This window comes from Mytilus californianus, unplaced genomic scaffold (assembly GCF_021869535.1).
Source record: "Mytilus californianus isolate M0D057914Y unplaced genomic scaffold, xbMytCali1.0.p SCAF_9, whole genome shotgun sequence".
Classification (NCBI taxonomy): domain Eukaryota; kingdom Metazoa; phylum Mollusca; class Bivalvia; order Mytilida; family Mytilidae; genus Mytilus; species Mytilus californianus.
In genome coordinates this window covers 54,200,583-54,322,478 of record NW_026262745.1, presented here as the reverse complement: position 1 = coordinate 54,322,478, position 121,896 = coordinate 54,200,583, and the positions used below count along the sequence as shown (strand labels likewise).

Here is a 121,896-nt window from a genome sequence, read left to right as displayed (position 1 = left end):
TGCAGACATTTAGTTAATAGGTAGATACAAACGTGACTAAAAGGAATTTGGGTACACTTCCTGTCTTCTATGTTTACGGAGCGCCCAAAGTGCCAGTTGGATATTCAAAATATATAGTGAAAACCTACCTGAGACCGCTTAAATGAGGGTGAGACCCCCCCGGTCTTTCAATATCCATAAAATTCAGCGCAATCATAGACTCTGTATATGTAAAGGTTGTATTAGAAGGATTTCCTAGAATAATGTCATCTTCGATATCTACGGAGGGCTTAGATTGTCACTTTTCAGCTAAAAATTGTCAAAATTTTAGGACAAAGGGCACAGGGCAATGGTGAGAGCCCCCTGATCTCTCAATCTTTCTAATATTATGCAGACATTTAGTTAATAGGTAGATACAAACGTGACTAAAAGGAATTTGGGTACACTTCCTGTCTTCTATGTTTACGGAGCGCCCAAAGTGCCAGTTGGATATTCAAAATATATAGTGAAAACCTACCTGAGACCGCTTAAATGAGGGTGAGACCCCCCCGGTCTTTCAATATCCATAAAATTCAGCGCAATCATAGACTCTGTATATGTAAAGGTTGTATTAGAAGGATTTCCTAGAATAATGTCATCTTCGATATCTACGGAGGGCTTAGATTGTCACTTTTCAGCTAAAAATTGTCAAAATTTTAGGACAAAGGGCACAGGGCAATGGTGAGAGCCCCCTGATCTCTCAATCTTTCTAATATTATGCAGACATTTAGTTAATAGGTAGATACAAACGTGACTAAAAGGAATTTGGGTACACTTCCTGTCTTCTATGTTTACGGAGCGCCCAAAGTGCCAGTTGGATATTCAAAATATATAGTGAAAACCTACCTGAGACCGCTTAAATGAGGGTGAGACCCCCCCGGTCTTTCAATATCCATAAAATTCAGCGCAATCATAGACTCTGTATATGTAAAGGTTGTATTAGAAGGATTTCCTAGAATAATGTCATCTTCGATATCTACGGAGGGCTTAGATTGTCACTTTTCAGCTAAAAATTGTCAAAATTTTAGGACAAAGGGCACAGGGCAATGGTGAGAGCCCCCTGATCTCTCAATCTTTCTAATATTATGCAGACATTTAGTTAATAGGTAGATACAAACGTGACTAAAAGGAATTTGGGTACACTTCCTGTCTTCTATGTTTACGGAGCGCCCAAAGTGCCAGTTGGATATTCAAAATATATAGTGAAAACCTACCTGAGACCGCTTAAATGAGGGTGAGACCCCCCCGGTCTTTCAATATCCATAAAATTCAGCGCAATCATAGACTCTGTATATGTAAAGGTTGTATTAGAAGGATTTCCTAGAATAATGTCATCTTCGATATCTACGGAGGGCTTAGATTGTCACTTTTCAGCTAAAAATTGTCAAAATTTTAGGACAAAGGGCACAGGGCAATGGTGAGAGCCCCCTGATCTCTCAATCTTTCTAATATTATGCAGACATTTAGTTAATAGGTAGATACAAACGTGACTAAAAGGAATTTGGGTACACTTCCTGTCTTCTATGTTTACGGAGCGCCCAAAGTGCCAGTTGGATATTCAAAATATATAGTGAAAACCTACCTGAGACCGCTTAAATGAGGGTGAGACCCCCCCGGTCTTTCAATATCCATAAAATTCAGCGCAATCATAGACTCTGTATATGTAAAGGTTGTATTAGAAGGATTTCCTAGAATAATGTCATCTTCGATATCTACGGAGGGCTTAGATTGTCACTTTTCAGCTAAAAATTGTCAAAATTTTAGGACAAAGGGCACAGGGCAATGGTGAGAGCCCCCTGATCTCTCAATCTTTCTAATATTATGCAGACATTTAGTTAATAGGTAGATACAAACGTGACTAAAAGGAATTTGGGTACACTTCCTGTCTTCTATGTTTACGGAGCGCCCAAAGTGCCAGTTGGATATTCAAAATATATAGTGAAAACCTACCTGAGACCGCTTAAATGAGGGTGAGACCCCCCCGGTCTTTCAATATCCATAAAATTCAGCGCAATCATAGACTCTGTATATGTAAAGGTTGTATTAGAAGGATTTCCTAGAATAATGTCATCTTCGATATCTACGGAGGGCTTAGATTGTCACTTTTCAGCTAAAAATTGTCAAAATTTTAGGACAAAGGGCACAGGGCAATGGTGAGAGCCCCCTGATCTCTCAATCTTTCTAATATTATGCAGACATTTAGTTAATAGGTAGATACAAACGTGACTAAAAGGAATTTGGGTACACTTCCTGTCTTCTATGTTTACGGAGCGCCCAAAGTGCCAGTTGGATATTCAAAATATATAGTGAAAACCTACCTGAGACCGCTTAAATGAGGGTGAGACCCCCCCGGTCTTTCAATATCCATAAAATTCAGCGCAATCATAGACTCTGTATATGTAAAGGTTGTATTAGAAGGATTTCCTAGAATAATGTCATCTTCGATATCTACGGAGGGCTTAGATTGTCACTTTTCAGCTAAAAATTGTCAAAATTTTAGGACAAAGGGCACAGGGCAATGGTGAGAGCCCCCTGATCTCTCAATCTTTCTAATATTATGCAGACATTTAGTTAATAGGTAGATACAAACGTGACTAAAAGGAATTTGGGTACACTTCCTGTCTTCTATGTTTACGGAGCGCCCAAAGTGCCAGTTGGATATTCAAAATATATAGTGAAAACCTACCTGAGACCGCTTAAATGAGGGTGAGACCCCCCCGGTCTTTCAATATCCATAAAATTCAGCGCAATCATAGACTCTGTATATGTAAAGGTTGTATTAGAAGGATTTCCTAGAATAATGTCATCTTCGATATCTACGGAGGGCTTAGATTGTCACTTTTCAGCTAAAAATTGTCAAAATTTTAGGACAAAGGGCACAGGGCAATGGTGAGAGCCCCCTGATCTCTCAATCTTTCTAATATTATGCAGACATTTAGTTAATAGGTAGATACAAACGTGACTAAAAGGAATTTGGGTACACTTCCTGTCTTCTATGTTTACGGAGCGCCCAAAGTGCCAGTTGGATATTCAAAATATATAGTGAAAACCTACCTGAGACCGCTTAAATGAGGGTGAGACCCCCCCGGTCTTTCAATATCCATAAAATTCAGCGCAATCATAGACTCTGTATATGTAAAGGTTGTATTAGAAGGATTTCCTAGAATAATGTCATCTTCGATATCTACGGAGGGCTTAGATTGTCACTTTTCAGCTAAAAATTGTCAAAATTTTAGGACAAAGGGCACAGGGCAATGGTGAGAGCCCCCTGATCTCTCAATCTTTCTAATATTATGCAGACATTTAGTTAATAGGTAGATACAAACGTGACTAAAAGGAATTTGGGTACACTTCCTGTCTTCTATGTTTACGGAGCGCCCAAAGTGCCAGTTGGATATTCAAAATATATAGTGAAAACCTACCTGAGACCGCTTAAATGAGGGTGAGACCCCCCCGGTCTTTCAATATCCATAAAATTCAGCGCAATCATAGACTCTGTATATGTAAAGGTTGTATTAGAAGGATTTCCTAGAATAATGTCATCTTCGATATCTACGGAGGGCTTAGATTGTCACTTTTCAGCTAAAAATTGTCAAAATTTTAGGACAAAGGGCACAGGGCAATGGTGAGAGCCCCCTGATCTCTCAATCTTTCTAATATTATGCAGACATTTAGTTAATAGGTAGATACAAACGTGACTAAAAGGAATTTGGGTACACTTCCTGTCTTCTATGTTTACGGAGCGCCCAAAGTGCCAGTTGGATATTCAAAATATATAGTGAAAACCTACCTGAGACCGCTTAAATGAGGGTGAGACCCCCCCGGTCTTTCAATATCCATAAAATTCAGCGCAATCATAGACTCTGTATATGTAAAGGTTGTATTAGAAGGATTTCCTAGAATAATGTCATCTTCGATATCTACGGAGGGCTTAGATTGTCACTTTTCAGCTAAAAATTGTCAAAATTTTAGGACAAAGGGCACAGGGCAATGGTGAGAGCCCCCTGATCTCTCAATCTTTCTAATATTATGCAGACATTTAGTTAATAGGTAGATACAAACGTGACTAAAAGGAATTTGGGTACACTTCCTGTCTTCTATGTTTACGGAGCGCCCAAAGTGCCAGTTGGATATTCAAAATATATAGTGAAAACCTACCTGAGACCGCTTAAATGAGGGTGAGACCCCCCCGGTCTTTCAATATCCATAAAATTCAGCGCAATCATAGACTCTGTATATGTAAAGGTTGTATTAGAAGGATTTCCTAGAATAATGTCATCTTCGATATCTACGGAGGGCTTAGATTGTCACTTTTCAGCTAAAAATTGTCAAAATTTTAGGACAAAGGGCACAGGGCAATGGTGAGAGCCCCCTGATCTCTCAATCTTTCTAATATTATGCAGACATTTAGTTAATAGGTAGATACAAACGTGACTAAAAGGAATTTGGGTACACTTCCTGTCTTCTATGTTTACGGAGCGCCCAAAGTGCCAGTTGGATATTCAAAATATATAGTGAAAACCTACCTGAGACCGCTTAAATGAGGGTGAGACCCCCCCGGTCTTTCAATATCCATAAAATTCAGCGCAATCATAGACTCTGTATATGTAAAGGTTGTATTAGAAGGATTTCCTAGAATAATGTCATCTTCGATATCTACGGAGGGCTTAGATTGTCACTTTTCAGCTAAAAATTGTCAAAATTTTAGGACAAAGGGCACAGGGCAATGGTGAGAGCCCCCTGATCTCTCAATCTTTCTAATATTATGCAGACATTTAGTTAATAGGTAGATACAAACGTGACTAAAAGGAATTTGGGTACACTTCCTGTCTTCTATGTTTACGGAGCGCCCAAAGTGCCAGTTGGATATTCAAAATATATAGTGAAAACCTACCTGAGACCGCTTAAATGAGGGTGAGACCCCCCCGGTCTTTCAATATCCATAAAATTCAGCGCAATCATAGACTCTGTATATGTAAAGGTTGTATTAGAAGGATTTCCTAGAATAATGTCATCTTCGATATCTACGGAGGGCTTAGATTGTCACTTTTCAGCTAAAAATTGTCAAAATTTTAGGACAAAGGGCACAGGGCAATGGTGAGAGCCCCCTGATCTCTCAATCTTTCTAATATTATGCAGACATTTAGTTAATAGGTAGATACAAACGTGACTAAAAGGAATTTGGGTACACTTCCTGTCTTCTATGTTTACGGAGCGCCCAAAGTGCCAGTTGGATATTCAAAATATATAGTGAAAACCTACCTGAGACCGCTTAAATGAGGGTGAGACCCCCCCGGTCTTTCAATATCCATAAAATTCAGCGCAATCATAGACTCTGTATATGTAAAGGTTGTATTAGAAGGATTTCCTAGAATAATGTCATCTTCGATATCTACGGAGGGCTTAGATTGTCACTTTTCAGCTAAAAATTGTCAAAATTTTAGGACAAAGGGCACAGGGCAATGGTGAGAGCCCCCTGATCTCTCAATCTTTCTAATATTATGCAGACATTTAGTTAATAGGTAGATACAAACGTGACTAAAAGGAATTTGGGTACACTTCCTGTCTTCTATGTTTACGGAGCGCCCAAAGTGCCAGTTGGATATTCAAAATATATAGTGAAAACCTACCTGAGACCGCTTAAATGAGGGTGAGACCCCCCCGGTCTTTCAATATCCATAAAATTCAGCGCAATCATAGACTCTGTATATGTAAAGGTTGTATTAGAAGGATTTCCTAGAATAATGTCATCTTCGATATCTACGGAGGGCTTAGATTGTCACTTTTCAGCTAAAAATTGTCAAAATTTTAGGACAAAGGGCACAGGGCAATGGTGAGAGCCCCCTGATCTCTCAATCTTTCTAATATTATGCAGACATTTAGTTAATAGGTAGATACAAACGTGACTAAAAGGAATTTGGGTACACTTCCTGTCTTCTATGTTTACGGAGCGCCCAAAGTGCCAGTTGGATATTCAAAATATATAGTGAAAACCTACCTGAGACCGCTTAAATGAGGGTGAGACCCCCCCGGTCTTTCAATATCCATAAAATTCAGCGCAATCATAGACTCTGTATATGTAAAGGTTGTATTAGAAGGATTTCCTAGAATAATGTCATCTTCGATATCTACGGAGGGCTTAGATTGTCACTTTTCAGCTAAAAATTGTCAAAATTTTAGGACAAAGGGCACAGGGCAATGGTGAGAGCCCCCTGATCTCTCAATCTTTCTAATATTATGCAGACATTTAGTTAATAGGTAGATACAAACGTGACTAAAAGGAATTTGGGTACACTTCCTGTCTTCTATGTTTACGGAGCGCCCAAAGTGCCAGTTGGATATTCAAAATATATAGTGAAAACCTACCTGAGACCGCTTAAATGAGGGTGAGACCCCCCCGGTCTTTCAATATCCATAAAATTCAGCGCAATCATAGACTCTGTATATGTAAAGGTTGTATTAGAAGGATTTCCTAGAATAATGTCATCTTCGATATCTACGGAGGGCTTAGATTGTCACTTTTCAGCTAAAAATTGTCAAAATTTTAGGACAAAGGGCACAGGGCAATGGTGAGAGCCCCCTGATCTCTCAATCTTTCTAATATTATGCAGACATTTAGTTAATAGGTAGATACAAACGTGACTAAAAGGAATTTGGGTACACTTCCTGTCTTCTATGTTTACGGAGCGCCCAAAGTGCCAGTTGGATATTCAAAATATATAGTGAAAACCTACCTGAGACCGCTTAAATGAGGGTGAGACCCCCCCGGTCTTTCAATATCCATAAAATTCAGCGCAATCATAGACTCTGTATATGTAAAGGTTGTATTAGAAGGATTTCCTAGAATAATGTCATCTTCGATATCTACGGAGGGCTTAGATTGTCACTTTTCAGCTAAAAATTGTCAAAATTTTAGGACAAAGGGCACAGGGCAATGGTGAGAGCCCCCTGATCTCTCAATCTTTCTAATATTATGCAGACATTTAGTTAATAGGTAGATACAAACGTGACTAAAAGGAATTTGGGTACACTTCCTGTCTTCTATGTTTACGGAGCGCCCAAAGTGCCAGTTGGATATTCAAAATATATAGTGAAAACCTACCTGAGACCGCTTAAATGAGGGTGAGACCCCCCCGGTCTTTCAATATCCATAAAATTCAGCGCAATCATAGACTCTGTATATGTAAAGGTTGTATTAGAAGGATTTCCTAGAATAATGTCATCTTCGATATCTACGGAGGGCTTAGATTGTCACTTTTCAGCTAAAAATTGTCAAAATTTTAGGACAAAGGGCACAGGGCAATGGTGAGAGCCCCCTGATCTCTCAATCTTTCTAATATTATGCAGACATTTAGTTAATAGGTAGATACAAACGTGACTAAAAGGAATTTGGGTACACTTCCTGTCTTCTATGTTTACGGAGCGCCCAAAGTGCCAGTTGGATATTCAAAATATATAGTGAAAACCTACCTGAGACCGCTTAAATGAGGGTGAGACCCCCCCGGTCTTTCAATATCCATAAAATTCAGCGCAATCATAGACTCTGTATATGTAAAGGTTGTATTAGAAGGATTTCCTAGAATAATGTCATCTTCGATATCTACGGAGGGCTTAGATTGTCACTTTTCAGCTAAAAATTGTCAAAATTTTAGGACAAAGGGCACAGGGCAATGGTGAGAGCCCCCTGATCTCTCAATCTTTCTAATATTATGCAGACATTTAGTTAATAGGTAGATACAAACGTGACTAAAAGGAATTTGGGTACACTTCCTGTCTTCTATGTTTACGGAGCGCCCAAAGTGCCAGTTGGATATTCAAAATATATAGTGAAAACCTACCTGAGACCGCTTAAATGAGGGTGAGACCCCCCCGGTCTTTCAATATCCATAAAATTCAGCGCAATCATAGACTCTGTATATGTAAAGGTTGTATTAGAAGGATTTCCTAGAATAATGTCATCTTCGATATCTACGGAGGGCTTAGATTGTCACTTTTCAGCTAAAAATTGTCAAAATTTTAGGACAAAGGGCACAGGGCAATGGTGAGAGCCCCCTGATCTCTCAATCTTTCTAATATTATGCAGACATTTAGTTAATAGGTAGATACAAACGTGACTAAAAGGAATTTGGGTACACTTCCTGTCTTCTATGTTTACGGAGCGCCCAAAGTGCCAGTTGGATATTCAAAATATATAGTGAAAACCTACCTGAGACCGCTTAAATGAGGGTGAGACCCCCCCGGTCTTTCAATATCCATAAAATTCAGCGCAATCATAGACTCTGTATATGTAAAGGTTGTATTAGAAGGATTTCCTAGAATAATGTCATCTTCGATATCTACGGAGGGCTTAGATTGTCACTTTTCAGCTAAAAATTGTCAAAATTTTAGGACAAAGGGCACAGGGCAATGGTGAGAGCCCCCTGATCTCTCAATCTTTCTAATATTATGCAGACATTTAGTTAATAGGTAGATACAAACGTGACTAAAAGGAATTTGGGTACACTTCCTGTCTTCTATGTTTACGGAGCGCCCAAAGTGCCAGTTGGATATTCAAAATATATAGTGAAAACCTACCTGAGACCGCTTAAATGAGGGTGAGACCCCCCCGGTCTTTCAATATCCATAAAATTCAGCGCAATCATAGACTCTGTATATGTAAAGGTTGTATTAGAAGGATTTCCTAGAATAATGTCATCTTCGATATCTACGGAGGGCTTAGATTGTCACTTTTCAAAATATATAGTGAAAACCTACCTGATACCGCTTAAATGACAGGGAGACCCGCCTGTTCTTTCAATGTCCATAAAATTCGACGAATTCTGTATAAATAAAGATTGTTTCAAAAGGATTTCTCAGAAAAATGTATTTTGAATATTCAACTGGCACTTTGGGCGCTCCGTAAACATAGAAGAGAGAAAGTGTACCCGAATTCCTTTTAGTCAAGTTTGTATCTACCTATTAACTAAATGTCTGCATAATATTAGAAAGATTGAGATATCAGGCAGCTCTCACCATTGCCCTGTGCCCTATATCCTAAAATTTTGACAATTTTTAGCTGAAAAGTGTCTAATACAACCTTATCATATACAGAGTCTATGATTAAATTGAATTTTATGGACATTGAAAGACCAGGGGGATCTCACTCTCATTTAAGCGGTCTCAGGTAGGTTTTCACTATATATTTTGAATATCCAACTGGCAATTTGGGCGCTCCGTAAACATAGAAGACAGAAAGTGTACCCAAATTCCTTTTAGTCACGTTTGTATCTACCTATTAACTAAATGTCTGCATAATATTAGAAAGATTGAGAGATCAGGGGGCTCTCACCATTGCCCTGTGCCTTTTGTCCTAAAATTTTGACAGTTTTTAGCTGAAAAGTGACAATTTAAGCCCTCCATAGATATCGAAGATGACGTTATTCTAAGAAATCCTTCTAATACAACCTTTACATATACAGAGTCTATGATTAAGTTGAATTTTATGGACATTGAAAGACCAGGGGGTTCTCACCCTCATTTAAGCGGTCTCAGGTAGGTTTTCACTATATATTTTGAATATCCAACTGGCACTTTGGGCGCTCCGTAAACATAGAAGACAGAAAGTGTACCCAAATTCCTTTTAGTCACGTTTGTATCTACCTATTAACTAAATGTCTGCATAATATTAGAAAGATTGAGAGATCAGGGGGCTCTCACCATTGCCCTGTGCCCTTTGTCCTAAAAATTTGACAATTTTTAGCTGAAAAGTGACAATCTAAGCCCTCCACAGATATCGAAGATAACGTTATTCTGAGAAATCCTTCTAATACAACCTTTACATATACAGAGTCTATGATTAAGGTGAATTTTATGGACATTGAAAGACCAGGGGGGTCTCACCCTCATTTAAGCGGTCTCAGGTAGATTTTCACTATATATTTTGAATATCCAACTGGCACTTTGGGCGCTCCGTAAACATAGAAGACAGAAAGTGTACCCAAATTCCTTTTAGTCACGTTTGTATCTACCTATTAACTAAATGTCTGCATAATATTAGAAAGATTGAGAGATCAGGGGGCTTTCACGATTGCCCTGTGCCCTTTGTCCTAAAATTTTGACAATTTTAAGCTGAAAAGTGACAATCTAAGCCCTCCGTAGATATCGAAGATGACATTATTCTGGGAAATCCTTCTAATACAACGTTAACATATACAGAGTCTATGATTGTGTTGAATTTTATGGACATTGAAAGACCAGGGGGTTCTCACCCTCATTTAAGCGGTCTCAGGTAGGTTTTCACTATATATTTTGAATATCCAACTGGCACTTTGGGCGCTCCGTAAACATAGAAGACAGAAAGTGTACCCAAATTCCTTTTAGTCACGTTTGTATCTACCTATTAACTAAATGTCTGCATAATATTAGAAAGATTGAGAGATCAGGGGGCTCTCACCATTGCCCTGTGCCCTTTGTCCTAAAAATTTGACAATTTTTAGCTGAAAAGTGACAATCTAAGCCCTCCACAGATATCGAAGATAACGTTATTCTGAGAAATCCTTCTAATACAACCTTTACATATACAGAGTCTATGATTAAGGTGAATTTTATGGACATTGAAAGACCAGGGGGTCTCACCCTCATTTAAGCGGTCTCAGGTAGATTTTCACTATATATTTTGAATATCCAACTGGCACTTTGGGCGCTCCGTAAACATAGAAGACAGAAAGTGTACCCAAATTCCTTTTAGTCACGTTTGTATCTACCTATTAACTAAATGTCTGCATAATATTAGAAAGATTGAGAGATCAGGGGCTTTCACGATTGCCCTGTGCCCTTTGTCCTAAAATTTTGACAATTTTAAGCTGAAAAGTGACAATCTAAGCCCTCCGTAGATATCGAAGATGACATTATTCTGGGAAATCCTTCTAATACAACGTTAACATATACAGAGTCTATGATTGTGTTGAATTTTATGGACATTGAAAGACCAGGGGGTTCTCACCCTCATTTAAGCGGTCTCAGGTAGGTTTTCACTATATATTTTGAATATCCAACTGGCACTTTGGGCGCTCCGTAAACATAGAAGACAGAAAGTGTACCCAAATTCCTTTTAGTCACGTTAGATCTACCTATTAACTAAATGTCTGCATAATATTAGAAAGATTGAGAGATCAGGGGGCTCTCACCATTGCCCTGTGCCCTTTGCCCTAAAATTGTGACAATTTTTAGCTGAAAAGTGACAATCTAAGCCCTCCATAGATATCGAAGATGACGTTATTCTGAGAAATCCTTCTAATACAACCTTTACATATACAGAGTCTATGTTTAAGTTGAATTTTATGGACATTGAAAGACCGGGGGGGGGGGGGGGTCTCACCCTCATTTAAGCAATCTCAGGTAGGTTTTCAATATATATATTTCTTTTTTGGGCTTTCCATAAATATTTCTATTTATATTTCTAAATGTTTCTAGAGTTATAGGTTTTTCCTTTTGTGTTAAGAAATATCACATATAAAAGTACATATTTGAAGTTGTTTTATTGATAAAAATCTATATTACATAAAGACAAATATGTAACTTAGAAAAGGGTTTATATTCGACAACGATAGTTTACGACAGCTTGAAGAGGTCATTAAACGATTTCTTACGTATCTTATCAGTCCTCTTAACTATGAAAATCGTGCTTTTAATGTTATCATGTATTTAATTTTTTTATGATTTTCAACTAAATTTTGAATATCCAACCGACTGCTAGCAGCCGGTTGGATATTGAATATCGAATATCGAATAACGAACCGGCTGCTAACTTCACATACATTTTAAAATTAAACAAGAAATTAAACATTTTGGACAATATAAATTTTTGAATATATCTAGTAAATTAATTCACACTAAATATATTAACAATTGGTATGTTAGCCCAAAAAATTCTTCTGATGGAAAATTGTTCAATTATTTTAAATTTAAACAAAATTTTGGTTATGAAAATTATGTCTCTTTGGTTAAGAACTTTGATTTTAGATGGGACAGACTGGACGAGCGTATTACAAAAGAAATCAAGAACACCTTTACCGCTTTCGTAGACCTAAAAAATTCAAAAGTTTGATATATCAACATTTAGATAAGCATAATCACAATCTAAAATTTATTAAATTCCAACCACTTGAAATCGTTCAGAAACAACCAGGAGAATCACACAAGCAATTTGAAAAATCACGTGAAGTTCGCGAATTATTTTGGATGAAAAGACTTCAAACAGCTTATCCTCTCGGTCTTAATGACAAAATATTAGGACAGGAGAACATAACTAAAACTTCAATCGATGTCATTAATATTGTCGATAAACGACTTAGAAATAAAAAGTCTCATGGCAAACGCAAAAACCGTAATCAACGTATTAAACATCGTATAAATTATACACTTACTGTGTTATCTATAATAAAAAATAATGGCAGACATCAAGTATAATGCAAACTGGGTCAGATACCAATAAGTAAATTATATGCTATTTTTCTGGAGTGTGATACAATTTCTTTTTTTAGCCCAATGTATGAATACACCCGTATCATTACAGCCTTTAAATTGCAGTAGTTTTATTATCACGCATCAACTCTTACCGCAAACATTTCCTTATTTACAAAACCATGTACATTCCTTTAGCATTACACTAGGTATGAACTTATAAAAGTACACTGGGTGCATATGTATAACAGTGCGATAGGTTCATTACATTAGTTTCAACCTTAAAGCATTATAACAGATATATAGAACAACACTTAGTATGTTCTCATAGTATCATACTTTCTGATACAATAGTGTTCTAGGATTACCCTAAGTACATTATCATAGCATTACTATACACTATAGGTACTTTCTTGAAACATTTTGTTATGTAAATTCCTATATCATTACGCTATGTACATTTTTAAAACATTCCACCAGGTACATTCTTATAGCATTATAGTTTACATTCATATTGCATTTCATTAGGTAAATTCTCGAGAATTATGCTTGAAACATTTATAACAAATTTACTCAAGGTGCCTAACAACATTGGGTTCATTTTGATGTCCTTACATATTGGATATTTCATATAACATTACACTAAGTAAGCTATTTACTATTACACTATGTACATTCTGATATCATTGCATTCTTATGGAGTTACACTAGTTACATACTTAAGGTAAACTTCGCAAAAAATGCAAAATACGATATTATGTTTATTCCATAGAAATATGCATACATTCATTTTTTATCACATTTACTTCTCTCGTATAAGATATCAAAACAAATTTTTAAATCTGATTATCAATTTTCGACATGGCACAATCTTGACAGCATCTTGTTACAAATCATAAGGTGTTATCAAAATACAAGAAAGTCCAAAAACAACAAGGCATAACCAGTTTTATATATCTCTGGTAAAACAACTCGCAAATGTAATACATTTATTCATTCTGGGTTCTTCCCCAATTTGATAATCGGCATGGCTTAATAAATTATTGATTTCAAACATTGTTTGCCCCATTACTTTGTAATACTTGTAACTTATTCTTTCTTTTATTTACATAAAATCCTTGCTAGATTTTGAAAACGTCAGGGAACTTTGTAACATCCGGCAAAAGTAATCAATCTTGTCGACATTTGATGTAAGCATTACACCTAGATAGTCCCATTAATTCTGAAGAAAAGATCATAAATAGCATGCCTAAACAAATGTTGATCTTAAATTTGCTAAAGATCATCACAATGGATGCCCTAATTATATCATATATTGAAAAGATTACACGTTTCGTGGTATATCTGCATCCAGTAAATAAAATGACCTGAATACTTAAAAATTCTTTTGAAGTCTTTGATAGGCTACATTTCTATTTGTCCCGGATAGTTTTTTTTTACCACATCATAATCTTGTTGTCATTTTTCTGGACTAGTCTTACCTTGACCTTTTTATACTTGCATATCAAAAGTACAGGTTAAGTCCCATGTTTTTTTAATCAAGTAAAACAATGATTTATCGTTTAGACCTTTTGTGGTATATCAGCATCCAGAAAATGTCTTGAGTGTAAAACAATATTTCAAGTCTTTGAAAAGCTAGATACCTGTTTGGCTCATGGATAGTTATGCTTATTCTACCACCACATAATCGTATTGCCATAATTCTGGATAAGTATCCCTGAACCTTTCTATTAAAATTACAATTTAAGTACCGTAATTTTTCCCATCGAGTAAAACAAGATAAATATAATTTTATATTTTAAGTTTTATATAGCTTGTAAACGACGAGGTCACAAAACACAGAGGATTATTTCTTTTCCATTTGAACATTCAGATATAATGATAAAATATGGTATGACGCCAATGAGACAACTATCAACCAAAGACCAAACGATGAGGATGTGAAGGCCATTTTATTAAAATCAAGTTGTTGGATTGTAAAATTGTACATCTAGCACACCTGACCTCACTTGGCGTCCATCGTCGTAGTCCGTCGTATGACGGCGTCTGTTAATCTTACGAAAATCATCTCGAAAATTACCGGGCCAATTGGAATCAAACTTGGCAACAATATCATTGGGTATCTAGTTTTAATAATATGTCAGATGATCCAACCTGCCAACTAAAATGATCGACATGGTTAAAAATAGAACAACATAGACGTAAAATGCAAGTTTCGTCTATTATCTTAAAAAAACCTATAGATAGAGAAAATATGGACTTAGACGTGCTTTTTCGGGCGTCAACGCCGGCTTTGGCGTCCTCATCAATGTATTAGTTTGTAATTAGGTCAGTGTATGAGGAACCAGTAGTGGTAGGTCAATAATATTTGTTATGCAGTTGTATTTGCATTGACATATCTCATTTTCATGAAGATTATATAGGCCCGCCACCTCAGACATGGTATAATGACAATGAAACTTTCGCTTTCTTTACATGTTTATTTTTGTGATTAGGTCAGTAATTGTCTTTGAATGTCTTGCATAGTCTACATGATTAGATTAGTTTAAGATGAACCACTAGTGTTAAGTGAATGGTATTTAGTATTTAGTTGTATAAGCATGTGCAAATCTCATTTCCATGCATATTATATACTAGTTTGGAAAGGTGTTCTTCAATTCTGTATTCATTAAAATTGCAAACCATCTTTCTCGATTCTTGAAATTTTTGCCCATTTTTCGCTTTCTTTATATTTTAACCCCTCCATTATTCTCTTTTCTTTCTCTTTAATCTGCACTTTTTGCCTAGTTTTTTCAGTAAACCCCATCCAGACCCTTTTATATAGCCCCGTCCCCTCATCATGGTTCATTGACTTTTGCATAGGTTACAGTTAAAGTTTGCTTTTTGATTGGTTTAAAGGGAACCACTTATGAAATGTCAATGTTATTTGGTATACCGTTTAGTGGGCATTGGCATTTTTCATTTCCATGGAGCTTATTTGGTCATACACCATTAGTCATGGTTCATTGACTTTGAATGTTTGGCATAGTTTTACATAGTTTAACTTTCCATCTTCCTCGGAAGAGCCTGTCCCAAGTCAGGAATATGTCAATTGTTTCTCACTTGTTCTGTTGATTGAAAGCGTTTAATTTTGTGTTAGTTTTTATTGACTTCCCTTTTTTGAATTTTCTATGGAGTTTGGTATTTTTGGTAAACTTTTTTACATGTTTAAATATTGCCATCTTGATTTCAACATTTGCATTGTACTATCAAAATTACAAAAAAGCGAGACATATCGATCTCTGTGTCAATGGTATATTACAAATAATAGTGTATGTTTTTGCCTATTATCTTGAAAACTACAATAGATAGATATAAACCTTTAAAGCAAAAATGATGATCAGAACAAGATCTACAAGTCAAGCAAGTGTCCGAAATATCAGTTGAATACTTATGGGAGTTAAATGACGATTTTTACGATTTTTGCGTTCTGACTTATTTTATATTTTATTATTTTATATTCTAGTCTACAATGTTGGAATGTGGCCATAGTTGAAAATGCATATAAGATAAGATAAGATAAGATAAATTTTATTTCCAATAAATTACCCATTATAGGCATAGTCAGTACATTGATTTTTTTTAATATCACACAATTGCAATAGACAACACACAAGAAAATAAAAGAAAAGAAATATAACTGAAAAAAAACATGAAATATGAATTGAGTTAATAATACATGTAGTCACGTTTTATTTAACTGAGCGACACACGCTCTTTAGATCCTCTAGTTTTATATGCAAGACATTTGCGTATTGCAAAACTGTGGTATGAATAAACCCCTTCATACTTGTATGTTAAACAGTGAAATTTATATAGGGTTTTAAAAGCGTGTTATATATAACTCCTGTTTAGTCCTATACCTTGGATCTCGGTCATAAAACTTAATTTAGTACTCTGAGTACAATATTTGTGCAAGAAACACCATATCCAGTATTTTCATTGGTTGATTTCTGAGTCGGAGTACGATAATCGTGCTCGAAATGGTTATGACCGCAATGCATTATATTTAAACTAGGACGAGACTCGACCACGAGTATCAGTGTTCAAGAAAAATTAAAGGATTTGAAGAGAGAAAGATGCAAGCCTTAAAATAAATTGAATCGATGCTAATTCTAAAAAAGGCATGGTGCTAATTTCAAAAAGGCATATTAGTGCGTTAAACCAATTAGATGTCTAGTTGTCTGGGTAGCCCAGTAGCCAGTACTCATGTTCTGACATGAAATATCATTGACACGATCGTTTTCTGTAAGTAAACTGTTCATAAAACTTTAAAATCATTCGCAACATTAAAATGTTCTACCACTAGGCAAAGATGACCTAAGTCAGATTTGATACAACTTTTTGGTTTTGCATGTTCTTCGTTTATTTTATTGAATTAGTTTTCTTACTGACTGTTTTGATTCGAGTGTCACTAATAAGACTTTTAATTTTGTAGCCGAAACAGAACGCACATCTTCCATACCATCGGAAATAAACACATTTATTCTAAAACCAGTTGTTGGCATGGTACGGGCTATGTTCTTCTCATATATTTTATGATGGTATGATACTAAACCCCTAACGGGAGGGATTGTACTTGATTTTCATATGACGAAGACATAATCTTTCAGTCAGTTTGATTGCTGTCTGGAGCTGGCATGTCAGTAACTGCTAGTAGTCCTTTGTTAGTTTATGTATCATTGTCATTTTGCTTAGTTTCATTTGTTACCTATTCTGACATCGGACTCGGACTTCTTTTAAACTGAGTTTTACTGTGCGTATTGCTGTATGTTTGTTTATTCTACATTGGCTAGAGTTATAGGGGGAGCGTTGAGATCTCACAAAACATGTTTAACCCCGCCGCATTTTTGCGCCTGTCCCAAGTAAGGAGCCTCTGGCCTTTGTTAGTCTTGTATGTTTTTTTAATTTTAGTTCATTTATATGTTTTGGAGTTTTGTGGGACGTCCATTTTCACTGAACTAGTACACATTTTTATTTAGGGGCCAGCTGAGGACAACCTCCGGGTGCGGGCTTTTCTCTCTGCGTTGAAGACCCATTGGTGGCCTTCGGCTGTTGTCTGCTCTTTGGCCGTGTTGTTGTCTCTTTGACATATTCCATATTTCAATTCTCAATCTTACAAGTTATAAGCTTGGTATCTGTGATGACATATTAAGTTATAAGATTGGTATCTGTGATGACATAGTAAGTTATAAGCTAGGTATCTGTGATGAGTTTTTTCATAAGCTCTGGTTGATCATATGTTCACATTCTCACTTAAGAGAATATTTTTCATGACTATTATTTCTTTGTATAAAAATAAGAAAATGATTGCCAATGAAATACATCTACACAAATGACCAAAGGAATAGTTTTTGAACTACTACAGGTTACGGTAAATCTTTCAACAATGATCAAACTCCTTATTTAGGTCCTTCTTGATCATATAGATCTTCAACTGTTTCGGTTCTCATACATTCTTGGCTGTCAAATATCCCGTTGAGCGTTTTTGATGAAGGTAAATCCAGAAAAGCGCTTCGGACGTAAGAAATTTATAAAGTGTTTTTTACATTTTTTTTTATCGTATGAAAGGCCCCGTGATGAAAAAATGTCAATCAATACTAAAGAGAAAACGAACGGACTGATTTTTACTGAACTAAAGAACGAAGAATGAACCTCCTCATGGAGTTTTTGAATATGTGATTACTTGGCCGTTTTTATAGTGATTATTTGATTACCAAACCAAATATTTCATGATTATTTGATTATTTGATAATCTAGGACTGTATTTATGATTATTTGATTATCTTGTTTAAAAAAATAATTAATGATTATGTGATTATATTGGCAAAACATTTGTGATTATGTGATTACTTGGACACCCCCATGAGGGGCCTCAAGAATAGTTATTGGAGACAATAACCAACGACAACCACTGGATTAAAGACTTGAAACATGCACATACTGTAAATACAGTATGTAGCGGGGTTATACCTATTTGTATTGAGCGAACTCATTTACTGACCCTCCTTCTAACCTAGGATGACAACATAAGAACAAATAGTAACATCAGTAAGAAATGACTCGACCCATCAGCTCGGTACTACATAAACTCATCATAGATACCAGGATTGAAATTTTTTACGCAAGACGCGCGTTTTGTCTACAAAAGACTCACTAGTGAAGCTCGAATCAAAAAAGTTAAAAAGGCCAAATAAAGTACAAAGTTGAAGAGCATTGAAGACCTAGATTCCTAAAAGTTTTGCCAAATACAGCTAAGGTAATCTTTTCCTGGGGTAGAAAATCCTTAGTATGTCAAAAAATTCAAAGTACAAAGCACAAAAACAACAAACAAAAAACAAAAATCCAACCTAAGAGTACTCTCAGTTAATTAAAGATTGTTCAAAGACCGTTTAAACTAATAAACACACATTATGCACTTATTCATTATTATGAATCCACATACTTGATCATTTAATCTTCCATTTGGAATAGTACCATTCATAGTTTTGCCAATATAATTCTAGATAAAACTCGGTGTATACTTTTTGTTTCAACGATTAAGTTATAATCATAATTGACAAGTGACTATTTTTATTTGTACGAAAAGACCTTGCCTTAGCCTTGTACTTTACTACAAGTTCTCCTGACGTTTTTACTCTTGGAACCAAGCAGCTGAAATAAATGATATAAATGGAGATTCATAAAATTTCATACCACCTTGAACTCGTTTAACTTAATCCCATTAGCAGATCTTGTAATGTTAAATAAATGTCATTTACGGCTTTTTCTTTTTCAAATATTTGCTAATGGAAGCAAAGTTAGCAGCAATCATTCAGAAGAACATTATATATTTGTAGACGTAAGTGCTAGTATCTATTTAAGTTCAGTTGTGCTTTTATTATTGCATGTTAACCAGTTAGTTTGTTTACATTTTCCCCATACTAAATATGATTTAAGGGAAACGATTCTGTTACTAAATAGAAATGATTATTTTTACTCTAGTAATTATCTTACGGTGAATATATAAATGCTTGTTGACTTACCTTTGCAAAAATCATCATCTTCATCACTGCCATCTGCACAATAAACTTCTTGTCCATCACACAAAGATGCGTAAGGAAAACAATGAATACCATCTCTACATTTAGTGTAACCGGGTGCACAATATTTCTCTACGAAATAAGAACTATTTAGATTAAAGATCTTTAAAAAAAAAGACATAAAAAGAAAAAGGCTACATAAACATTAAAAATCACTCTGAAGGTCAAATATTTCAAGAGAATATCAATAATTATTCTTACAATTACTAGAATTGTGGCCTCTGAATTGTGCCAATGATTAATTCCCAAAATTAAATTCTGTAGGGGTTTCTTGATTTTATATCAATGCAAGAATACAATGAGGTTCTAGAAATGTAAGTTTTGTTATTCATACTACTGAAATTTTGAGTTTGTATAAATGAGTTAGTAAATTTAAACGATATGTAATAACGATAAGTATCAACATAGTATTGTAATCCTGGTTAAGAGAGTTTGTTACTTTAACGATATGTAATAAAGATAAGTAATAACATGGAATTGTTATCCTGTGTAAGATAGTTGATTATTTTAACGATATTGAATAACGATAAGAAACAACATAGTATTGTAATCTTGTGCAAGAGAGTTGGTTATTTTAAAGATCATATGTAATAATGATAAGTCACAATATAGTATTGTAACCTTGTGTAAGAGAGTTGGTTATTCAAACGATATGTAATAACGATAAGTAACAACAATGTGTTGTAATCCTGTGTAAGAGAGTTTGATATGCTAACGATATGTAATATTGATAAGTAATGACATGGTATAGTAATCCTGTTTAAGAAACTTGATTATTTTACCGATATGAAATAAAGATAAGTAACAACATTGTATTCTAATAGTGTGTAGGAGAGTTGGTTATTTTAACGATATGAAATGATAAGTAACAACATAGTATTGTTATCCTGTGTAGGATAGTTGGTTATTTTTAACGATATGTAATAACGACAAATTACAAAACAGTATTGTTATTGTAATCTTGTGTAAGAGTGTTGGTTATTCTAACGATATGTAATAAAGATAAGTTACAATATAGTATTGTAATCCTGTGTAAGAGAGTTGGTGACTTTAACGATATGTAATAACGATAAGTAACAAAATAGTTTTGTTATTGTAATCCTGTGTAAGAGTGTTGTTTATTTTAACGATATGTAATAAAGATAAGTAACAACATAGTCTTGTAATCATGTGTAAAAGAGTTGGTTATTCTAACGATATGTAATAACGATAAGTAACAAAATAGTATTGTTATCCTGTGTAAGACATTTGGTTATTAAAGATAATGATATGTGAAAATGATAGGTAACAAAATAGTATTGTTATTGTTATGCTGTGTAAGAGTGTTGGTTATTTTAACGATATGTAATAATATGTAATGACATGGTATTGTTATCCTGTGTAAGAGTGTTGGTTATTTTAACGATATGTAATAATGATAAGTAATTACATGGTATTGTTATCCTGTGTAAGAGTGTTGGTTATTTTAACGATATGTAATAATGATAAAGTAATGACATAGTATTGTAATCCTGTGTAGGAGAGTTGGTTATTTTAACGATATGTAGTAACGATAATTAACATTATTCCATATTAGTATTATTTTAGTAGGTTTCTCTATATGAATTAGATTTTAAATAAAAAAGCATATTCACCTGGAGGAAAGTGTTATTCACCGCGCTAAACGTCACGAGCTTTTACATGTAACGTTATGGTAAAATGTTTGATGTACAATGGGTTTGGGTAAATATTTGTCATTAAATACATTATTTTCTCTTGGAATATGGAATAAAACAATTACTGTCTTTTGTTTCGGTAAATATGTGGTTTAATTGACTTTTGAAAAACTGATATTCACTTCGGCCGTCGGCCTCAGTGAATATCAGTTTTTCAAAAGTCAATAAAACTGTATATTTACCTCATCAAAAGGCAGTAATTGTATAACATAGCATTGCAATTATGTAATAATGATAAGTAATTACATGGTATAGTAATCCTGTGTAAGAGAGTTGGTTATTTTAACGATATGTAATAATGATAAAGTAATGACATAGTATTGTAATCCTGTGTCGGAGAGTTGGTTATTTTAACGATATGTAGTAACGATATTTAACATTATTCCATATTAGTATTATTTTAGTAGGTTTCTCTATATGAATTAGATTTTAAATAAAAAAGCATATTCACCTGGAGGAAAGTGTTATTCACCGCGCTAAACGTCACGCGCTTTTACATGTAACGTTATGGTAAAATGTTTGATGTACAATTGGTTTGGGTAAATATTTGTCATTAAATACATTATTTTCTCTCGGAATATGGAATAAAACAATTACTGTCTTTTGTTTCGGTAAATATGTGGTTTAACTGACTTTTGAAAAACTGATATTCACTTCGGCCGTCGGCCTCAGTGAATATCAGTTTTTCAAAAGTCAATAAAACTGTATATTTACCTCATCAAAAGGCAGTAATTGTATAGCATAGCATTGCAATTATGTAATAATGATAAGTAATTATATGGTATAGTAATCCTGTGTAAGAGAGTTGGTTATTTTAACGATATGTAATAATGATAAGTAACAAAATAGTATTGTTATCCTGTGTAAGACACTTGGTTATTCAGGATAACGATATGTGATAATGATAGGTAACAAAATAGTATTGTTATTGTTATTGTTATCCTGTGTTAGAGTATTGGTTATTTTAACGATATGTAATAATGATAAGTAATGACATAGTATTGTAATCCTGTGTAGGAGAGTTGGTTATTTTAACGATATTTAGTAACGATAAATAACAACATAGCATTGCAATCCTGTACGAATCACTGCATGACTAGAACGCAATTTTCGTCAGAATGTTCTCATGGTTCAGATTAGATTTACATTTATCTTCCAACATTTGATTCAGAGTTTTTAGGCCTTCTTTTGACCATAGAAGCATTGTATTCACTTCCATGTTTTAACTCATATATGTTACTACCACAGTATTTTATATATATATCAATGACGCAATGAGAGCTAAACTATGAAACACCTTTCGGAGCCTTTACAAAAAAGTAATAATGTGTACCGACTTTTGAAACATCAGAGTATATGTTATAATGAAAATAACTCGTTTTAATTATATCGCTGTTAAATCACTTTCGTTTTTTTGACAGCGTTTGCGTTGCTCAGTTTTTTGTTTTCTGTGCACTGTGTTGAAGACTTTGATTTTTTTTCTCGTTATTTTTCATTTTGGCCATAGGTTTTTGTAGTCCCTTTGATATTTTCGACAAGTGTTTGTCGTCCCTTTTATTTTTTCTGTTTTTTTTTTTCGACAATTGTATTATTTTTTAAATCAAACTATTTAGACCAATGAACAAAACTCTAACCTTTACAAAAGTCTTCACTATCATCGCTATCATCTGGACAATAGCGGCCCAGTTCATCACAAAGGGCCGTATCGGGGAAACAATGGATACCATCCCTACATTTAGAGTGCCCCGAAGCACATTCATGTACTGTAATAAAACGTATTTCAATTATGACAATAGTTTATTCAATATTTTTCCTGAGTACGACGTTTAGAGTTTTAGGTTTTCTTAAAGTTGCATTAATATTATCAAGATTGTAATTATATTCTTCATAAGTCTGTCGTTTGATCATTTTTTCTTTTGAAAAGCGAATATATCAAGATTGAAAATCCAAAGAATTAAAAAAATAATAATAATATTCAGTTAAAACAATTGTAAATTATTTAGCAGTTGTAGCATTATAATTCTTTACTTCAGTTTATGTGTTTTTAATTCATAAAGTAAAATCGAATTTAAATTACATTTGCAAAACTCGGGATCCTCATCGCTGTTGTCAGCACAGTCAATTCTAGGATACCAGTTAGATCCGTCACACAGACGATTGCGTTTTATACACTGGATACCGTCTCGACATTTCACATAGTCTTTGTCACACTCATGTACTGAATAAGAAATATACATAAAAAAAATATAGAAAGACATATATTGCAACTTAACTTAACTTGCCCCTTAATGTATTCTTCATATCAACCACATATTCGGTACGCCTCAGCTAGCCACTACGGCAAAGTTCTGAACCAGAACTAGCTCATTTCGAAGGTGTTGACCTAGGTTATTCGCCACTTGAATATTTTCCTGGGATCCGGGGCCGTCTGGACACCACAGTTTTAGTTACATGTCAATTATTTGTACTGGCATATTTGACATAGAAAAATTTCAATTTTAGATTATTTAATTGGTAATGTCGTATGCCGTAAAAAGTACCCTGGTAGTCCACTTAGGATTTAAAAATACTTTTTCAAAATAAAAAAAAACAGACCCATTTTCACTGAACTAGCACATATTTTCATTTAGGGGCCAGCTGAAGCCCGCCCCCGGTTGCGGAATTTTCTCACTTTGTTGAAGACCCATAGGTGGCCTTCGGCTGATTTTCTGCTCTTTGGTCGGGTTGTTGTCTCTTTGACATATTCCCCATATCCATTCTCAATTTTATCAAATAACCTGTATACGGAAATGTTTTGATGTATAGAGAAATAGATATCAAAAATGATATGAACTAAAATACTTGATTCCGAGTGTATGGAAAGCCTGTATGTAGTAGTATCATTCAATGCATCTTTCTTATTCAGATCAATGAAAATGTATACTAGTATATAACACAATTCATCACAACGTGCTTAAATCAATTATTAACAATGATAGTTGTACTTGGATTATCTTATTTTGTATTCTTTCATTCATTGTTTCTGTACCTCATAATCTTAAGGAAAACGAGGAAAAGAATGGAAAAAACGATTTTCAATTGTACCATTTTTTATTACACACATAGTATTTTAAACGACTTGTCGTCTTTTGAGACTCACGACAAGACGTGAAAATGTCGAATAGCGCTGTCAAAGGAGTTGCTATTATATTTAACTAAGATTTCGAGATTTTCGGAACGTCTGAGTCGTATACAGTTTTTTTAGGAAAAGGGGGGGGGGGGGGAGGGGGTTAAAAATATCATAAAAAATGGCTGCTGAAAAAAAAAGTTGCTGGTATCTTGATTGGCTGAGAAAAGTGACTGACAACTCGAGTCTGGTAAATCAGGTCTCGGTATAGATATATTGAGATGTGAGATAGAAGGAGGACATGAACATCTATTTGTTATCGCATACCCATATAGTATAGTAAGCTACAATTTATCAAAGAGCCCGGCATGACAATCGTGAAACAATTCAAATAGAAAACCAATTTAACGCCCCGCTTTAAACCAACCACTAAATATTGATTCTTGCAAAATTACGTATTTCTAAAGCAAAAATCATTTATATGCCATTGTCGGTAAAGAAAATTAATGTTCCAAATAATCTGTAATACACTGGTAAATTTGTTTGCATATATCAGAATAAACTGGCGACAGTGACATGTTCCTACTATATGTATTTTTTCTCATATTGCAAGAAATTGGTGATCACCTAATACAGGTATCCAGAGAAGCGACATAACTAACTCTCAGGCATATTTTAATGCATTTGTAAGGGGGCAAAAAATGTTTAAAGTACTGGCATACTGTAAACTCGGATGACCCCACGGTCTGATAGATAGCGAATAAATGATACGACATTCCATATCCCTTTAAACTGCTAAAAATAAGTTGCTTTTTTTATTCTAACATCCAGTGTTAATTAAATCCGCTTAATTTTAACGATAACATATCAAAAGATTAATCAATGTGGTAGATTTTGTTCGCGCATAGTGTCGAAAGGGAAATCTCAGTGCAAAACATGTAAGAAACTGTCCAAACGGTCGATAATTGATGCAACAAATTTGCGTATATCAACGATCGGGATTGTATTCAAAATTGTCAGATACCCTTCCAACGAAACCAGAGAAGTCCAAGTTAAAGATGTTCGCTACTCTGTTTCAAAATAACAAGCTTTTTAAAAAAAAAATGTTATAAATTGATAGTATATAAATAACAGAACTAAAAGAGCAGAAAAAAATGAAAGGTTCGTGTCCTTAATTAAGCTAAGTTTTGAACATTGAACATTTGACGGGAAATGAATTTCTGTATATTTGCCATACATTTAACGTTTGTAAAGTTTTTCTTTCAAAAAACTTTAAAAAAATAAAACAAGGATTTTATAAGGATAAAATAGCTTTGTAACTAAACGTTTTAATATTATGAAAAGAAAAGGAGGAGTATTGTGCAAAATGTTTAATGGCACCACATTGATAAAACCAGCGGATTCCGAAAATCCCACAAAAAATTTTAACAAACAAGAGCAGCGAACATCCTTAACAAAATGCTATACTCATGTGACGCCTGCTTGTGTATACAATAGTTGTCCCTTTTTCCTACAAGTCAACAGCGTAGACCTTTTTACGTTTAATTGTCAACACTATCGTTGTTACAGTATGTGTGCGTGATTAGTAGTAATGGCTCGTTCACACGTACATTTAATTCGAATTGAACTCGAATCGAGTGCGAATAGAATTCGCTAATCGCGTTCCCATACTCTTCTTTTTTAATTCGAATCGATCGATTCGAATTGGCCAATTCGCATTAAGTTTCGTTTTCTTGGTTGTAAACGTGTTTTATATCCCAAAAGATGTACGTCGATTCTGGTGGATAACATATCTTCGGTTTACCTGTAGATCATTCTCTATAAACGGTAAGTCGATTGTAAAACAAGTTTCAATGATCGTTACATATAGATTCTTACATTGATACCAGTGGATTATCGGATTTATCCAATCGAGATAGTTAAATTATCAATTTTAAAGTCCGAGCCTCGGCGAGGACTTTAAAATTTATAATTTAACTATCGAGATTGGATAAATCCGATAATCCACGAGTAACTATGTAAGAATCTGTTTCTCTAATGATTAAAAAATAAATTTTCCTTTTTTGCTAAACTAAAATCCCCTTCGAGTGCCTTCCACTTTCCATAAAGTTGTCAATTTCATTAACACCTGTTAGCATATTTTGATGCATCCAGTGAGCTGAGAAAGGTTATGACCCTTAAACTCATCCAATCATCTTCTGAGATCACTGGCAACCACACGTTGATTAATTTTTTTATACAATGGGTTCGGAAAGGGATAAATTTCCATAGAATTAGAGAAAAATGCATTATATGTATGTCTATAAGTCTGATACGTAAAGTAAAGGCGATATCGCTTTTTAGACGACTACGAAATAAGACTTGTCGTTGTAATCACGTTACTTAAAGTGCATTTCATCACAGTTCCATACTCGTCAATTAAAACAAAGATAATTTAGTAAAAAAATGAGACGGATAACACATACCTCTACAGAATTTTGGATCCTCATCACTCCAATCGTCACAATTAAACATGGTGCTTCCATCTCCACCATCGCAAAGACCCCACAAAGGAAAACATTCATTACCATCACGACATTTTATATAGCCTTCAGCACATGTCTGGTCTGTTATCAAAGTAATAAATGTTAGTAATGAGACAGGTAAATGTGTACTGATTTAACCTGTGTATATCAATTTTTCCAGGAATGAAAAAAAAAAATCACTTACTAAACATTAATGCTGTCAAAAGACACAAAAAGACACTTGGATCTTGATATTATAAAAAAAAAACCTTCTAGCTTGGTTTTGCTTTGTGGGATTCCCTTTTTGTCAATTTACCTTGGAGTGCGGTATTTTTGTTCATACTTTTTTTTAGAGAGGAAACCACATATACCCTGCCTTCTCATATAAAGGGGAGCCTGATAACGGTCATATTCAAGAGATCAGAGTTAATAGTGTTAAAGCATAAATTCCGAATTTCCCTTTTCCAATAGTATTTGCTTATTGAACTCATAAGAGGATTTAATGACGGAAAACCGTTGTTCAAATTTGGATGAGTTTCTGATAAAAATTGATATACGCTAGACAACTGACAAGAATTTATAAAGGATGTTTTCACAAGTCACTCTCCAAAAAAATAATCCCTCATTTCAGGATTTTCAAATTCTTGAACTCATCCGCGTTTTTAATGAGTTTTTGAGTTTGGTATTTTGGAAGATGTCTTAAACAGCAGCGGCAAAAATACTTCATGAACTTCGCAGTAAAGGCAAGAGGAATTAAGTAAGGAAATTGTTTCATATGATATAAATAAGAAGATGTGGTATTAGTGCCAATGAGACAACTATCCCTCCAAGTCACAATGTGTAATAAAAAGTAAACAATTATAGGTCAAAGTACAGCCGTCAACAAGGAGCCTTGGCTCACACCGAACAGCAAGCTATAAAGGGCCCCTAAAAGAATAGTGTAAAACAATTCAAACAGGAAAACCAACGGTTTAATCTATATAAAAAAACGAGTAACGAGAAACACTTATGAACCACACCAACAAACGACAATCACTGAACAACAGGCTCCTGACTTAGGAAAGGTGCATAAAAATGCAGCGGATTTAAACGTTTTAACAGGCGTCAACTTTCACCCTCACCTGAAACAGGGGTTAAAGATTACAACATAATTAGACACACAATAAAATATAAATTGAAATGGCTTAACTCGATCAAAAACAATACACAAAAACAAGCAAATATACACTGAACGAATAAGTTTGATCTTTGACACAATATAAATAAAAAAGATGTTTCAATGTCATAAAGACAATTTTAACCTAGGACAAATTGGCGTTAAATAAAGTAACGTACACAGGTAAACTTTAATACCTACTTTTACAAAACTCTGGGTCCTCGTCACTAAAATCATTACAATAAGCGATACCATCACATAAGCCATGTACGTTGAAACATTGCTTTCCGTCTCGACATTTCCTCCAACCATTCCAGTCATCCCAGGCATCAAATTCAGGACAACTTTGTTCTGTAATTAATTTTTCAAATACTAATACATTACTTTTTTATTATTTTATTTTACACTCGGACAGATTTGACATTCTAAATAAGTTTTTAATAAAACACATATTCGTCTTTCCAATAAATAGCTAAAAGTTTACATTTTAACAAATTGGTAAAAATGCTATATTTTGGGGTCACAAATGGTGTCTTATCGGGCCTACTCCTTTCTATGCATCCAACGTGCTTTTGTTAATTTACCTTCATAACGAACGCTTAAAGCTTCTGTTCCATAAATATGGGCTGTTTTGGACAATACAATGCGCATGCATCAGGTAATAGTATCATAAATTCATGCAATATTACTGAAATCTCCACAATTTTAGCATTTGTTCTAATTTTCAGACGGTTTTTGTCCAAAATGGAAGTGGCCGCATTTTTGTTCAGTCTTAATATTTAAATATATTTTGTATTTTATGATATTGCATAGCAGATATTAAGGTTGAGACTAAACACGAATGCAACCACTTTCATTTTAGACAAAAACCATCTGAAGCGTGACGTTTTATGGCATATTTGATAGATTTTTCATAATAAAGCTTGAATTTGAGCGCCTTTTATGACCAAATCAGTCCAAATCTTTTACATAAACTAATTGAATCGACTGAGGTAGACACTTAAGTGTTTAAAAAATGTCAAAAATCTTTCATTAGATGTACTTAATAATAGGCCAAAACTAGCCCTTACCGGACCGTCTCCTTTATAAAACTTCTTTCATTTTATATGATTATCATGCACATATCGCGTATATCTAAAGTTGGGGTTAGTTACCCATCCGTAACCCATCCCTTCCGCTCCCCGCTCCCCCTCCCCGTTTTTTGTTTGTTTGGTTTTTTTTTTTTGTCGTACAACAATCTAATTTTTTTACGATTTATATGATTTTTTAACATAAAATCGTCTAAAATGTATTTCGACTCGCTCCGCTCGACAGGATAGATACATCATTCTGCAATTAAACCTTCTTTCAATAACCAGCATCAAGTGCTCTCTTGACAAAAAAATTGGGAAATAAAACGTTTTTGAACATAAAAACCAAAAAGGACCATAATAGATCATTCATTATTATATATAACTATCTAATTGTGGTCTGAGTTAGTTTTTGGACAATTACTATTGACGAATTTGAAAAATATAAACAAATGTACCATTTATGTCATTCAAATACAAGAGTGTTAGCTCTACTAGACATACAATCCAACAGAAACACACAAACCTAATATTAGTAAAATACAAATAGTATTATGTTCGTTCTTACTGTGCTCATCCATATCAATTCACGAGATTCATCGGTAAACTACTGTCGCTTTAACTTAAAACACGTTTCTCTTGAATAACCGTCATCTAGTTCAGAGCTTATCTTTTGAAGAATTAAACAAGAACTCTAATTTCTAAACTCTGAAGGTTTTATAATGAGTGTACCCTTTCACTGAATTATTCATGATGTGGTAATATAACTTTTTTTTTATATGTTTCACATGAGAGAATGAATTTTTAATATATAGATGTCTGGTTCATACATCGGCATAAACATCTTAGGTTAAAATATGCTAGAATAGCCGTCTGATTTGTAATTCTACCGATTGTTTTCTATTCCCGATATTGAATTTTTAATTCGTATGGCTGTGATCCATGCATAACAGTTGACGCTTATTCTGTCGACGTAATAGGCTGCGCTCTTTTTGGAGTTCGTGTGATTTCCTCAGTTTCTGTTTTTTACCTTGATTTGTGTCTTTCTAATTAGTTTACGAGATCTGAACATCAATAAACCACTGTAGCCTGAATTATATTAAATAGACGCGCTGAGCGTAATGTTTAAGTGCTAGTTCACAATGTAACAATCCGGAGGTACACATGTCATCCTACTCACTAGACATATTATTCTGATTTCGAGTCGACCAATGCTCTTACTACTCGTAAATGATGCCTACTTAGTGGAAAAGCATAAAATGCAAATTTCTTAAAGTCTTTTGTTTGAGCCGACCTCTCTCACTCGGAGAAAGCACTTAATCACAGATACAGGGCGTATGCTGTATCACGTTCGTAATTATATTTATTATAACGTTTATTGGATTGTATTTTCAGACATTCCTATTTTCTGGAAATGAATCTGGACTTATCCGTATGTTCACTACCGTTTACTTTCTCTTCCTCGCCTTTCAATTACAAATGGATGCCACGACAAAATTGCTCCTGTGGATATTGTGACAAATCACCGTCAAGTACGTTTCAATTCGACTATAAACTGTTAAATATTTATTCCGTTAATTCCGTTAACTTGAATTACACATTTATTCAACAAATACGAACTGTAATTGTTTATTTCTTTGAATTGAACTGCAAATTCTACTTTCGTTTTTGACTTGATACTAATATTGCATTGAACGTTCATATATTTCTTTCGTATATATTGTAAAATATTGTATTTTTATTTCTTTCAGTTTACCAAACAATACAGACTCTGTAAAAACTCCTGTATCCCTTCTGGTGGAATTATAATCTACAATCTTCACACACAAGTTGTTATTTTTATAATTTGCCGAGATTGCGATTCAATCACATGGTTATACTAGCTGAGTCAGGCTCAGCATAGTAAATTGACGACAACCTGTCTACACATATCCAGACAAGGAACTGCAACGTAGTATCGTTACAACTGTTACAACAACATTACGCAACACAGCTTGTGTGTACCAGGCAGCAAACTGCCAACGTTTGCAACAGTCTATTTTAATCTTACTATCCGTTAGTTGATTAGGAAACATGGATTCTGATCACGCAGACGCCAAGATGACCCCGAGCGTCAAGAAACAAAACTCCAAACAGACACGGAGCTGAAAATAGATGCCGGACAGCCTGTGGACAATCCGTCGAATGTAGAGGAAAATCCCGAGACTAGGCGAGTACGTGACCTCACGGAAAAAGGCCAGGGAGCATTCACAGAAAAACGTGACAAGTTCTGTCAGGAACTAGAGACCCTCTGGTCTGATATAGAATCCCAGTTATTGGAAGTCACCATGCCACCTAACGAGCTCCAGCAACTCTTAACAGCACAGGACAAACTTGTAAAAGCCTGTACTAACTATCGTAGGCTCACAGATGAATACCTGAACTTTCTGAAAAGGACCAGAACATTGGACAGTCTAAAGGACATAGACGCATGTAATCTAACGTTGGATATTCGACTGTACAAAGTGGACCTGGCAATAGAAACATGGCACGAACATCGCATCGCCCTGACCAAGGCTAAATCTACTAAAACAAAGACCTCAAAGAGTAAGAAAACCTCGCATAGCGGCAGCTCTAACGAGTCTGACATGTCAAGCCTAGCACGGAGGAAGCGTGCCAAAGCAGAGGCCGCTAAATCAAAAAATATCCTTTGTCGAACAACATGCACTTATCCTACAACAGGAGGCAATGTTAGAGGAACAAGCCCTGTTCAGACAAACTGAAATGGAACAGAAAGCAGCACGCAAAAAGGCTGAAATGGAGCAAGAAGCTGCACGCAAAAAGGCTGAAATGGAGCAAGAAGCCGCACGTAAAAAGGCTATAATTGAACAGGAAGCCACACGTATGGAACAAGAAGCCGCGCGTACAAAGGCTGAAATGGAACAAGAGGCAATACACAGAAAAGTGCAACTAGAACAAGAGGCCATACGCAGGAAGGCTCAAATGCAACAGGAGGCCGCACGTGTAAGCCGTGAAAAATCCGAGCTGAAAGCCAAGTTAAACCTTCTCGATGCACGAAGAGAAGCTGCAGCCGCAGAAGCCGAGGCTCGTATCCTGGAATACGATGGTAGCCAAGCATATAGCGATCTCCCTGACGAAACAGAAGACCCGCTCCAGCGTGTGCAAGATTTCGTCAATAAACATCCTGTACCATCTGCTGTACAGGAAGTAACAGGACCCCAAAAGATAAAACAAATTCCTGTTAAGATTGAGCTGAGTCATGAATCACCAGCGTTCGTGCCATCTGTGGCACTGAACTTGCCGTCACAGACATCTGCTGTCTTGCCTTCCGATACTAAATCACCGGAAGTTACCTTAATCCCTGATCTGGGAATAGTAACCGGCATACAAAAACTATGCCTTTCAGAGGAGATCCCTGCTGAACACCAGAAACAAGGTGTTAAAGAAGAGATCCCTGCTACATACCTGCAACCAATTAATCCTACATCAGAGATAACTAGATTTCTTCTACGCAAGGACCTACTATTCTCCCGGTTAACAAGCTTTTATGACCGGGCAGAATCCTTCCATACATGGAAAGCCAGCTTTAAGAACTTGACCGACGAGTTACAAGTTTCTGACTCTGAGCAGATTGATCTTCTGATCAAGTGGCTCGGTCCAGAGTTCGCTAAACTTGCCATCAGCATAAGAGCGTCGAACGCAAATAATCCTACAAAAGGCATTCAAAGGTTATGGCAGAGACTGGATGAGCGATATGGTGCTCCAGAAATGTTGGAGGCCTCTCTCACAAGTAAACTCGTCAACTTCCCTACCTTGACGAACAAAGATAGCGCACGCCTTTACGACTTGTCCGATATTCTATCAGAAAAAGAGTATCACAAAGAAAATCCCAAGCTGGGATGTTTGCTAGCATATTTTGACTCTTCGTCCGGGATAAATCCTATTGTTGAAAAATTACCATACGGACTCCAAGAAAAGTGGATAACAAGGGCTACAAGATACAAGTCTAAATATGAAGTTGCCTTTCCACCTTTCACAGAATTCTCTGCCTTCATCAGGGAAATTAGCAAAACAAAGAATGATCCTGGGTTCATCTGTGGGTCAAAAGCCACACCAAATACAAAAGGTGCTGCGCCAAGGTTCACGTCTCACCCCAAGACTAAAGTTGGTGCTCATAAAACAGCGGTTGAGCAGCAATCTAGAGACGCCAGCATACAAGGTCTTTGTATTCTGCACAATACCAAGCATTCCTTAAATGAATGTCGAGCGTTCCGAGCAAGGTCAATAGAGGAACGCAAAGGACTTTTGAAACAAAACAATGTCTGTTATAAGTGTTGCGATTCCACCACACACAGAAGCCGGGAATGTAATGCACGCATAAGTTGTAAAGAATGTGGAAGTAAACAACACACTACCGCACTTCACATTACTAGACCACAGCAACCTGTAAGTTCTCAGTCTAGCTCGCCCAAGCAAGCCTATGGCGGGGAGCCTACAGAATCGGCTGAACCTCGGTAAATTCTACCTGTACTGAGATTGCAAGGATATATATAGCGGGAAATCTTGTGCTTAAATACTACCTGTGAATGTTTATCACAAGAATAACCAGGAAAAAGTTATCCGAATGTACGCCATCATTGATGATCAAAGCAACCGGTCACTAGCATCGCCCGAATTCTTCAATCTTTTCGACGTAAAAGACAAACCGGAGAATTATACCTTATCAACATGCTCCGGCAGAGTAGTCACTTCCGGGAAAAGAGGAAGAGGTTTTGTCATGGAATCAATAAATGGAAATGACAAATTTGACCTGCCGGTACTGATAGAATGTGATCATATTCCCAATAATAGGGACGAAATACCTACTCCTGAAGTCACAATGCATCACCCTCATTTAAAAGAAATTAGAGGTAGCATTCCACCGATAGGGGAAAATTGCCAAATTCTTCTCTTAATTGGCAGAGACCTTATAGAGGCACACCACGTCCTTGACCAGCGCATAGGACCACCCAGAACTCCATATGAACAACAATTGAAACTGGGTTGGGTAGTGATAGGAGAGACTTGCATTAACAAGCAGCACGTGTCCTATGAATTAAACGTCAAAATAACCAACATTTTACCTACAGGACAACCGTCAACTTTTCAACCATGCACAAGCAAGTTTTACATCATGGAAAATTACACAGATCCTGAAAAAAACAAGGGACGATGATAAGCCTGGAATGTCATATGAAGACAAAATGTTCATGAAGCAGATGGACAACGAATTTGTGAGGGACTCGGAAGGAAGTTGGGTAGCACCGTTACCGTTCCGAGTGCCAAGACAGCCATTACCAGGCAACAGACCACAAGCTCTTCATCGTGCTAATATGCTAGACGCCAGTCTGAATAGAAACCAAGTAAAGCGGGAACACTTTCTCACATTTATGAGTAAGATCCTAGACAATAATCATACAGAACTCGCTCCACCGTTAGACGAACATGAAGAGTGCTGGTATTTACCATTGTTTGGTGTCTATCTCCCAAAGAAACCCGATCAGATTAGGGGTGTGTTTGATTCTTCCGCAAAATGTAACGGAGTCTCGCTTAACAGCGTCCTGCTAACAGGTCCCGACTTGACCAATGATCTCTTAGGAGTATTGCTGCGTTTCAGGAAAAAATGGTCGCAATAACTGCAGACGTCCAACACATGTTTCACTGTTGTGTAGTCAGAAAAGACCACCGAATTCGAAATTATCTGAGATTTTTATGGCATAAAGACAACGACCTACAAGAGAACCTTGTCGAATACCGCATGAGAGTTCATGTTTTCGGAAATAGTCCGTCACCTGCCGTTGCTACGCTTGGTCTCAGAAAAGCAGCTCAGGCATCAGAACAAGAGTTTGGCAGTCACGTGACTAGCTTTGTTACAAGAGATTTCTATGTCGACGACGGTCTTACGTCATGTCCTACAAAGGAGGAAGCTATTAAACTCATGAAGGACACACAGCAAGCATTAGCAAAATTTGGAAACTTAAGGCTTCACAAGTTCGCCTCTAATTGTGCGGAAGTTATGTCTGCGTTTCATGCCAGTGATTTGGCCTCAAATCTAAAGGATCTAGACTTAGAATCCGACAGCAAACCCCTACAACGTACGTAGTCTTGGGCTCAGCTGGGACGTAAACACTGACAACTTCTTATTTCAATTATCATCAGAAAACAAACCGATCACGCGGAGAGGAATTTTATCAACGATAAACAGTCTCTACGATCCTCTTGGATTTTTGGCTCCGGTGATTTTACAAGGGAAACTCCTATTAAGGAAAATAGTATCAGAAACCATCGATTGGGACCAACCTCTCTCTGATGAGACAGCAGCTGAGTGGAAATCTTGGAGAGATACTCTAGTTGCTATCGAACATTGCGTATTCCACGTACCTACGTGCCGTATCTCAGCAACACCGCCTCAAAGGAGCTACATGTCTTCTCTGATGCGTCAGAAAAAGCCATAGCAGCTGTCGCTTATCTACGCACGACCGACAGTACTGGTGAACCAAACACAGGGTTCATTTTTGGGAAAGCTAAAGTTGCACCTACAAGTGGTCATACTATTCCACGACTTGAACACTCTGCTGCTGTATTAGCAGTTGAGATCACACAAACCATCGTGGATAATTTAGATTTACATATAGACACCGTGAAATTCTACACAGACAGTAAAGTGGTCTTAGGTTACATCAGTAACGAGACAAGAAGGTTCTTTATCTACGTCGCCAATAGAGTAGAGAAAATACGTAAATTTAGCTCTCCAAGTCAATGGAATTATGCACCAACCAACCATAAACCCGCAGATTCGGGAACTAGGTCCGTCCCAGCCCACGAAATTCATGGCAGTGAATGGTTATTGGGACCAAGCAACTTCTTTCCTCAGAACAGAATAATTATGAGGACATATATCAGCTAATAGATCCAGAGGAAGATGGAGAAATCCGTGCAACTGTTAATTTTGCAAAAACATTTGCCACATCTGAGCATAAAGGTATCGGAACTGATAGATTCAACCGATTCTCCAACTGGACATCACTTGTGCGAGCGATAGCCTTTTTGGAACGTTTCTCTCGTTTACACGTGTCAAAACAGGCAGCATCAGTGACTTCTCTGGAAGGTTTTTCGAATGCCGAAAATTTCATCTTAATATCTGCTCAACATGAAGTTTACGGAGATGAAATAGATTGCATTAAACGTCAGGAACAAATTCATAAGCGGAGCCCGATAGTTAACCTCAATCCGTTTTTGGACGAACGAGGACTATTACGAGTAGGAGGCCGTATTGCACAATCTGACTTAAACCTCCGTGAAAAGAAACCATTGATCGTCCCTGGACGCCATCATATATCGACATTATTAGTCCGACACTACCATGACAAGACAAAACATCAAGGTCGCCATTTCACAGATGGAGCGATTCGATCCGCAGGATTCTAGATCGTCGGAGCAAAACGCTTGATCTCTTCTATTATTCACAAATGTGTGACATGCCGTAAACTCAGAGGAAAAACCGAGTATCAAATCATGTCTGATTTTCCAGAGGACCGTCTTGAACCGTCACCTCCGTTTACTAACGTCGGCATAGACACCTTTGGACCCTAGACGATTGTTTCACGTAAAACACGTGGTGGATACGCCAACTCAAAACGTTGGGCAATTTTATTCACATGCTTAGTGACAAGAACTATTCACATCGAACTAATCGAGGAAATGAGTTCTTCAGCCTTCATAAACGCCGTCAGGAGATTCGCCGCTATAAGAGGCCAAGTTAAGATTTTCCGATCTGACCGTGGAACAAACTTTATTGGCGCAATCGACGATTTAAAGATTGACTCAATCAACGTTGAAGATGGACCCTTCAAGAAATTTCTGTGCAATTCTGGTACAACTTGGATCTTCAATCCGACGCATTCGTCCCACATGGGTGGAGCCTAGGAGAGAATGATTGGTATCACCAGGAGAATTCTTGATTCTATGCTTCTAAATGCAGCCGGAAGAAGCCTGACGCATGACGTGCTCAACACACTTATGGCAGAAGTTTCAGCAATAGTAAACTCTAGACCTCTGGTACCGGTATCAACAGATCCAGTGAAATCCGTTAATATTAACTCCGGCTATGTTATTGACACAGAAAACCGACTACATTTTCACTTCAGATCATCTTGGAGAATTCGATAAACTAGATCTATGTCTTGCCGAATGGAGACGAATACAGGCGCTGGCCAGTGTTTTCTGGTCCCGTTGGAGGAAAGAGTACCTGCCGTTACTGCAACAACGACGAAAATGGACCGAAGATCGCCGTGATCTCATCGAAGGAGACGTCATTCTTCTAAAGGACAAAAACCTTTGCCGTACTCAATGGCCCATTGGAGTTATAGTTAACTCATTCAAAAGTTCAGACGAACATGTCCGGAAAGCAGAAGTACGAATAATCGTAAATGGAAAAGCCACCATCTACACACGACCAATCGTGGACAAGATTCTTCTCATAGAGAACGACTGTAAATAATTTTATGTTAATAGTGCTACTATGGATTTATATAGTGAGATATTCAAGTGTGATTATATATTTGAAATAGTGATATCAGTTAGACATCAGACGGGGAGTATGCTGTATCACGTTCGTAATTATATTTATTATAACGTTTATTGGATTGTATTTTCAGACATTCCTATTTTCCGGAAATGATCCAGATGTTCACTACCGTTTACTTTCTCTTCCTCGCCTTTCAATTACAAATGGATGCCACGACAAAATTGCTCCTGTGGATATTGTGACAAATCACCGTCAAGTACGTTTCAATTCGACTGTAAACTGTTAAATATTTATTCCGTTAATTCCGTTAACTTGAATTACGCATTTATTCAACAAATACGAACTGTAATTGTTTATTTCTTTGAATTGAACTGCAAATTCTACTTTCGTTTTTGACTTGATATTAATATTGCATTGAACGTTCATATATTTCTTTCGTATATATTGTAAAATATTGTATTTTTATTTCTTTCAGTTTACCAAACAATACACACTCTGTAAAAACTCCTGTATCCCTTCTGGTGGAATTATAATCTACAATCTTAACACACAAGTTGTTATTTTTATAATTTGCCGAGATTGCGATTCAATCACATGGTTATACTAGCTGAGTCAGGCTCAGCACAAGGCGGATGTATGTAGTTAAGGGAGTTAAACGTCCCGTAGTCTGATTGAGTGTTGATTCGCATGGTAAGTGATGCATTATAAGCAAGAGACGCTTAGTCTGTCCATGCATCCGGTTTTTATTTCAAGGAAATCCCTTGGGTTTTGTTATTTACCTTGATATGTTTGTCTTAAATTGTAATGCCGGTAAAATACCATTTAACGGCTTTACAGACAAAAATAAGGCTTAATTAAGATGGAATCGCATGACGTCATACGATCACGGCGACCGTAGATCTTATGAAGTGATAATTTCAGTCGTCCTTTTTTTACTCGCTTAAACTGATTTCAGGGTATAATTCTGTCAGTAAAATCACCATTATGAGAGCTGTAGCTCTAGCATATTTTATCCCATGAGATACGTGAACCACAAAATCAGTGACATGTTATATGTATCCTGGTATGTTACTATTGACGAATAGAAACATCTAAGTAAACCAAGATCTAAGTATGAACATATCGTTTTGTCTTTGTAGTACTTTTATTTTGACGCTATTGTACACATATTATAAATATATATTAGACAGCCTTGCTAAATTTCTCATGGTAAATAGAAAATTAAATATTATAAAAATAAACATATATTTTGGTTATTTTCTAAAATATAAAAATACTGACTAATTTCAATATCACTATCAATGCATTTGTTTGATCTATATTCGAGAGAAAGTTTCAATGAAAGTCTAACGTGTACCAAAATATTTACTCACGTTTACAGAATTCTGGGTCTTCGTCACTGTGGTCTGGACAATTATATGTTCCAGCACGATCACAGATCCATTGAGACATATAACAGTGTATACCATCCCTACACTTACTGTAACCAGGTTCACAGTTTTGATCTATTAAACAGATGGATATTCTATTCTCTAAAATCAATTGCCAAAGGTACATAATAATTTAGCAAACAATGCTTATTGCGATACATGTACTGAAATTATAAGAACAACAATACATACAAAAAAAGAAATAGAAAACAAAAACCATAATAGAAACAACCATGACAACGATTGATAACAATATTAGAATGCAAATATTCTACATATGGATCAGCTTTCTAACCCCTACACAAATGGTCATATAAAAATATATATTCAATTTTAACAGTAATCATTTTAAAAATACGCATCCCTCTTCAATATCAGTAGCCCGGTGTAAAATGGCAACCAAAGCACATTTGCGTATTTATCTTATCGGGTTATATTTTCCATCTTACATATACAAACCTATCAAATAATAGTATATAGAAGTTCAGCCCTTACCTCTACAAAAGTTGGGATCTTCGTCACTTTGATCAAGACAGTAAGTTGTATCCCCATCACACAGATCTCGTAATGGGAAACATTGGAGTCCATCTCTACATTTAGCATGAGTGGAAGGACAACTTTGCACTGTAGTGTAGAATCAAAGTAAATATGTAATATGACCGAATATTGTTCCTTTACTGCCAAACAACATCGTAAAATTTGACGACAGATCATATCAGGAAGAAAAGCGGCATAATTGAAGAAATAGATATTTGTTAGTGTCGTACAGTCAACCAGGCATTTCTCGAAAATTTATTTCTAATTTAAGAGCGTGTGTTGTCATCCGGGATATCCGTAATCCATAATACCTCTCTTAGATGTAATAATTACTACTATAGTCCGATTTGAAGAAAGTCAATCGAGTTCAAGTATATTTATTTTTTGTTATAATTTACATTTGGTGCACTGTTTGTAAACGCAACCTGTCCGACATTTCCCAAGCCAGAACGTGCTGGTTTTCTTCAAAATGTATTTACAAATACTAATAATGGTATGTGTTGTCAGGATTTTATTCTGTAATTATAATCTACAGTGTGAGAGGTAATTGACCATAGGACACTTGCTCAATTGATATTTACTTTTTGGCTATTGTGTAAACTTTATCTGTTCCACTCCAGATGTTTAAATTAGGGATGCCAACGAGTACTCGAGTACTCGAGTATCGCTCGGTAGTACCGTGTATCGAATACCAAAATGATACTCGACTAATCGGTTTCCTGATAGAATGTTGTTGCCTTCTTAAAGAAATACAATTTTTATTAAGAGCGCCTCCTGGGAAATCAAATATTAATCAAAATTAATCAAAATTAAAATACGTTTCGAATGTTTGCGTTTTTTAAATTATCATTTAAAATTCCTCCAAACATAGGTAGGCTATGAACAAAAGCACCTTTGCAAGGCTTACACTTTTAGCTTATCGTGTCTTAGTCATTCTACCACCTGTTTACCGTCAGATCAAATATTTTCATGAGCAGGACTGTTAGTTGTGTAACAAAGCTGAGAAATTGACTCGTCACATAAAAAACTGACAAGATAATACATGTATTTCTAAATAAGAACAAATTCGTTGCACCCTGTGTCTGCCCTCGGGTTAAAGACATCAGTAAGTTCTAATCATCACCCCTTTGGTGATCATTAAATATGTTTTTTTACGATTGTTTGAGTAATCATTTTTCTATAGAGTTTTATTAATTAATGGATTAGATCATTGCCAGTTTACATAATTAGGATATGTAGTAATTGAGCTATTAATTATGGTATAAAATTCCTGGGACTATTATCTAGTCCTGGGTAATAATGTTGAGGGTTTTACGTCCATAAGACAACGTCCCACAATACGTGAAATGGGTATAATTTTGTATTTCCATTTTGTAGATGTTTTTCCGAGCGAATACTCGAGTATCGCTCGGTAAATTCAACGAGTACTCGATTAGTAAATCTTCACCGAGTTGACATCCCTAGTTTAAATGTATACTTTTTATTTGCATTTTTCTCCCTTCCCTACGTTGATTTCCGAAAATTATAAAACACTCGCCAAGTCTTGCTTTCTTAACAATTATGAGCAGAGAAACGTTGATGCTTATTAAGACAATAGTAGAACAAATCAAAAGTTTAATAGACCGTTATTGCCTTATTCTCTTTATAACTACCTCTGCAGAACTCAGGATCCTTGTCACTACCATCTTTACAGAGCGCTGTCGTATTATCACATAATGCTACAAGAGGGAAACATCGAATCCCGTCTCTACAACGGATATAATTATCCGGACAACGTCTGTCTATATATAAATGACAAAAACAAATGAATAAAATAATTTTTCTTTACGTTTTTGTTTTAAAAAACCAATTTAACGGTTACACATTTTCTCTTTTGAAATGTTTGGATTGTTTTATATTTTCATTCCTTTCCAGGTAAACTGCTGCTTCGAAAGACGGAAAAAAATTCACTACGTAAAACATAAGTCTTCATGCTTTATTGTAAAATTCTGGGTTCAAACGTCTTTGGGAAAGAAATTGATGCAAAATTACTTTCAAAAGTTTGCTTCACACAAATAAACAGAAAGATACAAGACCTGGTGAACCGTTAATGTGAATCAGATTACTTTTCAATGGACTGTTTACTTCATAGTTGACAATACTTCGGAATTAAGAATTTTATTTTATTAATTTGGCCAAATATAGCTCTGCGCGTATATGCATGTATGATGTGTATATTAGCTTTCAGTTTATGGCCTACATTAATGATATCCCCAAAATGTATTTGACTGCAGTTAAAAAGAAAGAGGTTACGTTTTGAAGTGAAATGTTTTGCTTGGTTGTATTCATAAAGTTAACTGAAACTGTAAGGAGGGGTGGGCAGCTTTTGAGGGAGGTGGGAGGTGGGGGAGGGGCAGGTGGGGCGGGAGGACGGGGGACGGAAGGTGGGAAACAACAAATAGGTGGGAGAGAAAAAAAGATTCTAAAAGTGGGTGGTGGGAGATAGGGGCGGGAGGTGGGGCGGGAGGTGTCTACCCCCTCTGTGAACGATGTTAAGGATGTAGTCATGTCGGGTTTAGGAATTTTTGTCAGAAGTTCGGACTGCTTGAGTGTTGTCCTTTAATACAGGGTAAAATATTTGGCCCCATATCACCCACTTTTCTTTTCCTACGATTCAGACCCAAATAATGCCAATGCTAGATATAAGGTAAAAGTCCACGTCAGCTTTTTCCTGCAATATTTTAAAAATCAAAAATATCGAAAAGGAGTTCCATAACCTATCAATATTTTTAGCCTATTTTGTTCCTCAACTAATGTTCTTCTGATTTATATTATCAATTTTAAATTCCAGATTTTTAAAATTTCATCTGACTACATCCTTAAGATTCTTACAACCCATACTAACCTGTAGCGTCCACTATGCTTCTCAAAATGCAACTGTTCAGTATAACAAAGAATGCGTAAGATTTGAATTTCAGTATCATGTTTGCAACCTGAAATCAAAAGACAGAATAGTCGGTAAACTCGTCATGTTTCTATGAGTTTTTGTGCATTGAAGCTGAGATTTTGGTTACAAAAGCTGTGAGTCATACAACTAACTTTATGTTATTTTTTTTTTAATTTTACCCCCAAGAAATTACCAACCTTCAAAATTTTAAATGTGTGTAATAATCTGACAAAATCAGTCTTTAAGTAAATCGCAGCCTTTCATATCTTTGTAAGCAAAGCTTGGACACAGGATTTGTATTTTACTCAGAGTAAGAAAAAAGTTAAATCACAAAAATACTGAAATGCGAGGAAAATTCAAAACTGAAAGTCCCTAATTAAATGGCAAAATCTAAAGCACAAACACATCAAACGAATGGACAACAACTTTATTATTCCTGACTTAGTAAGACATTTCCTTATGTAGAGATGACACTTGTGCAACATTGGTTAGTTTCATTGTGCAAAAGAAACTTTGTCGACAAATATTGACAATGTATTTATCAAGCCATAGCTATATACATGTATTTTCATTATTATAATAGACAATATCCTGCTATCTTGATAAAGGTTATTTTATTACTACTGTACTGTCACATCGCTGGTGTGCATTAAACCAGATATGAATGATTAAATCTGAAATTTATGTCGAATACAAGACCACAATTCCGATTATTATTTCTTTTTTTTTTTGTGATCTATCTAATGATATTTCATCAAAAAATCTAATTGATCTTTTTGTCAAATCATGAGGTAAAACTTCTGAACAAGTTTTTTTTTTTTGTAAATTCAAAATAAAAGATATTTTTCGTAGTAAATGTTAAATTTAGAGGCAACAGTCGTTTATCAATGTTAAAAACTCGTATATCTATCAAGAAGATACAAATCAAGGTAAAAATCAGATTCTATATTAAAATTGGTTTAGATGGTGAATGTTATCTTTATCAATAGGAAAAACATATTTTGTTAATTTCGGAGCTCAAACACAAATTTGTGTATTTTTCTTATATTTGTAAAATTTTAACATACCTTCAGTTGATAGTTCAGAAAATAATAGGAGATATGACATTACTTAAAATTAAATATCACGGTTTTTATCCTGGTTGTATGATTATACCACTTTAAGTAAATTACTATCATTTAAATATTAAGTACATCATTGTGACCATTAAAAAAGCCACGGTAAATTATAGTTGTTAACTTCTACGTCATTTGGTCCCTGGTGGGGAGTTGTCTCATTTGCAATCATACCACATCTTCTTATCTTTATAATATCCAAAATTCATTATTATTAAATTTTGCCTATTTATCTAAAGTTTCTAAGATAACAGACATCATTTATTTCAAATGGATAGCATTATGAGGGCCTGGATGAGGGTCTACATAATAGAGAATAATGGGCATAGAGAAAAATGGATAAAAAAAAGAATAGAGAATAATGGGTTCCGAAAATATAAAGAATAGAGAAAATAGCCTACAAAATGGTAAAATACAGAAAGGAATTACTCCCCCTTCCAGACCCTAGCTCGGGTATCGTCATAGAAAATCACTACTGTGGACACATTGTTATATAAAAACAACCAGTTGCAATTTTTAAGTAGAACAAGTTGTTGTGAATAGAAAAAACTCAAATACCAGGTTGTGCATCTTGCCCCCAGCAATATGTTGTGATTCATAACATAAATATCGTTAATCAGTGAAATCAGGCATAGTTTCGGGTGTATTTTTTTATTCTTTAGAGTCCCCTCTGGTCAAATACCGTATATACCTTCATTAAATATATAAGTATTTATACATCCGTGGCTATCATTTTTTTTTTTGGATTTAAGCGGTCCTGGTGAAAGTTAATCCATAAAAACGCTAAGTGTTTATTTTCATTTAATAGCACTAGGCCGAAACCGCTGCTGGAGCACTACTAGTCTATTGGAATATAATCAGTGCTTCGGTCCTGTCATGATTTACACAAAAGTATAACATACCTCTCTTAAACCCTCCGTTATGGAAAAAAATTATTCCATTCATCTACTTCAGGCAAAGTTGACATAAGTTAGGCTAGGCTTTTCTTATTATGTCGATCAAGATCTTAGCTCCTCAAGTATTCATACAATCTTGGTTTTCAATTTGCGGGTTTTTGATTGATCGTTCCTGATAAAAGTAAATCCAGAAAAGCGCTTAATTGTTTCAAATTATATTTTCGTTTTCTTAATAATCAACTGGTGGTGAATTTAAGAAGTGTATGCAATAAATGACGTCAGTAACAAACACTGACAACCTCGCTGATGATACTCTTAGTGACTAGCAGTCTACCAGTAGCGGTATCGAACAAGTGCTAGAAACTGAAATAGAAATATCACTTTATATAACTGATAAGTAAGTAAGGTTTCCAACTCCCTCAAGCCAAATTTACCTTATATGGATTTGGTTATTCTTATTGGATTCCTTTCGGTCATAAGGCTTCCCAAGTATGCAAGTATTTGATTTTTTTAATCAATAGATATAAGAAGATGTGGTATGAGTGCCAATGAGACAACTCTCCATCCAAGTCAAAATTTATAAAAGTAAACCATTATAGGTCACAGTACGGTCTTCAACACGGAGCCTTGGCTCACACCGCTATAAAGGGCCCCAAAAAATTACTAGTGTAAAACCATTCAAACGGGAAAACCAACGGTCTAATCTATATAAAAAACGAGAAACGAGAAACACTTATGAACCACATAAACAAACGACAACTACTGAACATCAGATTCCTGACTTAGGACAGGTGCAAACAAATGCAGCGGGTTTAAACGTTTTAATGGTACCAAACCTTCACCCTTTTTCTGAAACAATAGTGTAACATCCCAACATAGAAAGACACACTATAAAATATCAACTGAAATAGCTTAACTCAATCAAAGGACATATTAACACCATTAAACATACACTGAACAAATAAATTTGACCTATGACACAATGTAAATACAAAAGTTTATTACACTATATGCTGTTATAGAAATACCATGTCTACAGCATTTGACAGGGTATCCCTGAAAGGTTAGTTTTGCTGAACAAACAGGGAAATTATTCAGTAAATAGTAATCAGAAAATAGTAATCAGTTGTTAGTTAGTTTTACATTTTTTTGTCTACTTCATATTATTACAGTATTTATTTTCCGGAAAAATAACATTCGCCTGTTTCACTTTGTATTTGTTAGTTGACCTAGTCATGACCCTGTTGATCATCGATCGCAACATGGAGGCAATTTGACAAAATTAGATTTATTGTAAATATATGAACGTTGAATTATATTGCACATATTGAAAAATAAATTCCTCTATTCAACACTGGTTATGGATTTTTTTCAATAGCTCGAAAAATAGCCTGAAAATAGAGACTACTGGAGATCATGTAGATATACTATCAACACTTACTTCTTTAAATCACAAAGTACCAAAACATATGAAGAGTCTCTCCTGTTACCATGTTCAAAAGAAATTTCGGGTTATTAAGAAAAGGTTAAGATAAAATTTTAAGCTTGTTTTTCGTAGCCAATTAGATGGTTTTCAAGAGTTTTAACTTCTATATATATTCATTCTGTGAAATAATAGAGTATTTGCCAATTTTCCAGGTTGTACTGAAAAATGCCTTTAAAAATTGGGTTTCAAAGGTTATAAAAATTACCACCAGTAATGCAAGTCTTAGATAGCAATTCATATTGTTCAGCATTTTTGCTCTCTTTAAAAAAAAACCTACATCAAGTAAATCCCTCACATGTTAGTTTACTTTTGTCTTTATTTCATTGGTAACAGGAACGTACGTTAATGATATATCACTATATAAAGTTCTATCCTGTTACCTTTTTGTCTATCCTGTTACCAATATCAGTATTGCACCTGCAAATGCTAAATTGGGAAGATTAAGACGTTATAACCTTAAGATGAGTTTAAACAACGAAATATTTCATTATGTTGCACCTATATGTTATGATAAACTTTTTAAAGACGTTTCTGTCTACAATTGTCTATCCTGTTACTGTAACCATAGCAACCATAGTAACAGGATAGACATAACAGGATAGACAAATTTCTTCATTTTTGAATGCTGTTGTGAAATAACTACTCCCTTTGGTGAAGTGATAATGTTGTTCTGTAGTGATTTTGGTTTCCAACACGTTATTGAACTTTTTACAAGTAAATTTTTGGTGTAATTAATCAAAATGTTGGTAACAGCATAGACATGAAAAAAAGGTACCCTCTATTTTTTTTTCACTAAATGTCTTGAAATATCTTTTCTCTTCACTGTGGTTCAAGAAACGTGCTGTGTTTTAGTGTTAAGGTTACTTTGCACTTTTGAAATCAACACTGACCAATTCAATATTCATAGGGAGAACAATTTAACTGCTGATTTAAGTAGCGGTAACAGGGTGGACATGAACTTCATGTACGCTGATTGAACTTAGTTTGTAGATAAAATGTTACATATAATATTAAAGAAGCTACGAATTTTCGTTAGAGTTATTATTAACGTTCTTAAAAAGTCCCTTTTGCAGACATCACGGCGATTAGAAAATTGGAAAAAAATCATTTGAAATGTGTTACTCTGACACTGTACGCACACAAATTACCCAAAAATCGGACTTAAATACATTTTAATCTTATCAAAACAGATGTAAATCGTGTTTATTATTAATGTTCTGAATCATAAATCCTACAAGCTTTCATTTAAACAATTCCAACTGAAATTTCAATTAGAAATAAATATTTTAGCATGGGTGTACTGAAAATTCGACATTTTTTGAAAATGACCCATATGTGTATTTCATCTATATATCGAATAAGCCTATGACTCTAGGTCTTAAATATTTCCCCTGATCGATGGAGGGATCGTAGTGAGTGGACTATTACGACTTGATTATTTGAGTTTTACCTCTCCAATTTTGTTTGAATTTTTCGTGTAAAGCTTCAGATTAACCTTTAAAAAAACGGAAGCAACGGGAACAATAAAAAACATTTTATGTACTACAGAAGGTGATCATAATACATAACCAGACATAACGAAACTTAAAGTAAACTTATAATTGAAAAAGGAAGTTCTATTTATCTTTCATAGACTACTATATGAGGGTCTAGGTGGGTTTACAGAACAGAAAAATGGGCAAACAGTGCAGAATAAATGACTACAAATTAAAGAAAAAAGAAAAAAAGGCAAAAAATAAAGAAAAGAGAATAATAGGGTACTAAAATATAATGAAAAGAGAATAATATCATTTATATTTATACAAGAGTGAGACTCAACCAAGATTATGCGTGTTCAAGAAAGAATTTAAAAAGAGCAAGGTACAAACCAAAAAACAAAAACAAAAATGACACAAACTTAATCTATATCAGAGACTGCGCCTCTATCATGATTTCCTTTATAGAGGGATGCTGCTTTTCGACTACCTTTAGAGTGAACTTGATTAAATATTTTATTTCATTTGACTTACATTTCAAGATAACGTGCATTTGTTCTCATTGAGTACTGAAAACTCATTAACCTGTTTTATTCTGCCACATGTGCTCGAGAATAGTACCCTATATTGAACGTCACAGTCCTTCCCGTACGTTATCTGATGTAGATGAAAATTTAGGTGGAAACTTGACGATCACTTGATAAATAAAAGAACGATCACTTGATAAATAAAAGAACACTTGATTTCTATCATTTCCATCACCTTAACATTACTATATGTCGACAAAAAATCAGTTAATCCTAACAGTCTTCGCAATGTGACTGTGTATCAACTCACTAGCAAAAATATGTTCGCCGTCTAAGATCTAGCAGAATAGTCGCCTGATCTGTAAATTTACCAGTTTTGTCCCATCCTCAATTATGACATTGTGACTTATTTTGAATCTCATGACTTGTGATGCACGAATAGCAGAACTAGCTTCCCCTGTCGACGCACCCGGTCTCGTTCCGTTTTGACCTCATGCGATCCCCACAGTTTTGATTTTACCTTGATTTATATCTTTTTAAAAGATTAAAATGCGCCAATCCGATTCCTCACAAATACGTTATTAATATATTTTTTTCTTTGAGTAGACAGATGTACAAGTATCCTCACGAATTATAGTGATTCGTGTTATGTCTTCACAGGTCTCAAGTATAAAATCGTTACGTTAATAATTGAAAAAAAAGATATATCCTTATTCGTAAAAAATCATTTTTTGGTATCGTCTTTGAGAAATGACATATGGATAGTTTTAAGGTCGATTCGATATTATACTACACAAATATATCAACGATTCTATATAACTTAAATAATGTTAAACGAGTCGTCAAGATAGCAGCAAAGACATTGTTGTTATCATGAAGACGCATTATGCAATGTCCTTTATTTGAATCAAATGATTATATTAGCACCACGACGATTCTCATTAGTGGAGCAAGAAGTGTCTACATGTACGAAGCACCTGCAGTTTTTGTAGTGGTTAATGTTGCTAAATCTTTACTTTTTTTTTCTCTATACGGTGTTTTTTTGGACTTTTGAGTCTGAACATAGATTTAAGGCTTACATATATATGTTTTCCTCAGATCGACGACGGTCTCAAATAAATCTTCCAGTCTAAAATAAACGTCTATTTTGGTGTCATTATAAAGTTCCTAGGCTAAAATTCTTTTTTCGCTCTCTCCAATCGACGCTCAATTTTTGTCATGATATTTTGGTCAAGGGCAATGATAAAATCTCCGGTAACATCAAAACCCCAAGGACCATGTCTAAAGCTTGAATTTTCACAATTAGATTTAAGAGTAGTGTTTTCAGTATCGTGCATTGTAAGATATATTAGGTATTTCAGTAGTATCAATGTGTTGGATAAAAGGCTCTTTGAAATTGAGGATGTCGGGAATATTTAAAACCTGTATCACATTTAGTCATATGAGATACAACGCTCTGAAACTTTAAGATGTTAGAAAAGATTCTATTCATGGATCAAGAAAATCGACAAATACTACTTACAAGTTGTTTCCCTATTTATTATTTTCTGCCAGTCACTTGTATATTTGCAGATACCAAAGTTGATTGCATTTATTGTGAACTTTCAAAAGACAATATTTAAATACCAGACTTTATTAACATTATATGTTTCAACAACATGTTTAAATATCCGGCTATTAGTGTTTTTTTCACGAATTTCATTACTTTTCGTTTTCGTCGTTGTTTGTCTATTGTACATATATTCCTAAATGCACAAAGATGTCTTCAATTTTATCGAAAATTGATTTAAAAGCACCAACAAAATGAACATGGTTATTTAAACACCTCTGATTTAGTCCTTAAAAGAGTGGCAAAAGATATCAAAGGGACATTCAACCTCACAAGTCGACAAACTGACAATACCATGGCAAAAAACTCACCCCGCAAAAAAGACAAAACAACAGTACACAAAACAAAATAAGGAGTGAGCAACACGAACACCAACAACAATCTGGGGTAATGTCAGATTCTCCAGGTCCTGCTCGACATGTGGCATCAGAAAAGCATGATTGAACATGTTGAAGAATACACCGTCTTACGTACTATAGAATAAGGAGATGTAGTAACTGCAAATGATACAACTAACTATCCATCAGATTTGAAATGACGTGGATTTATTTAGGAACCATAGGTCACCATAGGCTTTCAGCAATGAGCTAAAACCGAACCGTAGACTCAGCCTTAAAGGGTACCGATAAGACATAATGTGGAATAATTAAGAATGAATAAGACAAAAACAAATTGATAATTTAATTGTGACTAAAAGCTGAGGCATCTAACAATCAGAAGATTCATTTGATGACATAGGAGAAACACAAATTATGTTTACTAAAAATAATACACATAACATCTACTCTACAATGCATTTAATTACATTAGAGAAAATAAGAATAAAGTTGCTTAGAATCTTACACGAAACATCAACTTTAAAAGTCATTTGACGACATAGGAGAAAAAAAGAAAAGTAATAACTCCTGTCCATCTAGAAAATACGCTTACACGCTATCTTTTAATGTTTCACTGTGTTCCAAGGCTCCTGGAAAAAAAAGTTTAAAAAAATTATAGACAATGAAATGCCTCCCGTTGTCTTTGAAGTCTAATTTAATTTCACAATGAATGTGGACATGTATTACAAAACAAGATGTTTGTCTATTATACATATATTCCTAAGGTTAAAGCAAGTATATATGTATTTGCTCTAGAAAGAATCTACTTGATGTAATTACTACTTATAAGTAATATTTATTTATTCCCAATCAAGGTTTTCAATTATTTCATTGTGGAAAGATACATGTATTTTTTTGGTATATCAATTTTTTTTCTTTCGTTTTTTTTTTCATTAATGCAAAAAGCCTGAAGACCTTAAACAAGGTTGTAAGAGGACATGAAAAATTTCAACAGATTTATTTTTTGGTAGCAAAAACTAATGCTAACCGCCGAGCTACTCATGTCAAGCCTGTAAATTTTTTCATATGAATTGATAAAGACTTAATTAAAAGCGCGGTCTTAAATGTTCATGAAATAATATGAAGATTAGGAGACCACCTTTATTTCAATTTCCTTATTTCCTTTCTTGTTCTTTTATAATTACCTTTAATTCAACAGCATAATAACAAAAAGTAAACAAGCAACAACTATATATTAAGCAATTTTCCTGAAAAAAAAAAGATTGGATACAAACATAGAAAAGCAACATATATTTAGGGTCATTTGCGAAATTGAAATAAATAAGAGTTATCTCCCGTTAACCGATTCCAATACGTTAAAATCGTTAGAGGAATACATCCTTTATAATATTTTTTCTTCACATAATCACTGTAATAATATGAATTTTTGCTTTGTTTTAATGAATTAATCAACGATTGATATTACTTCAATTAGAAACATCTTTTTAAATTCTTATATGAAGTATTTCCTAAAAACGAATGTTTATTCGTTCAACTAAGTAGAAATCGCAAAAGTAAATGAACGCAATAACTTATGAAGTCAAATTACTTGAATATTTGTGATTTAAATTCAAAACATACATTTTAAATTATCTATAATTCGGTATGCTCAATTACAGTAATAAGACTACTTTTCTAAATACAACCGTTATGTTGAGACGCAATCGAATTAAAACTTATGTACGAATAGATTAAGTTATGGGGTATACGCATGCTTAAGTGATACAGCACAGAGATCAAAAGACTATCTGTAGGTCAACGTTTCATAAATAAGACAATTGTGCAAACAATATATCAAGATCAAATTTGCTTAGAATATAGCGAAGTTACTAATTAATTTAATTAAGATACTATCAAATATTTGCCTTAGGATCATACGATGCAATAGCAGAGGTATATAATAATTCAGCAAAGTTTATTGCAGTTTTTATTTCAGCAACTTTGCTTATAATATGCATTCGAATTTCCCGAAAAAACACTGGGTCCATCAAATGAGTCTCCTTAACTTAATTGTAACCTAAAAGCATAACAGAGATGATGTTTATGAAAGCACGTTGAATCTACTATTCGACATACAATTTGAGTTGAATAAACAGCTGTTTACCCTTTTGTTACAAAATAATTTCAATAAATGTCCGAGATTCTTATAACATTGTGGTAAACGGCAGGACAACTTACATGCATTGACGATTCGCTGCGACGTTATTTTGCCCACAAACAGATATGCTATCTATAGCATTAAAAATGAGGTTTTCTGCATGCTTTTAGACACAAAAAATGAACGTCACCCTCATTTGTTTTTGCAATCAATTTTGTACTGCTTTTAAAATGATGTTTCACAATTTGAATGTCCCTTTGGTATTCTTTGCCTCTCTTTTGAAAGGAAAAAAAATCAATAGTATGCATTTGAATTTGATCTATAATGAATTCATTGTATTTGGAGAAGTAAAGTTGCTCAATTTGTAGTTTCAGCGTAATTTTGTTTGTTTAGCTTTTCACTTTTGCCAATGTTTTTTTCTTTTTTTTTTCTTTTTTCTCTCTGCAGCTTTCTGTTACCAATAATTGCATGGTTTCACAAACATTTTATCGAATTTTACCTTCAATTTGGTATCTTTCTTTGACGCTAATAAACTAAGGAACACTTTTGAAAAGAGAGTGTGTAAATTTTGCTATTTCTATTGGCAATGCATTGGAATACGACATTTGTGTTTTACAAAGAGGAGATTTCTCGTTTCGAGGAGTAAATACAGCGATTTCTTACGGATTCAACAACAAAATTAAGGGTGAAGGTATAAAGTCACATGTGTAGTGATATCAACAAATTAGAATTATTTAACCCTGTCTGACGTAAGCTCACAATATATACACAACCTGTAGTAAACACCTTGTAGCTGGTTTGTTATTTACTGTTAAAAAACATTTGGGAATTCAATATATTCGAGGTAAACTGTTTTCCATATAATTATAAAAGCTCAATTAACTATTTCAAGAGGACCACAATACTTCCGTTATTCGTTCAAATTCAGATGAGTACAGATTGTTTTAAATGGTTATGGACATTACTAACCACAGTTTAATAGTGATAATGACAAAGACAAATTATCTGCCGAGGAAACCACGAGCATGACAATAATGGACGATACAAGTTATCGAAAACAACGACTGTCGTAAGCAATGCATAAATAAACATACAATTAATTGAGGGTTTCGGCTTATGTTTGTCGTTATACTGCTATCTTATTGGCATTTACCCTATATTTCTTTAATTCATACATAGAAAATACTTTAAAGTCTTCATTTATAGGAATGGGATACCAAACAATTATGATGTTATACAAACAGATAAAAACATACAAGGGTAACGATTTGCTCAATGACACTGATAAGATATCTATATATCTATAAATAACTCATATGTATAAAACTATTAAGTTTTAATTCGTTTGCTTATGAAAATTGATATTACCCATCTAAAAGTGAAGTGCCTCCGGATTCTGGAATTGCTGTTTCTGAAAGAGATATAGTTCATATAAATTTATTTCATATTTGAGAATGTAGCTTAAACAAAAATAAAGGCACTCAAAAAAAAAGTTTACTTAGTAATGTTTTTTTACTTAAATCAAGTAATATTATTACTTCCATTGATTACCAATTACTTAATATGATAGGATAATTGTTTGAAATTACTAAGTAATTCTGAATTACTTGTATATAGTAAATAAATTACTAACAATTTTCAAAAGCCATTGTTTTAAGTAAATTTAAGTAATTTTCTGTTTGGTTTATCAGATTGATTTCCTAAGTAATTGTAGCAACTTTAATTTGAGTAATGTATATACTTAGAATTACTTAAAACTAGTAATGTATTATCTTTCTTAATCATATTCGAACCATTTAAATTACTTAGCAATTATCACTAAGTAATTATCCAAAATGTTTTGTTTTAGTCATGCACATGCAGAGGGTTTGACCCATCACACATGTTTAACCCCTCCATATTCTTCAAGTACAAGTCCCAAGCAATTAAGTCATCCAGGAGCCTGCAAGTATAATTGAGTGGTTGTCGTTTTTGCCGTTTCTCATATTTGATACTGTTCATTGTTTTGCATATATTTTGTTTTGGTGTTGTGCAGTTACACCACTGTATAGAAGAGGAGGGTTAGCAACTTCTAACATGTTGAACCCCGCCACATTCTGTATGTGCCTGTCCTATGTAAGTCAGGAGCCTGTAATCCATGTATTCATGTAGTGGTTGTTGTTTGTTACATGCTGTATATATCATATTTTTTATTCATTGATTGTTTTGCTTATAAATACAGGCTGTTAATTTTCTCTTTGGAATGGTCATTCCAGTGTCTTTTATAGCTTGCTATGAGGTATGACATGGGTTTTTGCTCATTGATTAAGGCTGTACAATGACCTATAAATGTTAATTTCTATGTCACTTCGTTTCTTGTGCATGGAGGGTTAACGTTGTCTCAGTGGCAATCATACTACATCTTCTATTTTCATAACGTAGATATTCATCATGTTCATTGATACAATGCATATATTAGCATGATTAGAACAACTTCTACTTATTTTATACTTATAATAATGATAATACTGTTTACATCTTTAAAGTAAATAAAGTCATGTCAAAAACTCAGTTATATTGCATCATACTGGTATTTTAATGTAATATGTATTAAAGAGCTATTTACAATGTACATGTATATGACATTATCTTTCAACCAACTACCTCATGAAAGTATGCATTTTTTTTTAATTTACAAACAATATAAAGACCCTTTCTTCTGTTTTACTACATCTGTCATGTCATAGGTCACTGGAATATGCACATTTTCATCTAATTTATATGCATGAAGAGGAAATGGTACAAATATACTACTGACTCTAACTAATTCAGTGTTATGTTCTTGTCTAGGTGGTTTCACAATATGTGACTGGGTTGCTTCATCAAAGCAAATTGTTTGGAACATTTTTAATTCAAAATAAACAAACTGTTCTAGATTTTCATTTTTTTCTTCTTGTGTGACCAAGATGGTACATAATTGTCCAAACTCGGGTAGACCATCACTTTTACCAAATGCAACAACACATTTCTTGGAAATAAATTTTTGACCATTTATAACAATCCATGAAACATAATGTAAGTGTTTAATACTGTTTATTTCAATTCCAAAAAATGCATTAAGTGTGTTTTTTCCTTCTCTTAAATCGGATGGTAGAGATCTTCCAATGTTTAATTCATTTTGAAAAATTGGATGGTAACTATCACTTAGATTAAGAGCACATTCATACATGGCTGAACGCTCTGATAAAGACTTTTCAAGATTTTGGAAGTTTCTGGAATTTCCTGCGCTTTCCTTCAAAAACTGGTGCTTGCTTTCAAAACGCATACACCATACACGTACAAGCGGACCATATTTTTCAATAATGTATGGCAGATGTCCCATATAATGCTGCTTTGGCATAATATTTTGGTCTGGAAACAAATGTTTGAATTGTCTAAGGTGACTCGGAATAAGAACTTTCAACATCTGAATTGTCTCCACACTTATAACAGGTGCCATAATTATTTGAACTATTTCACAAAGTTCTGTCAACAAATGTACATATTCATTACAACTATCAACATTTAATTGCTTGACCAAAAATATTGGTAACAAACGAAAGAATACAATCATACTTGATGATGACTGTTTCAAGGTCATAGTATCATCATCATCAAACAGTTTTTCTGGTATGCAATTTGGTTTACATTCTTTATGTTTATATCCATAAGGAAAGTTTTCAATTACATAATTCAACTGTTTAATTGTGCAAAGGCCATCATCAAACAATTTAGCAAGTACAAGTTTTGTTTCATAGATTACGACTCCTTCAAAAAGAATGTGCATGATGTCCTCCGGAATCATAGTGATCAAATTAAAATGAGGAAAGTCACGTGCAGTACTCCTTCTTGTAATGCCATAGGCTGATGATAATCGTTTTCTCATTCCAATAGTTTGAGCATTTAACATTTCTTCTACTTGCTGATCATACCTTGGTAAAGATCGTAGGATAAAGTTTTTCTCTGCAAAGTGAGCCTGCATAACATCAAATGTACATTCACAATGTCTACATTTCTGATAGGCAAATCCAACTCCTTCTTTAAAGCCTGCAAATTCATGGGCAGCAAGGGTATCTCCACAAAAACCGATCAATGCACCTTTTACAAGAGTCTGCTGTTCATTAAAGTTCATTAGGACACCACTCTCAAAAGCTACCAAGTCATCATTTATTCGTTGCAATACAGTATGCATTCCATAAGTTTTTATGTTTTTTCTTTTAATTATTGCAACTAAGCGTATTGATGGCGTTTTTGAACGATATTCCAAGGGTAAATTGAGCAAGCTGTAATAAAAGACTCCCAATTTATGAACTCCTGCTTTTTTTCCTAGTGGGTTGCAGATTTCAATGTCATCAAAATATAACAAAATTTGAAAAGCATTTGGATGAACACTAAACAATGCATGTTCACGGAAAATTGAACCATCAGATACATCACAATAAAAGTTATTATCAAACTGATGTGTTCTTTTATCAAATACTAATCTGTATATGTCCTTATTTTGCAACAGTTGCTCAATACTTTTACATATTGGTATATACCAAAATTTATCCTCCTTTACGTCCAAAACTCTTTTTTTGTTTCGTAAAACATACTTCAGTTGTTCACCCAGTACAACTTCTTCAGGTGCCTGGAAAATTTGCAAAAAAAGCCAACATGAAATTATTGTCAATAATAAATATAAGAAAAGTGAGAAGTTCGTATACATGTACTAAGAATAAATTAGTGGTCATTACACATTCTTACAGTAGGAAGATAAAGCACCTGATTACATGAATTCCATACTTTCTGAAAAAATGTCATATGCAGCTTATATTATCATGCTAATATGAAAATATTATTACGTTACTGTAACGTCGTATTCAAATAGAGTTAGCTGTACATATGTCTGTGTTGGTTATTTGTAGAATGAATTGCCTATATATAATAAGTGCTTCCTTGAATATCAACCAAAAATTTTTGCTTTGTCATATTGTTGCAAGTTTTTCTTCAACTACTAATTTTATGAAGTTTGAATCTCCCTTTAATACATTTTGCCCTTTTTTTTTTAAATATATATGTATGTACATTAAAAAAATTATGCCCTGATAGTAATAGGAAAACTTACCACATAAAAGTAATTCTGTTTTATATATTTCTGTCTAGCATATTTAGTTTGTAACCCATCAAATGGTAATTCAAAGTCATCAAACTGCTGTTGCAGTCCAGGAACAGTGTCTGCTCCAATTCCAGCTTGTTCAAGAGTATTTTTGATTTTATGTTGTAAAATGTCAACTGTTTGTCTTACAAAACTATCCACACCTGTTGCAACTGTATGTGCTGTAGTCTAAAATTAAATGAAATAAACAATTTTAGTCAAATGTCCGCTTACATTATCCATATACTACTAAATAAACAAATTCTAATTTGTTAGCCAGCATGACGTAAAAACGATGAATCAAAGAATTCAACTTTATATCATGTATATAGTACAACTAATATTTTTAAGATATTGGCCCCTGTCCCAAGTCAGTAGCTTGTAGTTAAGTGGTTGTTGTTGGTTCATGTCTGTCATATAAGTTTTTTTCTTAAATTGTTATGTTATAAATTAGACTGTTAGTTTTTTCAAATGAATTATTTCATATTTTTCATGTCAGGGCCTTTCATAGCCAACCACACTGAATGGGTTTTTCACATTGTTGAAAGCTGTGAAGTTGTCTCATTGGCAATTCTACCACATCTCCTAAATTTTATATCAACATTATTTATAGTGCTCAGCTGCATGTATCCTATAGTATAAAACATGTTCATTTAGAGTTTAACAACTGTAAATTCAGAAATTATTGCGATGTTTTTATTATTGCAAAAAATGCGACAGGGTTATAATAGCAATAATTTAAAGTCGCATTTTGAAGTTTTTTTTATATAAATCATGTAAATAAAACAAGAATCGCAAATATTAAAATCGCATGTAAGTTTAAATTTACAAATTCGCAATTATAAATGCATGCAATAATTTCTGAATTTACAGTACTTACTTCTTTAACACCATGAAATTCTTTCAGGTTTACTATAAAATTGATAGGCTTTTCTTTCTGGTGAAAATCTTTGTATGTTCTTTCTTCATGATCTTGTTCTATCACCTGTAAAACAAAAGAGTAAATATTCCACTTGTTCAAGAAGTGTAGTATACTGGGGTACCTTAAGATGAACAACAGTAAAAATGCTTGCCCAAATGATGATAACAGTAATTTATGGTGCATGACGATAAAATGTACACTTTCTCAGTCAGGGGACTTACTTAAATGAGTGATTTTCTAAATCACTGATTCAAGTAACATTATGTCCATCAAGGTTGGAAGTAATGGTTGTCTTTCTTTAATAATCACCTATTTAAGTAGTAAAAATTAATCACTAGACTAAGTGATTTAATTTTATTGTAGCTTTAAATATAGAATACTAATGATCCAGGGACTAATTATGTTGCTAAAATAATCAGAACCAACATCTGTGTTGATAGGATAACCGGGTCATGTCAGGTGATGACCTTGTACTAAATCTAGGATAATGACATAAAAATCACTTGTTTAAGTATCATACCTCAATTTCCTTCCAAAAAATCACTTCTTTAAGTATCATTATTTTTAATAACCCCCACTAATTTCAACACCCCCGAACAGTGAAATTTTTATCGCGAACAGTAGAATTTTATTACATAATCTATAAGATGAAACCTTGAATTTTACAGGAAAAATACTCACACTGTTGGGAAAAATCTGTTAAGAAAGTATCAGTTCATTATGTAAAGCCATTTTTATAGCATTTTTTCAACTAAAATAGAATTTGCAGCTAAAGGATTGCATCAAAGGCATAAATCTTGCTGCTTAAACATGTTAAAAGAAGCAAAAAGTTCATTTTTTCAATTTTACTAATGAAAAGATATTATCTAAACCTATGTGTTTAAAATTTTGGTAAAACTTTTAAAATTTTAATAACCGTAATGATTAAACAGTCTATGATTAAAAAGGCCTCATCAGCAGTTAATGCAGTGCTGGCATTGATGGGTATAAATTACATGGCAATGTTGCCATACCCTTCAAATTGCAGCGCGGCTCTGCTGTACATACAAGGACAAGTCCTGCTGGATGAAGTTCACAGCAAAGACAAAGGAAATTTTCGAAAACTTCGTTTTGAAAGAAGTTGATTTATTTGCATGAAATCAACATTGATGTTTAACTATGAGACTGACTTGTTTTATTTGTAGGTGTACCACATAATTTTTCATATTTTGGGATAACAGATTTATTGATTAGTTTATAATATTTAAGATACAGAAATAGTAACACACTGTCTTTTGCGTTATTAAAATTAAAATCTCCAAATAATCTGTTGCATTTGTGATCTTGAAAATGTAATTCTTAAATTAACAATTAAGCAGGTCTGTAAATGTTATTTATCCAAATAACTTACTTTGATGCAACATAATTCAATTTTTCATTTTCTTTTCTGCTTGAAGCATGTAAAAATATACATGAGCTGTTAAATTCATGTAAATAGATTTGACCCAAATTATTATTTTTATTTATAACATACTAAAAATAATATCCAGATTTAAAAAGTGCTGGGCAAAAGTAACAATTAATAATACAATGTACTTTTGGCATTGGCTTGTGAAAATGCATCTGCATTTGTACTTATTTTAGACAAGACTCAATTTTATATATCAAAATTACTTCCTTTTAGACTGCAAACCACCATATAACCTTATATCAAAGTAAATTTAAATAGATAGCATTTACAATCAGATTTTATTCTGTATGTTATAAACATATGTAAAATTTAATTATAGTTTTACCTGTATTAGAATGGTTTTATTTGATAGTGAATTTATATTTTATAAGTTGCAAATATTGTAAAAAGTTTTGTTTATGCCCATTTATGGGCATTATGTTTTCTGGTCTATGTGTCTGACTGTTATAGCTGTCCCGCTTCAGGTTAAAGTTTTAGTTGAGGTAGTTTTTGATAAAGTTGAAGTCCAATCAACTTAAAACTTAGTACACATGTTCCCTATACTGTAAATTCAGAAATTATTGTGAGGTTTTTATTAATGCGAATAATGCGAGTGGATGAAGATCGCAATAATAAGAACTCGCATTCTGATATCTTATACTTATATCTGTATGCAGATTTTCCTAAAATCGCAATAATTAATCTTGCATTTTAGTCCATCCTTCAAAAATCGCAAAAATAAATGCACGCAAAAATTTCTGAATTTACAGTATATGATATGATCTTTCTAATTTTAATGGCAAATTAGAGTTTTACCACATTTTCACTGAACATAGAAATTGATAGTGCTGATGTGGCATCTGTGGATAATTTGGAAACATTCTTGTTTTTGTATAATGTTAGGTTGCAACCTTTTGTGTTGACTTAGTATTATGAACATATTTTAAATGTTGCATTGAGTTGCAATTTGATTAGGCAAGGGTTTTATGTACAAGATACAAAGAGTATTTTCAAGGGCTATACCAAATACATTCTTTGTTTTTCAGACACCTACTCTTGATAAAGAGGAGCGATGAGAGATTTTTGTTTTCTTCTCAAAAATAATATTGTGAGAGCAAGTGTCTTTGTTTTAAAGAAAAGAAAAGAGGTATATTTTTTTAAGTGAGAGATAAAAATAAACAAATGATTTGTGCTTCATATTTCATGTATTTATGCCTTTATTTCAGTTCTTTAAAGTTTATTTTATAGAATACATTTTGGTTTGTTTTTTTAACAAATTCAGTTCACATCAATTAGTCTTCCTCCTTCAAATTTTTTACATAGAAATTTCCATGCTGCAGTTCTTTCTTGGGAAAATAAGTAAAAAGTATATGTCATGTTTGCATGCATGTAGGTGATAGTACTAGTATAGTAACATGTGCAAATCTTTTAACATATACTGTTGTTTTGATTTTTCTTGTTGAAAAAAATATTGTCTTAAGATATGAGTCTTGTGCTTGTATATAGTATACAAATGTATAGCATGGTAAATTTCAATGGGACCATGTACTTTTTGAATGGTATATCTAGGTGTATATACTAGCTTGTATTGATCATGTATTATCACAGTCAAATTATACATGCATGCATACTTATTGACTTTGAAATTTGATTGAAACTGAAATTTTGAAATTTATTTATATATGTACACATGTTTTACATTTTTGTGGTTTTGTCATTTAGATTTCACAAGTCACAGGTTTCCATGAAATTATTTTTTACTGTTATTCCTTGATAGCATTCATTGCTATAATGACAGGCTATAAAAGATATAAATAAGTTGATGACTATCTATAGATGGGCATAGAATTGTAAACTAAATTTTTATTCAGTGCTAATTTATAAATATGAAATATAGTTTAATAAAATGCAGATTAGTTCATCCATGCACATGGTAAATACAACATATATAGGCAGAAATAAGTTGATAATTATGTCCTTTAAAGTAAAATCCTTCTCAATTATAATGTTTTTGTATTATATTAATCTGCATGTCATCATTTTGAATGAGTCCATTTATTGTAGAAAAGTGAATACTTGAGTGTTTTATTAAAAACTGTTTGAAACTTGTAAAAAATAGTAGCTTAAATAAAAAGATTGGAAATATGTTTGTGTTCTAGTTGTAAATTATTTCAATTTTCAAAAAGTGTCTTTCTTCATGTATTACATATACATGTATATTTATTATGTCTTTTTTCATATTTATATTTTAGCAATTGAATTAGTAAGTTATTTATACTACTGATAAACATTGATGAAGATAAGTAATCTCAATCAATTAATTACTTGATAATACTAAGTAAAAGATTCAGTAATAAAATAAATTACCTAATTTCAGTTCTTAGTAATGATATTTCTAAGTAAAAGAAAAGTAAATTTATTACTTAGAATTACTTATTATTAACTGATTACTTAAAATTACTAAAATAATTACTTTCAATTACTAAACTATTTACTAAAAAAAAGTAAACAAATTACTTAAAATTACTATAATTTACTTATCTCGATCACCATGATCACTAGTGTGACAATTAATTTTACTAAGTAAAAAAACTGTTTGTAATTTTTACCACAGAAACATTTACTTAGTAAATGAATTACCATGTTTTATTAGTAAAAATTTTACTTAAATATTCAATTACTTAGTAATGCTTTTACTGATTGATTCATTTACTTTTACTCAGTAATTGATAACACAAGTAATCGCTATAAGGAATTATGATTTACTTAAAATTAATTAGAATTATTTGTTATTACTTAATGTGATCACTGGTGTGACAAACTTTTTTACTAAAATATTACTTGAAATAAGTAATAATTTTTTTTATTTTTAGTAATTTTAAGTAAATTTTTTTTTTGAGTGGGATTTTAAAATTGAATGTTGTAATAGTTTTTATATTAACTGCGTTAAAATGAAAGATGAAGAGCACACATAATAAGACATTAATAAAACGACACAAAATACCGAAAGACATATAGGGCTTTCCACTTGCTCTTCAATTTAAGGCAGATGCCTTTATAATATGCCAAGCTCATAAAAGGCGACACGATTTCAAAGATAAATCGAAAAGATTTAACAGATACTTTAAAGATCTCCCATTAATATCAAATTCTCCATATGACATACACAAAAGATCATTTAGATACAAAAAAAAACTGCAACCTGACTTAGGAATTGGGCATGAACTTGTTAAAACATTTACTAAATTTTATCATCGGTACAGGGACATCATTCGTAAATATAAATCAATGTGTAGACATCATATACGTTCAGGTATTTCACGTCCTATCTTTATCTATACAAAGCACAAAAATGTCGTCATTCACCCAAAAAGCTAATCAAACATTTAAACAGACTTATTCAGAAGTTATATAGTTACGAACTGTTGTTATGTCATTTTTTTTTAATTAATATTGATTACCTCATAGGGTCTTTGCATCGGAAATAAACACATATGACATACACAAAAGATCATTTCGATATAAAAAAAAAACTGCAACCTAACAAGGCTCCTGATTTAGGAATTGGGCATGAACTTGTCAAAACATTTATTTAATTTTATCATCGGTACAAGGACATCATTCGTAAATATAAATCAATGTGCAGACATCTAATACGTTCAGGTATTTCACATCTTCTCTTTTTCTATACAAGGCACATAAATGTCGTCATTCACCTCAAAAGTAAATCAAACCTTAAAATATACTTATTCAGAAGGCCTAGGGATATAGTTACGATACTGTTATCATGTTATTTTTTTGCATTAATATTGATTCAGTCATGGGGTCTTTGTATCGGAAATAAATACGTATTTTCTAAAACCAGTTGTTGGCATGATACGGGTTATATGTTCTCCTCGTATATTTTATGATGATATGATACTAAACCCCTAACGGGAGAGATTGTGCTTGATTTCCATATGATGAAGACATAATCTTTCAATCAGTTAAATTGTGGTCTGGAGCTGGCATGTCAGTAACTGCTAGTAGTCCTTTGTTAATTTGTGTTGATTATTGTCATTTTGCTTAGTTTCTTCTGTTACCTATTCTAGTATCTGACTCGGACTACTTTTAAACTGAATTTTATTGTGCGCATTGTATTTTTTTCTACATTGGCTAGAGGTATAGGGGAGGGTTTAGATCTCATAAAATATGTTTAACTCCGCTGTAATTTTGCGCTGTCCCAGGTCAGGAATTTTTGGTCTTTGTTAGTCTTGTATGTTTTTTTTAAATTTTGGTTCATTTATATGTTTCGGAGTTTAGAGTGACGTCCATTAGCTGAACTATAAAAATAAGCAGATGTAGTATGATTGCCAATGAGATAACTCTCCACAAGAGACCAAATGACACAGAAATTAACTATAGATCACCGTACGGCCTTCAACAATGAGTAAAACCATACCGCATAGTCAGCTTCAAAAATACCCCGAAATGACAAATGTAAAACAATTCAAACGAGAAAACTAACCGACTGATTTATGTACAAAATAATGAACGGAAAACAAATATGATATATAGCAACAAAAGACAACCACTGAATTACAGGCTCCTGACTTGGGACAGGTACATACAGAATGTGGTGGTGTTAAACTAGTATGAAGGTGCGCCAACCCTCCCCTAACCTATGACAGTGATGTAACAGTACATTAGAACACACTATAAAAATCAGTTGAAAAGGGCTTAACTCGTCAGATCGATACAAAGCAGAAATACATCTAACAAAAACACAGAGTGGATGTGGCAAGGTACTTATACATCCCCAAAATAAAAAAAACACGAACTACAGATCTGAGATTACCCGCAGTTACTGACAGCTAGTTCAAAGCCAATAACAACTAATAAAAAATCATGCATCTAAGACTAAAATATCTATCAGTACACATCCAACATCCAATGGATTTAGTATAAAGTCGTCAATAACAGATATTTTATTGTGCGCATTGTATTTTTTTCTACATTGGCTAGAGGTATAGGGGAGGGTATAGATCTCATAAAATATGTTTAACTCCGCTGCAATTTTGCGCTGTCCCAGGTCAGGAATTTTTGGTCTTTGTTAGTCTTGTATGTTTTTTTTAAAGGAGTAGGTCCGGTAAGGGCCGATTTTGGCCTCAAAATTCAGGTTCATCTGATGAAAGATTTTGGACACTTTTTAAACACTTAAGTGTCTTCTTCAGTCGATTCAATTAGTTTATGTGAAAGATTTGAACTGATTTAGTCATTAAAGACGCTCAAATGCAAGCTTAAAATATGAAAAATCTATCAAATATGCCATTATATGTCACTTTTCAGATGCTTTTTGTCAAAAATGAAAGTGGCCGCATCCGTGTTCATTCTCAACCTTGATATATGTTATGTATTATCATCAAATACAAGTAACATTTAAATATTAAGAATGAACACAAATGCGGCCACTTCCATTTCAGACGGAAACCGTCTAAAAATTAACCAAAATGCTAAAATTATGAAGATTTCAGTAATTTAACATGACTTAATGATGCTAGTACCCGATACATGTGCATTGTATTGTCAAAAACAGCCCATATTTATGTAACAGACGTATTCTTCTTTCCAATTAATAGCTAAAAATTTACATTTTAACAATTTTGTAAAACTGCTATATTTTGGGGCCAAAAAGGGGTCTTACTGGGCCTACTCCTTTTGGTTCATTTATATGTTTCGGAGTTTAGAGTGACGTCCATTAGCTGAACTATAAAAATAAGCAGATGTAGTATGATTGCCAATGAGATAACTCTCCACAAGAGACCAAATGACACAGAAATTAACTATAGATCACCGTACGGCCTTCAACAATGAGTAAAACCATACCGCATAGTCAGCTTCAAAAATACCCCGAAATGACAAATGTAAAACAATTCAAACGAGAAAACTAACGGACTGATTTATATACAAAATAATGAACGGAAAACAAATATGATATATAGCAACAAAAGACAACCACTGAATTACAGGCTCCTGACATGGGACAGGTACATACAGAATGTGGCGGTGTTAAACTAGTTTGAAGGCGCGCCAACCCTCCCCCTTACCTGGGACAGTGATGTAACAGTACATTAGAACACACTATAAAAATCAGTTGAAAAGGGCTTAACTCGTCAGATCGATACAAAGCAGAAATACATCTAACAAAAACACAGAGTGGACGTGGCAGGGTACTTATACATCCCCAAAATAAAAAAAACACGAACTACAGATCTGAGATTACCCGCAGTTACTGACAGCTAGTTCAAAGCCAATAAAAACTAATAAAAAATCATGCATCTAAGACTAAAATATCTATCAGTACACATCCAACATCCAATGGATTTAGTATAAAGTCGTCATTAACAGTCAGAGAAAAACATGACATTGTGCAATACCAAGATACAGGTATAGACAGATTGTAGAGCCATGAATGTACCTATGTGAATAAAAATAATATTTGGTTTGATTTTAATTTACTGATAACAAAATCAATATTGATAGAAATAAGAACAATATTCAAAGATCTAATTATAGTGATGAATTGGTAACACTTTTGGAATAAGTGTATTTAAAGGATCGATAAGTTTACCCGGATCGTATTAAAATTTCCAGGCTCGTTAAAAACATCTCCGTAAAATTTAATATACATTTTGTTGAGGGGCAAGCTGAAGCCTGCATCCGGGTGCGGGATTTTCTCGCTGTGTTGAAGACCCATTTGTGGCCTTGGGTTGCTCTTTGGTCAGGTTCGTTCCTCTTTGACGAATTCATGTTTCCATTCTCGATTTTATGTTGTTGGGTCACATAATTTAGTCTCCAATCTCTCCTTATCACGATCCATGCCAAGAAATTTCCTCCGTTGAAATTTTGCAAACATCCCATAGCGCAAATTACACGGATGATTAATATTGATCCATTTAGTACATAGCCGTGTTCGATTCAACACGTACATGCAGGTCATAAATTAATTTGTTGAAATCAATTACTTATCTACTAATGGGTGCCGTAGGAGGTCCCCCAAATTTTTGAGCGAGGATTTCTTGGCATGCGTGCAACATCAAACAAATACAGAAAACAACGTTAAGTCCTAAAAAATCATTTAGCTCTTTAATAACTGTATAATAAATAACAATAGCACAAGTTCAAGTTAATTTATAACGTAACACAAAATAAGCTCAGTTTCAGCAATTAAGCTCAAAGAATTTTACCTGTTGGTATGAAACTATGCATTCATTTAAACTTCTTCGTGGTATTCTGTTTAAAGTAATAAGCAAACACTTCCGCAATAAGTCGAGAGTACTGTAGAAGAGATTTTGACCTTGCCATTTGATTTTAGATTTGCATAAAGGGCATAAGATTGCCTCTATATTTTCTATCTAGAGTGAGTGCATATAGTCAATTATCTGTCCCATTAACAATTGTCTAACATTTCCAGTTCATAAATAGAAGATGTAGTCCAGTTGTCAAAAGGTTTACATTAATATAACATGAACAACTAAAAATTAAAATTCTTTTACCCTACACCTCTTTTATTATATTAGAAAATATAAGAACAAAGTAATTTACGCTAGTTCTAAACAGCTATGGTATGAAAAATATATTCACTAAAACAAAGTCACTTACCACATGTGATTCCTTCATACCTCGTAGGACATGAACACGTAGCATTATTTGCAGAATTCTTTGCAGAACAGGTTCCACCATTTTGGCATGGAACAGGGTTGCATGCTAGATAAGTGTAATAAACCGATCAATTAAGTAACTATAATTGTTCCAATTTCCTTTTATTAGTCTTTTACTCATTAGAGAGGGTAGTCTCATGGCGATCAGAATAAAAATCAGAATACTTTTTTTCACATTCAAAGTTAGTTGCAACAGTCCAAAAATTATTTCAAATGTTAATTATATAACTATACGGGTAAATGATATTGTAGCAGTTGTTTTTATAAATCATGCATATGCATGTGTATATCGTAATGAATTGTGTTTAGTAGCATGTTGTTAGCTCGAGTAAATTACAATCTTTCAATCTTTTGCCAGTCAATTAGTATCTTCATAATCGTCAAACCTTGAAAAAAGCAGAATACTTATATAGAATATAATTTCTCATTTACACAGCCAAAGAAGGTTACAAGGTAACTGTATCTAGACACAGCTATGGGAAAAGGGTCACACTCCAGTTTATAACTTCCATTTTCGAAAAGGTTACTGGAAACTATCCAACTATTAAAGAAGCAAACCTAGTGTAACTTTGATTTAGAGGGGATTACCGTAATCATTGTACTTGACCAAGGCATTATCTATATTTTTTTTAGACATTTTAACTTCAGGAGATAACGTGGAAGATGAAATATAAGCTAATTTGCAAAAAGGTAAATTAGATAACAAGTTCAATACGGAGAATATTCAGACCATGTTCACTTCGGCTTCATGGTTATTCCGTTTTGTCGTGTTCCAAAATCTGATGGTTCAAAGAGATTGATATATGCATTTTCACAAACTACATTTAACTGATTTTGGTTTTAAAAAAAAGGACGATGTTAAAAGCCATACTTTAAGTGTAACATAGCAAGTTTTTATTTTTACTGTGTTAACTTCAACATATTAAACAGTTATTGATTAAAAGTGTCAATAGTTCTTTTTTTTTTAATTATATATTACCACCATTATAATGCAGTACTTCTGTATTTTAGGAAGGATTGTTTTTCATAAAATCAGATGAAACGTGAGCAATACAAATCAAAACCATTACTTCAGTTTTTTTTTTATAAATAAAACAAGTGCGAAAATCTATTCATTTTCCTTGGAATTAGGTACCGGCATTATAATTCAGTACGTTTGGTACTTCAGAATGAGTTTTGTTACACAAATGTGTCGGCAACAATTAACAGTACCAATATTCATGTTTGATCTTTGAAACATGTACCTGCATTGTTATTCAGAAGTCTAGGTCTGTTTATAATTTTGGCGCCAACAATTTAAGTGCAAATATTTAATCTTTTTCTTGAAAATAATGTCCCACCATTTACATTTAGTTCTTTTTGTACCTCAAAACAATTTGTGAATTATAAAAGTCTTGTAAAATCTTGTACTGGCATCATAATTAAGTATTTTTAATACCTCAAATGGATGGATTGTTTTACATACAATGGGATCATCTGTATCTGTATCTGTATGTGTAGGTCGAAGATACCAATTCTGGTTTTTACTCGACGGGAGAGTGAGCACCTAATGACGGTGTTTTAGAGCTGATTTGAATCTCTCAACTGACTTTGCGGACACTTTATCTTCTACTAGCTGGTTCCAATGGATTACAATCCTGACAAAGAATGAGTTCTTCATATTCTTGAACAGACCAGTTTTGCTTTCAGTTGTATTTAGTGCCTTTGAATTCTTCTTCATTGAATTGGTCACATTATTTCACTTTTAACGTCGTTAAAACGTTTTGGTTTATTACTCCTTTTTGTTTCTTTTAGATATAATTCGTCAGGATTTATAGCTGTGACCAAACCCCCAACCACCTTTTACAGAAACACATGTTCTTGCATGATTTTTAAATTAGTTACTATTATTACATTGGTAACAATGAATTACATTGATTTCCCAGTCAAATAAAAACCGATAATTTCACATGTGAAATAAACGTGGTTATTTCACTCTCTGACGTCATACAACAATAGGCGTTGTCAAGACGTCGATAACGTCGGATCAAAACAAATTGTGAATGCGTAGAAAAAAGATATAGTTCCTTACATTTTCTACATTAATTTCATTAAAAAAAGCCCTTTGCCAATGTAATAAAAAGAATAACTAATCAAAGAATTCAAATATCGAAAAATATTCAACTCGTGACCGAACAACACTGATAATTAACTCATGCGCTACGCGCATTCGTGAATTAATGTGTTGTTCGGTCACTCGTTGAATATTTTTCTCTATTTGAATTCTTCGATTAGTTATTCTATAAGTATTATTATTCATGGAAGTATTATATTCGATAAGTAAAGCAGATCATTTGAGTGGGAAAAGGACACTCTTCTCATTTTTTAGCTCACCTGGCCCGAAGGGCCAAGTGAGCTTTTCTCATCACTTGGCGTCCGTCGTCCGTCGTCCGTCGTCGTCCGGCGTCGTCCGTCGTCGGCGTTAACTTTTTACACTTTGAACTTCTTCTAAAGAACCACTGAATGGAATGAAACCAAACATGGCATGAATGTTCCTTATGAGGTGCTGACCAAGTGTTGTTACTTTGTAGCGGATCCATCATCCAAGATGGCCGCCAGCGGGGGGACTTAGTTTAACATAGGACCTTATGGAAAATACATACAAATGTCTTCTTTTAGAGAACCACTGAATGGAATGATACCTAACATGGCATGAATGTTTCTTATGAGGTGCTGACCGAGTGTTGTTACTTTGAAGCCGATCCATAATCCAAGATGGCCGCCAGCGGGGGACTTAGTTTAACATAGGACCCTATGGGAAATACATACAAATGTCTTCTTTTAGAGAACCACTGAATGGAATGAAACCAAACATGGTATGAATGTTCCTTATGAGGTGCTGACCGAGTGTTGTTACTTTGAAGCCGATCCATAATCCAAGATGGCCGCCAGCGGGGGACTTAGTTTAACATGGGACCCTATGGGAAATACATACAAATGTCTTCTTTTAGAGAACCAATGAATGGAATGAAACCAAACATGGCATGAATGTTCCTTATGAGGTGCTGACCAAGTGTTGTTACTTTGAAGCGGATCCATAATCCAAGATGGCCGCCTGCGGGGGACTTATTTTAACATAGGACCCTATGGGAAATACATACAAATGTCTTCTTTTAGAAAACCATTGAATGGAATGAAACCAAACATGGCATGAATGTTCCTTATGAGGTGCTGACTAAGTGTTGTTACTTTGAAGCTGATCCTTCATCCATGATGGCTGCCAGCGGGGGGACTTCCTTTAACATAAGACCATATTGGAAATACATACAAATGCTTCTTCTAGAGGTGCACTGAATGGAATGAAACCAAACATGGCATAAATGTTTCTTATGAGGTGCTGATGAAGTGTTGCTACTTTGTTGCTGATTTACTGTTCAAGATAGCCAACAGGATTTTTTATTAACTTACAGGGCCAATATTAAACCAAATTTGGCCTCACTCATTTTTAGGGTATCTGTTATGATTTTAATCTATTTTAATATGATTTCCAAAACCAAAGTAGAATCAGGTCAGCGACACAGTACAGTTATCTCTTAAATGTCTGGGTAGGGTGACATGTCTTCCTGTAGACTAATGTCTTGCTAAAATGCACGTTAAAAATCCGGCTCAGCGTGTCGGTTTATTACAAAGCAAGAATTAATATTCATATTACATTAACATGTTCTCGTTTGGAATATCCATTCGATTTGCCGCTGGATGTTAAACAGCAATCCATCATTATCATCATCTTATAATTATAATAGACTGCACTAGCTCGTGTCTTTTAAATAGTTTATTAGCGTAACTTATAATTTGATACTTTCTTCGTCATCGTACTTTTATTATTCGGAAAATTTCTTATACATGTGTAGACGATTTTTTGTGAAAATGCAGAAAAATATAAGAATGGTAAAGATAATAAATATTTTCAAATTTCAACGTAAGTGAGTGACAATATCTAATCGTATTAAAGAATGCATAGAGTTGATACTGATACTTAAATTAAAATAATTAATTATCATCAAAATTACCCGAGGAAATTCAAAACGGAAAGTCCCTTAACAATTAGAAAAATCAAAAGCTCAAACACATCAAACGAATGGAAAACAACTGTCATATTCCTGACTTGGTACAGGCATTTCCTTATGTAGAAAATGGTGGATTAAACCTGGTTTTAAAGCTAGCTAAACCTCTCACTTGTATGACAGTCGCATAAAATGAGTGTATCTGACAGTCTTTTGGAAACTTGCACAGTCGATAATTTGCTTATGTTCTTCTTTATTTAGATTAGTTCAATTGGTTTATTAATATAGTTGTAAGATCAGGCTCAACATGTAAACGTTTTATGCTTATTTCATCATTAATACATTTACCAATGAGGTTAATTTTGCATGTTTAAATAGCTCTTGTTTTTTTCATGTTTTCTACAAGCCTACCCAAAAAATTCCAATCTATTCATTCTATACTGTAATAATCAGATAACAAGCGAAAATCAGATAGAATATAAACGTGGCTTTTATTTTTGCTTCTTTTTGGCTTTGCAATTTGTGGGGAATTAAATGTTAGTCAGAAACAGTTCTTGCTACGGTTATTTGTAACGGTTACTTGAAAGCATAATCGAGTACACACAATATTGTTTGCTATAAATACAAAAAATATCCACTTGAAATCAATATCAAGTTCCAGATAAAAATCTTCCGAATACTTTTGATCATGATTCATAAAACATACGTTAATATTAAGTGTATATATCAATTATTTTCAAAAGGTCAATGACGGCTGTAATTTCGTACTACGGTTGGTACGGTAGCAAATCGGGAAACCTCAAATAGAACTTATCATCCAAATAGTAAATTTGTAAAAGATATCGAGAAAACAAATTAAGTTTAATTATTTGAGGTTTGTCTAATGATTTACGAGTTTTTTATTTTTAAACTCAAATTTTCCCATTCCATTAATGTCATTCAGACTCTCTCTTGACTTAAAATTGAGATAACTCAAAAAAACATCTAGTTTCAGCAATAAGATTGACCAATCCGAAACTGAGATATGTACAAGAGAGGGGAAGATACCAAAGGGACAATTATAATATATTATTTACTGCGAGATTAACCTTGCCATTTGGCTGTGACAAGACGAAAGAATTTTCGGTTGACCTACTTGGAAGGCATATTATGAATGATTCCGACATAAAGAAAGTCGATTTAAATACCATTTTGTAGATAACCTAATGTTAATTTACGACATAACAAGGTTCAGTGGGATAAACAACCTCAGAATCGAAATATAACGGAACTTTGCGATCAGGTCACATTTTTTCAAATATACGAGGTTTGGCTAACCACAAAACCAGGTTCAACCCACCATTTTTTCTTAAAATGTCCTTTACCAAGTCAGGAAAATGGCAGTTATTATCCAATAGTTCGTTTCTGTATGTGTTGCATTGTCGTTTGTTTTTTGTTCACTTCAGTGTTTCTGTTGTTTTGTTGTTTTCCTCTTATAGTTGATTTGTTTCCCTCGGTTTAAGCTTGTTACCCGAATTGTTTTCTCTCAATCGATTTATGACTTTCGAACAGCGGTATACTACTGTTGCCTTTATGTACGTAAATTGTGCTATATTAAAGTATAGGTAAAAAAAATGTTAATATGATTTCCAAAACCAAAGTAGAATCAGGTCAGCGACACTGGCTCTTGAGAGCCTCTAGTTTTAATCAACAACTAAAGATTTTTTTTCTAGAAAAGCATTCTAAAAAATAAAAAAAAAATTTCGGTGATTTCGTGGTAACATGTTTGTCTCGAGTATGGGAGGTCTTGGTTTTGAACCCCTGTCGGGTCAAACCAACACTTTTAAAATTGGTATTTGCTGCTTCTTCGCTAAGCTCAATGCATTGAGGAGTAAGAGTTAAGAACTTTTGGCTTGGAGTCAGAATTATTTCTAATGCAATTATTTTGTATCAATGGTTCTGATTGGATGACAGTAAGCGTAAAATTCTCTATCTCCTTGTCTGTAACTGAGTAAGCAGACATTTTGAATTGCGGAATGTATTGACATGTAATTTCTATAATAATAAGCAAAAAACTCCTATGTTGCACCTAGAAATCTTCTTTTTATCAAATTTTATTACATTCTTGTATTCAAATATACGAGGTTTGGCTAGCCACAAAACCAGGTTCAACCCACCATTTTTTCTTAAAATGTCCTTTACCAAGTCAGGAAAATGGCAGTTATTATCTAATAGTTCGTTTCTGTATGTGTTGCATTGCCGTTTGTTTTTTGTTCACTTCAGTGTTTCTGTTGTTTTGTTGTTTTCCTCTTATAGTTGATGTGTTTCCCTCGGTTTTAGTTTGTTACCCGAGTTGTTTTCTCTCAATCGATTTATGACTTTCGAACAGCGGTATACTACTGTTGCCTTTATGTACGTACATTGTGCTATATTAAAGTATAGGTAAAAAAATTTCAGAGACAAGTGCTTGTGCTTTTCTCTTGATTTATTGTCCTCTGTAATAAATCTTGCAGCTCTACGTTGAATCCTTTCTAGCTGGTTTGTGTCGTTTGTTGTATATGGATCCCATACTATAGCCTCATATTCCATTGTTGATCTTACTATAGGAATTTAAGCTGTCTTTTTGCAATCGGAGATTATGTCTGAGAAAGCCGAGAGTTGAATTAGCTTCCTTGGCTACGTTCGAGATGTGAGTTGTCCATTTTAGGTCTTCAGATATTTTTAATTCCTAAGTACGGGTTGTGTTGGACCTGTTGGAGTAAGTGTAGATTTAGTCTGTACAATCTCTGGCTTTTGTTCTTAATTCTAAGAATATAACATTTCTTAGCGTTGAAGCGCATGCTCCAGTCTTTGGTCCATTTTTCTAGGCTTATTAGATATTATTGTAATGATATGTGATCTTGTTGTGTTTTGAAGTTTCTATACAACAGACAATCATCGAGAAACAGTCTTAATGTCAATTTAACTGCGACTAGTAGGGTCCTTGATATGACAGAGGAAGAGAAGGGGTCCTTGTAAGGTTCCTTGTACAAGAATAAAGACTCCCCCGCCTAGTGTACCACAGTCGTTTCTGTAAGCTGTGTACTTTTCCAAGAATACTTCATTGGATGTGATTGCATCTTTGGTAGAATTTTTGCCTGGTTTTCCCCTTTAAGCCAAGATTATGTGCCACAGATGATGACTGGTTATTTACTACAGCTGCAAAAAAAGTCTTGTATTTGATGCTTCTACAATTTAGTGTACAGTATTCTCAAATTCTGTTTTGTTTGTAAATTGAATACATTACTGCTGTTGGTTCTGTTTTTGTTCTTATTGCATTTTGATGTATTATTCCTAATGAAGTTGTTTCCCTTTTGGCTACTGGCCTTTATTGGACTGAGGGAGTTCGATATGATTGATTCAAATGTACCTTTGTAAGTTAAAGGATTATAATAGCAAGACGTGTTCAACTCATAGATGTGGAAGGTGAAGATTGAGACATTGATACTTTCACATTTGCAGCATAGCCAGTGTACGTTCGATCTTTGTAGTTGATCGTAGAATGTGTGTCACCGGATATATTTATCCATTTTGTTCATTATAAAGCATTTCATATTATTTGTGTTTTCAGTGTTGTATGTTTCCCATTCATATCATATTCATATTTCATATTCTTGATTCTTGACGATTGACGAAAATAGTTTTGCGCTGCGTATTTTGAAATAAACTATAGCTTTGTACGTTATGTTTTGCTTTGGGTACCGAATATTTAAATTAGTACAATAGAAAGGTAAAGCGTTTCTTTATTATTATTTAAATGATATATATGTATATTCATATAGCATGAGTTATGCATGAGCTCAAAGCGCGGCAATACTAACCATATATATATTAATACAATTTCACTTTTCGAGTTAGTCACTGGTCATTATTACAATCGGGGAGGCGGCAGACTAAAGTCACCGCTGCAGGTACTTGTAAATTTATTTATTCTTTTAGCTATGTTTAAAATGTTTCAATTAAAGTAAAGTTACTTTAGTATTTCATATATAGAATTCAGTATGGCTTGAAAGCCGCATTTTGGTATGTAAGTTAAAGTCAGAATAAAGCTCCGTTGCATGCAAATATTTCAGTCATATATATTGTTCATATTTATTGGAACATAATTGTAAACTTGGTTTACAATTTGTTTACTTGCAGATTATATAATAAAGTATATATAAATTGGACGACTCATTTAATGCAGAAATGGCCCACACGCATTACCACGACAAGTTTATGGGTTTATGGTGACTTATTCCTCATCCCAAGTCGATGTATTATTGGTGTCCCATTTTTCCTGCGACATTTTGGAGGTTCCACCGAGATGGTCCAACTTTATATGGTTTTGACAACGTAGATTTCTACATTTTATAACTAGAATGATCTTGTGAAGTCCCGGTCCGTCATAACCAGTATTTGGCGTTTGCCGTTTATAATATTATACAGTCAAGTTCAAGAAATTAGTTCCGGAACAACGTACCGCTACTTCATGGTGAGACAACAACCATTTGTCAACTTTGATGTCAGCAACTGCTTTATATATTGTGAATTTACGACTGTGAAACCCTGATGTTTGAAAGGTATATTTGAAATTCATATTTCTTATAATGCGCATATCTACCGGGAAACTCATACTACATCATGTAAATATGTTTGATGTTATTCATTATTAGTGAAAGTCAATTTACAAATTTCAACTGAAACATGCACGGTCAGCATACCTGAGTAGGTGAATGTGTATTGCTTTATCACGTGACAACCTAGACAACTGAAGGAATTTAATCGATGAACGTTCCGCACGGATGGAGAATTTTACAACTGTTGCCGGTGAACTGTAGTAGTATTTATTTGACATTCATTTATGAAAACAAATGTTATAAATATTTATTGATTTAAAAATTGTGTTTTATTGTTTGAATATATTTTATCATCTTTACTGTATTTTACAGATTTGATTATTGTTTGTGCATGAATAGAAGCACGCACCTGATTTAACAAGTTACGCACTAATAGTTACAGCAGCGACTTAAGAAAGCGACTTGCATTGACACAGACATATGAGTAAGTTCATCATCATTACATCATTTTCATTTCATTCATGTGTATTGTCCTTGTTTTGTTTTGTTTATTTGGTGTTGTTTTTGTCATTGGTTAAAGTACAAGTGATGGCTGAAGCGGAGTCAAAACAAGGTTTAAAAACTGAACCTAAGGTTTCAGAAGAACAGGTTCAGAAAATGATAGAGTTCTACTTAAAAACGTAGCGTCTAGATGGAAGCATAAATTAGAAAATAAGTAGGGTAAACAACCTTATGTTATAGTTTCAAAACCCGACTCTGATATACCGGTTTATATCATCAGACAGGAACACGGTCGAGGCCGCAAGACAGTACATAGGAATGTGTTACTTCCCATTACTTCCATTCCCATTTTAAACCCTCAGTGTATTGATAACTCTCAAGGTAAGAGAAATGTAGTTTCAAAGAAGAAAGATTGTCCGTCTGTATTAGTAGACAAAGTTTTAGACTCTGATAAAACAGTGGACGAAATCACTACTGACGACCAAGTTGGTTCAAATGCTTCATCTGATAATTCTGATTCTGATTCATAAGAAGAGTTTTTAGTTCACGAATGCCCGAGGCGTCGAGTAGATATAGTACCTCCTCTTAACCCTTTAGCGGATGAATTTCATCCGGGCATTTTGAATCTAGATGAAGTAAGTCAGCGATCTAGTAGTCCTGACAGTAGTATTGAACAATCTGATGGTCAGAGGTCAAGTATTTTAGGTGTATCTGAGTTTAGCAACCCAGTCCCCGTCAGTAGTGAATCAGAAACCAGTTCTGATAATCAAACGTCAAGCTTATCCGATAGTCATGCGCCGAGCGCTTTAGATTATGTCCAACCAGAGTCTGAAATTCAAGTGCGGCGGTCGAGTAGACAAGTGAAACCGCCAGTCCGTTTTCAAGATTATGTTAGATACTAGTATTTTAATGTTTTAACTTTTTGAATATTTTTTTATTGATATTTGGAATTTAGTTTTATATCTATTTAGTTTCATTTTTGTTTGTTTCACAGAAATGAATCAGCATACATATATTTACACGTCTAATAGAGGAAAAGTCCTAGAAGGCAATGTTCGTTGTAAAACGTTACGTGTAGTGCCTGGAGGGAAATTGGAAACTTTGTGCAAATATGCATATGATGATCTTAAAGATATAGACGGTCTGAAAATCGTGTATTTCATAGCTGGAATACCGGATATTTGTTCTTTAGAAAGGAATCGTAGATCAAATTATGAGGAATCATTTCTTAAAAGAACTGACAATGGTTGTTTTGATCATGCATTGAGACTAAAGAATACTATAGTAAATACAGAAACTAAATTAAAAAGTATAAATTGTAAGGTAGTATTTGATACTATTAAAACTATGAGTTTCTGTCTTTGGAATTTACATAGATTGTCTATTGGAAAAACAAGTCATTTAAAGTATGAGAATGCATACAATTGATTTGGCAAGGATTTGGATTGATCGTTTGTCAACGGCAATTCAAAGCAATGAGGGAAGATTTTTTTAATTTTATTTGACTTTTTATATATTTTTTTTTTTTGTTATTTGTTTGTGAATTCTATTGAAGTGTCTTGAATTTTGGTCATTGCTATATGGTATAGAGGCGTTTGCCACATGCTCATCTAGGTTGCCCAAATTTCAAAAGTGTCAAATATTATTGTATAAGGTTTGATATATTAGTTTCGATATAGTTTCGAGACGAAACTTTTTGTAGGAGGGGGTGTATGTCACCGGATATATTTATCCATTTTGTTCATTATAAAGCATTTCATATTATTTGTGTTTTCAGTGTTGTATGTTTCCCATTCATATCATATTCATATTTCATATTCTTGATTCTTGACGATTGACGAAAATAGTTTTGCGCTGCGTATTTTGAAATAAACTATAGCTTTGTACGTTATGTTTTGCTTTGGGTACCGAATATTTAAATTAGTACAATAGAAAGGTAAAGCGTTTCTTTATTATTATTTAAATGATATATATGTATATTCATATAGCATGAGTTATGCATGAGCTCAAAGCGCGGCAATACTAACCATATATATATTAATACAATTTCACTTTTCGAGTTAGTCACTGGTCATTATTACAATCGGGGAGGCGGCAGACTAAAGTCACCGCTGCAGGTACTTGTAAATTTATTTATTCTTTTAGCTATGTTTAAAATGTTTCAATTAAAGTAAAGTTACTTTAGTATTTCATATATAGAATTCAGTATGGCTTGAAAGCCGCATTTTGGTATGTAAGTTAAAGTCAGAATAAAGCTCCGTTGCATGCAAATATTTCAGTCATATATATTGTTCATATTTATTGGAACATAATTGTAAACTTGGTTTACAATTTGTTTACTTGCAGATTATATAATAAAGTATATATAAATTGGACGACTCATTTAATGCAGAAATGGCCCACACGCATTACCACGACAAGTTTATGGGTTTATGGTGACTTATTCCTCATCCCAAGTCGATGTATTATTGGTGTCCCATTTTTCCTGCGACATGTGGAACATAGTTCTATGCATGTCTGTGCTAGATGTTGCAGTCATCGCAGCTTACGCCTTCCCGGTTACATGTAACCGAATGTATGCATAATCCACATTAGTATATCTTTATTGTTTTGTTTTTGGTCCGGGGTTAAGTTCTATATCCCCAGCAAGTAGGAGGATCAGTTCTAACATTGGGTGGTCTTTCTATGGTTCAGTAGGTCGCCCCCTGTTGTCCATATGTTGTTTATAAGGCGTGTTACTATGTGACGATGGGTCCATTATTTTCACTGGTGATGGATTTTTCAATGTGAGAGAGGAGTGTCACTTAAATAATTGTTGTAAATATTTTCATCGTATTTCCTGTGTTAATATAAAAATATGAAGATGTGGTATGATTTCCGATGAGACAACTCTCCACAAGAGACCAAATGACACAGAAATTAACAACTATAGGTCACCGTACGGCCTTCAACAATGAGCAAAGCCCATACTGCATAGTCAGCTATAAAAGGCCCCGAAATAACAAATGTAAAACAATTCAAACGAGGAAACTAACGGCCTAATTTATATACAAAATAATGAACGAAAAACAAATATGATACACAGCAACAAACAACAATCACTGAATTACAGGCTCCTGACTTGGGACAGACACATACAGAATGTGGCGGGGTTAAACTAGTTTGGAGGCCAACCCTCCCCCTAACCTGGGATAGTGGTATAACAGTACAACATAAGAACAAACTATAAAAATCAGTTGAAAAAAGCTTTACTCATCAGATGGATACAAATAAAAATACATCTAACAAAAACACAGAGTGGACGTGGCAGGGTACTTATTCATCCCCACAACAAAAAGACACTAAGTACAGATCTGAGAGTATTCGCAGTTACTGACAACTAGTTCAAAGTCAATAACAACTTATAAAAAAAGTCATGCATCAAAGACTTAAATACACATCCACCATTGAACGGATTTAGTGTAAAGACGCCATTAACAGTCAGAGAAAAACATGACCTTGTGCAATGCCAAGATACAGGTATCGACAGATTGTAGAGCCATGAAAGTGCTATTGTATATAAAAATAATGTTTAGTTTGATTTGAATTTACTGATAACAAAATCAATATTAATACCAATCAAAACAATATTCAATGATCTAATTACAGTGTTGAATTGGAATCCTTTTAGAATAAGTTTATTTAAAGGAACGATAAGTTTACCCAGATCGTATCTAAATTTCTGGGCTCGGTAAACAACATCTCCGTATAAATTAGGATGTGCTATCCCGTTTGAAATAAGTTTTCTACAGGTACAACCAAACTTCAAAACCAAATCTTTATATCTATGGAAGAACTAAATGTTTTAAATAATTAAATCCCTGACTTAATAATTAACAGTAATACATAGAATACGTTCATTGAAATCCAAAACGTCGCAACAGACACGGGCATAGCGAGCGAGTTGTGATATATAAACCCCGTAAGATGGTGCCAAAGGAACATCACCGTTCATAAAAGAAAAATTAACAATAGAGAACGAAAAATCGTCCTTTTTGTCATAAATTTTAGCGTAGAGTTTCCCATGTAAAACTGATATATCTAAATCTAGGAAAGGACAGTTACTACCGTTTATATTTGATTTATTTAAAGTAAGTTCCTTTGGGCAAATTTCGGCAGTATATTTAGAAAATTCTTGATTATTTAACTAAAAAAAAGCTAAAATGAAATAAACAAATGATTTGTTTTTAATCGCCAACTCATAATTGACTACATGTAAAACAAATCTGTGTTGATCAGCAAATAAGGTAAACACTGTCTTGATATTTTCCGCTTTACTTTGTCAAGACAGATGAAATTAACAAAATGTAAGCAGAATTGAAAGAATTTATCAATATATAACTATTTTGCAATTTGACAGTGGTCAAATCTCGGTAAAGTAAAAAGATTGGGGGAAATTGATATCTCCCAAGAGTACACATAAATATACAAGTCATTCGTGCAAACCGTTACAGGAATTTGGTGCGACCTTACAAGTTATTAAATCTCGACAGCAAGATGTTGGCTAATTATCTATATAATATTAATGAGATGACAAAGCTGATGAACAAATCTGTTTTTTGTTTCTATCTAAGTGAAACAAAAAGGAAACATTTTTCTCTTTTCGGTGCCTGTCAGACCTTACGAGCGAATTTTTCATATATGTTAGTGTCTCTTTTCCAAATGATTACATCGAAATGATTTTTTAAGGCTGTTATTCATCGTCCCAACCCGAAAAGGATTGAAATATATTCCTGTTAATAATTTTGTATCGAAAATTTAAAATGTACTACAAACCTCAAGTATTAACTGATGGACTTTTTTTATTAAACCAATCTCTGGGTCAAGTTTAACTTTAAATTTTGTGAATACGTTGCTATACAAAATACAAGCAGACTTATAAACCATACTGAAACAGTATAAAATATTTAGTATAGTAATTGAATGATTATTGTAAAATATTCATTTCGTTTTTTTTTAGATGCAAGGATTTTAGAATTGAAACCATGCAAGTAAATTTTTGCTCACTCATTACACATGCTACAGTTTATAAATTTTTGAAACTAATTTACTTTTGTGTTGGTGTCCATATGTTGCATATAATTTTCATAAATGTATTAACGGTTAAATACTAGGGGACATGACATTATTGATTATATTCTATTAATGATCAATTTAGTTTCAGTTTATTTTTAATAACTTTAATGAATATTCCCGTGGTCTGTTAGTATCTATAAATGAAATAAAATATTTTTGACAGAAATATCGTGTTGCTAAATTTTCTTCTTGTTTTCCGACATTTGCTAGGGTTTGATGGAAATACAAAATATGACGTCATAGACGTTCAAAACTTTTTTTTCTTAACGCGAATAATTAAGTCGTTATATTCAGCTGCTCTACGATGGCTACCTAGCGAGTTGGAGAATCGATCACGGGGAGGGACTGAATTATTCCGGCTTGTTTAAGTGCTTAGTATTAAATAGTCACACACAACGCGTACAGGGACTGTCTCAAAACATAAATCATATAATTGCGTTTTCAGTATACTTCATATTTAATAAATATTCTGTAATAAGTAAATAACAAATGCCTGTACCAAGTCAGGAATATGACAGTTGTTTTACCATTCGTTTTAAGTGTTTGAGCTTTTGATTTTTGCCATTTGATAAAGGATTTTCCGTTTTGAATTTTTCTTAAAGTTCGGGTTTTGCTATTTTACTTTTCATATCAAAACGCATATGTTCTGTCAAAAGACAAATATGTTGGAAAATAAAAATGATTTTCAGCAGCAATCTAGTCTTTAATTTTTTTTCCGATCTGCACATGACCTTTGATTCCTGAAATATACAAAGTCAAGTTGTAGTCTATCCATAAAGGGACCGTATAAAAGACATATGAAAATTCCTGTATAAATGATCTAAAATTTTCGAGACGTTCCGAGAGTCTTGTTTCCTAGGATATCTTAATGGCACATAGAAGCTACCAAATCTCACCAATATATGTGCGTGAACCCCTTTGTAGTTTAAACACTAGTTTGTATATTTTTCTTATATGTGTAAAATTTTTACATACCTTAAATTGATAATTCAGAAAATAAAAAGATAAAACTACTTTAAATTGAATATCACGACTTTTATCCTTGTTGAACAAATGTATGATTATATCAGTTTATGTATAATTTAAATGTAAAGTGCATCAATTAAACCATCAAATTAGAGAATATTCAAATGTTATAACGATATTTTTCACCGATTTATTTAAAGCTCTTAAAATAACCGACCCCGTGTGTACTCCTGCATGATTGTATAGGTACCGTCATAGAAATATCAATACTGTGAACAAACTGTTATATTTTACAATCATTTGCAACTTTAAGAAATAAATTCGCAATAAATCACAGCGATATGCAGATATATAAACAGATACAGTATAGTTATTAGAAAAGCTCAAACACATGGTTTTGCAACGTGCCCACAGTAGAACTGTGTGATTCATAACAAAAATATCGTTATATTCCTCTAGCATGAGTGACCTTATATGGATTTGGCTAGTCTTTTTGTGTCCCTTTCGGTCATAAAGCTAAAGCTCCGCAAGTAGTTATACATCCTTGTCTTTAAGATTTTCGAGTGTTGATGTTTCTAATAGCGTTTAATCCAGAAAAATGGGACGTTCATTTTTGCTGTACAAGGTGTATAAAAGGACAGCCACGTCCGGTCGTAATTTATTTGGGCGTTGAATCACCTCATGAGCAGCCCTCAGGTAGCCTCTCGCAATGCAAAATTTCTCTTCTCATCTAAGACACCCTCATTTTCCAGTGAAGCCCATCACTTCCCATCGTTCATCTCGATCGACATTCCTTTCAGAACCTATCTGTTGTATTAACTGGTTTTTTTTTTCTTCCTTAATGTGGAGGAAATATTTAACACTGACCGTTAAGCAAACAACAATCAAGCAATCAGTTCCGTGGATCCTAGTCCACCAAAATTTGAAATGGAACATGATCTATATTTTGATAAATATTAAGACTAAAGTTACTACTTTAGAAAGATTTTTCCAAATGCTTTGATACAACTTTAAGGTATTTGCGATTTACATTACACACATTGATAAATATTCTTTTTTATCTGACTTTGGCAATGTTTTTTTAATACATGTAGCTCGAAAATACCCTGTTAAAATATAAGGTTATATTTATTCGGAAAGTTTAGAAGACAAAGACAATGTCCTCGAATTTGAAAATAATAATTGAAACAGCAGTGACTACCGTAGATGTAATATCAACACTTACTTCTTTAAAAGACAAAAGAGGAAAAAAAATAGAGTCAATGTCAGTGATTATAAGAGAGAGTGGGTTGATTTGACCTTATTCATAGGACTTTCCAGATAAAAACCTTAAACTACAAAAATTTAAGGAACGTTGCATCTTTGGCAATATTTAGATATGAAAAAAATATTTTTGCTCTCAAATGTAATAATTGATCAACTTTTTTCCTTTACAGATTGATGAATTAGAATTACCTTTTAATTGTTAGAGATTGCCAGAAGTAACCACGTCACGCAAAGAAGAATTCACCTTTTTCTAGGGGTGTTTAAAAAGCGTAGGCTACAGAGATATGTATATCATATTGTATGGAACGCCATCACTGCCTTATAAGAAGAAACTACTATGACATGATTCAAATGTTGCTTACATCATGTCAAAACAATTCTACTTCATATTACTTTATCTGAAATCTTTATCATTTGGCATGAAACACTATTTCACGATATGAATACTTTATTACATGATGTGAATTCTTTTTTGCGTGACGTGGTTACTTCTTTTCATGATTTGAAAACTTCATTACGTGATTTGATAACTTCATATCATGATGTGATTACTTCATTACATGATTTGGTTACTTCATTGCATGATGTGAAAATGAAAACATGGTACATTATGCAAATACTTTAATATATGATTAAAACATCCGCCAAGCATTGTATGCAAACTTTCTAAATACTACCTACAGTGTTTATGACTTGATATACAAATGAGTCGACCTCGGATCGATAAACCAATCAAACACGTCCTATGTTTTTGACGACCTACGATTTCTTCGTTATGAAAATTAGTTATAAACCTTAACTATTCGATAAACTTTTAAGATCGTGAAATCAGTAATTTCATTGGCCAAATAGGACTGACCAACAAGGTTATTTTTGAATTAGATTGAGTTGCTAAGATATGAAATCGGAGGTTAACCTTAACAAAAGGAACAAAAGCGTAACACGATAGTCACAGTGACCTTATTTCACTTGGCTGCTGACCTACTATCCCTGATGCATATGTATATAAGGTTGCATGATCCTTTCATGTATTGTTTTTGAGATATGAACTCGGACGTTAATCTTAACCAAAGGCACTAAATCATAATATGCAGTTCACAGTGACCTAATATCACCTGGTTGCTGACTACTATCCCTAATGCATCTGTATACAAGATTACATGAGCCTTCAATGTATAGTTGCTGAAATATGATCTCAGACGATAAACTTAACCAAAAAAGCGCTTAAGCGTGCAATGTAAGTCACAGTGACCTAATTTTACTTGGATGGTGATATACTATCCCTGATGCACCTGTATACATGGTTACATAATCCCACCGCATATAGTTGCTGAAATATGAACTCGGACGTTAGACAGATGCATCGGAGATAGTAGATGAGCAACAAATTAAAATAAGGTCAGGTCACTTTGATCTAGTTTTCACGCTTAATCGCCATTGGTTGCAAGATAAAATGGTCCCGTCATGTATAATTGCTTAGATATTCAAAACTTGGACGTAAATCTGAACCAGGAGGCGCGGACGCAGACGCCCACATGGACAGTGAGGATAATCCAATAGTTCATCTCAACTTTGTTGAGGCTTACTAAAAACTTTTTCCTAAACCCGCTGTTAAGAAAAGCTTTAGTCATCAAACCCTTTACTAAGCGAAAACTTCTCCCTCAAACCCCATCGTAAGGCAAAAACTTCTACCAAAACTCTTTGTCAAGCTAAACCTTCTTAATTAAAAACTCTCGTGGAACGACCTCCCTTTCCTCGTTTTCCGTTTGTACCATATCTGAACCAATTTTGTACGCCACACGCGCATCTCGTCCTCAAAAGACTCATCAGTGACAATCAAATAAAAAAATTTAAAAAGGTTAAATAAAGTACGAAGTTGTAGAACATGTAGTACCACAAATCTCGAAAGGTTTTGCCAGAATACAGCTAATGTAAACAATTCCTGGGGTAGACAATCGAAACATTCAAAGTGTTGTAGTGTTGTAAATAGTTGATTTATAATTATTACAATATCAATGATTAATGCATGTCAAAACAGAAAGTCAAATATGATATTTGTTTTTTGTTGACCAATTTTACATAAATCAAGCCGTTAGATTATTACAGACTTGAGATAATAAGCACTCTTCATAACGTAATAGCGTCAACATTTGACGTGTTCCTTAACTTCATTCTATATGCACATGTCTGGAATTTTTGTTTTATGAATTGAACAGCTGGTAAGGCTCATGAAATAAGTTTAAAAGCAAAAACATAGGAGGAACTTCAATATGTTAAGTTGCAACTTTCAGATGTATTAAATTTTTTATGTCACGTTTGGGTTTCAAATGTTCGGCTTTGAGCGTTCCTGGTGAAGAAAAAGAAAAGCGCTTCGGATGCATGAAATTTATAAAGATATGTTTTCATTTGTTTTTTTGATATTTCAGTAGAGTCGCATCATCACACAACGAAATTTGCTGACAATTGTTTTGACTGTTTGTCAGATGGCATAAAGATATAACGCTAATACGGGTTCTAAGACTGGCAATCTCTAACAATTAACAACACTTGTTGATGGAAATAATAGAAAATAGAAAACTTTCGTTTAATTCTAAGAAAAATGCATGATCTTTTGTTCATGAGCAATGATAAGATCTCTGGTAACATCAAAACCACAAGGACCATGCCTAAAACTCGAGTTTTTGCAATTGTTACATTTAAGACTTAATATACCGTCTCGAAGTAATATAAAACTTGGAGATGTCGTATGAAGGCAAATAAGATAACTATACAACAGATTCAAAATGACGTGGATTTATTTAGAAACTATAGGTAACCATACGGCTTTCAACAATGAGCTTAACTTAAACCGTATATTCAGTTTAAAGGGTCCCGACAAGACGAAATTTTGAAAAATTTAAGAATGCATAAGATATAAATTGATCTTATTACGACTAAAAGCTAAGGCATCTAGCAATAAGAAGATTACACATAACTCGAAGTTTATAATTCATTTGATGACAAACTAGTAGTATAAAATACAAATATAATTACTAAAAGGAATACACATATATATTACTTAATAATTCATTTGATATCATAAAAGAAAATACAAATATGATTACGAAGAATGTAAGATAAAACATCTACTTTATAATGCAGTTGATAACACTGAGAAAGTACAAATAAAATCAATACGAATGTTACACAAAACATTCACTTTATACTCCATATGATGACATAGGGGGAAAAATATAATTACAACAGTTCATTTAAAAATTGTAAGCTTGCACTTGCTATCCTTTAATTTTTCACTGTGTTCTACGGCTCCTGGAACATAAAGTTTAAAAATGACAGAAAGAGAAATGCTTCCAATTGTCTTTCAAGTCTAAATTAGTTTAATTATGAATGTTTACCTGTATTACATAACGAGATGTTTGAGTTTTTAGCATGAAGCAAGTGTACATGTAGAAGAATACTGGTTAGAACCAATATTTATTTTCTGTAACCAATCATTGTTTTCAATTCATATATGATATTTGCTAATTCATTAAACCATTTGACTTTGTATTTCGTCATAATCGACATGCACAACACTAGTGTCGTTTCCCTGGCAATATAAATACAACTTTTATACGCATTTGAAATACAGAAAAAGCTGAATTGGACGAGAGTTTAGTTGCAATATAATAATTTTGTCAATATGGTCCATATTCTTGCCCCGACTTATTTCAGTGTACTTATAATTATAAAAAAAAAGATTTGAATAGCCCTCGTAATAATATTTTAAAATAGAAATAAAATAGAGTGGAATTTCCGTATAATTTGTATAACTATCATAGTTTCTTACACAATAACTTAAGGTCAAGGAACTGTAAATTGGTTATGGCACATATTTTTGTTAACATTTTGCATACAACTTTGACTTTACCAAATTTAAAAGCTGATTGGTGATCAAAATTATCGAAAACACATATATAATGACGGCTTCATGTCCTAGCTTCACAACTGCAGACGTTTACCATAACGACACGCCCGGTATCGCACTTTTTGGAGTCCATGCGATTTTCTCAATTTTTGTTGGTTACCTTGTTATCGATTTATAAGATTTGAACATCGATAAACTACTGCTGTCTATGTTAACAGAACGAACGAGATATGATATAGTAATTATGTTGTCCCTTGAATTGTTAAATAAAAACATTCTTCAATCGTTTCAAGATTATGTTTTTTAATGATATAATAACTATTGTGCACAATAGAATGCAGGAATGAACGTTACTATGGTTGCAGAAACATGTCGAAATTTTAAATTCTACTTATAATTGTCGTTTGGCACAACAATTTGTGGCATTAAGTATGAGACACACACTTCCCACCAAACAATATTTTACTCACAGCAACATCTTTGTTTAAGACATATTTTTGGAAAATACATGTATCTATTTGGCACGGTTGTTGCTCATATCTTTTTTTTTTATTAATGCAATAAACTTAAAGACTTAAAGCAAGTTAATAAGAGGTAAGAAAATTTTCAACAGATGTATGTTCTGATAGCAGAAACTAATTACACCCTCTCTGGTAAGTTGACAAATAAATAAATAAGAGCGCGTTTTTAAATGTCCATTAAATAGTATGAAGATTAGGAGACCAACAAACAACATTTGTAATTTCTTTTTTTTTCTATTCTATTTACCTTTATAACAGCATAATAACAAAAAGTAAACAACCAACAACTATACCACAAATTTTCCTGAAAAAAAAAGGTTGGATAAGAAAACAAAGAAATGCAACATACATTTTGGGTCTTAATAGCATTTCTTCACTGTAAAGTTACAAATGAGTGTGAGTTATAAGGCCTTATTTGGTCCAAACATAAGTACAAATTGAAAAGTTACCATACATATTCTTAAATTTTTCTACACTAAGGTACAAGGTGTTCAGAAAATAAAAACCAATTTCACATTGAACAATAACCATGGCAAGAAACCATGACGAAATTTTTAAATTAAAAGTTAATTGTTTAAATGGTTTCCATTTTTTTCCCACCTTTTGAAGATAAACTGTGAAAGGTGGAAGATAACACTTGCAATAATGTATTATTTTTTTTCAACCTCTTAAGTGCTTTCTTAACACAAGGTAACATCGAGCTCAATCTACAACAATGAAAATAAATCATATGTGTATTTAAAAAAATCCTTTAAAAAACTTTTGTTTTTCTTTTAACATATGTCTTGACATTTTAATTTGTTTGCTGATAAGAAAATACATTTTACCCATCTGAGAGTGCTGTGCTTCCAGCTTTTGGGGCTGTTTCTGAAAGATATATAGTTAATGACATTATACATATATTTATTTTATATTTAAAAAGTCAATACAAGATAGAATGATTATCCGCTTTAAAATTGCAAACTTTTATTGTGTTATGTTTACTGCGTAGAAATAAAAGATGAAGGGAATACGAAATTAGATAACAATAAAAAAAACACCAAATACATATAGGGTTCATTACTTGGTTCCAACAAATAACAGGCGCCTTAACAATTTGTCAATCTCCTAAATACCGCAGCGAATCTAAATATTAACGGTATAGATTGAAAAGAGGCTATAAAAGTCTGTCATTAATAGCAAATTTCCCGTATGAAATCTAAAAACAAACCCATTAAGATATCACAAAAACAGCAACCTGACAATGTTCTCTGATCTAGAAATAGGGCATGAACATGTTGCAGAGTTATATAATGTATTCTCCTACATCTCTTAAGTCTTGGTTTGTGGAATATCGAACAAGAACAGAAAACAACGTTGAATACAAATCAGTCCTGAAAATCACTTAGCTCTTATATAACGGTATAGCTAATAACTTAAACACAAGTTCATGTTAATTGAATTGGCATTAACTGTCAAATTCCTGTTCACCGATTTGACTCAAATTCTCATATTTGATTTAACACGTACTAAAATGTATATCCAAATTATGAAAAATCTAAAATGAACAATTTACGATGCATGGGCTCGATTATATGTATCTGCATTTCGTGTGTATTTTAGCCTTGATGCCATCTTTTTACCAACGAGGTGACCTCAAACTGCCGACGAGCATATAACCCGATATAAACATAAATATAGATACACATATATAGCAAACACGTGCAATTGGATTTTTCTAGGTCTGTTTGATTCCATATTATAGGTTCATGAAATATGTTAATCATCGTTTTTACCTGTATAAGAATGAGTCTTTGTTAAGCGAATCAGTCAACCAAATGGTTTTACACTTGTTTCACTTTCAATGTTCTTTTAATAACTGAATATGCATAATTTATGCGTAACCCATCTCTAGCTAAGGGGTTAAATTGAAGGTAAAATGAATACAGATTCAATGACGTCGAATTTTTCATTTCTAGGTGAATAATTCATCAGCAATGTTTCTTATAAAAATAAGGAGATTTGGTATGATTGCCAATGAGACAACTATCCACCAGAGTTCAAATGAAGAGGATGTAAGCAATTATAGATAACCATACGGTCTTCAACAATGAGAAAAACCAATACCATATGGTCGGCTATAAAAGGCCCCGACATGACCTAAGTAGTGCAGTCGAAAAATTCTAATAAAAGTTGTAGTTGACTGGCCCGAGTTATTTATTTATAGACAATAAATTAAAATAAAAAATCGCTCCTGCTCTATCTCAAAAATATTTTATTAGCTCCGACTAAAACAATGGACAATTCTATGTTGAGGAGATTTATACTTCAGTGTGTCAGGTTCAGACATATTAAATTTTCACCTTATAAAACTAAACAAAATCACTACTTTACCTAAAAAAATACATCACCGAAGTTATTTAAAAACATAACATTTCATCCGCCTACTTTATATTTCCTGCATAAGATATAAATAAATAAAATTAGAAAGTATATGAACAATAGCTTATTTTGACAAATTGGAACCAAACTGGCTGCTCAAAGCGAATTATCATTTCACTATTTCACTTTCAATAATAATTGAACAAAAACAAATCATTTTTTTTATATCTCGTAGCTAATGCCCCTTTAATAGCGTACAATACAGTTTCACAAAATAATCGCAGTTTTACCAATTAAGCATGTTAAGCTCAAAGAACTTTACCTGTTGGTATGAAACTATGCATTCATTTAAACTTCTTTGTTTTATTCTGTTTAAAGTAATAAGCAAACACTTCCGCAATAAATCGAGAGTACTGTAGAAGAGATTTTGACCTTGCCATTTGGTTTTAGACTTGCATAAAGGGCATATGATTACCTCTATTTCACTATAATTTAATTTTGGATGTAACGCGTCTTCTGATTGACTGACGTTGTTTTGTTTATCAGCTCATAGACATAATTTTGTTATGTGACCGTGACGTCATCAAATTTTTTTCATGGTTTACTCCGGTTTAAAATGGAATTTAGAATTAAATTATAAGAAATGACTGTAATATTTTTTCTGTCTATTCGAAGTAACATAAAAAATGTGGTGCACACTTTACTACGCGGGTTATTCAGTATGCACCTTATTTTTGATGTTATTTCTTCATAGACAGAAAAAATATTACAGTCATTCCTTAAACATTTTCTATCTAGGGTGAGTACATATTGTCAATTTGCTGTCCCATTGACAATTGTCTTACATTTCCAGTTCATAAATAGAGGATGTAGTCTAATTGTCAAAACGTTTACATTTATATAACATAAACAACTGAAAATCAAAATATAGAAAGTATAAGAACAAAGTAACTTACGTTAGTTCTAAGCAGTTATGGTCTAAAAAAATGTATTCACAAAAACGAAGTAACTTACCACATGTGATACTTTCATACCCCGGAGGACATGAACACACAGCATTGTTTGCAGAATTAATTTCAGTACAGTTTCCACCATTTTTGCATGGATTAGGGTCGCATGCTAAATAAGTATAATAAACCGATCAATTAACTCATTATAAATGTTCAAATTTCCTTTTATTAGTCAATTACTCATTAGTAAAGATAGTATCATGGCAATCAGAATCAAAATCAGCATACTTTTTTTCACATTCAAAATAAATTGAATAATGATAAACTATCTACCATTTTAAAATTTTTTTAAATAAAAGACAAATTGAAAGAGTTCGTCCTGTTTTTTTTGCATATAAACGAACAGCCTACTTAAATAAAAGTTTCTTGTCTTAGGGAGGGATAAATCATACTTTGTAAAACATCATTCTGATTCATTCAAACAAAAAATTCTCTGAAACTGACATAACATGGGAACCAACTGTGCTCCTTTTCTTGCTAACTTGTTCCTTTATTCATATGAGGCCGATCTCATACAGAAACTTCTTAGGAAGAAAGAAAAGAATTTACAAGTTTCCTTTAATTTCACTTTCCGCTATATAAATGATGTTCTCTCACTAAGTAATTCAGAATTTGGTGACTATGTTGAACGCATCTATCCCATCGAACTTGAGATAAAGGATACAACAGATACAGTCAAATCTGCCTCATATCTTGACTAACATCGAGAAATTGGCAATGATGGTCGGTGAAAACAAAACTTTACGACAAAACAGATGATTTCAGCTTCCCAATTGTGAACTTTCCATTTATATGTAGCAACATTCCAGCAGCGCCTGCATACGAAGTATACATCTCCCAGTTGATATGATATTCCATGGCATGTATTTCCTGTCATGATTTCCTTGTGAGAGGGTTGCTGCTCACTAGGAAGCTATCAAACAAAGATTTCCAAGTGGTGAAGTTGAAATCGTTCGTTCGTTAATTTAATGGACTCAATCACGAGTTGGTTAACCGCTATGGAATATCCGTTTCACAGATGACATAGGATATGTTCCAATTGTCGAAACTACTATCCTTGTCCCTTTTTCCGAATTTGAACTACCGAATTAGACTTAAAACCGGGTTTGTACTAACATGAGCAACTTGACGGGTGTCACATTTGAAGCTCCACAGAATGGCTTACCCTTCCAAAGAAACCTAAGATCACCCCCAGTGTTTGGTTGGGTTCGTGTTGCTCAGTTTTTGGTTTTCTATTTTGTGTTTTGTTTACTGCTGTTTGTCTGTTTGTCTTTTTCGTTTTTAGCCATTGCGTTGTCAGTTTATTTTCGACTTATGAGTTTGAATGACCCTTTGGTATCCTTTGCCTCTCTTTTCGTATAACTATACAGGTAAATGATATTGTAGCTCTTGTTTTTATAAATCATGCATATGCATGTGTACATTGAAATGAATTGTATTTAGTAACATGTTGTTAGCGCCAGTATATTACAATCTTTCAATCAGTCAAATATTATCTTCATAATCGTCAAACCTTGAAAAAATCAGAATATAAAATAAAGTTTCTCATTTAGACAGCCAATGCAGGTTACAGGGTAACTGTTTCTAGACACAGCTATGGGAAAAGGGTCAAACTCCAGTTAAATTTTTAAAAACAAGTTACTGGTTACTATCCAACTATTAAAGAAGGAAACCTATTGTACCTTTGAATTAAAGGGATTACCGTAATCATTGTACTTGACCAAGGCATTATCTATATTTTTTAGACACTTTAACTTGGGAGATAACGTGGAAGAAAAGGTAAATTAGATTAAAAAGTTCAATACGGAGATTATTCAGACCATGTTCACTTCAGTTTTAATCTAGCTATATAGAGTCTGTATAATTTCTGGCTTTTGTTCTTAATTCTAAGAATATAATATTTCTTAGCGTTGAAGCGCATGCTCCAGTCTTTGTTCCCTTTTTCTAGGCTTATTAGATATTGTTGTTATAATATGTGATCGTGTTGTGTTTGATGTTTCTGTACTGCAGACAATCATCTAGAAACTGTCTTAATTTCGATTTAACTGCGTCTGGTAGGTCGTTGTTGTGAGAGAGGAACAGAAGGGGTCCTAGTACGGTTCCTTGTACAGGGATAAAAACTCCTCCGCCTAGTGTACCACAGTGTTATCTGAAAGCTGTGTAGTTTTCCAGGAACACTTCACTGGATATGATTGCATCTTTTGTAGGGCTTTTGCTTGGTATTTCCCTTTTAGTCAAGATTATGTGCCACAGATGATGTCTGGTTATTTACTACAGCTACAAAAAGAGTCTTGTGTTTGGTGCTTCTATAATTTAGTGTCAGTATTCTCAAATTCTGTTCTGTTTGTAAATTGAATACATTACTGCCGTTGGTTCTGTTTTTTGTTATCCCCAAGGGTGACTGGGGAATAGAAGTATGGTCACCATTGGTCTTCTTCCGACCGGCGGTAAAACCCTCGTCAAAGTGGGGCGTCCGTTTGGCTGTGCGGGATGTACAAATTTGCAGCCACGTCCGGTCAGAATGGGGAGGTTAAATCCGATGCCTCGTGTAAAGAGAGTGCCACGCTCTTTGCACGTTAAGAACCATTGCAACAACTCTTTGAGGGGTCCGTAGGTGACCTGTTGCAACGCTAAATTTCTGTCCCTATCCAATATACCCTCATTTCCCGTGGCAGTCTAAATTTCTCCGACTTTAATCCCTTAATCTATTACAGAACCTACCTATTGTATTTTTTGTGAACTTGTTCTCGTCCTGAATATGCATAATAATTTGCCACTGGACGTTAAGCAACCAACAATCAATCAATCAATCTGTTTTTTGTTCTTATTGCATTTTGATGTATTATTGTTAATGAAGTTTTTTCTCTTTGAACTACTGGTTTTAGTGGACCTAAGGAGTTCGATATGATTGATTCGATTGTACTGTTGTTAATGGATTAAAATTATAGTAAAATGTGTCCAACGCATAGCTGTGGAAGGTGATGATTGAGACATTGATGCTTTTAAAGTATCCCACCATTGTGTTATTGTGCTATGGTCATTTTTTGTATTTTTGTATTTCATTTTTGCGTATGTGCTTTTTCTATATGCCATTTTGTTGTTGTTTTTCTTTGTTGGCATACTTGTTTGTTTTTATAGTGATTAAGATTATAACACAATGTTGACTGCTGTACCCCTATTTTTGACATTTTTACCTTTTCTATCTGTTTGTTTTGTTCACACATTGTTGTCAATAAAATGGAATTTTATGCGACAGTCATACAAGTGAGAGGTTTAGCTAGCTTTAAAACCAGGTTGAATCCACGATTTTCTACAAAAGGAAATGTTTCTGCCAAGTCAGGAATATGACAATTGTTTTCCATTTGTTTGATGTGTTAGAGCTTTTGATTTTGCCTATTGTCAAGGGACATTCCGTTTTACCTTTTCATTGGAGTTCGATATTATTGTTGTTTAACTTTTTACATTTGAATCATAGCCAGTGTCATTTGATCTTTGTAGTAGATCGTAGAATGTGGAACATAGTTCTATGCATGTGTGTGCTAGATGTTGCAGTCATCGCAGCATATGCCTTCGCAGTTCCATGTAACCGAATGTATGCATAAAATAAGTATATGCTTTGCTGTTTTGTCTTTGGTCCAGAGTTTAGGTTTATATCCCTTATTTTCTTTTTTTCCCTCGAGATCTGAAAAAAATGATGGCACTACTTTGCGCATGCGCTCTCTCTCCATTCATTTAAAGTATGAATTGTTAATTGTTTGGTCGGCATCTATGAAAAGTGCTTATATTTCCTCTTTTTCAACTTTAAAATTCAGTACTTTTAGTACCTCATGATGGATGGTTTTGCGCAATGAAACAAACACTTTATCAATTCATTCCATACATCCGAAGAGCTTTTGTGAATTAACCGTCATCAGGAACGCTTAAATCCAAATTTTGAAAGCAAATGATGTATAAAAACCGAAACAGTTGAAAGCCTTAATAACCAAAAAGGACCAGAAAATAAAAGTCAAGTCCATCTAATGTCAACTTTGCCTGAGGGAGTTGACACCTTAGTTTTCTTAATAATTTTAAATTTATAAATAATTTTAGAGAGGATTGTGATAAGTCATGTCGATACAGAAATACTGACTACTTAGCTGATGAGGACCTCGGGGCCTGTAGTTAGTAGTCAATGCCTAAGTACTGACATGACTTTTAAGCATTTTTTAAAAATTAAATTCCAACTCCCAAAGTCACAGTTGACTTAACCTGAATTTAGCTATGTTTAGGTCCCTTTTCCTCATACAGTTCCTCACGCGTTTAGGTCTTATCAGGGTAATCGTAATCTGTAATCGTAATCGATTGTAATTTTTTACATTTTTTAAAGTAATCGACAGTAATCTGTAATCGACAACATTTTCGATTACATGTAATCGTAATTTAATCGATTACATCAAACATTGTGATGAAATCATCGATTACTTTTCGATATCATTTCGATTAATTAAGTAAATAGTTTGATGAAATATAACCTAGTTTAAATGAAAATATACAACTGCATTTATGCATACTCTATGTATAAATATGACTTGGGAGTTCTATTAAATGTTTTATTCAGAACTGTAGTCTCAAACAGCATTATGTTCAACCAGATCTAACATATTTTACTGTATTTCTACCTTTTTAAAACAATTTAAATAACTTTCAATGTTTGTCAATACATTAAGACTTTTATATAGATAAACAATTGATTGATCATAATACTACGATATATAGATAAAGAAAGGATACAAAATTCATATTGACAATGAGCAAATGCATTGAAATTCTTGTTCAGTAATAGATACATGTATCCAATTTTGACACTAAAAATATGTATTGTTTATAATTTTAAATAGAGAGGAAAGAATTCTTAACTGCGATATTGTATTGACTAATCAGGGCCCGTATGCACAAACCCACTTAAGTTAAGATTTTCCTTAGTAAACACTTAAGTTAAGGAATCTCTGTCCTTTTTACCTAAGTGGTACCTAAGAGATTATCTTGCATTCTCGTCAGTGTGTATACCGAAACGTACTCACAGTTTTTACACGCATGGAATTCATGCAATTATTTTTCTTTTGATTTGTTCTTGCCTGCTTACACAAAGAACATCAAATGTTAGATTGATAAAATACTTCTGCTATCGATTGTAACTATGAGTGCAAAACTGTATGAAGGAAGGAAGCGATGAGAATCTTAAGGCATGCAAAATCCTGTTTTCTTGGGGGACATCGGTTTAATTTTCAATTATATTGGGGTTTTTTTCTACATATATTGGGCAAATTTCCCCTGAATTTGTGCCACTAACTTGGACAAAATCAAAACGTTTAAAATCTAATCCGTGGAATTCGAAGTCTATATATATGAAATATAATTCATGATACTTAACCCGTATTCAATAATGTTTTGTATATGCTTATATATTCAGTGATATATTGCTATTAACGAAAATATTGCTCATTTTGCACAGAAGGAAGACTTTAACCTAAATAAAATATTGTGTATCTGAAAGAAATTTATGTTATAACTTCCAATAAAATGTTGGTTTTGGTTAAGAAAGTCCTTTCTAAAACCTAGCATGAATGCATTCAGTTTTGAGCCATCTTTTGGATTGATAACTGTCAAGCGAAGTATTCGGAAATACGCAAAGATATTGATAATACCTTACAGTTAACATATGAATCTAATAATGCGTGTTTTAGTAAAAGATTGAAGAACTTTTGAAAAATGTCATGGAAAATGATCATACCCCCCCTTTTTATTGTTGTAAAATGGAAGTGATAAAAAAGTTTATTTTAAATCGAAATAAAACAAAAATCTGTATCATGTATTGTTAGAGTTAAAAAAATATACTGTTGTCTCTAGAAAATAAATATATTGCCCTTCCATCGAGCATCACCCACGAAAGATGAATGGTCTGTGCCTTAGAGATGGAACAAATCTATTTAATAAATATGTTGACGTAGATTTTTTTTTTAATTAAGATTTAACTAGCATATACCATTATTAGGCTGGATGGTTTGCTACAAGGTAATGTAGGGTTTCCATTCAGCGACTCCTCGTGTGATTGAATTTTGTTTGCTGTAAAGAATAAATTGCAAGTGGATAACTCGGAATCTTTTGATATTTTACATTTATCACGCCATGCATAAGTTGTCCCACTTCTTTTGGATCCCTTACGAATCTCTCTTTGATATTTTACATTTATCACGCCATGCATAAGTTGTCCCACTTCTTTTGGATCTCTTAAGAATCTTTCTTTTGATATTTTACATTTATCACGCCATGCATAAGCTGTCCCATTTCTTTTGGATCTCTTACGAATCTCTCTTTTGATATTTTACATGTATCACGCCATGCATAAGTTGTCCCACTTCTTTTGGATCTCTTAAGAATCTCTTTTTTGATATTTTACATTTATCACGCCATGCAAAGGTTGTCCCACTTCTTTTGAATCTGTTAGGAATCTCTCCTCATGGATTCTTTTCTTCTTATTATATTGTTATATATTTGTTATTTTTTCCTTCTCCTAAGGGTGAGTGGCGACTAGAAATATGGTAGCTTTGGTCTATTTTCGACCGACAGTAAAACCCTTGCCAAAACGGGACTGCGTTCGTTTGGCTGTGCGAGATGTATAAGTACGCAACAACGTCGGTCAGAATGGGGATTAAATCCAATGCCTCGTGTAGAGAGAGTGCCACACACAGCACGTTTAAAACACCTACAGCAACTCTTTGGGGTCCGTATGTGAGCTGTTGCGAGGGAGAATGTCTGTCCCTATCCAATATACCTTCATTTTCCAGTGGTAGTTCAAATTTCCGGAAAGCGACTATTACAAGATCCACTTATTTTATCTATTGGTAATTTGTTCTCGTCCTGAACATGCATGCCATATTTGCCACTGGACTTTAAGCAAACATCGACAAATCAATCAATTTCCTTCCAATCCCCTTTTATCTCTCCTTTAGTAGGGGGGAGTTTTGCATTATCAATATCTTTTTCTTCCCACGCTCGACCACCAAAACAAACTTTTCTCTTATACGCCAATTTGGTTGGTTATTTTAGTTGGTTACGTATTTGTTAGCTGTTTCACACAAACATCAATTTAACCCCAGTTCTTTATACAATTATATGTATTGTTCAATCAATGTAAATAATCAAAACAAATTTTGCACGGATGAGTACATGCAATGAGGTAACATATAGCATACGACAATTAGGAAAAGGTTCGGATTTAAGTATTCCTTAGTTAAGTGATGACTTAAGTAATTTTATGCATACGACTTCAGAAATTTACTTAACTAAGGGAATTTTTAGTGAATTCTAAGTTTAAGGAACACTTACGTTAAGATGTGTTATGCATACGGACCCAGATGATCAAAGAAATATAATCAATGCTGACTTTGTTTTGATTTCAATTATGTCTCATTAAGTGTGAGATTTACATTATATTACCCTAGGTTATGAATTTTAATCCATTGGCAGTTTTAATAACTTGTAATTAAGGAGATTATTAAAACAAAATGATAATTTTATGCTTGTAATTATAAATCTTAAATTTCCATCTTTAAAATTAGCAAGTTATTCTACTTTTTTGTATCTTTTTTCAGAGGAAACGTCCAACATTGTAATGAATCATATTCAAATATACCTGTTAATAAAGAGTACAGACAATGCAGTCAGTATGACAGCAAACAAAATGCAAAACATAGAACGAATGAAATAAAATATAAAGAAGTGATTGATGCAATGGTCCATGTCGACGTCATTGAAAGAAATGTATCACCACTCACCCATGTTGATGAAAACCAAAATTTCAAAATTTTTTTGAATATTTCGGATCCACGGTAAGAGCTTCCGTCTAAAAACACAACTGTCGACATAACATTAGAAAACAGTGCTTTATATGCTGTTTTTTGTAAAGTTCTAAATCAACTTTCTTTATAATTTTGTATCATGTAATTGACAGTAATCGAAAAGTAATGAAAATAATTTTGATAAAGTAATCGATTGTAATCGATTACAAACGAAAATCAAAAATCCTTCAAAAATAATCGATTACATTTGTCAGTGCCCATCCCTGGGTCTTATACATTATAGGCTTTCAAGTGTTGGATTTGAGCGTTCCTGATCGAAGTAAATCCTTAAATACGACAGTGACAACGAGAGACTATTATATTTTGTTTAAGTATCACCAGGATATGCTTACCCTGTCGACGTACCCTTTGAGTGCATGTGATTCCCACAGTCTGATTTAGTTAAAATGATTCTTCTCTTCTTTATAGATTTACAAGATTTGAACATCGGTAAACTACAGTCGCCTTTATTTATTTGAAGTCTTGAAACATTGCTCTGTAAAATCTATCGTAAAGACTGTTTACCACACATGCAACTTAATTTGCAAACATTTTATTTTGGAATAATTTGCAATAATAAAATATTTTTTTGAAGAGATACTTTATTTAGTTTTCATTCGCAACAGATGAATAAGCCGTTGGAAATAATGAAAATATGTTTAATTTTCTGGAAACTTTTTTTCTTATTAATCAAAATTAAAGTTTCACGAGAATCGGAAAGATATACTTTCAAAATACCATATACAAAAAACAAAAACGTTACTAAAACAAGAAAATGTAGTTTATTAATTTATCATTTTTACAAATGCTTAACACTCAAAGTAAACACGCTTTTACTTTGAAGTGAATGTTTAGTGCGAAATATGTGGTGAACGCCCGTTAACCTCTGACTAACTGAACACAAAGAAAAAAATAAAATAACAAAAATACCGAACTCCAATTCAAAACGGAAAGTCTCAAATGACAAAATCAAAAGTTCAAACACATCAAACGAATGGAAAACTACTGTCATAGTCCTGACTTGGTACAGGCATTTCCTCATGTAGAAAATGGTGGACTAAACCTGGTTTTATAGCTATCTAAACCTAGAAAACGCAGGTTATTCAAGTAGACTTTAGAAATTTTCAATTTGACCGCGTAAACGTTATTATAGTTTACTAGGAAACGGGAAATCGGGGAAAACAAAAATTGTAAATTATGATTGGCATAACTGCAGTAATTTAATTGAAAATATGAAGTCAAGTTATAAACGTTGTTGTAAAGTTAAATGCTCTTTTCTGAAAAATTTTCAATGTTCCTTTTTCCTAAACAATATGTCAATCACCCTAAGTATAGACAAATTACGAATTGATTTAAAGTGTATACTCACGATCCCATTGTCCATTTACTCCATAAATGATGTGTGCCACACTGACAAAGATTATTGTAAAACACAAGGCTGCATTGACACTTTTCATTTTGATTTTCTTTCTGAAGTTTTAACCTTTACTTAAAAGGATGTTAGCTCGACTATGTTAATATCTTACTTGGTCTGTTTTTATATGTTTACTTGGAGTCCAGGTTGGGCAAATCGCAAACAAACAATATGAAGACCCATTTCATTAGCTGAAAGATACACGAAGGTGGTAACGTCGTCATTTTTTGGTAGTGCAATAGTGATTTTATAATGATTTGGGGCGGTGAGACGTTCAATTATTTTTTAATATTTCGAAATAAAAATTGCCACTTTTGCAAATTGATGTTATATTTATTACAAATTAGTTTCATGGTTTAGTTCACTTGTGTAAATGTTTGGTTTATGTTTGTCGTGGTTTATTTCTGTAATTCATATATCAAATAGGAAATAGAATAAGTTAGCAAAATAAAAAAGAGCGTGATACAAATATTCCAATAATTTGAAGTTAAAAATGTTGTTAGAAATACATGTATAAAACGGTGACAGGGCAAATGAATTCAGCTTTACTGTTTTTAAGTATTTTTTGACTTGGGAAATGCCAAAAACCCTTTGGAGTTAGATTGAACAATATTATTAATTTTTATTTAAGGAAGGAGTTCATCTGTCAATATTTTGAGCTGCAAAAATGTACATTTCTTTTCAATTCTGGGAACAATGGGAAAATAAGAAGATGTGGTATGATAGCCAATGATTTAATTATCCACCAGATAAAAAATGAAGTAGATGTTAGCAAACATAGGTTAACTGTTAGGAACAAAAGATATCGACATGACAAAATGTAAAACCGTTTCAACTAGCAAAACCAACGACAAGACTTGTGACGTACAACAGCATGATCGTGACGTACAACAGCATGATCACATCTTCATTACTAAAAAAGAAAATAGGAAATGTCCAGTAGATGCTAAAAATATCATACAGAAGTTTGTGCGAAGAATATTTTTAGCCAGCAAATGATGATTTAACATTATCCACCAAACTTCTCTTCGAAATGTGTTAACAAAAGGGCCGACGAACTTTAAGCCTCAAATATCAATAGGAAACACAACTTTAACATGTTTAAAATATAATGGACTCATTTGAGAATTGTGCCAGGAAATAGGCTAAACTCGAGGAAGAATACGTGGATACTCTTTCTGAATGGATAAAGGCTGAGAGGTCGATAATATGAATTAGAACTACAAGACTGAATGGTTCTATGAACACTCATCCTATATCTATCTTCAAAAACCCAAACGTTGCTAAACGCCTGTCATACATCTATGACAAATATTGTGTTGTCTCAAATTGTTTTGTGTGTAAATCACGTTACATAAACTGCATGAATACGGAAGTAGGCATTGACAAATAAATTGAAAACTCAACATATACGTCCACGGCTCATACCAAAGAGGAAATCCAGAACAAGAAAATGTCTGTCGTACGTCCCCTTGGAATTTCAAATAACGATAAAGAACTTGATCTGCCTTCACTGTACTGGATACAAAAATAACAAAAGTTTCCTTACAAACAACGTTATATTGATTGATCTGCGCTCTATGAAATCACTTTCCAAACTATTAAAATTACGACTATCATCAGTCAAAGCCTGGCTTCTGAATAACAGCGAAACTACATACTCTATGGGCGATATGGGTACTAAAAATTCGAAAGATCTGTTAGAGTATGAATCATCTAAATATCTTTCATTTTGCAATAGTATAAAAGCATTTTAACTTCTCTAATCTTTACACAAATATTTCTCATTTTAAACTGAAGGACAAATTGAAAGAACTTGTTTCATAAAAAATACACTCTGATTCAAAAAAAGTTCTCTGAAACTGACTACAGACACTTGATTTTATTTTTGACATTATGTTTGTTACGTTTGGACAACGCGTTTTTAAAAAACAATCAGCATTTCTATAGGAGCCTTTTGTGCTCCTCACTTTACTGAATTGTTCCGTTATTCATATGAGACAAACTTCATACAGTAGCTTCTCCGAAAGAATGAAAAGAAGCAAGCAATATCTTTTAATATCTTTTAACTTCACGTTCCGCAAAATAGTTAAAACTTTAGTGACTATGTAGATACGGTGGAGTTTGCCTAATTATATCTTTAAAATGACAATGAAAGTCTGTTAAGAACAAAGCATTACGACAAAAATTATGATTTTAGCTTCCTAATTGTGATTTTTCCATTTCTATGTAGCAACATTCCAGCAGCGCCTGAATAGGAAGTATATTAATCCCAGTTGATACGTTATATAGGGCCTGCGTTTCCGATCATGATTTCCATGATAGAAGGTTGCTGCTGTTTGACTATCGTTAGCGTCAACTTGATTTAATTTTTAAAGTGATTCGTTTGATTTCGTCTGAGGTCTCAAGTATAAAGCCGTTACCGTCATAATTGAATAAAATATTCCCTGATTTGTCAAAGAAATTTGTGTAATTATGAAGACGATTTAGGCAACATCCTTAATATGAATCAGATGGTTCTATTAGCAACACGGCGGTTCTCACTAGAGGAGCGAGAACTGTTGACTGTACGACGCACCTGAGTTCACCCGAAGTTTTTGTAGAATTTGGTTTGCATTTTCGTCGTTTTTCGTTTTGGCCATGGTGAAGTCTATTTTTTCTTCGACTTTTGATTTTAATTGCTCCGTTTGTATTTTTCGCCTATTGTTTTATAAATAAAAGTAGCATTATACATATGCATGTATTACATTCAAAACTAATTCGAAAATTTAAAGTACGGACCACCCCTTTTTCGTTTCAATATTTTAAAGCAATCAGTGTACACGGATGTTTGTGAGCCCAATTTCAATTTCAATGCAGGTCAAACTTTTTTTTAAAAGATGAAAATATATTAATTCATCGTTGATTTTTATACTCTTTACTTGTATAGGTATTATAAAGTACATGCATATCAGTGCGAATCTCATCCAAACACATTACAAACCATCTGAAATGATTTATTTATGTCATTAGGAATGAATTATTATTTGTTACTAAAATGTTTATTTTTAAATCGGCAACTCACGATTTACTACAAGTATAACAAATCTGTGTTGGTTGGTGTATAATGTAAACACTGTCTTGATGTTTTCCGTTTTATTTTGTCACGACAGATGAAAATAACAAAATGTATGCATATTTGAAAGAATTTATTAATACATAGAACGCAATCTATTTGAAAAAGAGAATTTCTATTTTATTCTCTTATTTCAATGTTTTCTATTTGTGAGAACAAAATATTCCAACAAACATTTAACTGGCATGATTGTAACAAATATATTTGATGATGGTATCAAATAACACTACACAACAAAACAAGAAATAAACACGTTTTACTTTACATGTACAAGAAACGTAGAAATTTTTTGTTAACAAGTATTGGGGAAATTTCCCCATAAAGTTGATAACCAATCAGATATCAATAATTTGGGAAATTTCCCCAAAGAGATGATAACACAACAAATCAATAGAATGGGGAAATTTCCCTAAAACGATGTTAACGAAAAAGAAATCAATAGAATGATAAAATCTCCCCAAAATGATGAAAATTAAAAAGAAATCAATAGAATGGTAAAATTTCCCCAAAAAAGACGATAACCAACAAGAAGTCAATAGAATGGGGAAATCTCCCCAAAAAGATGATAACCAACAAGAAGTCAATAGAATGGGGAAATTTCCCCAAAAAGATGATAACGAAAACGAAATCACTAAAATGGGGAAATTTCCTTATAAAGTTGATAACCAAAATGAAATCAAATGTCTGGGGAAATTTCCCCAAAAAATTGATAACGAAAACAAAATCACTAAAATTTCATAACCGAAAATAATTCAATAGACTGGGGAAATTTCCCCAAAAGATGGGAACGATACCGAAATCAATAGAATGAGGAAATTTCCTGACACAGTTGATAACAAAAAAAAATATTTAGACTGTGGAAATTTCTTCACAAAGATTTTAACCAAATAGTTATCTATAGACTGGGGAATTATTCCCACAGAGATGATAACCAAAATAAGTTCACAGGCTTGAAGAAAATACTCATGCATTGAACAATGATTGCACATTCCGTTGTATACAACAGCGAGAAATATATCATCTAACAGATACTTTAAGAATAGAAAAGAGTCACTGTGGTGAAACATTTTCAGCAGCAGATAACACAATTGAAAGGAATCGTTGGCTGAGGAAACATTCACACTGACGAATTAAACAAAAAACATCAGAGATAGAGATGATACAGTTTACGAAATGGGCTAATTTTAATAGGCGACTAAACAGTAGGGTTTTTCTCATGTTGAAGGCCGTAAGGTTGCCGCTAATTGTTAAAACCCACTTAAAATGATCTTTGAGGAATAGTTGTCTCATTGACAATCATACCCGATACCCTTATTTATGAATAGCTATAAATTAACTCTTATGTTTTAATCTGTCGGGGCCTCGGTGGCATAGTGCTCCAAGTAGTCCAACTACTGTATCACTAGCCAGTCAACGCTGAGATTATGAATTCGAATTCTGCTCGTGCAAGGTGCGCTCGACTCCAATCTCAATTGACTAGGCCCATGATTGTCAGTTTTCCTTTCGAAGGTTCGTGGTTTTCTTCGGGCAATCCGGCTTCCTCCATCAATAAAAAATGACCGCCACGAAATAGAACAATAGTGTTGAAAGTGGCGTTAAACACCAACAAATCAATCAATCAATTTATTCTGGTGAATTTCCCAGCCCGTTTGAAAAAAATTACACCCTATGGGAGACCATGAAAAAAATTGACACATTTGAAGTGAGTTTATAATCTTGCAGATTGCGGTTTTAATTTCAACTGTTCAACATTTACAGCAAATGTTATAATTGAAACCATACAGATTAAATAGAAAATAAGCTCTGTCCTTTATTTTGTGTCTTTATACAGCAGTAATAGATCATGCCTTAAGTTGAAGTCTTCCTTTCCTTTCCTGTAAATATATCATGCCTTGAGTAGAAGTCTTCTTTTCCTTTCCTGTAAATATATCATGCCTTGAGTAGAAGTCTTCTTTTCCTTTCCTGTAAATGTATCATGCCTTGAGTAGAAGTCATCTTTTTCTTTCCTGTAAATATAAAATATATTATGCCTTGGGTAGAAGTTCTTTTCCTTTCCTAGATAATTCGTTGATACAAAAGATTGCTATATGTACCAGACAGTGTGACGTTACGTTAATATTATAAGGAAGCTTCCATTTAATTTTTAGGGGGGGGAGGGGGCTGGGATGAAATCATAAAAAAACGTCAGGACCGAATAAAGGGAAAAACAAAAAGAAAAAGGCAGGACAGAGATTTCAATTATAAAAAAATGCAGGACAACATTTTTCATCCTCCCCCCTTTTTCCCCCAATTAAAGTCAAATGGTAGCTCCCTTACGTATAAATAAGCCTGCTATATGTATATCGTTACAGGGTTAACTGCATTGAATGTCTCAATACTTTTCGTTATCGTCATTTTGACGTTGATATCTATAAAATGAGAAGATTGTACCTGCATAGGGCAATTTTGATATCATTTAGAAAGAGTACGAGCACCTTTACAGACATTTTGATATCTGACCATACAACAAATTTTGAGGAGGTTTGTGTTCAGTTTTAGAATATGTATCATGAGAATCATTCTGTCAACACTGTGTTAATAGGGACAATTTCATACTCGATATTTGATTCATAAAAATTAGGACAATACAAACATTTAAAAATAGATGTGAAACCCTGTCTAATTTAGAAAAGATGGAGTTACAGTCTAAACAGTAACTTTCTTTCACTTGCAGTATATATTTACATATGTGCGTTTTTGTATTGGCAGCAGAAATGTCCTTAAAAACTAGTAAGTCTATTTCCTCATCAATTGATTACGCTTGAGAATTGGCAATAGTTTGGAATAGTTCACGCTCACGATTTTTTACGACACTGTATGGTGTAATAGCGTTATAGAGTATAGAAGTTGTGGTGACGTTACAGTAGAAATTAAATAAGGTTTCCGAATTTGTTTTTTTCCGCTAAAAATCAAACCTTTAAGAAATGCATTCTAAAAAAAACAACTAAATAAATGGGAATGGACACAGATGCTGCCCCCGCTTGCATATAATGTTAGAAAGGGACACAACTCAAGAACTGTAAAAGTGATGCTACTCAAATTTGTACTTGCTCTGAGTTTTGTGGTAATTAGCATTGTGTATACGTTTCATAACATTTAGTTGAGGCAAACTTAAGTTAGACTACCGAAACAAAAAATCCAGCAATTTTTTTCCATTTGTAAAGGGGCGTAACTCTAGAACGGTAACAAATGACGCCACCAAAGTTCAAACTTGATCTGTGTTTTGTAGTAATAAGCATTGTGTATAAGTTTCGTAACATTTGGTTGTGGAAAACTAAAGTTAGAGAACGGAAACAAAAAATTAAGCATTTTTTCCATTTGTAAAGGGGCATAAATCTAGAACGGCAGAAGAGACGCCACCAATATTTAAACTTGGTCTGTGTTTTGTGGTAATAAACATTGTGTATAAGTTCCATAAAGTTAGGTTGAGGCAAACTAAAGTTAGAGAACGGAAACAAAACAATTAGCAATTTTTCCATTTGTAAAGGGGCATAACTCTAGAACGGTTAAAATGACGCCACCAAATTCAACCCTGGTCTATGTTTTGCGGTAATAAGCATTGTGTATAAGTTTCATAACATTTGGTTGAGGGAAATTAATGTTAGAGAACGGAAACCAATTTTGGGACGTTCTTAAGGAAGTTCAGACAGACAAGGATAAAAAACTTATTGCCCCCTCCGCTACGGCGGGGGCATAAAATTTGATAATAAATCTTTATAAGTCTGTTGCCGATGAAAAAAGCAATATCTAGAAGCAATGAATTATATTTAACAAGAATGTATCCATAGTACACGGATGCCCCGTTGCACTATCAGTTTCTATATACAGTGGACCGTGAAATTGGGGTCAAAAATCTAATTTGGCATTTAAATTAGAAAGATCAAATCATAGGCAACATGTGTACGAAGTTTCAATTTGATTGGACTTCAACTTCACCAAAAACTACCTTGACCAACAACGTTAACCTGAAGCGGGACAGACGGACGGACGAACGGACGAACAGACGCACAGACCAGGAAACATAATGTCCCTCTACTATCGTAGATGGGGCATAAAAATAACAAGAACAACTTTCAGTGGTGTCGTGGTAGCATGTTTGCATTGGTGCAGGAGGTCATGGGATCGAAACCCAGCTTGGTCAAAACAAAAACTTTAAAAGTGACATTTGCTGCGACTACGCTGAGCACGCAGCATTAAGGAGTAAGAGAAAAGACTGGTCGGCTCGGAATTAGAATAAGGTGTCCGACTAGGGTGACATGTGAAGCGGCGGATTTTACCCGAATCCTCCTTATGGAGCTACTTTTATGGTTAATGAAAATGTTTTACATGTTCTACTCCAAACATTGCATAATAATTCCTGGATCCGCATCTGATGTCTTCCTACGGACTGTTGCCTTGAGAGCGAGCAAGTTGTAAATCCATCCCGGCAAGTCGGTCTAGTACAAAGCAGGGTTTATCATGCATATCACATTAACATATGTTCCCGTCCTTAATAAAAATCAACTTTGCCGCTTGACTTTAAGCAGCAATCCATCGTCACCAGCTTATACTAACTTGCACTAACACTCGTGTTCTATAATAGATACCTTATTAGCGTATCTTATAATTTGATCCTTTCTTCGTATTTTAATTATGTGTAAAATTTCTCATACATGTGTAAGACGATTTCTGTGAGAACACAGAAAAAATATAAGAACTATTAAGGTATTGAATTGCAGTGAAGAATGCAAAGATTTGATACTGATTGCGCTCATCTTTACTTCTTTATTTAAGCTTGCACACTTGGAATGTGATACTATTTATTATACTTCACGTAAAAATGCAATATTTTGATTGGCTTATACGAGGGTGTTAATTTACTTTATTATACTTCATGTCAAAATGCCAGATTTTGTTTGGTTAATACGAGGGAGACAATTTACTCTATTCTATGGTAAATACTCTATTACCCTTCACGGAGACGCTTGATCAAGTGTGCGCTTTATTAAATACGGATGGTTGTTATGTACAAGACGTCGTAGTTTATTACTTTGAATTTGAAATTTAATCGACAGTAATAACAGAACATTCAGTATAATAAATTAAATTACACATATCTGAGAGGGTGATAGATCTGATTGTTACCCCGAGAAAAGACATTGTCAACATTGGCTTCGCCTCAGTTGACAATGTTTTCTCGGGGTAACAATCTGCTTTATCACCCTTCCAGCTATGTGTTATTTATATAGTAATACCCGCTCGACCAAGATCGTTCAAATTCGAATTAAATGTACGTATGAACGACAAGCCACTCCGCTAGCAGCCATTTTTCAGATATGTCTATAAACCATAAAAAAAAATCGCATAAGATTCATTCTAACTTAATTTTTTTTATTAATATACCAGTAACCCCTAAATATTGTGTGTTTTTTTTATATAAAATGAAGCAGTCAAAGACACTATTAAATGAATTGTCGTTAAATTAATGAACACGAACTGAAATTTTGAAATTTAATCCGAGTGTTTTTGACTGCTTAATTGTATCCTTAAAACAGATAATTTAGTAGTCATATATTAATAAAAACGGTTGCAAGTTAACTAAGTTTGAATCTGATGCAACTTTTGGGTTTATAGTCATATCTGAAAACTGGCTGCAAGCGTAGTGGCTGCTAGCTTGATCCTGGTGTGCGAGGCATTAATACCTTAAAAATGAGATTACTAGCTTGTGTATGTTGAAATTGATCTTATTTTGTCATGTTTTCTAAAATCCTACCCATAAAATTCCAACCTATTCATGTTATACTTTTTTCATAATATTTATAGCATGCAAAATCAGATATAATATAAAGTAATGTCTACTAAATCTGCTTATAAACCATCCGTGCAACAGTTACATGAAAGCATAATCGAGTACACACACTATCGTTTGCTATAAATACGTATTATATCCAAGTGAAAATAATGCCATGATGCAGCTAAAAATACTTCCAATACTGTTGATTATGATTCATAAAACGTACATTGATATTAAGTGTATATGTCAATTATTTTCGTTCAATCTCGGCTCCCATGTCGTGCTACGGTTGGCACGGCATCAAATCGGGTATCTGCTATTAAAATTTCTCTTGTGCAAATGTAGAAGAAGAGATGAAGGAGTCTGCAGCTGTGAATTTTTGTGTTCAAGATAATTTCAGAATTGATGGTTGTTTGTTATTTCATTTTCACTAAGCGTTGGTCATTTGACTTTCCCACAAGTATTGATTACAGCACGGTGTTGTCTGTTCACTTTTAATTGTATGCATCATAAATATCTAGCAAATAACACATCTTGTTGTGATTAACAAAAGATATCGATGAAAAAGATGGTTTGAATTGTTCGGGTTATTTATATATATTATGCATAAAAAAGTGAAAAATAGTAATTACATGCTTTATTTAATAATTAACACACTTTCATTTTCACTGATCCATGAAATGAGCTCGAGGTCAATTGAAAACTGTCAGACGGGCATAAGGACCTTGCAAGGTACGCACATATACCAATTAACTAGCTATTTGTTAGCGAAAAATACGTCATAATTGTGTCATTTGGACAGAGGATTCGTTCTGCATATGTCTGAAATATTTGTCACTGGACGTTAAACAAGCAGTTTTATATTTGTATGATAATATAAATTTTAATTTCTGGTAAATGATGCAATCAAACTATTTTTTCAAATTGATATGCTACAATTAAAATGTTTCACTAGACGCAAAAAGGAACTGGTTCGCAGTAAGGTATTCTAGCAGTGACTACCGGTATATTTCTTTGAGAACATGTCGTGGTATTCATGCTAGAAATAGGAATTTGGATGATCCATATTTCAAAAATGACAACATTGTTTCATATGAGGAAAAAAAAATCGGCATGGCAATAATTTCTCGTCTTTGAATATATATATCATTATATTGACGAAAGCTATAAATATATGTCAATATACACTTTGTTTTATCAAAAATTACTCTGAACAAAAACACATTATCTATCCAAAATTTTCTAACATTACGAATGATAATTGCTATGAAGATGTTTCACAAGACGCAAAATGGATCGGTATGGTGCTATGCTTTATTTTTATAATCCGTATTTCAGAAATGACAATATGTTATACTTTGCTTTATCATGTTTTATTATGGTCAAAAACAAATGATTTATATATTTTCTTTCATCATGAAATCAGAATGTTAAAAATGGACGTCTGTCTGTCCAACTGTCTTTAGGTTATTTGTGTCGTTGGGCTGTCTGATAACACGACTTTGAAATACGTATCTATGAAAAAACTCTCTCATTGTATACCTTATTCTAAAATTTTGAATACAATTATTCTATTTCTCCTTTTTCTACTTCAACAAATGATGTCTTTGATCACCGCTTGTAAGATTTATATTTAGAAAATTTTATTAAAAGTTTCTTTTTTTCTCTCTCTCTTTTTTCCCCCAAATATTTGATAAATATAAAAATAAGAAGATGTGGTACATGTATGATTGCCAATGAGACAACTCTCCACAAGAGACTTAATGACGTAGAAGCTAGCAAGTATAGGTCACCGTACGGCCTTCAACATTGAGCAAAACCCATACCACATAATCAGCTATAAAATGACAAATGTAAAACAATTCAAACAAATATGCAGATATTTGTTCACGCCAATCGCAATCCAGTTCTCATTAAACAATAGTTATGATTTTATTTGTGAAATTGAAACTTTGACAAATAATTTTGTATTTGCTTTTTTTATCCCAGTTAAAGGTCTAGCCTTTATTTATATAATTAGGTTCATTTAAGCAAAATTTTTAAATATGTATGGCACGCCTGAACCACTTTTATTAATTAATCTTAGATTATCTCAGATAAAATGGGATTATCTCAGATAAACTAAGATTATCTCAGCTTAATTGAAATTCGAGAAAATCCTTGTTTATCTCAGAAAATACAGAAAATTCATTATCTGGAGAAAATCCCGGTTTATCTCAAAATATTAAGAAAATCTAGGTTTTTCTGATCGATTTTCAGATAATCCTAATTTATCTCCAGATAATTAATTTTCTCAATTTCAGATAATGAATTATCTTATTTCTCGAGAAAATCTAGGTTCATCTCGGATTCTAAATATACAAAAGAACAATGTAACGAGTGTTTTAATTGGACGACAATTCGGCGTTTAACGTTTTACTTATTCTTATGGTTTCTGTTCAATTTTTAACTCGAATATCTTATTCTAATAATATCTTTTGACTCGAAAACTAGCATATTTTAACACAAGACATAAAAGCACAATTCAGTGATAAAAAACTGTCTCTTTGATTATATTTAAGGAAGGACTTATCTTTTTAGACAATCAGTTGGATTTTTGTCGAGCCTGCGACTTTTGTCGCAGAAAGCTCGACATAGGGGGCGTTAGCTAACTTCTTAAAAGCTTTATATTTTAGAAGGTGGAAGACTTGGATGCTTCAAACTTTGTATATAGATGCCTCATGTTACGAAGTTTCCGTCTGTCACATGTCCATTGTCCTTTGCCTCATTTTCATGGTTCAGTGACTACTTGGAAAAAAAGTTAAGATTTTTTGTAATGATAATTTCTCTCTTATTATGAGTAACATGATAACTATATTTTGTATTTGCGTACCTTGCATCGTCCGTCAGACAGTTTTCACTTGACCTCGACCTCATTTCATGGATCAGTGAACAAGGTTAAGTTTTGGTGGTTAAGTCTATATCTCAGATACTATAAGCAATAGGTCAAGTATATTCGGTATATGAAAGTAATGTAAGGTGTATATATCCAACTGGTAGGTGTCATGTGACCTTGACCTCATTTTCATGGTTCAGTGATTATAGATAAGTTTTTGTGTTTTGGTCTGTTTTTCTTATACTGTATGCAATATGTCTACTATATTTAGTGTATGGAATGATTGTAAGGTGTACATGTCTAGCTTGCAGGTGTCATCTAACCTTGGCCTCATTTTCATGGTTCAGTTGTCAAAATTAAGTTTCTGAGTTTTGGTCTTTTTTTCTCATACTTTATCTTTATTCTCAATAAACTATATACATAGGTATAGAGAAGACATTTATGTACAATATTTACAATAAGACAGAACAAACAGAACTATTGCTCAGACAATATATGAAGTACATTTTAGCCAGGAGCACATATACCTGTGTTGATAATCTTTATAACTTTACAAAGTTTAATCAGTTCTGATTTGTGATTTGAAGACATAATCTGCTTGTATTTAACAGTATTTGCATTTTTAAAATAATAATGTGACATACAATGTTTCCTGTTTTCTTCAAAGTATTTGCATTCTAATATGTAATGAAATTCATCACCAATGTTATTTTTATTACATAGAAGACACAATATATTATTTCTAACTATATTATTCCATCTACCCATGTCAATAGGGAGCTTGTGATTTGTGGTCCTAAATCTATAGACAGTTTGTTCCCAAGAATTTCAAAATAATCTTCTTTTCCAAAAAAATCTTTAAAAAGTTTATAATAAGTGCTTTTGGTGAATTTTCAAGCAAAGAATGCCAGACTTGTACAAACTGATCTTTAAGTATGAGCTTGGTGAATGAAACTAACCATTTTCAATTCATAAATGATTGCGTTTCCCACACATTTGTTTTATCAACATTTACTTTTAGCCTCCATACATCTGTGTATTAGTAATCTAGAAAACAATCTTATAGTTTTTGAAGTTCAGTTGCGGATTCGGCCATCAACACAGTATCACCAGCATACAGAATAATAAAAAGTTTTAAAAATATGTCAAGTTTTTCTTTAAGCTCTGTTGAGACTGATTTTAGGCCCTCTATATTACAGGTTTGGAAAAATGAATCAAGATCATTCAAAAATAGAGAAAAAAGAAAAGGCGATAAATTTTCGCCTTGTCTTACCCCGTTATTACATGGGAAAAAATCAGACACGGAATTGTTATATGAAATACATACATGACTTAGTACCTTGATACATATTTACAATAACATTATACAATACATACATCCATTCATATTATTCAAAAGCATTGCGTCTCGCCAAATCGTGTCAAACGCTTTTTCAAAGTCGACGAATGCACAAAATAATGTTTTCTTTTTTAATTTTACTAATACTATATGCAATAAGTCTGTTTTTTAGAATTTATCAGCAATAGGTCAACTATGTTTAGTGTATTGAATGATAATATTTAAAACAATGACATTTTCAAAATTTCGGTGTTAAAAAATACAGTCTTTAAAAACATATAAACTTTATCAAATACAATAATATTTATTTAATAAACATTTACACAAGCGACGACCAAAGACATCGTTCATCGTTTGTTGATGTAAAAAAGGGAGAAATAGAAACCATTTTGTCAAATTTTTTATTAGAAGGTATAAAGTTCAGAGAGTTTTTCATAAATATATTCTTCACGGCCATATATTTCACGGAATGATGATATACTTTTATTACAATTACATATCGAGGTTATCTAGACAGGTATATTATCTGTTTCATCAAACAGCCCAACGAAACATATACCCAAAAGACAGCTGTGCAGTCCTTTTTTTATTGCACCTTTTTTTTTATTGCACCAAAATAAAATTTGATAAAGCAAAGCATATATTGACATTTCTGAAATACAGATTTAAAAAAATACCATTTCCTTACAAAACTGATTATAAGGTCCTTTATGCTCTTATAAACTCCTTTGTGGCCCTGAAATGTATAAATGATTTGGTCCATTTTAGAGGTCAATGCCTAACTCTATCTCTACCTCTATTATCATGGCCGACAGCCGGTAATAGTTCAGGTGGTCGTTGTGACAAACCAGACACCTTCTACCTTAATGCTTCAAAACGTTTACTGGTCTAGTGCTATGGGTAATTTTAGATACCATGCATCAGGCCTCTACAATAACATTTTTTTCAACTTGTCCAGTAGGACAAGTACATACCAAAACTTACTTGTCCGAATGAAATTGTAACTTGTCCAAAAAAAATCTTAATAATAACCTTTTTTTGCATTTTAAGTTGATTGAATTAAAACAATAGAACAGAATTTTACTTGTCCGACCTTTGTTTCCTCTGGTACCGGACAATCGGACAAGCGTTATTGTCGAGCCCTGATTCTGTATATCTATCACCACTGCATATCTATCACCACTCTGTGTATATCTTCCATCACTCTGTATATCTACCACCACTCTGTATATCTATTTCCACTATATCTATCTCTCGTTTGTATATCTGTCAATACTCTGTATATATATCGCCACTCTGTTAATCTACCACCACTCTGTATATATATCACCACTCTGTATATCTATCAACACTTTGTATATCTATTATCACTCTGCATATCTATCTCCACTCTGTATATCTATCACCACTGTGTATATATATCACAACTCTGTATATCTATCCCCATCCTGTATATCTACCACCACCCTGTCTATATATATCCACCCCGTATATATATCACCACTCTGTATATCTATAACCATTCTGTATATCTATCACCACTTCTTTTATATATCACCATTCTGTATATCTATCACCATTTTGTATAGTAATCACCACTCTGTATAGATATCACCACTCTGTATATCTACAACCTTTCTGCATATCTATCTCCACTATGTATATCTATCACCACTCTGTATATCTATCACCACTCTGTATATCTACCACCACTTTGTATATCTATCAGCATTCTGTATATCTACCATCCCTCTTTATATCTACCACCACTCTGTATATCTAAAATCTCTCACCACGTTATATATCTCCACTCTGTATATCTATCACCACTCTGTATATCTATCACTACTCTGTATATCTATCACCCCTCTGTATATCTACCACCACTCTGTATATCTACCACCACTCTGCATATCTATCACAACTTTATATATCTATCACCACTCTGTATATCTACCACCACTCTGTATATATATATCACAACTCTGTATATCTTTCAACACTCTGTATATCTACCACCACTCTGTATATCTACCACCACTCTGCATATCTATCACCAATTTATATATCTATCATCATTTTGTATATCTATCATCACTCTGTATATCTACCACCACTCTGTATATCTACCCCCACTCTGTATATCTATCACCACTCTGTATATCTATCACCACTCTGCATATCTATCACCACTCTGTATATCTACCACCACTGTGTATATATATCACTACTCTGTATATCTATCACCACTCTGTATATCTACCACCACTCTTTATATCTATCAACGCTCTGTATGGCTACTACCTTTCTTCATATCTATCACCACTCTGCATATCTATCACCACTCTGCATATCTATCACCACTCTGCAGATCTATCACCACTCTGTATATCTACCACCACTGTGTATATATATCACTACTCTGTATATCTATCACCACTCTGTATATCTACCACCACTCTGCATTACACACATATCTATCTCCACTCATTCATCGAGTACCATCTATGACTATATGACATTCAACAAGTACCTGCTATAGCTTTAGGACATTCACCAAGGAACTGCTATAACTATAGGACATTCAACAAGTTCCTAGTATAACAATAGGAATTCAACACGTACCTGTTATATACTACTATATAGAACATACAACAAGTACCTACTATACCTATAGGATATTCAACAAGTACCTGCTTTAGATATAGGACATTCAACATGTTTTGCCATCACTATCAGACATTCAACAAGTTCCTACTATAACTATTACTACTTTGTATATCTATCACCACTCTGTATATCTATCACAACTCTGTATATCTATCACTACTCTGTATATCTATCACCACTCTCATTTTCTGTATATCTATCACCACTGCATATCTATCACCACTCTGTGTATATCTTCCATCACTCTGTATATCTACAACCACTCTGTATATCTATTTCCACTATATCTATCTCTCGTTTGTATATCTGTCAATACTCTGTATATATATCGCCACTCTGTTAATCTACCACCACTCTGTATATATATCACCACTCTGTATATCTATCAACACTTTGTATATCTATTATCACTCTGCATATCTATCTCCACTCTGTATATCTATCACCACTGTGTATATATATCACAACTCTGTATATCTATCCCCATCCTGTATATCTACCACCACCCTGTATATATATCACCACCCTGTATATATATCACCACTCTGTATATTTATAACCATTCTGTATATCTATCACCACTTCGTTTATATATCACCATTCTGTATATCTATCACCACTTTGTATAGTAATCACCACTCTGTATAGATATCACCACTCTGTATATCTACAACCTTTCTGCATATCTATCTCCACTATGTATATCTATCACCACTCTGTATATCTATCACCACTCTGTATATCTACCACCACTTTGTATATCTATCAGCATTCTGTATATCTACCATCCCTCTTTATATCTACCACCACTCTGTATATCTAAAATCTCTCACCACGTTATATATCTCCACTCTGTATATCTATCACCACTCTGTATATCTATCACTACTCTGTATATCTATTACCCCTCTGTATATCTACCACCACTCTGTATATCTACCACCACTCTGCATATCTATCACAGCTTTATATATCTATCACCACTCTGTTTATCTACCACCACTCTGCATATCTATCACCAATTTATATATCTATCATCATTTTGTATATCTATCATCACTCTGTATATCTACCACCACTCTGTATATCTACCCCCACTCTGTATATCTATCACCACTCTGTATATCTATCACCACTCTGCATATCTATCACCACTCTGTATATCTACCACCACTCTTTATATCTATCAACGCTCTGTATGGCTACTACCTTTCTGCATATCTATCACCACTCTGCATATCTATCACCACTCTGCATATCTATCACCACTCTGCATATCTATCACCACTCTGTATATCTACCACCACTGTGTATATATATCACTACTCTGTATATCTATCACCCCTCTGCATATCTATCACCACTCTGTATATCTACCACCACTCTTTATATCTATCAACGCTCTGTATGGCTACTACCTTTCTGCATATCTATCACCGTTCTGTATATCTATCACCACTTCGTTTATATATCACCATTCTGTACATCTACCACCACTCTGTATATCTATCACCACTCTGTATGATCTATTAAAGTATACTGACTTTGAACATGTTGAACTAGGTTATAAAATGCTAGTACTATCAGATCGTTCTTCTGTGTCCTATTTATTGGTATATTTTTTTTATCTGTATTGTGTTGATCTGGCCACCGTTTCACAATGCCTTCTTAACTTACGATCACCGTATCATTTTACGATCCGTTTACGTGTGGTTCTACCTACCCGTTACGTGTGTTTCACAAAGGCATCGTAAAGGACTACTAAGATGATCGCAAGTAACGCACTGTGTATCATCGTAAGTGTATCGTAAAACGGAACTCTAGCTGTAAACAAGAGGTGTGAATCGTAGTTTATTTACATCGGAATATGGCACACTCTTCTTTCACAGATCGGTGAGTCGAGCATGCCGATGAGAGCGGACGTGAAAATGTTTGCAGAGATAATCCTTCAACATCATTGAAATTGTTTTGCCCAATTTGTTTCATGGATAAATATTGTTATCCTTACATCTTATATTTTATGTTTTGGATTATATTTTTTTTTAGGAAAGTTTCTGCAGACATTTCCAGGCTTATGGAGGTAGAACATCATTGTGAGAAAAACGCTGTTAACTATATGTGACTAGCCACTTCCAGGCTTATGAGGATACATTGTCTATACATTGCTTTTTGTATATTTATCTAGAACATTCTGAAGCAAAAAAAACTCTGTCATGTTATTATGACCTATTTTTTGTAATAACAATGAAACCAGTCATTTCGAATACCGACATGCAGGCCTCTACAATAACTTTTTTTTCAACTTGTCCAGTAGGACAAGTACATACCAAAACTTACTTGTCCGAATGAAATTGTAACTTGTCCAAAAAAAATCTTAATAATAACCTTTTTTGCATTTTAAGTTGATTGAATTAAAACAATAGAACAGAATTTGATTTTAACATATCTTTTGCAATACTTTACAAAAATATGAGTCGAGAACAACTGAATCTAGTCATGTCACAGGACTAAGGTTTTAGTTTTCATCAATGCCAAAGTCTCATCAGACTCTGCACATGAGGCACCGTCTGATAGGATTGCCAATGTACACTCATTGGATTTGTATCCTGGTTTTTTAATTTGAAAAAAGTTTATTTAATGCAATCAATAAAAAAAGGAGATGAGGTATGATTGCCAATGAGACATCTCTCTGCAAGAGATCAAATGACACAGAAATTAACAACTATAGGTCACCGTATTGCAAGTATTGTTTTTTTCTACATACATGACATATGATCAAATATGATTTTGTGAATGTTATGGTCATTTTTATTTTAAAAATATTTTTGCTAAAAAAATTACCGGTATGGTATTTGTTATAAAGCAACAGAATAAGGTAGGAAAACGAGGTACTGATTTGTCTTGGTCCTGAAATGTCTCCTGCGTCACCAAACTGTCTATTAATTATGTTTATTGAATATGTCTCCTACGGTGCCAAACTGTCTATTAAACTTGGAGCCGAATCGCTTCCGAGCTGGTGATGAACTGTCTTATAAAGTTACCTTATCTACAAAGCGCAGCATATTGGATCAATAAGACTGGTTTCCGAGAACCTGTTAAAAAGTACCTGACAAAGAACCAGTTTTAAATTATCGATTGCAAGTAAACATGTCAAATTAATACTTGTTTTTATGTTCTTTTCTTGTTTTTTCTTTATAATTACTTTGTTCATCAAAGTTGGATTACATTTATTTTCTGCAGAATAATTTTACTTGTCCCGTCGGACAAGCTTGATATAGCTTTTACTTGTCCGACCTTTGTTTCCTCTGGTACCGGACAATCGGACAAGCGTTATGTCGAGCCCTGTGACATGATAATGAGTCTGTTCGATGACGAATTTTTCATTATCGAAGACACTAATTTATAAAATTCAAAATTATTGTATTCTATAGGCGTTTAGTAATCTTCAACAGCGTATTTGAATAAAAATTTCAAACGAATTAAATTTACAACATTACAAACAGTTCTTAGCTCTATTTTAGAAAATGTAATTTAAACTTGTTATAATGAAGTTAGTATACAATTTGTCAAAGAAAGCTTTTAGAATTCCTTTATAATTTGTCTTTTAATTTAGATTTTTGATGCATGTCTCTATACATAGTATGCGACACGTAGCAGTTTATAAGTAGTTGTTATCATATATGCATTTGATACAGTTCATTTATTATGGATATATTTTAGACTCCATTTATGAAAATCTATAGATCAGAGAATTTTGATTTTTTGTATCAATTTAAAATGTAGATTCAAATATTTATATGTCGTTGATACAGACAAAATGATCTTATCATGTCAAAATCATGATACAACAGGAAATTTTCATATGCACGGTCTGAACACAAGAATTTACAGAATAAGCATATTTCTTACTGAATAGAGAAAATGGCCAAAAGAATTACAGAATACAGAAATGTAAAACCCACCCACCCCCCTTTTCCCCCCTAATCCAGACCCTCATATATCATTGTGACGGATAGTTTTGTTTGTTCTATATTTGTACAAGGTGTTGTTAATAAATGTAACGGACAATATATACCATGCCCTCTCAGCCGACGTCGTAATTTCATTTTTAATGAAAGAAAGTATTTAAAAGCTTCTCTCCCTGTGCAATATGATTTATTAAACTCATTAGGCAGAGCAATTTTTATGACTACTTGCATAATTGTTTAATCGTATCAAATTCTGTATCAAATTTATATTGATAATAAAAGTTTCAGATCTTTAATATTGAAAACGGGTTAAAATTATTTACTTGCATTAATATTGATATAAAAACATCCAGTTCGGGTTTTTTTTGTGTTTTTCTGTAGATCTAAGAAAAAAAGCAACTCTGTTACACTAAAACAATTGACTAATTAAAATTATTTTATTTCTTTTATAACACAAATTCAACAGTAGATTCAAGCAAGCATTATAATATGAAACAAACAATACAAGTTGAAGTTTGTTATAATATTATCTATCATCAATTGATTTGTTCGGATGACAATTTTTTAAGTTTACAAGTTCAATGATTTTTATACGACCGCAAAAAAATTTTGCGGTCGTACATGTATATTGGTATGACGTTGGCGTCGTCGTCGTCGTCGTCGTCCGAAGACACATTGGTTTTCGCACTCTAACTTTAGTTTAAGTGAATGGATCTCTATGAAATTTTACCATAAGGTTCAATACCACAAAAGGAAGGTTGGGATTGGTTTTGGGGGTTATGGTACCAACAGTTAAGGAAATAGGGGCCAAAAAGGGGCCAAAAATAAGCATTTTTGTAACTTACAGACATAACTTGTGTGTTAGTGTATGGATCTCTCTGACATTGTACCACAAGGTTCCATATCACAAAGGGAATGCTGGGATTGATATTGGGGGTAATTGCCTAAAACATTTAGGAATAAGGGGCCAAAAAGGGGCCAAAAATAAGCATTTTTCTAGTTTCCATACAATAACTTGTGTTCCATTGTATGGATCTCTCTGAAATTGTACTGCGAGGTACCATACCACAAAGGGAAGGCTGGGATTGATTTTGGGGGTAATTGCCTCAAAATTTTAGGAATTGAGGGCCAAAAAGGGGCAAAAAAACAAGCATTTTTCTAGTTTCCAGACAATAACTTG

At 33.5% G+C, this 121,896-nt stretch overlaps 2 protein-coding genes and 1 long non-coding RNA gene across 3 annotated transcripts; all 3 read right to left on the bottom strand.

Moving 5' to 3' along the window:
- Nucleotides 1-19,054: 19,054 nt before the first annotated feature.
- LOC127714942 (low-density lipoprotein receptor-related protein 2-like) lies at nucleotides 19,055-43,690 on the bottom strand. Its single transcript, XM_052220962.1, has 11 exons — nucleotides 43,658-43,690; nucleotides 42,549-42,636; nucleotides 41,317-41,445; nucleotides 39,623-39,751; nucleotides 39,071-39,202; nucleotides 28,263-28,412; nucleotides 26,867-27,007; nucleotides 23,373-23,513; nucleotides 22,930-23,058; nucleotides 19,524-19,652; nucleotides 19,055-19,152 (listed from the first exon to the last, which is right to left on the bottom strand). Exons 2-11 carry the CDS (start codon nucleotides 42,625-42,627, stop codon nucleotides 19,133-19,135), a joined length of 1,179 nt encoding a protein of 392 aa, XP_052076922.1. The 5' UTR covers nucleotides 42,628-42,636; nucleotides 43,658-43,690; the 3' UTR covers nucleotides 19,055-19,132.
- A 1,233-nt stretch (nucleotides 43,691-44,923) lies between these two features.
- On the bottom strand, nucleotides 44,924-57,417 carry LOC127715954 (uncharacterized). Its single transcript, XM_052222059.1, has 3 exons — nucleotides 57,299-57,417; nucleotides 55,126-56,821; nucleotides 44,924-44,964 (listed from the first exon to the last, which is right to left on the bottom strand). Exons 2-3 carry the CDS (start codon nucleotides 56,381-56,383, stop codon nucleotides 44,924-44,926), a joined length of 1,299 nt encoding a protein of 432 aa, XP_052078019.1. The 5' UTR covers nucleotides 56,384-56,821; nucleotides 57,299-57,417.
- Nucleotides 57,418-86,624: 29,207 nt separating this feature from the next.
- On the bottom strand, nucleotides 86,625-101,048 carry LOC127715733 (uncharacterized). The gene is made up of 5 exons (XR_007988627.1): nucleotides 100,893-101,048; nucleotides 91,651-91,755; nucleotides 89,103-89,142; nucleotides 88,523-88,579; nucleotides 86,625-87,156 (listed from the first exon to the last, which is right to left on the bottom strand). It is a non-coding gene; the product is annotated as an uncharacterized LOC127715733 (long non-coding RNA).
- Between the last annotated feature and the right edge of the window lie 20,848 nt (nucleotides 101,049-121,896).

Bases quoted from the DNA above. Each gene is read 5' to 3' on its own strand.
- LOC127714942 (XM_052220962.1), bottom strand. From the start codon at position 42,627: ATGATACTGAAATTCAAATCTTACGCATTCTTTGTTATACTGAACAGT. The intron at 23,514-26,866 runs GTATGTGTTATC...TTTCTTATTCAG, and splicing joins GGATCCAAAATTCTGTAGAG to TACATGAGTGTGACAAAGAC. The intron at 19,653-22,929 runs GTTAGAGTTTTG...CTTATTTCGTAG, and splicing joins TAGTGAAGACTTTTGTAAAG to AGAAATATTGTGCACCCGGT.
- LOC127715954 (XM_052222059.1), bottom strand. From the start codon at position 56,383: ATGCATACTGTATTGCAACGAATAAATGATGACTTGGTAGCTTTTGAG. The intron at 44,965-55,125 runs GTACCATCTTGG...TTTCTATTTCAG, and splicing joins ACCCGAGTTTGGACAATTAT to TTTCTAGCACTTGTTCGATA.